This window comes from Pseudopipra pipra, chromosome 11, assembly GCF_036250125.1.
Source record: "Pseudopipra pipra isolate bDixPip1 chromosome 11, bDixPip1.hap1, whole genome shotgun sequence".
In the NCBI taxonomy this organism is placed as follows: Eukaryota; Metazoa; Chordata; class Aves; order Passeriformes; family Pipridae; genus Pseudopipra; species Pseudopipra pipra.
The window spans coordinates 18,720,042-18,822,653 of NC_087559.1; the positions used below are offsets into that span (position 1 = coordinate 18,720,042).

General features: G+C 44.7%; 5 protein-coding genes and 3 long non-coding RNA genes across 22 annotated transcripts; 5 read left to right on the forward strand and 3 right to left on the reverse strand.

Moving 5' to 3' along the window:
• Window positions 1–2,516: 2,516 nt before the first annotated feature.
• LOC135420492 (uncharacterized) lies at window positions 2,517–10,648 on the reverse strand. 8 transcript variants are annotated; one of them, XR_010433540.1, is made up of 6 exons: window positions 8,323–10,648; window positions 7,475–7,616; window positions 7,012–7,139; window positions 5,209–5,253; window positions 3,869–3,922; window positions 2,517–3,717 (listed from the first exon to the last, which is right to left on the reverse strand). It is a non-coding gene; the product is annotated as an uncharacterized LOC135420492 (long non-coding RNA). The 8 variants fall into 8 exon arrangements; XR_010433541.1 differs by lacking the exons at window positions 7,012–7,139; window positions 7,475–7,616 and having other exon boundaries at window positions 8,323–8,865; window positions 9,621–10,647; XR_010433542.1 differs by lacking the exons at window positions 7,012–7,139; window positions 7,475–7,616 and having other exon boundaries at window positions 8,323–8,434; window positions 9,513–10,643.
• A 110-nt stretch (window positions 10,649–10,758) lies between these two features.
• Window positions 10,759–19,869, forward strand: CNBP (CCHC-type zinc finger nucleic acid binding protein). 7 transcript variants are annotated; one of them, XM_064668046.1, is made up of 5 exons: window positions 10,759–10,893; window positions 17,029–17,148; window positions 17,400–17,494; window positions 17,667–17,869; window positions 18,803–19,869. In XM_064668046.1, exons 2-5 carry the CDS (start codon window positions 17,046–17,048, stop codon window positions 18,918–18,920), a joined length of 519 nt encoding a protein of 172 aa, XP_064524116.1. In that variant the 5' UTR covers window positions 10,759–10,893; window positions 17,029–17,045; the 3' UTR covers window positions 18,921–19,869. The 7 variants fall into 7 exon arrangements, with proteins under 7 accessions (XP_064524116.1, XP_064524118.1, XP_064524119.1 ...); XM_064668048.1 differs by having other exon boundaries at window positions 10,760–10,893; window positions 17,400–17,495; window positions 17,671–17,869; XM_064668049.1 differs by having other exon boundaries at window positions 10,760–10,893; window positions 17,403–17,494.
• A 2,998-nt stretch (window positions 19,870–22,867) lies between these two features.
• Window positions 22,868–33,552, forward strand: ISY1 (ISY1 splicing factor homolog). 2 transcript variants are annotated; one of them, XM_064667995.1, is made up of 11 exons: window positions 22,868–22,945; window positions 23,625–23,647; window positions 24,970–25,021; window positions 26,522–26,587; window positions 27,045–27,087; window positions 27,250–27,362; window positions 27,553–27,670; window positions 28,375–28,497; window positions 30,381–30,484; window positions 31,555–31,641; window positions 32,775–33,552. In XM_064667995.1, exons 1-11 carry the CDS (start codon window positions 22,943–22,945, stop codon window positions 32,880–32,882), a joined length of 840 nt encoding a protein of 279 aa, XP_064524065.1. In that variant the 5' UTR covers window positions 22,868–22,942; the 3' UTR covers window positions 32,883–33,552. The 2 variants fall into 2 exon arrangements, with proteins under 2 accessions (XP_064524065.1, XP_064524066.1); XM_064667996.1 differs by lacking the exon at window positions 22,868–22,945 and adding an exon at window positions 22,976–22,993.
• Window positions 33,553–37,765: 4,213 nt separating this feature from the next.
• LOC135420474 (haloacid dehalogenase-like hydrolase domain-containing 5) lies at window positions 37,766–48,635 on the forward strand. The gene is made up of 8 exons (XM_064667994.1): window positions 37,766–37,884; window positions 39,994–40,203; window positions 40,987–41,099; window positions 42,033–42,126; window positions 43,306–43,339; window positions 44,204–44,378; window positions 45,389–45,577; window positions 46,376–48,635. Exons 1-8 carry the CDS (start codon window positions 37,798–37,800, stop codon window positions 46,770–46,772), a joined length of 1,299 nt encoding a protein of 432 aa, XP_064524064.1. The 5' UTR covers window positions 37,766–37,797; the 3' UTR covers window positions 46,773–48,635.
• Window positions 48,636–50,001: 1,366 nt separating this feature from the next.
• LOC135420478 (uncharacterized) lies at window positions 50,002–56,543 on the forward strand. Its single transcript, XR_010433533.1, has 2 exons — window positions 50,002–50,160; window positions 51,081–56,543. It is a non-coding gene; the product is annotated as an uncharacterized LOC135420478 (long non-coding RNA).
• Window positions 53,797–71,599, reverse strand: RAB43 (RAB43, member RAS oncogene family). The gene is made up of 3 exons (XM_064667997.1): window positions 71,293–71,599; window positions 62,409–62,592; window positions 53,797–61,561 (listed from the first exon to the last, which is right to left on the reverse strand). The coding sequence occupies exons 1-3, from the start codon at window positions 71,500–71,502 to the stop codon at window positions 61,308–61,310; spliced, it is 648 nt and encodes a 215-aa protein (XP_064524067.1). The 5' UTR covers window positions 71,503–71,599; the 3' UTR covers window positions 53,797–61,307.
• A 460-nt stretch (window positions 71,600–72,059) lies between these two features.
• LOC135420480 (uncharacterized) lies at window positions 72,060–82,400 on the forward strand. The gene is made up of 3 exons (XR_010433534.1): window positions 72,060–72,623; window positions 79,374–79,466; window positions 80,150–82,400. It is a non-coding gene; the product is annotated as an uncharacterized LOC135420480 (long non-coding RNA).
• A 3,543-nt stretch (window positions 82,401–85,943) lies between these two features.
• On the reverse strand, window positions 85,944–90,836 carry GP9 (glycoprotein IX platelet). The gene is made up of 2 exons (XM_064667998.1): window positions 90,718–90,836; window positions 85,944–89,126 (listed from the first exon to the last, which is right to left on the reverse strand). The coding sequence occupies exon 2, from the start codon at window positions 89,117–89,119 to the stop codon at window positions 88,496–88,498; it is 624 nt and encodes a 207-aa protein (XP_064524068.1). The 5' UTR covers window positions 89,120–89,126; window positions 90,718–90,836; the 3' UTR covers window positions 85,944–88,495.
• Window positions 90,837–102,612: the final 11,776 nt, after the last annotated feature.

Sequence of the window (102,612 nt, forward strand, 5' to 3'; positions counted from 1 at the left end):
CCTCAGCTGTCCCACCTCCCCAGTGCCACTGGAAGCAGCTGCTGATGTCAGCTGAGCCTGCACTCAGGATTTTTTAGAGAGGTGGAGCTGGGGAGGAGCAAGAACAATATAACAAGTGTGTCAGGCGGTCCCGAGGTCAGGAGCACACCCTGCGCTCAGGGCTGACTCCAGGGTGAAGTCCCAGCCTGGGAGCTGAGTGTGTGCCCAGGGCTTGGCACAACTGCCCTCCCTGCTCTGGGGTGGGGCAAATTTCAAAGGACTTTTCAGAATCAAAGAGTCAGGAGCTATAGGTCCAACAGGGGGATGGGGGAACATATAAAGCTTAACAAGGCCTGGAGCTGCAGGCAAGGCATCTGAAGGCTTTTTAGATTCTGTATTGGCAGAAAGTGCCCTTGAGCAGCCCCCACGAAACGAATGATCAGCACAGACACAGGTGGGAGCAGTTTGTTACACTCTAAATCCTCCTTGTTTAGACTGTGCTGTATCAATGTCACAGCTTTTAAAACTGGAAAGACAGAAGTTTCTCCGTCCTCCTCACTTTGCCAGCTCTCCCACTGCTGCCCTACCTATCCAGGGGCAGTCCAAAGAGTGGCAGAGTACCATGGATTATTTACTGGTGTTTTCCTCTTGAAGCCTCTGTGCTGGGTTTCTTGTGAATCTACCAAATTTTAATAATTTTCATACATTTTTCAAGATGAAACACATACTCAGTTAACATTGAGACAACTTAAAAAACCTGATTCAACAATTTCCAAGGATGGCCCTTGGCTTAGAAGGAGTCCAAGTGACCTCTTTTCTGATAACTCCAGTGCTCCCATGCTCCAGGGTCGGGACTTGCCTACACTTATGGTCATTCCTCACTTATGAGTGTCTCAAATACAGAACCTTAGAAAATGAATCACATGCACGTTGTCACCCCCTGGGAAAACCTTGGGTTATGTGACCTGTGTGGTATCACAGAGATCTGTGACACAAACATGGACAGAATTTGGTTACTCAGGACAAAGTTCAGTTCTCTGAGCCATGAAATTGTCCTTTCCCTTTCCTGCAGTGTCCTTTCTCCTTGTGCATCTCCCAGCTTTTCAAACGAGGTAAACATTCCATTAGCACACAATTGACTCCAAGGAGGCTGGGAAAAGTAGCATTGAATTACTTCACTGAAGGCTATTGTAATTCTGTGCACAAGATTCCTAAATAAAGGTTGTATAAACAAACGTAACCCTAGCATGTTCCAGTTTGGGAGTGTCTGGTCCGTATTCCAATGTATTCTAATAACTGTGTTTTCCAGATGAATTTTGTCTGGGAATCTCATGCATCACCAATACTCTGCAGTTGCTCCCTGTAGCAGTCTCAGTGCTCAGATATGAAGGCCTCAAGAATTAACAATTATATTCACCAATACTACTGGACTGGCCAAAAGCTACTTTCCTGCCTTGGTAGAGGGAGGTTTCATTCCATTAAATGAAAATTTAATGGAGTGGGCTCAGAGCTTCCCTTCATACATGTACAAGGGGAAGGGCTCTCTGTGGCCTCCACGTGAGGAACCACGAGCTGTTTGATTTACAAGCCTCCCTGTTCTTCCTTGAAAGGGCAAACGTGTCCAGGCTGGCTGGCAGAGTGGCCCAGGGGGGCAGAGATCCCCAGCTCCTGCACACACAGCCTGGCCAGGGTGTTCCTGAGGGAGCTCAGCCACCAGGACCAGCCCCGCCATCCACCCCCTGCAGAGCTCCAAGGTACAGTCGGTCCAACACGCGCCCTGCACTCCCGGTCTCTCTTTCAAACCAAACACATGGAGCTGGTAATTACTGCTGTGCCACGGCAGCAGTGCCGGCACCACAAACCTGTTCATCCAGTTGGCTAATTAAGTATTTGTTTCTGAATGTTCCAGTGTCAATGTTAGTCACTGTATGAATGTAACAACAGGCAACACCCAAGGTCATTCCCAACTCAAAATATCAAAATACATTCTTGAGGTACTTTCCATTTGTTATTGCTCTTATCACTTTTCCCAGTTTGAAGCTGACTGAGAGCTGCTTCCAGGAAAATAATCACGGCCATAGCAGACAATGTGTTTTCTCCTGGTATACACTGAAGGCAGAAACGTGATAATTTCTGAAAACTAATGTCTCCCTTCTGCAAAGACAAAAATCAATTCATTCCATTTATTCTTCAGTTTTCAAGGGCATCTGATTTTTCTCCTAATTCACATACAACCTCCTTTCCCTATTTTTGCTAAATACCAGCATTGTGCCATTTTCAGGCTCACATGGATAAAACCTCCTTCTAGATGACTCGTTTTATTAGTGCGACTGACCTTGGAAATGGATGTTTATGATATAACTATGACTAGACTTTCAGCTGCCTGAATCTTAAAGGAATAATTTTTTCAAGAAGACTTTATTATTAAGTGTGCCTATTAAAGCTGGTGATTATACTAATAATCTGAATTATAACATGTTTAATTACTATAATATGATATGATCCAATAGGACACCAGTGAGGAAAAGCAAACCATATTTATGAGCAATGACAGGCTTTTTACTCCATTTTATTGAATAACAAATACCATCCTTCTCTTAGGTGACTCTCTCTACTTTTACAGTGTTTATATAAAAACAAGCCAGTCATATATAGTATATGTCATACCATCAACTTGGAATCAGAGATGTCTTGAAAACCAGGTGTCTGCAGCTGTGAAGTCCATACACACAATTTGATATTTTGTGCCAAATACACCAGTGATGCCTAAATCCCTCATGCAGTGTATTGGAAGTCCCCTTTTGCAGGCTATAGAAACATTTTATGCCCCCATCTCTAGCTGTCATTGAAACAGAAACTACGCTGACAGGTCTCTTAAAAATTACATTATAGGTTGTTCCTGCTTTTTACTATTCTTGTAAAGTCTTCCTAAAAGAACTAGAATTGAAACACTGGCCACAATGGAAACACTGGCACATTTTAGGCAGATCTTTGTTTCTACTCAAGGAACCTGTTTGTCTTCTCCTGTGGATGTGGCACCTGGGGACCTGGTGGCCTTGGCAGTGCTGGGGAGTGGTTGGACTCGATGATCTTGAAGGTCTTTTCCAGCCTAACAATTCTATGATTCCACACCCAATATGTTGTAAAGTTGGTCAAATAACGAAACACTGGGGAAAAAATGCCTCAGACATGTGAAGTCTCATTGCTCATGTAGTGGGGTAAGAAATTCAAACAGCATTTCCATGTATGCCAAAAGACTTGGATTTACTCTGACTCCTCCATCAGTCTTTATGATCTTCAAGAATCACTTCCTATTTTGTTTTAAAAACTCATCCAATATTTAAGCTGTGCTTCAGGCAGGCCTGTTCCTGCTCTCTTCCAAGAGAGAGTCCCTTTTTACTGGGCACATTGTCTTCCCCTGGCTGTGCTTGAGCACCAGAGTGGATGGTGACTCTCCCTTTCTGTTCCTTATGCAGCTGGTCAAGCCACAGAGCACACAGGAAGGAACATCTTTCCTTCTCATTGCTTGTTTCTGCCACTTTGGGCTATAACAGTGCTCAAGCCTGTAATTTTAATAGCAGTATTTTTCCATTATAAGCCTCTTTTCTGAAGCAAAGGACCAGTGAGTGACACACTGTCCTCTTGTGGCATTGGCAAAAGGAATTTAGTTACACATCACAACCTATGTGCAACACACAAAATGTGCACGTGGGTTTTCCAGCCACCCCAGAGATACCACTTGGGAAGAAAAAACATCAGGGGAAAACAAATCTCAGTGCATACAACATCACAAAATAGATCCCACTGGAGAGATGTCCAAACCCCTGAGGCTGGGAAAGGGAAGAGTGATGACAGGGTGTGTATCCCAGGAGAGAAATGAAGTTCTTACCTGTATTATCAGGGTTTATTTCAACCCACAGGACCCCTGCTTCAATTTAGAAAGCTGGAAAACAGAAGAAAATTATTTATTTATTTATACAGAGAAGGTCCCACCTCTTATGAATGATGAACTATGAATTTATACAGCAGGCCATATGTGCTCATGAGGAAATCCTTTTCTGAAACTCAAGACTCTGGAAGCTATTCACCAAGTTCAGTTTTACCCATGTTAATGAGAAGCCCAGGAAATTAAGACAGTTCCTTCCTAAGAAAAAGTCCTGCTCAAACCAGTGAAAGCCCAGCGAGGCCCAGGCCCTCTGTGTGGTTTTGCAATGTCTGTTTGCATTTCTGGGCCTGAAATCCTCAAACCAACTGGAGAACGTCCCAACAGGAGAAGAGCAGGACATGGCTCTGTGCACACAGAAGGATGGGTAGGATGATGTGACTTACCACGAGATTTCACTGGAGCTGGATTTTTTCTATTTGGCTGAATTAATCAAACCTGTAAGTTTAGCTTTGTTGTTACAAACAGATGAAAGAATATATAATTATATAATTATGAGGAGAAAAGGTGTCTTGTTTCTATCTAATTCATATGGAATTGACATGAAAAGAGTGGAAATCAGGGCAATTTATAAGAGTTTTTTTTCCTGTAAATTTTCACTTTTACAATTCCAAACCCAGTATGTTTGCACTGTTGGGGAACCCCGCAGTATCTGGGCTTTTTAACCTTTAAAACTACCTCAGCTGTATTACTCCTCTAACTTTGATCTTATAATGTAAAACAACTCTATTAGCTTAGCTCTGCAGAGTATCTCACACATCTTTGTCACAACTTTGAATTCTCATGTGCCTGCTCTGGTGCTTTTTTCTCCCTCCAAGCCAGCACCTTTTTATGACCTTTCACTCACCCTCAGCCTGTAGTTTCTCGTGCAATTAAAGTGAGCTGTGCTTATTTTTAGCACATACAAATATTCTGGGAACTACAGAACAGTTTGTCACCCCCGTTGGTAGGGCCCAATTGTTTTCATTTGTTACTTGGTGGAAATTACCATGGAATTCAGTTAGCTTTTTGTTGTTGCCAATGTTTACATTTATTAGATAATTTCTCCTTCCCTGTGAGTTATTCCCACTGCTCCTTCCTGACAGGCATACCCCCAACCTGGCTTTGCACAGCTTTAAGTGAACATCTCTTTTAATAATCTTGTGGTTATCAAAGGAGTATTTCTGATAATTATCTTCGTATTTCTTTGTATTATTTAAGTGTATTTTGTATTAGTTAATGCAGCTGAAAGGATGCTCTCAGTTCTATATCCACATTTCAATCCAAGGTGGGATAACTTCACTTACCTCATTCTCCCAAATCCTCTGCAGTATTTTGGGTAAAATGCCACACTGGAGAAAACAATAAAGCACATAAATATTAACACAAACTTTTTTTTTCTCCCATTAGATGTCAATCTTTCTGCACAAAATTTATGTGTGAAAGGAACGTGGCTATAATATTTTCCATTACATTATCATGCTGCTAAATCTTTCTTGGCAAAGGTTGTGGTAAGGTGCAACAACTCAACTGCTTGCTTGACAGCTTATCCCAGGAATAATGTTGAGGGGAAAAAAAGTTCTACTCATTATTTCAATATTGAGATGTTGGGGGGAGAAGGTTTTAATCCCTTTTGCTTTGGCAGGCTACAAACAGGACACCAGATGGGATATATTTAATAAATAAACAGTGCAAAGTCTCTGATCCACCTATAGCCAAGTCCTGACTCAGCCTCCTCTTACTGAAATCCCTTGGAGCCTGGTCAAGTCCAGATAAAGAGCTCATTTCAGTTCTGGAGCCAAGCTGTGTTGCTGCATCCAAAGTAGGTTGGGAACCCTGCCCTGGGAGCAGCTCTGCTTTTGCACTGCTCCTCGAGGCTCTGGCTCTCCTCGCTCAGGTTACAACAGGCTATTTTCCCTGCTTACAGCTGCCTCTGGAAAACATAAGAGCTCTTCTAGCATCTGGTTGTGTCTGGTCTGACACTGTAGTCTTGACATACTCTTTCTTTCCTAAGAATGTCTTTTGTTCCCAGAGTTAACTGGCATAGACATGAGGGGATGTCCCCTCAACAGGGTAAAAACTTCGGGGTCCAGCTCCAGTTCCTTGATATCAAACACGCTGATACAAGATGGGCTGATTAAGACCCTCAGATGGAGACTTGCAAATCCATCCTACACAGCTCAGTCCCAGTGTCCAGCAAAGGGAAGGTTTTGCTGTGGGATCTGGGACTCCTCTGGAGCCCCAGATCAGGAGACACCCCATCAAAGTGAACAGAATCGCACGAGCACTGAGCTGGAATCATCAGCATCATGGAAGGCTTGGGCTCTTCTATCTGATCATGTTAAGTTAATCATTAATATTTTTAGTTGTACTTTCAGTAAACATCACATAGAGATTTCACTGATCCCTCATCAGTAGAACTCAAATTTTGGAATCCCTTGTGTAAATCACTGGGAGAAGAGAGAGAAGCATTTGAGAGGCAGGAGCAGCCCGGGCTGTAGATGGAGTGGCACATGCCGGGTCAGACAGCTGAGAACAGAGTCCCTGTGCCTCAGGGCACTCCCATTGTCAGGGATAACCTCGGGGCACTGCTCAGAAATAGAAGCAGCAGCATGACAAAAACTGCCCCTTCAGTTGCATATCCCATTTTAGAGGGACACCAGAACTCCATCAACACTGTGTACACGTGAACATCTATATTATTATCACGGTTTAGTGCCTCTAACTCTCCAGGTTATGCAGGTCATCCTTCAGTCTTTGCTCTGTGTGTGGTCCCAGAGCCATCCTGCATCAAGCACTGCTCCACCATGCACCATGTGCTCTTTGAAGTGCCACACAGACCATCAAATATTGGTGCGATTTTAAAATTTTTAAAAGTGTAGTCATCTTAACAGACATAAAAATGGGCTCAGTGGTGCAAATGCCAGTGTGGCAGAACGAAATGACAGCTTAAATATGGACATTAAAGCATCCTGAGCAGCTGGCATACAACAGGTTATTCAACAGGTTGTTTTAAAAATAAGAGAAGAGCACAAAGATGTCTGTGTGTTTTTTCCATGCCAAAGAATGTGCTTTAGAGGATACTTTATTGAGATATTTTCTCACTGTACCTCAGCCTGGTACACTGGCCATTGGTTATGCTGGGTATGACCTCGTGGTGCCTTCACATCCAGGTTTTATCTCCATACACAGGCATTAGCAGAGGAAGTTCTTCTTGCCTGACTCTAAACGTGGGCATCTGTGCAACAGTCATGAGCTAAGTCATCACTTGTACTATTATATACATTAAATAAGCAATTACCTGAAATCTCATCAGCTAATTATAATACATCAAACTGAACTAAGAATCTGGAATCAGTCCGTATGATTGCTTCTCTTCAGCCAGACTCATTTCAACCTAAAGGACTGTATGTAGCTAATTTAACATAGACATATTCTCAAAATAATAAAAATTATATATAAGCCTATGAAATAATTCAACCATGAAGCCTGAATATGAATACTTCATTAAAGAAGCAGGCAGATCTTTCCTGCTATCTGTTGCATCACCCAGGGAATATAGGGAATATACACCTTCTACATGTCAAAAGTCTCTTCCGATCACCGGTGATGCTTCCTGAACTGTCACTGACGTGGACAAATGTTAAGCAGTCTCTCCTCTGTCAGTACAGCAGCTGATTTCACTGGGGTTGTGTCAGCTCTCAGTTGACTGTGGCTTTTTTAAACAAATAAATACGCAGAGCTGACTGCAGACTCTTAGACCATTGGAACTCCATTGCTGCAGAGGGCAGGGCACAGCATCCAGGGGCAGACCTGGGGAAAGGTGGGGGTGTTCCTGCCCTGCTGTGGCCTCCTGGCAGGAAAAGGAATGGCTTGGAATGGGGGAAGGAACAGGAAACAGCCACCACTTGTTCTGACACTGCTGCTGACAGATTGCTTTAAACCCAACAATGCTGTAAAAGCAGTTTCTCTTTTGAATACTTGCAACCCATAATGATTATTTTAGGTCTCCTTGGTTTTGAAAAATCCCACATACAAAATGAAGTAAGGTTTGCTTTAACAATGGAAATACGTGGCTGAGGCAATGACAATTGCCCAGCAACTGAAACAATTCTCTACCCACAGGCCCAACCACTCAGAGGAAAACAATGCAACAGCATGGGTCACAAAATCTGATTTGTTGTTTTATTTGGTCTTAAAACCATTTGGCTCTTCATCCAACACTTCTAAGAACTGTCTGCATTAGGAAAGATATATTGCTGAAAGAACAGATTACCTTCAGCCATTACTGCACTTGAGCTCCTCTGAGCACTGATATTCATAAATTGCTCTTAAGGCTTGGGATTTTTGGGGCAGAGACTGGAACTGACATCAAATTGTATTTTCCTTGAACACAAGAAATGAAGACTTTGTACTTCTACCCTGTTCTCTGTCTCCTTTGTTTTCTCTAGGAAGTAACTGAGTCAGGAATAGATGTCATGCTTCTCACTTTTGTTCTCTAACTGCAAGACTATGCCTAAATATCAGAGGAACCTGAAAAACAAGAATTGCAAGCTTTACTAAGATACAACAAGCCAAATTAATTCTTGGGGCAAGTACACAAACTAAACACTGTTAGAAGACTCTCTTACTATCTGCTGGAGGAGAATTTCCTCCATTATAACGAAACACAGCTAAAAATATCCTGTATTATAAGAACTGGAGCTGTATCTGAGGCAGTTCCCTTTGGGAGGGTGATTAATTGATGTGCCACCAGCAGTAACTCTTCTGGAGTAAAGCATTTTCACTCACAGTTGCACCCTCTTTCCATTTCAAGTAAGGGAGAGTCCAGTGTATGATTCGTTGTTCAGGGCAATTTAACCATCTCTATCAGTCACAAAAACTTTTGCTGACAGAAAGTCTAGAGGTTCCACCAAAGTTAAGTTTGGAGTTTCCTGGCCTCATGGACAGTTCAAGAAGTACAACTAGCGAAACACAAGAAAAGTTAGAAAAGTTGTATTACAATTGGTTTGTTGGTCTGAAATTCCTGACTCATAGAGAGACCAGGTTCTAGTACTTTAAAAAAAGATTTGCTGAAAAAATTGAGGATACGTGATTTTGTCTCTGTAGCCTTTCTGAGTGACATTGATCTGTTGTTTGATTGGGGTTTTTTAATGCAGTGCAGACACAGTCATGATTTAGAAGCTCTGAGCACTTGCTTAGCTACACACATTACTTTTCTTCCCTGTATCTCTAGCCACGAAAACTAAAAGTGCAACTACTTGAGAACAGGACTGTAATGTATCTGAGGCAACCCAAGGCCACGAAAATAATGCTGAACCATGACAGTAAAGACAAAAAAAAGTAATGAATGGAAAAAAATATTATTACAGGTTCAAAGCTTGTTGGTGATGCTGATATTTTTTACAGTGCTGTGAAACAAATGCCAGAACAAGACCTGGCATAAGTTTGTTAGACATTATAGAGTAATATGCAGAGATAGGTCTGAGAGGTCCCCTTTTCACACCTCCGTGCTGATGCACAGTGGGTGTAGCCCTGTGGAAAATACAGCTCATTATAAACGCACCAGACAGACACGCAAACACAGCGCACAAACCCCAAATAAACTCACGTAAAGTCCATCTTAAATGAGCTGCACTTAACACGAGGAAAAGACATACTTTGTTACTCATAGTCTAATAAAAGAAACTTAACTATAGTGCTATAATATTAGATTTACAGCTTGAGGAAAGGTCAGTCCAAAGCATCTCCACGATCAGCCCCACATTTTATTCCTGAGCCCGGGGCTCGGCGGGTCCTTCTTGTAACTGATGGACTGGGAGGGAAAGACTTTTAAACAAAAACGGTGTGACTTGGAACAAAAGGATGACGACTGATGCTGGACACTGCTGGTGTGTCGTACTTGCCAGGCCATGAACGTGGGAGTGCGTTCGGGGCAATAATTGGTCACTAATTCATTTGCAAAGTTCCCAGGCACAAAGGAGAGGGTTTATGTAAACGCCCTCAGAACACCAAGCAGGAACACTATTCCTGAGCTTTGCGTACGGCACAGAGTCCGAGTGTAAATTTTGTTAGGTGACTCAAAACAACTTTTTTCCTCTCGTGTCTTTGGGCTGTAGCGCGCGGGAGCCCCGCGCGGGTGCCCGGCGGTGCCCTCCGCGCTGAGGGGGCCCGGGTGCCCTCACGGCCCCGCGTCCTCCATTTCCTGCGCGGCGGCGGCGCCCGCGCCCCGTCAAGATGGCGACGGCGCCTCACGGCCCTGGAGGGCGGGCAGTGGCCTTGCCCGCCGCGCTGAGCCCGGCCCGGGCCTGCCCACGCCCCTCAGCCCCGGCCCGGTCCCGCAGGGCCGTCTCAGCCCCGACCCCGCACCGCGGGCTCTGCCGAGCGCGGCACCGGCGCCTGACGGTGTCCGGGCAGGGCCGCGGTGGCAGCGTGACGAGGCCTAGAGGAGCCCTGGCGGGCGGAGGCTGCAGGGGATGGGGCGGCGGCGAGTCCCGTGCAAGCCCCGCTGGGGCGTGCGGGGTGTCCCACCGGACCCTGCGGGTCGCCCGGCTCGGCGCGGGAACCGGGGCCGAGCAGCGGGCGGGGGGAGCCGGGCATAGGGAGCTGAACAGAGGCTTCGGCAGCTCCGGCGCGGCTCTCAGGTGCGTGTAGGGCCGCGCTGCCCCCCGGCGCAGCGGTGAGTCACGGCGGGTCGGCGCAGCCCCAGAGCCACCATGGCCGCCCCGCGCCCCCGCCCGCGCGCGGGACGCGCGCCCCGCCCACCCCGCGGCTGGGTATCCCCGCCCACGGCTCCCATTGGCCGCGCGGAGCAGCGCCGGGCGCCCATTGGCTGGGTGCGCCCCCGGCGAGCCGTGCGCAGAGCGGCGGGCGGGGCGGCGCGGGGCCGTGTGCACACCGCGTGTGGCGCAGGCAGCGGGACCGGCGGCACCGAGTGAGCGAGCGGGGCCGAGTCGTGCGGGGGCCGCGGCCGTGGGGGGACCGGACCGCAGGTACCGCCGAGGGCCGCGAGGGAGTGGCCGGTGAGCCGTGGGGGCCCGAGGCGGGAGCCGCGGCGGCAGCGCGGGCGCCGTGCGGGGCGGTGATGGCGCTGGCGCACTCTGGCCTAGCGCGGGAAAGTGCGGGTGGGCGCGGGCGCCATTCCGGGCCCCATTCCGGGCCGGGCCGGGCGGGGGACGGGCCAGGGCACGGGGGGGCCGCGGTGGCCGCGAGCCTGGCGAGGGCGGCGGCGGAGGCTGAGTCAGGGCTGGGTTCCGGGAGCGCCCAGGGAGCCTGCGCCGCCCGGGGTGCGGGGGGGCCGCTCCGCTCCGCCCGGGCGCGGCCCCGGGGCCGCTGCACGCTCGGCCTGCGGGGCGGTGGAGGGGGGCAGGGCCGCACGTGGCCGCCCGGGCAGGGGGAGCGCGGCCCGGCCGTGCGCCAGCGAGTTCGGGGAGAAAAAGATCCTGTGAGCCCGGGGGTTGCGGGGAACGGCCTGAAATTAAACTGTTTGTTCTTCTTTCTCTGTGTTTAATTTCATTTAATTTCATTTTAAGTCCCCGCTAAAGTCCCGTCGGCGGGGCCGCGGCCCGCGCACCACGTGGCTCCCCACGTGTGAGGCGCTCCGGAGACACAGGGTCGAGGTGTCGCAACTGTTTGCTCCGACCACAGGCACGGGTGGCCTGCTCCAAATCCAAGTGTGACCTATAAATGGATAGGAAAAACAGCCTGTGCCATCTGCACAGCGCGGGCTCTGGGGCGGCCTTTTATTTGAGTTCCAGTCGGGCGTAGTTCTCAAGTAACCGCTGTTGCTCATACAGAATCCAGCATTGTCATATTTAATAATGGGTTTTGTTTTCCTCTAAGCACCTAATGCGATCTCATTTCCACGCAGCTTTAAGGTTGCGTGGACCGTCTTCTCTTCCTCAGTGCAGACTTACCTAGAGAGGCAATTCTGCATCTGTCCTCCGCGGGAAGAGGTTAAATGAGTTCACTGGGGCTGTGCAACAACCCTGCGAGTTACAGGTTTAACCTGCCATTTAAACTGACCTTGCTAAAGTCTGGGCTGACTTTTATGTTAAAAGCTTCACATGTTGCTCCTGTTGTTTGCTTTTCTTTCAACTTAAAAGTTCATACAGATACCATCTTCCCCTTGTATTTTTTATGGCTAAAATGTGCACGTTTGGTAGATGTGGTTTCTCCCAGTCCACATATGGGTAGGCAGAAAGTGCTGCAGAGTCACTTTTGGATGAACTTTATTTCTCTTCCTGGTTTGTGTTAACAGAGCTATGCAAGAATTACCCGTGTAATTGAAGTCAGGATGTCCTTTTGTCCTGGCTTCTACCCTCAGTTCTTGAGTTAATGTTCAGCGTTCCTGGGTCAGTGTGACTGTGAAATGCAGACGGGTCCCACATGGAGCATAGGGGCTTGACTTTCCACTTCTGCAGGTTTTCCTGACCTTTCAAGCTAATTTCTTTCAGAATTGGCATAATGTTTTCTGGTGGTCAGAATACTTTTATATTTCATCCTAGTGAGGACAAAAGTGGAAGACAGGAGCATCACTAACTCTTCTGTAGCAGGTTTTTAGGTTACAGATGTGGAAATTCAGCTTTTGAATACTGAGTAGCTTTGGTGATAGTTGTGTTTGAGAACTCTTACATCTTGCTTGGGAAATAAAAACTCATTTAAAATGAGTAGTACTTGGAGTTTTCTGTTGAAACTAAATGCTAGTGCTTAGGTTAGCAGGCCTTTCTGCCTTTTCAGTCTTTTCTTTGAGGAAAGCAGAGCTGTGCTTCCTGTCACATTGGGGGTTTGCCATGCTCAGGCTGTCTCAGGGCTGACTTGCCCCATTCAGGTGTGGTGCTGTGGGTTGGTCACCAACGGCCTGGAAGGGAGTGGCTGATTTCTCAACGTTGGCCTGTGACAGAACCGACTTGCTAAAGGGCTCTTACGTGTGCTGGCTCTGGCAAGGGCTTTTATCTGGTCTGTGCTTTGATTGAAGGGGTGAAGTCCTGCTGATACCAACTTCAGGTTGTACTCGTAGGTTGAAAGAAGCACCTAGTAAACACAGTGGCCCTACTGTACAGGGCTGTTAAATGCTAAGGAACTGCTGGTATCCAGAAGAATTGTCACTAATCTTGGGGTTGAAGTTCAGCTTCCTTTTTACTATGAGGAGCCCAAGTCAGTTTTATTTTTGTTTGTTAAAACAACTTCTTCCCTGGAGGGCATCGAGGCTGAAAGGCATAAAATAAGCATTAGAGTGGAGCTTAGTGGCAGTTCTGTCCATCATCAGCTCTAGGTGGGCTACTAAAACAGGCTCGGCTATTGCTGAATCTTGTGTGTGAGAATTGGGGCTTAATAGCACCTCTCCTGTTCTAGCAGTTTTGAGTATGTATTAACTGTAAAGCTACAGTAAGACACAGTCTTCCCCTTCAGAGTTTGATAGCAGGAACTTCTTGTATCAAAGGTTTCTTCTGTCGCTACAAGAAACACAAAAAAACTTGGTCACTTTGAAGTTTGGTGCTTGGTTTGCCCTCAAAAGCTTCGGATCTGACCTAGGAAAGCGCTGTGGTGGCCCGGGAATCTGTTCTCAGCCCTGCTTTTTAGCAGTAGGGCCATCATAGAGAACAAGGTCTAAAATTCATTCTTAATGTTTTGGCTTCAAACTGCAGTTGCAGAGCTCTGTAGAAGGAGTTGAGGTAAATTACTACCTTCTCTCTTTCTGGAAAGGTACGAAAACACAATTAGACTTGTGTTTTTGACAAGTTTTCAAATCTTATTCTGTGAGGCACTGCTTTACTATACCTTGCAGAATTTGACCTGTCTCAGAAATGCTACATGAGGCCATAGTTGTGATTTGTTTTCCATTACTGCTTTTCCTGCCCTGGTGAGGTAAAAATCTTGTTCTGGTATGTGAGGGGGGGGCGGGGACGATGACACATGGACAGACAGGACAGGCTGCTTTGTGTAACACGTCTGAGCTGCGCAGAACAGTGAGAGCTGGGACTGAAAACTTTCCAAGCAGACTTAAGTAGCTTTCTTGCAAAAGGCTTACTGAAGGTGGCCTTGATAGATAAAAGGAACTGCTGGAAACTTGCCTGTGATGACAAAATGGAGGAGTATTGACTAATAGAGGAGCATTTGAACTTGGGTGGGTTTTAGTGCACTCGTTTTTTTCTCTTGGAAGTAAAGCTGTAATGGTGTCCAAAGTGCTTGGAGGCTGTTCATTTAAGGACTTGTCTTCTGATCCAGCCTTTTCTGGATATTACCCTTTCAAGGTGGCTGTTGGCTTCCTCTGGAAATTGAATCCTTACAGTTCACACTGCTGGGAAATTCTGTCCCATGTAAGGCTTTTAGAAGGTGGGGCAAGTAAAACCATTGTCAGCTGCAGCCACCTCTGGCTGCTGAACGTGTGCTGAGTCTCAGATCCTTTACAGGAAGAATGCAGAAGTTAAACATGGAAATACCACGGGAAGAGAAACTCCAGGCAAACTGTTGGGTTCTTGGATGCGCTGAAGGTATCTGAAGATAGGGAAGTGTGCTTTGTAATCACACTTGTATGGCAGCTGTAACCTTCCAGTACCTCTGAGTTCAGGGGAAAAAGGGACCTCTGGGTTTTTAAATGAATCTCCAGTAGTCTTGAAGGATAGTTGCAGAGACTGTTCTTTGACTTTAGATTTCTTACTCAGTTGGTGTAATCTTTGCCGTGAAAACGAGAAAAAGAAACTTCAGGTTTTCCTTTTGAAGGGGCATTTATAAAGGAAGAAACTCTGAAGCAGATGTAAAACTTTTGAGACTCCTTTATGGCGGTGAGTGGTGAGCTTTTGTCCCTCGTGCAGGTCCTGACCTGGACTGGCAGATAGACTGGAGGTAAGCTGCCATTAGTCTTGATATCAGAACTTCTCCTCTGTGCATGTAAAGCAGGTCTGGCTCACCTGTTAGGCATTTGTCTCTTACCATGTGTTAACCTGACTGGTTCTGTGGGGAGGATTCAGTCCTGTGACATTGTACCATAGCCTCAGGTTCATGGGAGTGAGATCTGGTAGTGGAATGTCTGTTCAGATGTGCTGCAGTTCTGCTGCAGCTGCTGCCAGTGCTATTTTGCTCTCTTTAACACATCTTATGTTGCCATTTGATAATATTTTAATGTGAACACTTTTTGGAAGAGTTGTGAGTGAAGAGTGTATGTATTTCAGAGACCCCATCTTGTCCTTCTTGAAAATTAGAGGCAGCATCAACTGCTGTGCCTGAGCCCAACTCCTGCAGTTGGCTTTGCCTGTGTTTTCCCTGTTCTGCAGTGTCAACATGGTTGCTATGAACACAGGCGTAAACAATGGCACAGTGAGTGCCAGCTGCTGCCACCACAGCGGGCAGTGCTCGGGCCCTGGGCGTCCTCAGGAGACACTTGGAAATCTTGGGCACTGACAGGAAGCAGAGAAGACTGGGTTATGTGTAAAATCAAGGGTATCTCTTAAGTGCTTGGACAGCCAGGTGTTTTAGTCTTGTTTAGATCTGTTTAAGATTTCTTGCACCCTTTCATTGCAGAACTTCATTTTAAGGGCACATACCATCATCTGGTCCAGCTGAAAGTTAGATATGGGATTACAGAGATAACACACTAAAGTTTGTATCTCTTGTATTTTAAATTCTCAGCCATATACTGTGGTTGGAAGAATCACTTGAGTGCTGAAGACCATCAGAGAGAGGGGGAGGAATTGGTAAAAAGGCAGAGTAAATTTGTTAAACGTTGGGGTAGAGGTAACTAAAATTCATGTTTAGATATATGCTCTCCATTTAAGAGCTAAATGTCAGGATGCTAATTCTGGTTCCTTCTTGAGGTCATGTGTCATTGTGCTGCTCCTGTAGTGACTTTTTTCAAGACTCTGCCCCCTGACTGTTGCTGTAATCTGGGATGCTGGATGGTCTGAGAGGAGGGGGAGTGTTCTGTAATGTGTATGAACTGTAGGGTTACAGGAGGATTATCTTGATGGGGGATCAAGTAAACTACCAAACATACCACATAACGATTGTACTTCTGTTGGGTTAAGAATAATAAATTGGGAGATAGCTTTTGAGGTATTAAAACTTTGGGAGATTTCAGCAAAACAATGCTTGACGTGCATATTTTTAGACTAGTGTACTTTAAACTTCAAGCACACTTTAAAAAAGACTCCAGTTTAACTGTGTAACTTCCTCGTTCTTTTCCTGTAGTTCTGGAACTGTTGTGTAAGTGTCCCACAGCTCAGGGGAGCTGTGGCTGTGTGTTTGCCCTGCCCCATCCTCCCCACAGCCTCAGTGGGCTGTGCAGGCTGGCTCTGCTCACCTCCATTTCCCATTTGGGCTTGTGCTGGAGGACAGGCCTGTCTGTCTGTTGCTTCCAGATTATTCTAAGGATGTTTCGTGAGTTAGCCCTTTTAGATACCTGGCAAGTGTCTGCTGTCCTTTGGGAAGCCTGATGTCTTAAAACATTTTCTTTCATGTGAACCTGGGAGTGGAATATGCAGCCTGAGCTATAGGTAAATTACAAATTGTAATTCTTGTTTTTCTGAGTCTAACTGTTAGTTAGGTTATAAAAGACGTTGGGCTAATGTGTTCTTCAATGCTTTAGGTTTAATGCTGCTTATTCTTACACTTAGCTTTTAGAGTGAAACTTGATTAGTCAATAAAGGTAGTAGCTGCTAGGCAGACTTTTAAAGAAGGTGTAACAACTACAGGAGGAAATAACTTGTACATATAAGTAGCTGCTTTTGAGTTTAACTCATAGGATTGAGGAGGAAAGTGCTTTACTGAAAGAACAACATTAAGGCTGGTAATACAATAGTTAAAGGGCTTTACTTTTTCCCTCTCCCCGAGTATTTTGTAAGTTCTCGAAGCAAAGGTTGGCTACAAAAAGGAGTGAAAGTTACATAGAACACAGTTTCTTTATCTGTTCTAAGTTGCCTTACTTCAGGCAAAGTGGAGGCAGACTTTCATCCGTCACAGTAGTTTCAGTAGTCGTGATGAAATACTGCACAAAAGTATTGAGTTGGCCAGAAGTCCTGTTGGGTTTGCATTGCCTTTGCTGGGGGGATGGGAAACCTCTGAGTCTCTCATTTTAATGTAGCCTTTGGCTGGGGGAGGAGAAGGTGTTTTAAAATGTCCTTCTTGCTCAGACAGGTGATCTGCAGCCATGAGCAGCAACGAGTGCTTCAAGTGTGGCCGTAGCGGCCACTGGGCCCGGGAGTGCCCCTCTGGCATCGGCCGTGGCCGTGGCATGAGGAGCCGTGGCAGAGGTGAGTGCTGGCTGTGGCTGTGTTTGGTTGTATAGCAGGGTGTCTGGCTGAGTGCTGTGGTTAGGGTGTAAAACTGGCGTTGTCAGACCTACAGATTGGTAATAAGGACCGAGGAAATGTACCTCTGTGGAAGAACTTTGCCACAGGCTCAGTGTGACACCGACTTGTCAGTTCAGCCGACGGTGTTTGTGATTGAGTCAGAATATTCTGAACTTAGGCTTTTTTCTTTTCCTTCTTGTGCCCATTCCAAGCAGGCTTCCAGTTCATGTCCTCATCTCTGCCGGATATCTGTTACCGCTGTGGTGAGTCTGGCCATCTCGCCAAGGACTGTGATCTCCAGGAGGATGGTAAGTATCACTAAATATTTGACTCTTCAGTGCCAGGGGCAGAGCTCTGTGGCTGAAGAGAAGGACGCAGGGGTTCCCTGGGAGCAGGCTGGGGGTGTGCCCCATTCAAAGCATGCTGCCCCTCATGCTACCAAGGTTTTATAGTCTGTTTGGTGTGTTTTTCCCATTGTGGAAGCCTGCTATAACTGCGGTAGAAGTGGCCACATTGCGAAGGACTGCAAGGAGCCCAAGAGGGAGCGGGAGCAGTGCTGCTACAACTGTGGCAAGCCCGGCCACCTGGCCCGCGACTGCGACCACGCGGATGAGCAGAAGTGCTATTCCTGTGGGGAGTTTGGGCACATTCAGAAAGACTGCACCAAAGTGAAATGCTACAGGTAAGGCTGCCAGACACAGCTGCAGTGCACCTGCTGTGAGAAATGCATTCTGGGGCTGAAATGCAGCCTCAGCTCTGGCCAAGGAGCGAGTTCCTTAGAACAGTTACCTGTTGTTGCTCAGAACTAGGACTTTCACACCTGTTAGCAAAGGGGAGTACAGATTACGTGATGCACATCTCTGCACAGCCACACAGTGCAGTGTTAAATCTCTTGGGCTGTACAGGAGAAAGGGCCATGTCCTTTTGCAGAAGGTAACGGGAGATGCTTGCCCACAGCACAGACTTGCTGAGGTTGGGTGCCCAGTATGTCATCCTAGAGCTAACAAAGCTCAGCTGTAAAGATCAGCTGACTGGCACAGCCAGCCCCAGGATGAACACACTAAGTTGTCTTGGTTATAGAGAAACATGGATAGAAGTGGGTGTTAAATTGGTTTGAAATGCCATCTTCAGAGTGCTGTCTGGGTTTTGAATGCAGGCATACACCAGAGACGGCACATTCCTGAGTGCAGTATTCTTCACCTCCACCAACATTCCCTTCTGTGGAGGAAGGAGAGAGAACATGGTGTATTTGAGTTTGACTAATGACTCTCAAAACAAAGCTAAACTGCAGGCAGGAGCATTGCGTGCAGGCAAAACCCAGCCCACAGTTAAAAAAACAAGGGGGGGGGAACCAAACCACCCAAAGCCTTCTGTATTTGACATAGAGTGATTTTGGCATATCCAGTGATTAGTGTGAGCTGATCATTTGTGAACAGTTCTGGCTGTGGTTAAGACAAACTTCCTTCATGTCAAAGAATTCTGGAACACAGGACCAGAAGTCTTGACTGCAGAAGTCGTGTTGCGTGAAAGTGAAGCAGATAATGTACTTGACAGGGTGGGATTGCTCCTGTGAAGGGCTGCTGGGGGTGGCTCTGATGAACTGTTTCTGTTGCAGGTGTGGTGAAACTGGCCATGTAGCCATCAACTGCAGCAAGACCAGCGAAGTCAACTGCTACCGCTGCGGCGAGTCAGGGCACCTTGCACGGGAATGCACAATTGAAGCTACAGCCTAATTATTTTCCTTTGTCGCCCCTCCTTTTTCTGATTGATGGTTGTATTATTTTTCTCTGAATCCTCTTCACTGGCCAAAGGTTGGCAGATAGAGGCTACTCCCAGGCCAGTGAGCTTTACTTGCCGTGTAAAAGGAGGAAAGGGGTGGAAAAATCAACTTTCTGCATTTAACTACAAAAATGTTTATGTTTAGTTTGGTAGAGGTGTTATGTATAATGCTTTGTTAAAGAACCCCCTTTCCGTGCCACTGGTGAATAGGGATTGATGAGTGGGAAGAGTTGAGTCAGACCAGCAAAAACCCTCTCTGGGTTACAGGGAAGTGATCCTATGCAGGAGGAAAGAAATTCTGGAAGTGTCTAAACTTCCTCATAACTTTTATTTTATTACAATGGCCTTGGATTGTCTGACCTCAGTAGCTGTTAACACCAAGTGATATCTGCATCAGGCCCTACCTAGAGCATATAGCTGAGTGGGAGTAAACAAACAAGATGCACATGCCTGTTAATGGCCATGAGAGAGAGAGAGAAATCTGAAATCAATCTTAAAAGTAACAGTAATTCAGTCAGTGAATGTTCATGTTGGAGATACAGAACGTAATGGGAAGCTTTTGAATAAATATCTCAAAGTCAATCTGAAACCCAGACATCAGTGCTCATAGCATATACAATTTGGAGTTATTCAGGAGTTGCAAATAAATGCATTTTCACAGAAATCAAGATGTTATTTTTGTATACTATATCACTTAGACAACTGAGTTTCATTTGCTTGTAATCAGTTTTTAAAGTAAGATGGTAAGAGCAATTGAAGTCCTAGAACATAGAAAATGTAATTTTAAACTATCAATAAAGCTGGAGGAGGAAGGGGAGTTTGGCTAAAGTTCCTTTTGTTTATTTTTGGTTTTCCTGTACACAGTGCAAAATAACATATTAAAAAGGGGTATGTGGAGGTTCAGTTTGGACTTTTCTTTTGTACTGTCTTATGTTCAGTTCCCATCCAGCTGGAAGTGCGATGTGTCTGCAGATGGCCATGGGAATGAGCTGTGGGGTCTGGGAGGTGGGGGCCTGGAGCAGTTCAGTTCTTTTGGCAGTACCTGAGCCCTCACTGCTGTCACTGCACTCAGAACTCTCGCTTAAAACCTCTGCACTGGCCGTGTCCGTGGGTGGTTGTGCTGTGCTGGTTGACTGAGGGTCAGTGAACAGTTCCACAGATGAAAAGGGAGCTGACTCACTGTACTTTCACATCCCCTCACTATGGGAATAAAGCCTGGATGTGCAGGAGTTGTTGGCCCATCAGTGCTTCACCATAAGGCAGGATTGGAGAAGGGGTGTCCAACACATGCTGTGAAGATCTGGCTTGGAAGTGCCTCTGAGCCACTGTCTGTCCTCGAGCTCTGGCAGATCCTGTGGGATCGGTGCAGTTAGGATCAGGGAGAGTGTGCTGCAGTGGTGAAAAATGGGCTGTGAGGTCTGGAGAGAAGTACCAGACTGCCAGTCTGGAGCTCTGCTGGAGTAGAGCTGAATTGGCACTGCCACTTGTCTCCTGCATCTGTGTTACAATGACCCAGTTTGTATCAGGTTAACATTTTTGTTAATTTTGGAAGCGACCTGTTCGCAGTGTCACAGCCATGCAGTAGTGTTCCTGAAGGTTGTGATTTTCCAGGAACAACTTGAGCTTGGAGCTTTTGGCACGCTGGTACAGAGTGAGGCTTTGCAGAAGGGCTAAGAACTCCTCAGTTCCTGAACTAGAAGATCCCAGTGAGGAGGTTTACCTGGGAGTGCTGGAACCTGTAAAAGCAGATACCCTACTTGATAATCTTGAGTGGTGTCAGGAAATCTGATACCTAAAATGTGTGTGTCTGAGAAAACTGATGGTCATAGTGCTGTATCATGTCAGGTGAACTCTGGTCAGGTTGTGGTTGTTTTGCAAAGGACTGCCTTGGCAATTCAGAGTTCCTTAATGCTTAATAAATAAAAGATTTATGAAGATCTTAAAGTTTCATCCTGGGTTTGATCTTCGAAACCTGTGAAAACTAGCGAACTGTAGTTCAGGGAGAAGATGCTGGTGAGAAGGTGAGGTGCAAGGTGGGGAGGGCTGGGTTGGTGCTGCTGCAGAGCAGAAGGGAACAGGCTTGGCAGAACTGCCTTTATTTGAAGCTCTCAAAGAGGGAGCATTGTGGCACTGCTTTGCCCAAGCAGAAAAGAATCCCAAGTGCTTGCTCATGCCTGCTCAGTGTGACATAAAGGTGTGTAGGAGGTTTCTTGTTTGTTTTTATCGCAATAGCTGCTGTCAGAGCACGAATGTATCCTTGAATCCTAAACGTGGTTGCTGAGCCTCTCCTGAAATCAACACTCGAAACGTGTGGGTTGTCTTGGGGTAGTGCAGATGGCCCAGCACGGGGATGTTTAGCTTGGTAGATTAATATAAATTAATGGAGTCTTTACATAAATCTTAGTTAAACAGTAATAAAGCTCGAAGCTCTGAAAGTCTGGGACATGTAGCTAAAAAAGTGCTTTCCTGTAAAAGTTAATTTTTTTTACAGAGAAAACAGGATTTGAAAGCTGAGAAATGCAAGTTCAAAAAGCAGAAAATTATTCCAACAGAGGTGTCTCTTCCTGGTCATCTTCCTGTGAGAATACTGGTGCTGCTGTTCCAGGGTCAGTTGTTCCCAAGTAAACAAGAAATGGATGAGCAAATGGTGATTTCATAAATTGTGGAGACTTGGAAAAATCAAACCTAATTTTTCATTTGTTCCACGTTGGTTTTTTTTCACTAACACTGAGATATCTCATTTGTTATGGCAAATTCCAGGGTAGTGTTTTTTTTCTGGATCTGGTGGATTATATGGATTGGGAAGGCAAAGAGACAAATCTGTAACATTACTTTCTACAAATGGGACTTTAAGGGTTGCCATTTCTGGATAAGGGGAATTTTATTTTACTGAACTTGCAGGGAGTCACTAAATAAATTGTCACTGAAAGCCAGTCATCCCAGTTTGTTTTGGACCAGTGGATCTCATGAGGGCTGGTGTAATTTGTAAATTGTAATTATGATTTGTAAAAAAACTGCCCATGAGCCAGCAGTGTGGGCTTGCAGCCCAGAAAGTCAGCGGGGTCCTGGGCTGCATCCAAAGGGACATGGCAGCAGGTCCAAGGAGGGGATTCTCCCCATCTGCTCTTGTGAGACCACCTGGAACACTGGGTACAGTTCTGGGGTCCCCAGCATGAGAAGGACATGGAACTGATGGAGCAAGTGCAGAGGAGGCCAGGAAGTTATCAGAGGACTCGGCATCTCCCATGTGGGACAGCCTGGGAGAGCTGGGGCTGCTCAGCCTGGAGGGGAGAAGGTTATGTGGAGACCTCAGAGCCCCTTGCCCTGTCTGAAGGGGCTACAGAGAACCAGAGAGGGACTGTCCATCAGGAACTGCAGTGACAGACAAGGCGGAATGGCTTCAAACTGAAAGGGGAAATTAAGGTTCGACGTCAGGAAGGAACTCATCCCTGTGAGGGTGATGAGGCCCTGGCACAGGTTGCCCAGAGAAGCTGTGGCTGCCCCATCCCTGGAAGTGTTCCAGGCTCGGCTGGACGGGGCTTGGAGCAGCCCGGTCTGTGGGAAGTGTCCGTGCCCTGGGTGATGTTTAGGGTCGGTTCCAATCCCTCCCCATACCCTGTCCCCTCAGCCCGGTCTGTGGGAAGTGTCCGTGCCCTGGGTGATGTTTAGGGTCGGTTCCAATCCCTCCCCATACCCTGTCCCCTCAGCCCGGTCTGTGGGAAGTGTCCGTGCCCTGGGTGATGTTTAGGGTCGGTTCCAATCCCTCCCCATTCCCTGTACCCTCAGCCCGTCCTCGCTGGGAGCGCGCGCTGCTCGCGCCGGGCTCTGCGCATGCGCGGCGAGAGGCGCGCGCTGCTGCCCCCAGGCACGGCGGGAGGGCCGCGCAGGCGCAGTCGGGTGGGGCGGGGCCGCGGGGGAGCACATCCGGGGCACGGCGACGCTTCCACCGCACGGAGGGACCGGGGACTGAGAGACCATGGTGAGTGAGGGACTGAGGGATAAGGGAGTGAGGGACTGAGAGACCATGGTGAGTGAGGGACTGAGGGATAAGGGAGTGAGGGACTGAGGGATTAGGGAGTGAGGGACTGAGGGATTGAGGGATAAGGGAGTGAGGGACTGAGGGATAAGGGAGTGAGGGATTAGGGAGTGAGGGACTGAGGGATTGAGGAATAAGGGAGTGAGGGACTGAGGGACCATGGGGAGTGAGGGACTGAGGGACCATGGGGAGTGAGGGACTGAGGGATAAGGGAGTGAGGGACTGAGGGACCATGGGGAGTGAGGGATTGAGGGGATGTGGTGAGTGAGGGAGTGAGGGACGTGGGAGTGAGGGACTGAAGGACCATGGGGAGTGAGGGATTGAGGGGATGTGGTCAGTGAGGGACTGAGGGACGTGGGAATGAGGGACTGAGGGACGTGGGAATGAGGGACTGAGGGGACATGGGGAGTGAGGGACTGAGGGACATGGGGAGTGCGGGGTTGGGCTGAGGGGCCCTCCCTGCCCGCCGGTGCCTTCACCCAGTGAGGGGGTCGCGGTGGGGCCCGACCCTGGGCAGGAGCGCTGGGAAGGGGAAGCGCGGTGGGCCCGGGGTCCCTCCCTCCCTGCCAGTGCCCAGAGCGGACCCGGGCTGTGACTGACGCCCTCTGTTTGTGTGTTCCAGGCGCGGAACGCGGAGAAGGCCATGTGAGTGTGGCAGCATGACTCGACTCGTGTGTGACCTCCTGTGGGCCTGCGGCTGTACCTGCTTTCACACCTCTGTGCCCGCTGGCCGTGGCTGTACCTGGTTTCAGACAGAGCCACGCTGGCCCCATGGGACTTGTTGTTCAGCCTGTTTTAAAGCACCACGAGTTTATTGATGCTTTTGGGTACTTAATTGCACACGTGCTGCTCCAGTGGCAGTGGGGAGAGGAGGGCACGTGCCTGGTGCTGTGGAGCCCTCCTAGCTGTGCTGGGTGGTTTTGTGCAGGACAGACACTGCAGCAAGGGCTGGGAGATAAGTACACTGGAATATGTTCCAAGGGCCCCTTTTGCTTTTGAGCAGTTCCAGTTTTTGAAACAGAGATGCTAAGCCAGATAGGAATCTGGCAGCATTCCTTTAAGGATAATTCCTGCTTGGGAGTGGCTTGGGCTAAACCAGTGGTTTTTAACAAATTTATTTTTGTATTGGCTTTCGTGAGGAGTTTTTGAAAAGGGTTGGAGGCCACACATCTAAAACATCTGGATTAGAGGCTCTTTGGTATATTTGTCTCCTGATTGTTCTTTTTCCTAAAATACTTCCTGAGGTTGTAACAGTAACTCAGTGAGGGGCTGCAGAGCCCACAGCTGTCTGATACCTCAGGATACTGTTAGTGATCCCATCCAGTACCTCTGCATTGGACTGGAATGAAAAGTTCCCAGGTTTTTAATTCTGGAAATGGTTCTTAACAGTAGATAAAGTGGCTGGCTTGTGTGCAGGGTGTAGGTGTGCTGGTACTGGATGTACTCAGATGTTCTGTGCTTTTTAACGTAACTAGTAAATGTCTAACAAATAAAACTGTTGGAAAATGGGGTTGTGTAGTCTCTGCTCAGCTTTCAGAGATTGGGAATATTTTAGTTATGCTAATGGACTTGATTACTAACTGCTGCTTTACTTAATGGAGCTTTTTCCCACTGAGATTTTTATTTGCTTTTTGATGTATCCTCTGCTAAGATCAACTAAACTTAATGCTTCTGTTTCTAACTTGTTTATGTCCTTTCGCTGCAAATGTCCAATATCATGGCATATGTTGAACAGAAAGAATAATTAGGTGCTTACCAGGATATATGTTTATCTAAGACATGAACCACTGATGGTTTCTACTGTTGAGAAGTCACAAGTTGGAAGAGCCAGAGGTGGTCAGTGAATCTGTTCAAACCTTTGTTTTCTATGGTCTGTAATAAAGTCCATCATAAACATTCAGAGCAAGACTTGTTCCTGTTGGAACGTGGATTTGTAGAAGTAAATTTGCTTCCTTTCTTCCCTTTAGGACGGCCTTGGCAAGGTTTCGGCAAGCCCAGCTCGAGGAAGGAAAAGTGAAGGTAGGATGGAAAAGCTCTGAAGGTTTGTTTGTTCTGTTCAGAGAGGAATGCAGGCCTTGGACAGAGCTGTGTTGGGTTATGAGCCAGGCCCAGGTGTCCTGCAGGAGCCTGGCATCAGTCAGATGGAAAATGTTCCAGCTGACTGTGTTTCACAGTCACACAAACCAGAAATGGTAACCAGAACTTTCCTAAATAAATAACTTACTTAAACGTCACATATGTATCTGTTTCAGAGGTATGTTGGCTTGGCTGCCAAGAAGAAAGTGCAAACTGAACATCACTTAATTTTTTTATGGAATATAGGTAGAATATGTAATAGTTTGAGGGAAAAACCCCCAACCAAACTATAGTAATGCTATAAATAGAGGCAGCATTCTGGGAAAAAAATGAACATTGTTTTTGAGTCTGAAGTTACCTTCATCTGCAACTACTTAGGCAAATTCATGCACAAACACTGACAGTAATCACAAGGTTGGTTTGGATTTCTTCCCAGACGTAGAGAAATCCTTCTCATAATCTCATCTATTGGGGATGTTCTGACAAAAGGGCAACCATGAAGCAGAGGCCTTCAAGGTCCCTGAGCTCCAGACTCCCATGAGACACAATGTTGGCGTGTTGTTAACCCAGCACGTGACAGCTGTGCTGCTGTTCATGATGGGCTTCACTGTCATGTGGATTTTTTTTTATTACTGTCAGATTGATCAAAAAATGGACTTTGTAATTTAAAAAATACCCACCACTCTAACAAAAGAAATAGCATCTCACAGAACCTCGTTCCCAACTCTCTCTGGATTTTCCTGAGCACTTTTCACCAAATCAAAGCTCAAAGTGCAAGAATATTTATGTAAGGATCGGAGTGTTCTCAGTTAGCTTTTTGGAGAGGTTTATAAGTGAGCAATATGAAACAGGAAAGTGAAAAATGACAGTTTGGAGAAACTGTCATGATAAAGATTCCATGAACAACGGAGATGAAGATGGAATAGAGTTTCTGATAGGTTATGTGAAGGAAGGCTGTTTACATAGATAAAAGGTAGAGGTGTGGAAGTGCTGTGAGGAAAGGGACAAAATAACTGCACACACAGGGTCCTAGAGGTAAGATGAACTATTGGAATACAAAACAAAATCGTCTTGGAAAAAATTAGATTATTTAGGTAGTAGCAATTGAGAAGGACAGGCTTAAACTTAACCTGTTCTTGGAAGACAGTGGATTTTATTTAGCTGTTAGTGTGCTGAAAATGGTGAAACTGTTTAAAATGGAATGTTATTTGTGTTGGAGAGGATTGTGGGGTGTTTTGGATAGAGTGTATTTAAGTAGCTTTTTATATTCTCGATAGTTTAATTTGGCAGGGCTGTAAACCATTATTGTTTTCCATTTACTGAAAATCAGTGGGAGCAGAAGGCCCAGGAGCTTGGTAGTGTAATTTGGGATAAGTTTGTGTGAAGTGCTGTGGATATGTGGATTCTTGGTTAACCTTGATGGTGTGTCTGTGTGTCAAACAGGAACGGAGACCTTTCCTTGCATCCGAGTGTAATGAACTGCCCAAAGCTGAGAAATGGAGGCGACAGGTAATAGCACCCTGTGGACTTTTCTAATTCTCTGGGAGGTGGAAGTTGAGCACTCCTATTTCAGCGGCCTGCTTGCAATTTTTTTCATTTTTCCTCAGTACACTGACAGTTAATCACAGAACTGTTTAGATGGGAAGGTCATACAGTTCACTACGTTGTTCAAAGTGGCCAAGTTGACCCAGGACCGTGTCCAACTGAGGTCCAATGTGATTTAAATATCTTCAAGGATTTTATATTCCACAGCTTTTTGGGGCCACTGTTCCAGTGTTTGATTACCTTCTTAATTATTTCCCTCCCACCACCCCTCCGTGAATTTAATCAAAATTTCCACAGTTTCAACTTGTGTTTTGTTGCTACTTGTCTTATTGTCATGCACCTCTCAAACAATCTGGCTCTGTCTTCCCCACTGAAGATAGGTTTTCTTCAGAGATTAATTTCTGTGTTCTTATTTGAGTAGATCATTGGGGAGATTTCCAAGAAAGTGGCACAGATTCAGAATGGTAAGATTTTTCTAATAATGTTTTATCTTTTTGAATCTCCAGTCCTAAGCCATTTCAGTAAAAATCTCATGTGAACTATGTTGTTTCCATTGCATAAATTCTGAAATTACTTTGGTGCTTCTAGTGAGCTGCCTAATGTACTGTGTTTTTTCTCTCTAACAGCTGGATTGGGTGAATTCAGAATTCGGGACCTGAATGATGAAATAAACAAACTTCTGAGGGAGAAAGGACACTGGGAATACAGAATAAAGGAGCTGGGAGGCCCTGATTATGCTGTGAGTGTAGAATGTGTGGTACTGCCTGGTTGTTCTGCTTACAACTGAAGTGACTACTGGTAAAAATCTGTGCAACATTTAGTTAACCGTGTGTGCCTTGGCCAGTGTTTGTTAGAGAGGATCTTTATTCAGCCCCTAAAAATGCTTGGTTGTTGTTAGAAGAAAATTTTAAACTTTGTTTGTTTTCCAGCGGATTGGACCGAAAATGTTAGATCATGAAGGGAAAGAAGTTCCAGGGAACAGGGGCTACAAATATTTTGGAGCTGCAAAGGATTTACCAGGAGTCAGAGAGCTTTTTGAAAAGGAGCGTAAGTAAAGAGCAACTCTTCCCAGACATGACTGTAAATTGTAGCGTGTCTTGAGTCAAATGTTGTTGTACCTTGTGGGGAGTGCTGGTAACAGCATTTCTGGGCCATGTCTTAGGTCAGATAAATGAAACTCTGAGCACAAGTAATTAAATGGTGTTTCTTTGGGCAAAGAACACCTTTGGCTGTTTGCAATTAAAGGAATCTAGAAAAGAGTAAACTGGTTTCTTCTGGGAGTTCCAAATGATAAGAACTGAGGTACTATAGAATCTTTTCAGCATAACAGACTAACTTCATCAGGAAGTTCTAAATAGCACTTGGAGCTCAGAGGTTAAAGAAAAAGAAGAAAAAGGGGAAGCTGGGTTGAACACAAGTTTAGGAGCAGGAATCAGCTTTCATAACAGGAAAAACTAGGTGTGAGGGATAAATCTATTGATTTGTCAGAGAATGAGTGGGAATTGCTTGGGCCTGAAAGTGAGGCAGCTACTGAACCAGCTCCTTCTTCCTTGCCATCTGCAGAGAGGAATTATGGGAAGTACTCCATGACCTGGGGGAAGCACTGGGTCGTGTATTGGAACTGGTTTTGTGGGACAGAGTCCAGCGCAGTGCGCCCAAGCTGGCAGCAGTTGGGTGCTGTGAGGTGTGATGGGAACTGGGAATGCACAGTGATGGGATGGAGCTGGGTGAGTGACAGGGTGTTCCTGCAGCCCTCCCACCCCCACGGAAAACTCGGGCTGAGCTCATGAAGGACATTGATGCTGAGTACTACGGCTACAGGGACGAGGACGATGGCATTCTGGAGCCTCTGGAACAGGAGCATGAAAAGAAAGGTATGTGGGTTTCCTTAGCCCAAGGAGGGAGATAGTGGACCCTGAAGTGAAGGTGCCTTTTTTTTCCCTGTGAGTGTTGTCTTATCTGTGGCTGTCTGTCACAGAGGTATCCAGATCACTGTGTAAGGCATTTCAGGTTGGAGGTGTGTGCTTTAGAATTGACTTTCATCTTTACTGCTGTTAATGATTTAATATTGTCAGCAGGTCATTCACTACTGAAGGAAAATTTCCTTTTTTCCCTACCTTTTTCATGCTTAAGACTGTAAAAAAGAGTAGGTTGCAGCAATGAGATCTGTGGGACTGCAGCAGTTATCTCCCTCCCTTGTAAAAACCACCTGTGCCATCTGTTTCCTGTCTCACCTCATTATTTATTTATCCATAAACATAGCTGTTTGTTTTTTTGGGAGATTAGAGAGGCCTTCTGGAAACCCTGAAGTCTGGGTGGCTTGTGTTAATTTATCCACGTCATCTATCTTTGAACTTCAACACATTTATGAATATTTTCTCCTTTTAAATCTATTTTTCTCATTAAATACTGTTTATCCATGTGCGTGCTCACATAGTTTTCTAGTGTTGTTTCTTCTGACCTCCCTGCTAAAGACATCAGGATTATGAGTCTTAATTCCTCAAGCTCTTCAGCACTGTGAGCCATTTTCTGTTATTTGTGTAGCTCAAGCAAGAGACCACACAGCACCTTGCGTGTTCAAGTGGTGCCTTGTCAGGTTACAGGGCAGGGAGGAGGAGGGGGCTAAAGGAAATGTTTAACTAACCAGTGCTGTGGAGCCCTGACCTGAGGGAAGGGGAGCTGCTTCAGGCAGTGATAGTGTGGGAAGGGAAGTGGTGTGGGACAGGGCTCCCAGCAGCCTCCCCCCAGGGATCAGCCTGCACATCCTCTGGCTGCGGGCTGGAGAGAGACCTGGGCTGCCTTCACGGGGTAACAAGGAAACTGTCACCTTGGGGGATTGTGCTGCTTGAACTAACAAGGCTGGAGGTGCTGACAGAGCCAGTGGTGTGCTAATGGACAACTAGTGCACAAGAGCTGGGGTCCCTCAGGGTCAGTGGGTGTCTGGGCTCTTGTGGTTTTTACCTTCGTAAGTGAAGTTTTTGCGAGACAAAGTATTGAAAAAACTTCTTAATTTGAGGTGCCTTTTCTGTTAGGGAACCACAAACAAACACAGCCATGGGTTAAATCTGGCTCTCTGAGCGAGAGCACTTTACTGTATGATCTGTGAGAGCTTGGGGGAATGCCTGCTGACTTCTAGGCATTCCTACTGCCTCACTGGATTAATCTTGTACCTCTCTAGGAGTTTAAGTACTGCCCATGTCACTGATTAAGGTTTTTAAAACTTTTTTTGGCTCTTATTAGCACTCTGCTGGAGTAGAGGTGCAGCAGCCTGACAGCTTCCACCTAGCAGTGAGGTACAGAATTGGGATAGTGCTGCAATATAAGAGAAACACACTCTGAGAAAAAAGTGTGAGTGTCACTGTAAGGAGCATAATCATGTTTAATTAACAACATGGTGATCAGCATCTCTAGAGCTGCTGACACACTTCAGAGCTGTCAGGGCCACTGAGCCTGGCCATGTGACCCTGTTACTCAGTTCAGAAAGTAGGTTGGTATTTATCCATGACATTTAGAGTCCAAAATGTACCCAAACTGAGGCATTAGCAAGTGCCACACTTTGACAGTGCCGTCATGGGTTTTGCTCAGACTACACTGCTGTGTTTTATTAGATGGTACATTGAGGTTCTACAGTAAATGTGTGTTATTGATGTAGAGGATTTAGGCAAGAAGTTTAAGTCCACTGGAAAAGCTTTGGAAATCAGACCATGCTACTTTGACTGGCTCTCAGATACACTTACCATTTTCCTTTGCTAACCAGTTATAGCAGAAGCAGTGGAAAAATGGAAAATGGAGAGGGAAGCACGACTTGCAAGAGGTGAGGAGGAGGAGGAAGAAAATATCTATGCTGTCAATGATGATGAGGTAGGTGATGGCTAAGATGAAGTGACATTTCATGTATCTTCTCTGCTGCCTTCTTGGATGTGGTGTTACTGTGCTGAGAACCTGCGTGCTGTGCTCTGCCCTTCTCCGCACCTGACCAACTGCACCATTGGCCCTGCTTAGTAAGAATCAGTAGTAGTGACTACACTTGGCCCAAGTTTAGAGAGCACTGAAGGCTGGCACCTAGGGAAGACTTTTCACTCAATTGAGAACCAGCTGCTGAGCCCTTGCTGTGATTTAACTGCACTACCTGGGATTCTGTGTTTGTCGAGGTGGTGTTTGTGGTCAGCTGTGCTTGTAGGTACAACCTGCATTGGTATCCTGTCCCCAAAGCTGCTTGTGCTGTTAATGTCCTACTGCCACTGCTTAGCAAAAACAAGGGTTGCAGGGCCTTGTTCACACTTGAATCCTGACACAGCAAGGCTTTGCTTATGCTGCTGTCTCTGCTGGGACACGGCTCCTGTTTCTTTGTGCTCCCTGCAAGACCTGTCAAAGGGATACTGGAAACAAGTTCTCATTTGTAGTCTGTACCTAAGTGGGTTTGATACAAGAATGAAAAGGAGATAGTCCATAATGTGAATCTGGTGGCTCCTCCCGTCTCCTGATTGTATTGTCTCCTGATTCGTGAGACCAGCTCTCAGGTGTGAGACAAAGCAGTTCAGAGCTGCACAGGGAAATGGTACCTATATTTTTAAAGCACTTGCTTTCTTCTTGCTTAGCTGGCTCCTCTCCTGTTTATACCTTTGCTGTGGTATAAACCACATACCTTCCATATCCAGAGATATGGAAGAGGAGTAAATAGAGCTTTACATCCAGCAGAGCAAAGGCCATATGAACAATGGAAGCAGTAATTTTGAAAATGTCAGGGAGCAGGGTCTGGATGTGATCCTTGTCATATTCCTTTGGTGTTCAGTTCTCTTCACCTAATTGCTGTGTTTGCAGTGTTGATCATGCTCTATCCTGGTTCCTTCTGGCAAAGCAAGTGAAAAAGGGCTTTTTTATGACCTCTATAGAAAATAAACTTGATGTGGCTTAATTTTTTCACTTTTTAGTCTGATGAGGAAGGTGGCAAGGAAAGAGAAGGAGAAGAAGGCCAACAGAAATTCATTGCACATGTTCCAGTGCCAACTCAGCAGGAGGTAAGACATAACAAAATCAGGTTGCAGAGATGCACGCTGGCTTTTGCAAGGCAGATCTTCACTTGTGTCACATCATCAGTAAAAGTGCCCTAAACTGGTTATTTCTGTGACTTGACTCTGCAGCTGTTTATTTCTCTTGCAAATACTGGGTTGTGTTGTGGTACCATTGCTATAACACTTTTCACCTGAGAATTTCCAAAACCTTCATAAATATTCCATAAATTGGAAAGTGTTGTGGTGCTATGATCAATAACCAGGATTGTCTACTATATCTGCACTGTACCTTTCTGCTGATGGTGTGCTTTTTTAAATTTAATGGGATGATTTCTGAATTGCAGGGTTTATTCTCATAAATTTTCTAAAATTATTTTGGTGGCATGACCTTGAATTGACTGTTATATTTTGAAACTGCTCTAGGGTGTTTATTACCTTCACAGTGACAGGTTGTTTGAAGCACAACCCAGGCAAAAAGGTTCTGGAGTTACGCAGCTGTTTCTCTTTCTTAGTGGCAAATCACTCCATACCTTATGCCTACAGGATTGTGCCTTCTAGATTCTGAATTACTAAAAATCAAGGTTCAGAACACTTATTTTGAGAGATGCTGTGTGCGATCTGGACAAATATAAAATCATTACTGAGACTAAAACAAGTTGTGCAGGTTGTTATTAGTAGATCTTTGAAGTATGTGCTTCTTAAAGGATCAGGTACAACTGGCACTTCCAGGCAAAATGCAGGGCAGAGGTTCCTGGCCGTGGCTGATGTGAAGGGCACACTCACTAAATGTTAGTTCAGAGGTGTGGACTCCTGTGGCATAGACCCATGAGCTCTGCATTTCCTAAAGCTATCTGAGGGAATCATTTGGAACAGACCAAAATGAAATGGCAGCTAACACTCTGATTAACAAGGGTAGGAGCATAGATCAGAAACAGGCATCTGTTATACTGCTTCTTTTGACTTCCAGGAGCTTCATCTGAGTATTAAAAAGGGTACTCCTGACTCATCATAGTTCCACTACTTTTACACTAGTACACAGTCCTTTCCCAGGCTATTTTCCTTCCTCCTGTCCGTGGCTGAGCATCCTGGGTTTCAGCATCTCACTTAAGCTAAATGCCATCCTGTTTTTCTCTTTGCAGATTGAGGAAGCTCTTGTGCGCAGGAAGAAGATGGAGCTCCTCCAGAAGTATGCCAGTGAGACCCTCCTGGCACAGAGCGAGGAGGCGAAGACACTGCTGGGACTGTAACACCAGCATGGCCTGGTTTGGGAGTAATCCACCCAAAAGCAGCAGGTTCCTATGTTCCGGTAGCAATGGCTTTTAGCTCTGAAAGTCCTTTGGATGTCAAGAGTAAACTGATGGAATTACAGTGTGTTCTGCAAAGGAAACCCATCATTTTGGTTTATCCAGTAGAATGACTGGCACTCCAGTGCTGACAAAGATCAGACCTTGTCTCTGCATCTACAGCTGTCATCAGTCCCTTCAGTTTGTAAAAGGGTCTGTGCAGGGGTGCCTCTTACAGATAGAACCACACACCCACCAACCTCTGAAATCCCGAGGGGAAGCCGATGGCGTTCCTGCCACCCTCTCTGCTCTATCCTGACTGTAAGTGTACACATCCTTCTCATGCTGGTTTTTGATGAGCTGAATCCAGAATTAACTCAGTTACACCTGCTTAGTTTACCAGAATAGCCTAGAACCTGTTTAGAGGTACTTGGATGACAGATCTTATGAGTGACTTTGAAGTAGATTTGGTTCTTTGTGTAACACATACAGTGTCTAAAATCTGCTGCCCTTTTTGTGGTTTGTAACTGTGCCTGGATGGATTGCTTAAATGCTGGATATTTGCAGCAGCTGTTGTAAAAAACTTTGTGATACCTTGCTCAAATATTTTTAGTAAAACTTATTTACAACCTGATGTCTTGTTTCATTCTAGCTCAGAGGGTTGTAGTGATTCCCTAATCGTAGCCAAAGAATGGGATCATAAACAGCCATCCTGTAGGGATTTGAAGCTCTGCATCCCCTACTGCTCTTGGCTTGTGTATCCTGTGACGAGAGGCAAGTTACAGCAGAGCCTGTTTAGAGTCTTCTGGGTGACTGTTGTACAGATCTGAATGACTGACATTTTAAATTGGACATCTGCAGCCATGGAGTATTTCTGTCTAAGGAATAGAGTATTTAATAGTCAAGTAACCATGCCTGGGACTGTTTAACCTATTTCCAATGCTCTTAGTCTTAATCTATTACTATCTCTTGTGAATAATCCACTCCAGAACAATCAAAGCTCTAAATTATAGAGGAGAGCTTTGTCTTACTTGATGTAAGTGATCAAACAAAAAAGCCTTGAAAATGGGGAAAGTGTAGCCACCAAATTAAAAACAGAATAAATCGAAAGCTCAGTTATTAGTAGAGGCAAACAACTAACATCACAAACATGTTCTTCTCTCTTCCTGTTAGCAGCACAGCTCTCTCTGCTTTGTAAGAAAGCAGCAAATGAGTGTGTTTATGACACAAAAATTTGCATGTTCTGGGTTCCAAGCATCTCCAAAGTGCTGCTTTTTGAGTGTTTTCTGTTCTTGGGTTTCAAGAAGTGATGTGCTATTTACATGTTCTCTGTATCGCTGTAAAAGACAACACTGTTTCTCAGAGTTCCTTCCCCAAAACCTTGGCCATCGAGAATCGAAAAATAGGCTCCTTTCCTGTTGGATGTGCTGATGGTTCTGGATCAGACTGGCGTCCTTTGCCTGTGGAAAATCTCAGTCTGTGAAGGGTAAAGGCTTTGAGGGCTGGAGATGACAAAAACAGGTTTAAGGGAGAAAAAACCCAGCTAGTTTGTACAGCCTGATACAGTCTAGTACAGTTTGATAATACCAGTGGTAGTGTCACTGTATGAATCTCTAAGATGGAAGACAGAAAACAGAGGGGTAAAGGCAAATCAGGGACAGAATGATGATGAAAGCAGGCATAAAAAAGGAATAAATTGAAAGAATGAGAGCAAATCAACAGGAGTGTAATTGCATTCATATTCAAAGGAGTAGCTTCCAGCCCTGAGCATTAGCCAACATCATGATGTAAAAGGAAAGTTTTTAAGGCAGGGCTGATCTCTGCCAACCAACACAGAACTGGAATAAATGCACAAAAATGTGGTATGGAACTGTTCAAGGCAAACTGCTGCCTGGCCCTCTCTACTAAATGCTCTCTCTGTAGCTCAGTGCAAAGGGTTTTTAAGCTGAATGCTCATTTTGACTGTGCCTGAGCCAACAAATTGCAGAGGAATTCTTTGCCACAGTGGCCTGTAGCAAAAAGGCTATGTCCTGCCTGCTGTGTGGGCTGTGGAATCACTGGTGCAGTCAGGGTGGGGAGGCTGCTGTGGCCACAGCCAGGAACTGATCCCTTGTGTCCTGTAGGATGGAACAGTGTGCAGGCTCTGTGTTAACTCTGAGCGTGCAGCAGTACTTGGATGCCTTGTGTTGTCAGGCTTACAGCTTGTACCATCTCTGCCATGCCCCAGCCCTAAGCATTCCCAGGTTGTAAAATAAATACTTTGCACAAGCTTACACGTAGCTCTCGTCCTCAGATCTGCCTCAGAGCTCTGCACTGTGTGTGAGCCTGGCTTGAGCTCTGAGGGGACAACCTCCCTAACCGTGCTGTTTGAGCATCGATTTTGGCTTGCTTTTGCCTTTTAGAAATGCATTTGGTTGTTTCATTTAGTGCCAGCCACGGAAGTGGAGCAGTTTAAAGGCCGCCTTCTTTACTCTGTGTCTGGGTGAGCGCAGTGGTGGAGGATCAGTTTCTGCCTGCAGTCAGAGTGGGGGTGAGGAGTATTTGTTGGCAGCACAAGGAAATAAGTGGATTTACCTAATCTGCATTAGCAGATGAGCAAGATAAACAAGACAGCTTTGTGGAGTATCCATTAACTAATGACATTTTGTGCTGCTTGTCTCAAGTCCAGTTGCTTGGGCCTGCCTTTGCAGTGCAGAGCTGAGATACTGTGGTGGTTGTGCTTGATGGACTTTTTCCCAAAAAGCGCCGATTCCTGAAGTATCACAGAATGGGTCAGGTTGGGAGGGACCAAATTGGCTCATCTGGTCCCACTTTCCTGCTCCAGCAGGGCCACCCCAGAACACGTGGCACAGCATTGCATCCAGCTGGAATATCTCCAGTGAGGAGACTCTACATCCTCTTTAGACGATCTGTTCAGTGCTCAGTCACCGCAAGGGAAGAAACTCTTCCTCAGGTTCAGGTGGAACTTCCTAGGCATCAGTCTCTGCCCATTGCATGTCCCAGTGGTTGGCACCCCCGAGCAGAGCCTGGTCCATCCTCTTGGAATCCCTCCTTTAGATATTTATACACGTTGACAAGGTCCCCTCTCGGTTTCTTCTGCAGGCTTAACAGGCTGAGCTCCCTTGGCCTTTCCTTGAGAGATGCTCCAGTCCCTTAATCGTTGTTGGCCTATGCTGGACAGGCAGAACCAGAGAACCAGTTTCTTCTGGTTTGTTATTAAATTAAAAGACAGTTGTGTCCTTGCTAGAAATGTTGCGCTGCTCTTCTCATCGCTGCTAACGTGGCACCACCCCCGGTGCGGCCGAGGGGCTGCCCCGCGGCTGCGGGGGTGGGAGCGGCGGCCGCCCGGGGCTCGCGGAGCGCGGTGCCGCTGTGCCGGGCCCCAGGACCCAGGGCTCGCGGTGCTGCCGGCCGGGGCTGTGCCGTGACGGTGTGTGACCGCTGTGGGCTCAGGGCTGTGCCGTGACGGTGTGTGACCGCTGTGGGCTCAGGGCTGTGCCGTGACGGTGTGTGACCGCTGTGGGCTCAGGGCCGGGGCTGTGCCGTGACGGTGTGTGACCGCTGTGGGCTCAGGGCTGTGCCGTGACGGTGTGTGACCGCTGTGGGCTCAGGGCCGGGGCTGTGCCGTGACGGTGTGTGACCTCTGTGGGCTCAGGGCTGTGCCGTAACGGTGTGTGACCGCTGTGGGCTCAGGGCTGTGCCGTAACGGTGTGTGACCGCTGTGGGCTCAGGGCCAGGGCTGTGCCGTGACGGTGTGTGACCGCTGTGGGCTCAGGGCCGGGGCTGTGCCGTGACAGTGTGTGACCGCTGTGGGCTCAGGGCTGTGCCGTAACGGTGTGTGACCGCTGTGGGCTCAGGGCTGTGCCGTGTGTGTGACGCGCTGTGAGCTCAGGGCCGGGGCTGTACGATGACAGTGTGTGACCGCTGTGAGCTCAGGGCCGGGGCTGTACGATGATAGTGTGTGACCGCTGTGGGCTCAGGGCCGGGGCTGTACGATGACAGTGTGTGACCGCTGTGGGCTCAGGGCCGTGCCGTGTGTGTGACCGCTGTGGGCTCAGGGCCGGGGCTGTACGATGATAGTGTGTGACCGCTGTGGGCTCAGGGCCGGGGCTGTACGATGATAGTGTGTGACCGCTGTGGGCTCAGGGCCGGGGCTGTGCCGTGACAGTGTGTGACGCGCTGTGGGCTCAGGGCCGGGGCTGTACGATGACAGTGTGTGACCGCTGTGGGCTCAGGGCCGTGCCTGTGCCGTGACAGTGTGTGACGCGCTGTGGGCTCAGGGCCGTGCCATGTGTGTGACGCGCTGTGGGCTCAGGGCCGGGGCTGTACGATGACAGTGTGTGACCGCTGTGGGCTCAGGGCCGGGGCTGTACGATGATAGTGTGTGACCGCTGTGGGCTCAGGGCCGGGGCTGTGCCGTGACAGTGTGTGACCGCTGTGGGCTCAGGGCCGGGGCTGTACGATGACAGTGTGTGACCGCTGTGAGCTCAGGGCCGGGGCTGTGCCGTGACAGTGTGTGACCGCTGTGAGCTCAGGGCCGGGGCTGTACGATGACAGTGTGTGACCGCTGTGAGCTCAGGGCCGGGGCTGTACGATGACAGTGTGTGACCGCTGTGGGCTCAGGGCCGGGGCTGTACGATGACAGTGTGTGACCGCTGTGGGCTCAGGGCCGGGGCTGTACGATGACAGTGTGTGACGCGCTGTGAGCTCAGGGCCGGGGCTGTACGATGACAGTGTGTGACGCGCTGTGAGCTCAGGGCCGGGGCTGTACGATGACAGTGTGTGACGCGCTGTGGGCTCAGGGCCGTGCCATGTGTGTGACGCGCTGTGGGCTCAGGGCCGGGCGGGGCGGGGCGGCGGGTCCCGCACTCCTCCCGCCATGCGCCGGGCGATGCCGCCGCTCCGCGCCCTGTGCGGGGCCGCCCGGGGTCTCTGCGGGTTCGGCGCGGGGAGCGGGGGGACAGCGGTGAGAGGGGACGGAGCGGGGACGGGGCGATGAGAGGGGACCGCGGGGGGACCGGGGTGGGCGGGAGGGACCCGCCGCTCCAGCACCCGGGACGAGACCCGAGCGAAACCGAAAGGGGTGCGGGGTGTGGGGTGCGGAGAGCGCGGCCGGGCCGCCGCAGTGCCCGGGCCGTGGGATGCCCGCGAGGACCGTCCCTCGCCGGGGACGCTGTGACGGGTTCCCGGGCAGTGCCGGGCAGAACTCCCGTCCTAAGGACTGCTCCGTGGTGGTACAGTGGGAGCAAGGGAAAGTCGTTCCGACTCTATCCGTCCCCTTCGTAGAGCAGCGGGGCAGAGCTCTCCTGTCCCGAGCACAGTGTTTCGTTAGGGTCAAAAGGAAAAAAAAGCTGTTGACTTCATTATTTCCCTGCTGGATGTATGCTCAGTTCCTTCCTTACTGCTTTTTTCCTCCCGCTATGCTTAACAAAATACTTTCTTTTGCTAGTGTTATTCACTGCAAAATTCCTATTTATAATCTGTTGTTTATACCTCTGTTATTTTTACATAGCAAAATGAAGGTGAAGAACCACGTCAATTGCAAAACTATTCTGATACCACTTCAGTTTCAGCAGTTTCAGATGCCGGTCCCCAAAGCGTGAGGAGACTGCTGTACATTCAGCAGCAACTTTTAGCAGCATTTCTGCAGCAGTTGGGTTGTTTCTAAGATACCATTCCTGAAACGGGTGCCGACAACGTGGAGACAAGGGCTGCAGGGGTTTTGTTTTAAAATAGAGGCTGATGATTCTATAGAGGAGGAAAGAGAAGGCTTCAGGGGGAGTTTTTGCATGTAAAGCTGGACAGCAAACCCAGCCTAATGTAAATCAATGATAATCGATATATTTACAGCGTTGGTTTTATTAAACTGGGCTCAGCCTCGTGGGTTTGCAGCGGTTGGAGTGCTGGGTTTGGAAGGGGCAGCAGTGGGAGCCGTGCCGGCTGTGCAGGCAGCGGCATCTCCGTTCCCAGTGGTGACGGTGGCGGTGACTGTGCTGTACCAGCTGCAGGAAAAATGCAGCCGGTGAATAATTGATGGGGAACAAAGTGCTGCTTAAATAGGCAAAACGCCCTTCTCCCTGCATAGGGAACACGGTGGGCTGGGTGGGACAGCTCCAATAGCGAAGGCTGTCCCGCTGCGGTTCCTGGAGTCGTTTCTGTGCCTGTTCTCATTGTGCTCCATCTCGGCGCTTAATTGCTCTTTCCCTCTTCATCATATAATGACAGAGGGAATCATAAATCCCAAGAGTCTTGGATTCCAATTTAGGCTTGGGAGAGAAATGAAGTGATAATTTTTTTTCTGTCGTTTTCCAACGTGATTCATTAACAGTTTCATTGCTCAACAGTCCTCTCTCTCTGCTCCCTGGGCTTATCAGCAGCTCATCTTTCTTACCCCTCCTTAGCCTCATTTTATTTTCCTGAACTCATGAAGTCCAGCTCTTATTTCCTCAAAGGCAGACAAGGGGACACATTTAAGTGACTCAAGCAGCACCTTTATCTGAGGAGGTGATAACTTTACCAATAGGCATTAGTCTGCTGTATGTAAAACTAAGAATCAACTGGAGCCATGTAGAAAGAGCACAGCAGTTATCTGGCTGTAATTGAACCTACTGTGGAACAGAAAAGTGCAGGTGACAGCTGGGACAGTTTTAGTATCTAAACCTTGTAAGGGAGAACTCAAATTCAAGACCTACCTACTGCTGAAATACTGACTGTTGTGTATTTTGCTAGTGTTCGAGGGGGGGTCAGATCAGTCAAAAGTGGGACTCACTGGCACAGCAGCAGGTATTTTGTACCTCTTCTGATCAGTTTGACTTCATTTTTGATCTGAAACATTCTAGAACTATTTGTAAGGCAAGGTAGAGCTCAAGAGGCTGTATGCATAAGGCAGAGGGAGCTGTGCTCCTTGTGTCACAGTGGGTATTTTAGCATGTGAATGTGTCTTTAAGGCATGTTACAATGTGCAGAGTTAAAGATCCCTTGCTCTCAGGTGTCTGTTCTGGTTGGGCTGTAGCTGCTGAAAGCTCCATCAAACGTGTGTAAGTACAGGCAGAACTAATGTGCTCTTTCCTGACAGCTCAGTGCACTGCCATCCTTTGGGTTCCTGTTTGACATCGACGGGGTGCTGGTGCGAGGAAAGACTCCGATTCCTGCTGCCAGAACAGCCTTTCGAAAGCTTGTGAACTCTCAGGGACAGTTCTTGGTGCCTGTGGTGTTTGTCACCAATGCAGGGAATTGCCTTCGCCAGAAAAAAGCCGACCAGTTGTCTCATCTGCTGGGAGTTCCAGTGAGTCCCTTAAATCCCATTTATTTCATTATTACGTTGAATGTGTCAAATGTATTATCTTCCGTTAAATGCTGCTCAGTTAATCTGGTCTGGTTTTTCCTTAAGCCCCCTGAAATGCTTCGCTGGAGGTATTAGAGAGTAAAAAATGCTGTCCAAAGCTAATGGCATTTCCTTTGGTAAAGGTACTGATTTTTCCAATGATAAAGCTAAAGTTAACAGTATTTCTCTGCAAAGATGATAGGTAGTGATTCATAAGAGCATCCTTCCAGGATAATGATCTTAAAGGTTTATACCTATCCTGTGGAAGGAGTGGGGATATGTAAAATAAAAGGTGATTTCTGATACAATTAGATCAGTGCTGTAGTTTAACAAATGGCCCACAATTGGAACTAGAGCAGTTCTGATTCTTCTTCCCTGTTTGTTTTCCAAGTTGGGTGATTCTGTAAAACTAGGAGAGGAAACCTTGTGCTCATGTTGAATAGAGTAATTCTGGAAGCTGAAAGGGGTCTGTGCATGACAATGCAGTAATGTATTTTTTTGTAATGTATTTATGCAGCAATGTATTTTTGTCTGGCATATTATCAATAGGTCCCTTGTGAAACTTTAGAGAAAATGTTGTGACAGGGGTTTAGGTACATCTGTATGATGTGGGGGTTTAGGTACATCTGTATGATTGTTTTGCAATTCCTAGACTTTATCACATCCGTTAATTGAATCTTTGTATAAATGACTTCCCTGATAATCAAAACCAACAGACTGGTTTTGTTTTTGAATCCCAACCAGATTTCCCAAGATCAGGTGATGATGTCACACAGTCCCCTGCGGATGTTCAAACGTTATCATGAGAAATGTGTCCTGGTGTCTGGACAAGGACCACTTCTTGATATTGCTCAAGAGTATCTTTAAAAAAAATAAAAACCAACAACTTTCAGTCAAAGTGGTGTCCTTACTCAAGGTCAGGGGATCCTGTGGATCAAGTGAAGACCAAATATCTCAACCCTTCAAATACAGCAATAAGCAGTAAATGGTAGTTCTTACTATGATGTTAAATTTATGTTGTGAATGTGCTTGGTGTGCTGGTATTTGCTTCACTTTGTTCTGTCTGTTTTGAGTGAGGAAAAAGGAGAAAGAATTTTTTAATTCATATGCAAATGACACTTTAGCACACAGGGTTTGTGCTCCCTTGAGGAGGAGAGCCTGACATTCTGTCTGTTATTTATCACACTGACTTTTACCTCAGTGCTCAAGATTTGCTTGTAAGCATGTCTTTGTAACCAACATCTGGTGTAAAATTACACTTGAATATTTTTGCCACTTCTATACTAGCTACCCAAAACAACTTGAATTATGTTGATATAATGGTGGTATCAAAGTTTCAAACATAATCTTTGCTCATGCTTCTGGTTAGTCCCTTCTACACTTCTTCCTTTATTGAGATTTTAATTGAAGTTGGTGTAAATCATAAGTTGTAAAAAATGTATATGCATATTTTAAGTATAAGCTCTATTTCAAAGACAAAGATGAGAAAAAGGTATTGAAGGAACATTCCAGTTAACTGTCAAAATCCATTAGGCTTGGCTAAGAGACAAGTGTGTTACAAGGCACTTGTAACAATACAAACCAGAAAAACCTTGGTCTCCTGTTTGTCTGTAATGGGATGATCATCTTTTTGTCTCACAGAGAAAAAAGTCAGTCTTTGATGGTGCTTTCATTCCTAGCTGATTTGCTTTACCAGATAAACTGCCTGTGTTCAAGTTGTTAAAATGGAGTTATGGATTTTAAAAATCCTTTCCTATAAGAAGCTCTTTGTCCTTAACTGGTGTTTTCAGCCTTGGTTTCTGTCAGCCCATCACCATTGAGACTCTGCGGGAGAAACACCCGCTCTTGGATGCAGTTGACCATGACAGAAGACCCAACGTTCTGGTGAGTGTATATTTTTGTTTTAAAGCTCTTTATTTGCTCATTGCATGACATTCTATAATAGGGGTCAGTATTTAACTACCAAGCTAATGCTGCTGTTCTTACATGGTGTTTTATCTTTGCATTTCTGCTTCCTTATTTGTTTTATTACAACATTTTCAAGAACAAATCCATAGACTTTTTTCTCTCAGTGGTAATTCTTTAACCCAGTCTTCGATATTGTAACTTACTGCTGTGGGAAAACTTACAATCTAATACAGATACTTAATTCAAAATCGGTCTTGGAAAGCTGCTTAGCTTCTTCAGATGTGTGGAAGATAACACAAGCGTTTTCCTTCAGTATGGGATTGTGTTGGTATTGGTTCTAGGCTGTGAGGTTGCTTCAATTGTAAATTAATGCTTTGCAGATAATTTATTTACCTGCAAAGGACTCCCTTTCTTGTTTATACCAAATATATTTAATGTTTTCAGTATGTACAATATGGTTTCAACTGAATTGTGCCGAATTTCCAAGAGAAGTGAATACATCCACAGTAAATCCCTGTGTGAACTGGGCATGGTCAGGGCAGTAGATTTGCCCCATGTGAAGCCAAGACATTCCCTGTGGCTCCCAAAATCCAAAACTCAGGTGTATCACCTTTGGCTGTGCTTCTCAACCCTGCAGGTGGGGAAGCTCAGGAACCTGTTAATATGTTTGTCACCACGGAGAGTAAATAATGAAGTGCAAACTCTTAGTTGTGTAGCAAATACATTACATGTTACACAATGCGTTTTTCTTTATTAGCAGTGTTAAAGAAATACACCTTAAAAACTATAATACCAATGTCTTGATAATACTAAAGGCCTCTTACTCCTGTAGAATATTAAATATCCACATTTTCACACACAAGTAAATCAAACAAGTGGAGTTTTCAGGCTTTCCAGAGGCAGTTCAGAAGAAGCAGGAGGCTGGTGCATGTAGAGCACTCTGACATGTCTGCTGTCTGTGTGCACGAGGTTTCACTTCACAATGGAGATACAAGTTTCTGAGTGAACTGACATCAGGTATCTACCAAAACAGAGAGAGTATTTCCTGTCAGTGCTGCAGAAGGCAGCTGTGGGAGCTATATTTGAATTTGTTCTGCTAAAAATAGTAGTAGATGTTTAATCTTGTAGAAAACTTTCACTCTTTTCTTATTGCAGTCCCCCTCTGCTGTGGAGCTTCCCAAGATTGAGGGTCAGTTACCTTTATTTAACTTGAAACTATCCATTAATAGATGAAATATCTTAATTGTGCTTTATAATCAGAAATTATTTTTAGATTGTTGGACACTTCAGAAATTTGTCTGAGACACTCATAAGATTTCCTTGTTGATGACATCTGTCATTCATTTGGAATGCATCATGTGTGGTAAAGCTGGTTTTTAATGTGTACAGTTTTCAGCCATGTGTTTTTGAAGTTTCAAAGCTACCTGAGGTCTCCTTTCCTTTTCATCTGCCTTTAATGGGCTATTGGTGCCTTCCTGTCCAAACTGAGGAATGAATTGACATGTGTGCAGCAATAATTGGTCTAGTCCTCACCCGCAGTCAGGATGGTCACTGCAGAGCTGCAGTATGAGAAGCACCTTGTTTCAGCACATTGTGTTCACTCCCATCTGAACTACGGGAAAGTAGAAACTGGACCTTGGGATTTAAAAAAATCCATTTCAGATTATTGCTGGCGACACGGAAAATGTTTAAAAACAACATTCAGATTTTGTTCTAAGATGAACAAAATAACATCTCTGATGGATTACTTAAACACTGTATGTAAACATAGAATTTACAAAGGTGTGGAGGACTTAGAAATACAATTTAAAAGTTAATATTTTGGGGTGCTCTGGAGAAACTTAGTCAATAAAAAAATCAAAATCCTAAACCTGTATGTTTTGCAGTGGGGTCTTGTTGCTTCTGAGATTTTCTGTGAATGGATGGGTATGTGATATATTAAATATTAAGATCTAAATTAAAGTTAATGTGACCGTTTGATCAGTCTCTTTAGACCACTTGTGTGCCCTCTTAGCAATTCCATGACTCTGTTTTGTAATTCTGGTTCTCACAGCTGTGGTGTTGTTTGGGGAGCCAGTCAGATGGGAAACCAGCCTGCAGTTGATAATAGATGTTTTGCTGACCAGTGGCTATCCTGGAAATCCCTATCACCATGAAAACTACCCTCACATTCCTGTGCTTGCCTGTAACATGGATCTCATGTGGGTAGCTGAGGCACAGTCTCCAAGGTGAGTAATTTATAACGTGTATATTGTGATGTATTTGAGGTTTCCTCATTTCTCCAGTAAAATTCAGAGTCAACACTTGAATACAAAATGCCTGGTGCAGCTTCACAGAAGGTCTTGGCTCTGAATGCGAAGTCTCTACACTTTCAGCTAATGCTGCCTTATTGCTGTGTGCATTATTGCATCCAGGAAACCAGTTACTCAAGAGAAAAACTGCTTTTAAGCTCTAAACCCTTTTGTTTTCTCACTCCCAGAAGAGTGGGGAAAGAGAGGTTTTTGCCTCAGGGCCTCAGAGTCTCAGTTCAGAGGGAAAAATGAAAAAATTATCAAGGCCAATTGTTTCATTTCATTAGGTCCTTTGGAATTTCTCTTTTCCACCCTACATTCCTGGTAGGGTTAAGAGCTGACCCTGCTGTTGGAAGCAGTCAGTGGTTTTGAGCTGAGGACAATGCAGTGAGCTCCTTAAGGAACATAAGAGAAACCAGCAGAACACGCAGAACAAGGTGGCATAACCTCTGATAGTGATTTTGTTTGATTTTGCTTTCAACAGAAGGTAGTTCTTTAATAGTCTTGTTTCCCCTCCCTTCCTCTCAGTCTATAGTTTGAACATAATCTGAAATAGAAACTTGTTATTGTGATTTGATTCCTGCCTCAATCCTGGGTCAAAGATCTTGTCAGATATCCTTCCTTGGAAACAAAGGCTTTTTCTAATTAGCACATTGGCAGAACATGTGTGTGTGATAGTTTCACGCTAGAGCAAGGCAGCCAGGACATCTACAGTGAGCAGTTTTACAACGAGATAAATCTGTTGTGCCGTTCCAATAACGTGGGGGTTTTGTTGTTCGGCAAATAAGCGCTTTATTTCCAGTGAAACAGCTGCAGAAATGTTGCATGATGAGGGAAATTTGATAGCTGTAGGATATGGTTTATTCCTAAAAAAATCATGAATTAAAAAACCTCAGTTTGTTTTTTTTTATCCATACTTAATTTGATTTGTCTTTCTGTCTCCGTAGGTTTGGGCACGGGACGTTCATGGTTTGTTTGGAGAACATTTACAAGAAGATCACTGGCAGGGAGCTGAAGTACGAGGCGCTGATGGGCAAGCCCAGCCCTCTGACATACCAGTATGCCGAGCAGCTGCTGCGGGCCCAGGCCCTGCACCGGCCCTGGCACCGGCCCATCCACACCCTCTACGCCGTGGGGTAAGGGCTGCTCAGCTGACCGCGGGAAACCAGCTACACAGAAACGCCAGCCAGGAAAAATACCCAACTCTTCACCTGCTTGTTTCTCACACCACTGGGACCACCCAATGGTCTGGGTGCTGTGGTGTATCTTTTCTGTTTCTAATCTTAAGAATTAATAGCACTTTGTTCTTCTTATGTGCAATTTCTGTAGAAGCACAAAAAGGGGTTTATATGGAGCTAAGATTTCTCCAGATTATTTATTTAATTATTTATTTCTGTCATAGGCTGTGTAAATCTAAGAAAAAGGATTCACCTGGGTACTTGTTTTATTAGGTTTACTGGTATAACACCAACTGGCTTTCAGTAAATGACAGTTGTTAGAGAATGTAGAGCTTGAATTTATCTGTGAGGTCATTAAGCTTGGTCATGTGCTACTGCCTGTGCTGTCACATCATAGAATCCTTTTCATAGAAAGGGATAAAGCTGTATTGTATAAAAGACTGTTCCAGAAGCTCCAAGATGTTTGGAAATATAATAAGCTCATTCATGCACTGTTCATACCTATCCTTGATTTTCCCTCCCCCTGCTCCAATCTGTAGTTTCAGCCTGGAGAGTGACTCATTTGTATCATGTCACCCTCAGTGACAATGGTGTAGTAAAATAGCTGTGGGATATGGATTTCTTCCTGTGCATAACTCCCCATGAAGTTGTTAAAGTATAAATTAAACTGTAAACTGAAACTGTACCAACGTCTTTCATACATGGACATGTGACAGGTAGGCCTGCCCTGCTGAGCGAGCTTCCTTCTGTTTGCAGAGACAACCTCATGACGGATGTCTATGGTGCCAACCTTTACAACCGCTACCTTGAAGAGAACTCCAGGAAAGGCTCCAAGTCGCGTGTTCAGGCCCAGGTTTCTGGTGGCAGAGGCTCTGCTGCACTCTCTCAGGACAATGACATGGACCACGGCTGGGAGAACCAGCTGGCACCTGCAGCTGCTGCCCACTGCAGGTCTGTGCTGGTTTGTACTGGGGTGTACAACCCCCACAGCGAGGTGCCCTTGGAGACCAGGGACAGCATCACGGAAGCCGTGTTCCATGGCCACAGAGATTTTAGGTTTGATTCTGGTTTAGTAGAACCAGATCATATTGTACCGGATGTTGATGCTGCTGTAGACCTGGTCTTTCAGCTGGAGAACTTCGCACCTAATTGAGGTGATGTGATTTCTTAAGGACCACTCAGTGCTGTGCTTTTCTTCCCAAAAAACAAGCTGTGCTTTACAATAGCACCACAAACTGCTGCCTTCTAAAATTTTTTAACTTCTACACTAATGCAGTCTTACCTTAGGTATGCTTATTAGTAGTATATGTAGATATATTAGTATGTTTAAGTATATTAAATATCAATAATGCTTTTTATAGTACTTCAAAATATGTAATTTTTGGCTTTAGTTGCCCTTTTTTGTCCTCTTCTTCATTATGTTAGGTATTTTAATAGCAATATTTCATAGTAGGCTATTCATGTTACTGGTACTTTAATTCCCCCATGACAGTATCTTGTTTGGTTTTCTGGAAAATTTAGCCTGTAGGTATGTGAGATCTTCAGGGTATCACAGCAGGGTTTGTTGGGGTCAGCCTCTCAATTTCAAATGGGCTGGTACAGCACAACACGTGTTACTGCTGGGTCTTCTGCATGTGAGGGGTGCTCTCCTAAATTAGAGTGGAGTTCAAGTCTGTTCTGCTGGGGACTTGCTCACATATAACTCTGCTGCTGCCTTTCTTTCTGTTTGCTTTCCCATGTGTCTGGAGTTGCTATTTCTTCTCTCTGATGTGTAAAGCCTTAATAGAACTGCCTATGGAGGTTGGGGAAGGCTAACTTGGTACCACCGTGTTGGAACTCCAACTGAGCACAGTCCTGTCTTTGCCTTTCTATCTGCACATTTTTTTTGAGGAATTGAGGATCTTAGAAAGCTTTAGCAATTTTGTTTTAGGTGTTTCTGTGAGTTGGACTTTACCACTGAATGAATGACTACTGCTTGGCCAAAAAGTGCCTCATAATTTACTTGAAGCCTCATACCACTGTGGTAATTATCTGGCCTTTAGTGTAATATATTTCATCTTGTGTCCATGTTATATGTTGTTTGATTCATGGATTTTATAGTTGTTCATTTAAAAAAAAACCCAAAAAAGTAATTTAATTTATGTTATTTTTGTAAAATACTTCTAAATGTTTTCATCCAAGACGTGTCTTTGAAAATATTTCTGTACTAATAAGCATTGACAGACAGATGGTGGCACAGGGTGAAATGACTTCCTGGCCAACTTCTTCACTGCTTATTATCCCAATAGCAACATCAGAAAACTCACACCACGAAGAGAACGCAGCTGCTATGGGAGTCACATTTTGGTGTGTTTTCCCTGTTTGCAAACCACCGTAATCCCCCTCTCCACTGTCAGGATTTTTGATTTATGACTTGTAGTGTTTTGTAAGTAGCTTTCAACGTATCTCGCTGGATGCAGTTTAAGAACACTGCTTTAAATGTTTATTTCCTGTTTCTTCATTGGAAAAGTATTTACAGCAGCACATTCTTGCCTTTTCATTGGTACAATAAACAGATATCTCCTATTTCTTTAGCACTTTCTGTAATACACCAAGTATTTGCAAAGTATGCCAAATCTTTCTGAGTAATGATTGTACTTTTGTAACATGTCAGGATGATTTGAAGTTGTATTGTTTCAGTACTAAAGCATGTTGCAGACCTCTAACTAGTACGAGAATTGGTGAAGCGAGGAATAAAAATGTTGGAAATGTCTTTAATGTGATTGTTTGTATGAAGGTATGACTGAGCCGCAGGAGTGAAGGATCTGCAGCTGGATCACCACAAAAAGAAATAGGCAGTTGTTGCCACAGGTGATAGACAAAATAGATTAATATATATGGGTATTGCTATAAAACAAGAGAAATGTGAGTGTAGCATAACTTGTGTTATACCAGGAGGCTTGGCAAAGATTTTGGGGACGTGTCCTGAAAAACAATTTTTTAAGCAAGGATTTGAAGTATAGTGAGTTATCATTGAGTACCATAAAACAGTGCATCAGAACTAGCACTGTAATTTCTAACATTTCCTGCCATGGTAGTTTAAAATGAAATGTAGTGATTCTTCGTTAGTAACAAGCTAAGATGTGGAAATACTTAGAAGAAATCTCAATCTGTAGTATTGAAAAGGTGGATTTTTTCGGAGTTCTTAAGTAAAACTGAGCTTAGTGTAATGTTCTTTGCAATTATTCAGCTAACAGTGAGATGAATTCATATTATCTTAGCTAAGGAAAAGAGTAAGACCCTGTCTTAACATTTTCTCTCCTTTCCTTGACTGTCTTCTTACTTGGATTTTCACTTAACCTTCTTTAACGTTTATTTCAGTTTTGACATTTACCTCTTTGAAACAGAGAGTGTTTCCCACATGTTCTGTTCAGTGCATTTCAGTCAGAACACAGGGGAGCTACTGGATGTTACAATACTTCTTTCAAGTTTAAATTGTTCTATTGAAACACCAAAAGTGACCAGGATGCGCAGAAGGCGATCACTGAAATCACTTTTAAAAACACTTCTGAGGATCTTGCAGAAGTTTCTTGTAAGTATGGCTTGTGCTTTGTGAGTAGTGTGTTTATTCTTGATACCTTTTGTTCTGTTAAAAACAAAAAATATCTCAAAACCAACCTTTGAAAATACATCCTGTAATTATTTTGGCTAATACAAAAGGTAGAGGATTTTAAACTACAGTCATGTATTGTCTTCAGTAACACATATTTTTCTTTAGAAACCTTTTTCAATTGAAGGTATTGTATTGAGGAATGTATGAGAAATTTTAAGAAAAACAAATTTTCAGATACCTCCTCTTTGACATAAAAAAAACCCCCAAGTTGCATTTCAAATTAATCATGTCAAAATTCAATACTTGTTATGAAAGGAATAATCTATTTGTAGTACATTCTACATTTATAAAATCAGTGTACACCTGTTGATGAGTTATGGGATAATCTTTTTAAAATGTAGGTTTTTTTAGTTAGGGGTCATATCCAGGCAGCTTGTCTTAAAGATGTGAGTAATTCACGGTAATCTGTTGCAGTGTTTTGTAGTAATTTATTTCTTTCCATAAACTGCTCGGTAAGAACTGAGTTTATTCGGGAAGCGAAGGGCTGGAACTGCTCTGAGGGGCCGGGACCGCCCGGGAGCGGTGAGGGGGGATCGGCCCTGAGGGACGGCCCGGGAGCGGTGAGGGGGGATCGGCCCTGAGGGACGGCCCGGGAGCGGTGAGGGGGGATCGGCCCTGAGGGACGGCCCGGGAGCGGTGAGGGGGGATCGCCTCAGCCCTGAGGGACGGCCCGGGAGCGGTGAGGGGGGATCGGCCCTGAGGGACGGCCCGGGAGCGGTGAGGGGGGATCGCCTCAGCCCTGAGGGACGGCCCGGGAGCGGTGAGCGGGGATCGCCTCAGCCCTGAGGGACGGCCCGGGAGCGGTGAGGGGGGATCGCCTCAGCCCTGAGGGACGGCCCGGGAGCGGTGAGGGGGGATCGCCTCAGCCCTGAGGGACGGCCCGGGAGCGGTGAGCGGGGATCGCCTCAGCCCTGAGGGAGCGTCGCGGGGCGCCCTCCGCCATCTCGGCGCGTCTGGGGCGGGGCGGGAAAAGGGTCAAAGCATCGCTAGTCTCTCCTGCCTCCTTTCTTTCCCTTTTTTTTTTTTTTTTTTTTTTAAATTTTCCCCGTCTTCCTCCCCTTCTCCCCCTTTCTCCTTCTTCCTCTTCTTTTCTTCCCCTTCTCCTCCTTTCTCCCTTCCTCTCCTTTTTCCTTCTTCCCCCTCTTTTTCTCTTCTTCCTCCCCATTTCCCCCTTTTCCTCCTTTTTCCCCTCATTCCTCCTGCTTTTTTTCGGTTTTCCCCTCCTCTCTCCTTCCGCCCTTTTTTCTACCTTTATTCCCTTTTCTTCCCATTTCCTGGTTTTTTTCCATTATGTTTTTCTTCTTTTTCTGTGTCATACCAGTAGTAAAATGTAAAACACTGCCCCCATGCAGTTCTTCAAGGCTGAGGGTATTTCAGGTTCTCCAGCTCCATGGACTGAACTCCAGCTTGGTGGCAATATAGGCTTGACAAACCTCAAAAAGCCAAAATGAGTAAAAAATAGCAGATGAAGAGAGTTCATTCATAATTCTGGCAGCCTCTCGTTTGCACCCTTTCAAAACAAGTGCAAAGCCCTTGGTGAGTTTTTCCTGTCAGTGACTGAAATTGTGCCCCAGGAGTCTGAGGGGAGCTCAGTGTGGTGCTCTGAATCCTCTCCCAGCTGCTGGTTTTAGTAAGAGCTGGGTTTTAGGTTTAGGATTTGTGTGCTTTATGAAATTTCCATTTGTTGCGGCTTTCTTCAGCAAGAAAATAATCAACTGTGGCATGGAATCAACATGCCACAGATTTCTGTAAAATGAGGAAAGGATGTGCAGTTGAAGGACCTTGGAGCATGTGGGTTTGTTTTCTCAGTGGCTGGACGGATTGGCAGAGGTGGATGTGGTACCCTGGTCACGCCTTCGCAAGCCATGGATTTCAGCACTCCAGTGTCAGCAGAACTTTGGTTAAAAGCAAGAATTCCATGTTGTGATGCCCAGTGCAGTGTAGCTATTTTGTTCCCCTGCCCAGTCTCCCTAGGGATTAAAGGAAGGAAGAAATAGTGACCTGAGTAACACTACACACAGCAGGCAGTTGCTGAAAGAGGTATAAATCTCCTTCTTTCAGTGTCAAAGGGAAGAAGCCAGGATGACAAGAGTTTCTTTGAAACTCAATGGTGTGCTTGTATGTTCTGTAACGTGAAGAGAAATGGGTACTAACAGTCTTGATTATATGGTATGACAGTGTATCTTACACAGTCTGTATTAAAATCTTTTGTCTAGACAAGGATGAATTCTTGGGGGATGAAATATATCCTGTTTTCAACATGGACAGAAACAGCCTGCAAATTTAAATGTTTCAGGAAAAAAGTGTTTCTATGGTCATTTCTGTGAGTAAAATAAATTGGTGCTGATTCAAAATAGCACAGGTGGGGTTACTTTGTGTAATTGAGACCACCTAAGACTCAGCTGGTCTCAATTAAAAGTCGTATTGTGTTGGTCTTGTATGCCAAGCTCAGAATCCAGAACTGGAATCTAGGATGGCGCTAAACATGCCTTGCAGTTTAACATCCAGCAAGGTTTACACAGGTTTATCTACTGACCTCTTTCTGAAGCTGAAGCAGCACCTGTTGCATGGGTAAGAATTTCAGAATAAGAAGTGGATTTTCAATAGGATTTGGGACTGGTGTCTTGTTTCATAGAAGTGTATCTGGGAATATGCTTTCTGCTAGTTTAACAGCTAAGCTTCTGACCACATATGGGGAGAAAAAATATTCAGTGAATTTAGAGTATAAAAAAATATGGATTTTATTTTTTTTGCAGGTACAAGCTACATAATGAAGGTCAGTTGACCTAACTAACAGCAAACAAAAAATGGTTGTAGTGTGTGTAGATCTCCTCCTGTATCCAAACTGTTCCATATTCCTAGAGAATTCAAGGGAGAGTTCCTAGAAATGCAACTAAAGGCACTTTAAAGTGTTTGTCATATGCACTTATAATAAGCCACTAAACAGTTGTCAGGGTTGTTTTCCATGATAAACTCAATTTACTGAGACCTGTTAACAATACAGATTTAATTTAACACACACATGGAGATGATGAGGCAGCAGAGATCAGAGCAGGGGATCAGTTTTGTCCAGTGTGTGTTTCTTTCCCTCCACATAACCTTTTATGACTGGTTCACATTTTTGGGGGTGTCCTGGGGGGATATGTGGCCACACCTTGGTGCCCCCATGGTGCTCCTGCTCAGTCAGAGCTGTGCTCTGCGTGTCACTCCGTGCTTTGGGAGATGACCCTATGCAGCTATGGCACCAGTTAGTTGTGTTGACACAGGTGTGTGTCCTCTCTGCTCTCGGGATACTGGGAGAGCTTATTACAGCAGGACAGGCACATTCCAAGGGTCACCCGAGGTGACACAGCACTGGCTCATCAGTGGCATGTGCTGGGAAAGCACAGCCCAGCTTTTGAGGGCCAGAGGTGTTACAGGTTTAGAGGGAACTGCTCTACGTGTTCTGTTCTAGGACTGTATTATAATAATGGTGGTATTTACAGAAAAGAAACCCAGCTTTCTATAAATTGTTACCTTTGTCCTCATATCACAGCCTTGGAATTCACAGCATACCAAAAAACACAGGGAAAAGTTGGTTTGCCCCCCCCCCCCCATGTTTATAAACTCTAGGATAGATGTGCAGAACACATGAGAAAATAAAGGTCAATCCCTGCAAAGAGTAGGTCTGTGTTAAGCATGACATCTGCAGTATTTCTGTGCTGAGCATGACACCTGCAGTATTTTTGTGCTGAGCGTGACACCTGCAGTACTTCTGTTAAACATGACACCTGCAGTATTTGTGTTAAACTTGACACCTGCAATATTTCTCTCTCACACCAATTCTCTACAGGACTGTGCACACCAGTGACATGGATCAGAATGCTTCAGTAGCAAAGAAAGTGTCATTATAAGAGAATTAACTAACAAATTCAGCTACAGCCAGCACTCTAAGGAACCAGCTTTAGAGCACGGCCATTGCATTGACAACTTGCTGGTTTGATATCTGAGGCTGTTACTGAAGTCACAGACTCAATACAGAACCAAACAATTCAGGATTTGGCTCCTGCGGATCAAAAATATGCATCTGCTGACGTTAGAATTAACGAGCCAAGCAAAAAGAAAGGGGTGTTTCTTTGTTTAATTTACAACAATTAAATAAAATCCAGGATCTAAATGTTCCCTTGGGAAGGTACAGTTGCAACTACATTGTTTACACTTAATTGCAAGCACTGAAAAAGTTATTTGCACTTCTCCAACACTGAAAATTTTGGTTTTAATTCTTAATCTTCCAGACAGTTATGCTGCAGAGCTTACTAACTCAAGCAATTTAAAGTGCATGCATTTCTGGAAGGATGGACAGTTGTAAGGATAAGAGGAAGAGAGTTAAGCACCGTTTGTTTAATGAAGGGTACATTAGGTCATATCTTGTGTAAAAGCAGACCGTACATCACTGTAGAACGGGATACATAATTTCTTAAAACTTGATTTTGTTTCTGATAATATATCACAACAAGGTACATGCATAAAATAACAACAAAAGATATTAATTGCAAAGTTTACTTTAATTAAGTCTTTTTAATGATACACAGTACAATGTATCCACTACATTGCTAAAATTCACAACAAAAGCAGGTTTCATATGTTTAAAAATACTTTTCATAATAAATTCATAAATAGATGAAGGTAAAGTATAAAAAATTACCATAGTATGCAAGCTTGCTCCCTTGTCTCCTCATATTCCAAATGATCTAGACAGTATTGTAATAAGAAAGTTTCAAAGCAAAATAGTTACTGATGATTAGAAATGTACAGCTGGCATCTCTTGAAGGAACCTTGAAAAACAGCAACACATTTGTGCTAGAAAATGCAGAATCATTTTAACACTGTTATCATCCAAACCCCTCAGATAATTTTGGAATGCAGTGAATGAATTCAATATGAATTAGAGATTTTCACCTTCTCCCCAACAGGTGTGTGAGCCAGCCTGGCTGGAATGCTCCCTGTCTCTGGAGTTGTGGGCTTTGTACCTGTTAGGTCACAGAGTGAGGCACAGAAGAGGGAAAAGCTGGCTGACAGCACTGAGCATATCTGACTGTCAGAAATAACTTCTCCTTACAGACTTAGAAAATAGAAATCTTTAAAAACACTTACAAATAACTAAATTCACTTTCTGCTCAGTAGATGTCTGTATCTACTTTATGTCTGGCAGGCAGGACAGGGTCTGGTCTCATCCCTTGGCCTCCCCAGGTTTGGGAATGGTATGTGTGTGTCACACCATTCCAACACAGCTCTGGGGAATCCCTGATCCTACACCACCAAACCCTATTTGCAAAGTTATTCTCCTCAGCAATATTATCATTCTCTCAAGAAAACATATATAGCATTTTATTTTGTCAAGTATCGAACTACTTTTCACACCTAGAATAATCTATTTTAATATCATTTTTAAAGGGGAAAAATGCTTCCTTATGCACAGCATTTAGGGAATGAACATGAAAAATGCAGAATAATCAGGATGCTCTGCCTTTCACATTAATGTTTTTTTTCTTTGATTCCCTTTAGTGCAAAACCACTTCCATAAAAGTTCTGTGATTTTTTTGCAATGGTACCGAGATGCTTTTGAAGACGTTGACAGGCATCTGTCTGCAGCTTTAATGTCTCTGAAAATGCAGCTCTTGGCTCACTTTTAAAAAATACCTTCAAGTTGTCAAGACAAGTTTGCATGCCGTGTTCAGAGGACAGCCTTCCATACCCTTGTTGTCACATACGGTAGTGTAGGTACCCAAAATCACTCCCTCACATCTTCAGAGGAATCCATATTGCCCAGAGCATTTACTGCAGAAGGAAAGGGTGTTGATCATCACGTTCCACATCCCAGTGCAGTGTAAAGGTGGTTACTAGGAGACTGGCTTTTGGAGATACACAGATTACGTGGGGCAGGAGCCTTAAAAAGGACAGTTTCTAAGGAAATACAGTCTTCTCTTTGAAGTTTTCCTCTGCTGTTATCTGGAGAATATAATCTTTGTGCGGTAACCTTTTTTTATTGATTGAACAATTAGGAGTTAAAACTGCTAGCTTGCCACAATTTTGGTCTCTAAGATAAAATTTACAGCAATGTGGATCTTTTTTATCTAGCTATAGGGGAGAAACTGAGGTTTAAACTCCTACAGAGTAGTTAATGCTAAGGTGTGTGTTTCATATGTTCTTATGAAAGCTTAAATGCTTCATGACAGGAAGGTTAATCCTCATTATTCTGTTAAATTTGAGGTTGAGAAAAAGCACAATGAGTGTCAGCAGTTCACTTGGATAATCTAAAACTGTTCTCCAAAAGAAACATGAAAAGTGACTTTTTAATGATAAAGAAAGCCTCAAGAAATTTTTATTAAGGTACAATCTTGGATCTTCTAAAGGTTTTCAAATGGTGTCCTAGGGGAGAGACGTTTTTTAACCTCATAATGGAAGGACTAGGTCCTAAATACAACTTTAAGCCAATTTAACAGCTCTCCAAGTGTTAAACTCTGTTGTTACCATACACTTAACTAGTTCTTAGCAGACCACTCTTCTTCAGTACAGAAAGCAGTTAAATTTCAGTGGTACAAAAAGCAAAGAGGAAAACCTGTAACTCCTTAAGTAGTGCTTTATTTTACCTTTGGGAAGGAAAGTATCTCCTTTGAACTGAGTAAGCACTGATTACACCTAACACATTTCATCAGACTAAATAGAAAATCTTCCCTGACTGTTACTCAGGCTTCACTTTCCTCATTCTTGTGAAGTTCTCCTGTTCCCTTGTCTTCCATGGCCACTGACTCACATGGAAAAACAAGTCTGTTTTCAGTGATGCCTAAAGTTACTTATGTAATACAGGGAACTGCCTTTATCAGCATTCAAGTAATAGAAACCCTTGTTAAAAAAGACAGTGAAAAAAAAACCTGCAACCCTTTTATGCTTCAAAGGATTATTTTTAAAGTGCATTTTAACATATTTCAGTCACCCTAAAAAATGATGAAATTTGTCATACTAAGATCAGGACAGGAGAGTATTCTGGCTATTTTTATCTAACCTCTGGCAACAATTCCATGGAGAGCAACTATATATTTGGGTTGGTTTGATTCTGTAACCCTGCTCTTTTCCAAGTAAACTAAACTGAAATGATAAAGAAGATGCAGAGGACTAACCTTGTGCTGGAAACCAGAACATCCAGCTGTGGAATAGTTGGAGTTTTTCCTAAAGTACGCAGCGGAGATTGCAATGAAATGCTTCCTTCTGAGATTTTTTGCTCCATAACTCAGTTCAATAATGTAATGTTACCTGGTCAGTAAAAACAAGATACCCAGGAGGCTGCTTCTCTAACTAAAATCACAGTGGGATGATCAGCACTATTACAGACAGTACAAAAATCAAACTGAGACAGCATTTCCCAAATCTATGAATCCCTTCTTATAGCATGGAAAAGAACTGTCAAATCTAAGAACAGCCCCATCATCAAGGACTCTGCTCCGTGACTCTTAAAGTCACTATACTTCATATAACTGTAGTAAAATATTAATCTATATTAACAACCTGGCATCTTTTATTGCCTAATTTGTAAATACGAATGCCTTTTAGTTGATAAAACAATCTAGTATCATTTGAGCAAGGAAAATGAAGTGGTTAGGGTGATTAGCCCAAACTTTGGGATTCGTTTCCTTTCAGTTCCAAGAACACCATTCTGTGAGAATGCCTGACAGGGGTTAGACTGAGCACTCCCCATCGCTGGAAGGTACCAGAGGGAGAGGAACTTTATTTTTCAGGTTCACAAAGCATGTATTGTGCTCACTTCATTTTTCTCCAGCACACTGATTGCCCAAAATAATAGGGTAAACTTCAGTGGTCTGTTAATATATAAATGTTTTGGCAGCAGGATAGGTAAAGAGAAACCACTTCTATTGAGGAAATAACATATTAATTCATCTTGATTTAAAGAGACTTTCATTGTACCATTGAGTAAAACAATCCCACAAAGAGAAACTAATGATATTTTACCTCCCAGTTCCCTCAGGACTGGTGTGAGACAGCAGAAGACATTGAAATGGTTCCCTGGCTGGGACTGAGATGAACAGAGTGTAAATCTCAGTGGGCCAATGGATCCTGGGGCAAACCGAGGGAAGGCTTTAATGGTATTTAGGGAGTTACTGTGTGGGTGGATCAACACTGTGAGGTACCACTGCAGCAATGCAGGTATATTGCAGCTCTGTTCTTCAAATCAGTATGAGTTTTAAAGGCAAAGAAAGAAAATGAGCAAGAGCTCCACTTTGGTGAAGTTCTTGGAAATCTATTAGCGGTACTAGCTGGGCTTCATTTAGTCTGCAATGTTACCTACCAAAACAACCTGCTTTCCACTCCAGTGAGAGGGATAAAATCATTAGGACATTTCCTCTGATCTTAAGTATTTTCAATTTTTTTCAAATTTTGTTTTGCAAAGCCATTGTTAGCAGGTTTCTGGGCTGACATTTATTTGGATTGTATTTACAAAATTCTAAATATTTGTACAAGTTCCATCCATGATGATGGATTGGATGAGTAACTGGAGATGAAATTAGCTTAAAACAAATTCAATACAAAGGGTAACAAAGCCCACGCTCCTGGGAACCATTGTGCTGATGATTTCATTTCAGTATTTGCCTCTGCATTCCACTCCCAAGTGTTACAAGGCAGGGATCAACGTCCCCTTCTGTGCTTTTGTAATATTTTTGCACTGCCAAAAATAAATGATAAATACTAATGCAAACACATGGTCAGCCAAGGAGATCTGCTTAAAAGCAATTACTGCACCATACTCTCGTTAATGTTCAACTGCCAGTAAACAGGTTGCTTGGCAAATGTTTATGCTGTGAACTCTGAACATGCACTACTGAATTATTCACTCGATGTACATCAGTGCACATTTGTAACCTAAGATCTGAAACTCAGGTTTTTACCCGTAAATCGCAGGTTTATAGCTACTCTCTTCTCCCAGGTACCCTTTTGGTTTCAATAGGATTAGTGGAACTAAACCAACAGCACTGTCTTCCTAATGTTTGAATTACACAGCTGGGTGTGAGTTACAGGTTGAGGAAAGTCTTCAGCAGGGCAGTGAAAAGCTCTAAGTTACTGCTCATTTTGGTCAAGAAGCTCTCACTCTAGTGAGTGCTGTGCTACTGCAATGGACAGAGAAAAGGTTTGGTTATCAAAATAAACCTGAACTACTCACAGCCCGAGCACCGTCACTCATAGCTGCCCCTAACTAAAAAATAAACCAGGCCTTCAGTCTATTTCTTTGTTCCCTTGTGCTCAGTTAGGAGGGCATGCAAACTTGCATTATACTTGTTACAACACAGAAGAGCCAAAAGACAAAACTGATAGCAAGCCAGAGTCTTAGTTTTCTACAGCAAAATGCAAACTAATCAGAATCGGTGCCTTCACTGGAAAACACAGCAAACAAGTCCCTGCTGCTGCATTGCACATTTTGTGACTGAACCAGAATAACCTGCAGACAGAGCCTCAACCTTCAAGGGTAGTTTAAGAGATACATCCAGGTAAATTGTAAGGAGAAGCATAGTGCCTGGGCTAATTCTACTTATTTACTAAACAAACCTCCAAACTAAGAAAATGGAACAATAACTCCTTCTCTTCATCTACTGTAAAAACACAATCATTCACTGACTGCACTGGAAGCAAGATTTCAGTTCATTTTGCACCTTCTTCCAGTTTTCCATGAGTTACTATGTAAACTATGGATTTCAGTCTGAGTAGCAGCAATACTGTTCTTAAATGCGTGTGAATTTTTATCAGCATTAAATAATTTGGCACTAATCCTGCAAATAGTGGGAGGCTGAGCTTATCTGGGGGTCCATGTTCACACACACAGAACTGCAGGACTATGACCTACACACGTAAACTGTAACGTGTCATGACACAAAGTCAAATGCCTCTGAGTATTCTCTATCTCAGGACCATCTAACCAGGAGAAAGAGCACTCACCAGGACCGAGTTTCAGCTTGGACTGCCTTCACAGTTTCTCCTGAGAGTAGGATATAGGGAGTACACTAACAAATCCAGAGTTTAGACAATTCTCATTTTCAGTGCCTAGCCTGACAACTTATTGCCTGTTATCTTTGGATGTAGGAGAGATGGGAATGTCATGGAAAACTATCAAAAAATACTACCAAATACTGCAGGTCAGCCTGCTCTTCCACATAAAATATTAGAATTGTGAAAACAATACCAATTGAGAAAGGTAAGGCCCTTTCACTCTCTTAAAACTGTAAAACCTGAAAACTAACACCTCAGATTAGAAGCAAATAGGCTACAAAGCATATGTTACTCCTCAGTTATCTACCTCATAGTTTAAAAAACCAGAAAGACCAGAGAATGGTTTAATATTTTCTACAGGAAGATGAGTAGTATTAAAATTAGTATCCATTAGCCCTTTCCTAAGTCTTCCTAATTTTCATGACACTGGATATGTTGAATGGCTAAACTGGTGCAGCCCTAGTAGCAAAACAATTCAAGTCCTTTTTAATCAAGATTTTTCAAAAGAGACAAATGATGACTTGAAGTGGGTGCTTTCTGAAAATGAGCTCCTTCATCTTATCAGGATTGCAAAGATCACTTGCCATCCCTGAACACCACTGCTTTACTGGCAGAGTTAAAAATCTTCCTGCTCCTGCTCCCTTTTTGTAAGGTGGCTGAGTGTAAACCCAGAGGATGCTGCCATCAGTACTTCAACTGCACCTACCACACCCTACAGAGCCAAATCTGAAAGAACTGAGTGTAGCTGGAGTATTAAATCAACTTTACTTAACAATGCAGACTTTTGATCAACAATGAAAGATTTTTCCTGATGAATGTTTTCCTGAAATGAAAAGCAACTGGTAACTTGTGATAGGGAGAGGGAAACATTTGGGTTCAAAGCTGGGAGGGAATCACTCGAAAAGACGCCGGTTTCTCACAGCTAAGAAGTTGCAATGTATGCAGTTTACAGCTACTCTGAGCTCTTCTTTCCCATTATATGCCCATCTGGTATTTAAAGAGATGGTTTAAAAAACAAAACCAATACAAAAATCAAATCCACTTATGCCACTTAAGCAATGAACGCTCTGGTAACATAATGTCAAATGTATGACCAGAATTAACCCTGTAAATGACCATTAGGCACATGGCAAGAGGTCGTGGCTACAGTCAGCTCAAGGTTTCTCCAGTTCCTGTTTCCAGTGGTGCAGGTCTTGAACTGTGAAATGAAATTATGAGACCTGAGGGCAAAACCTCAGTGATACCCACTGGGAAAAAGGAGCTATCACTGTGCAAATAATAACAAATGAAATGCATCTACCCTCTCCTCAAGGCTGTATGGAAATAACTACCCTAGTCCAACCCTGCTTGACAGTAAGTCATGTATTGCTCGGGCTGATTTTGCTTCTGTTAAAATGATAACTTAAAATCATCACAAAACCTGAGAGAAGGCTTCCCCACCTGGGCCTGTTCCACAGTAACTAGCAGTCTAGGCCCTAGGACAGATACCTGCTATTTGGTCCTGTAATCAAAATGCTGGGGATTATGACACTTGAAATACCTTTATCAAAGACATCATCACTTTTTGGTCACTAGTGGAGTGCTGAGGATTTCCAGAGACACTGTCAAGATTGCTTTTTTCAAAAGGGACCTCCTTTGCCAACAGTCCCGTGCTAAATGTTTCAGAACTTTGGCTTTGCATGTCTCTTCCCCAGCCACCTGTCTCCCCACCCCACATCACCAGTTCAAAGCTGTTCCCGCCATTTTTGTAACTCGTATGAAGGTTACAGAAAATAAAACAGTGGGGACAAATGTTAAGTAAGTTTTTCAGAGGGTTTGACTTTCAGGACTACCTCTCAAAAGTCCCTTTTTAAAAATAAGACACCAAAGCAAACAGGATTGTGTCTAACTTCTACAAAATTGCTGGTTTCACAGGAGGAGGAGAGTATGGCTACCATGCTACTCAGCATTAGGGTGAAGCACCATCTAAATTCCGGTAAAGTCAGGGATATCACCTAGCTCTTATCAGCAACCACACCCCCAGCCTTCCACAACATCTTTGCTGTCCAGCTTGATGCTGTCAGTGTTCTTCTCACTGAACATGGGCCCGCCGTGCCTCATCATGAGCTCCGTGGCCATCTTCACAAACGCCTCCTCCACGTTGCTGGAGTCCTTCGCAGAGGTCTCGATGGCACAGATGATATTGTCATAGTGTTCAGCCAGGCTCTGGGCCTCTTCCAGCTGAACCTCTCGAAGGTCACTTAGGTCAGACTTGTTTCCTGGGAGGGAAGGAAACAACAGAGTAATTTATAATGACTGTTTATGCCACAGGAAGCATGTAGCTGGAGCTTCTCTGGTTGCCCGGGGAAGCTGCAGGATTTCCAGTCGTGGCGGTTTTCAAAATTTGACTGAAAAGGCCCTCACCAACCTGCCATTGGCCTCGCTCTGAGCAGGAGGTTGGAGCTGCATAATCTCATGAGCCCCTTCCAACCTGTATTTCTGTGTGACTCATAGGACAGAAAAAGTAACTGAACAGTGGTGGCTGTAGACCTTAACAAAATTAAAATGGGCTAGAAATGAAAGCTGAAACCATCTTGTGAAAGCAGCAGCTGTCTGCTGGGCCCTGGGGAAATCAGAATAGTACTGCTGTTCCATTAGCAGGTCTAATGGACGTGGCCCCGAGAGCCACATCTGAGTCCAAAACATTGGGGCTGGGAAGCAGAACTTCCAGCAGAGAACTGACACGCCTTGACTGCCCCAAAGGCCTTCCAAAACCCCTGTCTGCTGAAGCGTGTGGGTGTTCCAGTGCTTGCTATGACAGAGCTTCTCTAGGCCCTGAAAACCTTGGGATCTTTATCATGAGAACATCTCCACAGCAGCTGTGCCTCAGAACCTGGAAATCTGGGAGATGCAAAGGATTCAAAGCTGGCTACTTCTTAATATAAGTTAATCAAAGCAAAACATTTCTGTTTGGATGAATCAGTGCTTTCTAACTGAAAAAACCCTTAACTTCAATGTCTTAACTTCAACCAGAAATAAAACTTTTAACCACCCTAAACAAGTATTGCAAACAATTACATTGAGCAGTAGTAGGCTGCAGTGCTGGTGTGAATGCTTTCGACTCACCAATCAGTAACTGCACTATGTTGGAGCCGGCGTACTTCCTGACATCCTCGATCCAGCGAGGGATGGACAGGAAGGAGCCCCTCTTGCTGATGTCGTAGGCCAGGATGGCCCCGTTGGCGCTGCGATAGTAACTCTGCGTGATGGTGCGGAACCTCTCCTGGCCGGCCGTGTCCCAGATCTGCAGCTGGATGAAACAGGGACAGTGAGACACGGGCCAGCCAGCTCTGCTGGACCCAGGGACAGCACCCCAGATCACTCTCCTGTGTAAATAATGAATTCTGGCACCACATTTTTCTAGTCTTTTGTTCACGATTGAAGGATGATGACAATATACGCTTGAGAACCGTGATATAAACATACACACATGTAATACATGCTGAGAACTTAGCTGCTGAAAGGTTATATCTGTATCAGTTGGGACACACTGTGTTCCTGCAGTGAGCTTCTTCTGTGGCAGATTATGAAATTATCTCTTGTGTGTCCAGCCTAGCCCTTTGTCACCTCCTCTAGCACAGTCAGCAGAACAAGATGTTCCCCCATAGCAAAGCTACTCCAGTTCATCTGGTGTGTCACTGAAACTACAGGTGGTTTTTCACTGGAATATCATCTGTGGCACTGCTGTGGGTTTGCCAGTTCTGCTACGGGGGCAGGAATGACTGGAGCAGGATGTGCTCACATCACCTGAGAGCACTGATGCTGTTTTAGAAGGAAATATGAGACAATTCAAAGAATATAGATAAAAGTGTATAAATGAAAAGCCAGCAATTCTAGGTTTCAGTAAGGTCAAAGATCGAGTCAGGCTAGTCACCTGTCCTTTTCCAGGTGGAAGAACAGACATTACACCAGGGCAGGAAGAAGAAATGCTTGGCTTACACACTTTTGTCCAAATCCAGCAGCGTAAGATTTATGAGTTTAGTATCAGGGTTTGAGTTCTCAGTACTAGATGTTCCAGAGGAAGAAGCCAAATAACTCAGAGTGGACAAACACATTATCCTGCTCATAGGAAAAATGTCTTTCTAAATCCTCTTGTTTTATAGGTTGTCTAATGTCCTGGAATATGACAGCTTATATTCCAGGATCTTTTAATCTGAAGTAACCGTGGATGTTCTCGTCTTCCATATAAATCTCTAATCCTTTTTGAATCTTTCAAAGCTCTTGTCTTCAACACATAGTAGCAATGAAACCAAAGAATTTCCTTTTATAACTTTTATATTTTCAGTCCCTCTGTTGTACTTACACTTCTCTATCCCAAATGATAAATGAGAGACCACTGTTTGTCTTTTTGTGTCATTCCTTATACTCTGCATCTCTTCTTATGAGACAGAGCATAAGCAAATACTTCTGGGGTTTTTAATCCTCCCAAAGTGTGGACTTGTTATTTATTGTTTCCCCTCTCTCTGAACCTCCTTATTTTAAAGAGCTGACACAATATAATATGTCAGTGATATTTTACATCAAATAATATGGAATTATTTATTTATTTATTTATTTTGCACAATAGCATTTTCTTTCTATCTTCTGACTCCTGCATTTTTGAGCAGTAACTTTCCCTTTGGAAAAGGCTGTACTGATGAGATCTCATTTCCTGTGCTAACCAAGCATTTAGATCCCAAATGATATATGTACAGATTAAAAGAAATCAATCCAATGAAAAAGGACTTCTCAGTTCTGGTAAGAGCTTTCTCAGAGAAGGGGAAGGGACTGTAATGGACTCAGAAAACCACAAAGTAATGATTATTAATGGAACAGATAATGATTCAGAGCAGTCAGCAGCAATTACTGGAGACAGGGAAGTTAAGGACAGGTTTATGTACAATCTCTGCACTCAAGTTTCCCCACTAGACCTTTGTGTCGGTTACATAGTTTTAAATCTCAATACTTGATTAGGTCAAGCGCAAAACAAGGCTAATAATGATTACTCAACTCTTGGGAGAGGTCTGAGTGATTCTGTGCATACAGACAAGTTAGAAACTTTTTAAATTAAAAAATAAAATTGTTTGAGGTCACACTTTTCACATGGTATAAATGAAAGTGCAGAGTGACTCAGCAAGCCAATGCTGTATGCTGGATTTTGAAAACCTCTGTATAAGTACATTCCATGAGAATCACAGAATCACTGAGGTTGAGACAGATTTTGGGAGGTGACAAAGCCAACTGCTTTTAAGTGGAGTCAAAACTTAGTTCTTTCAGACAGAATTGCTCCATGATTTTCCCAGGGACCAAAATGAATCTGACCAGCCATCCCAGGATTTCTTGCCCTTTCTGAAGATGAGTACAATATTTGTCTTTCTCTGGTCCTTCCCAATTTCTATAGTAGTGACAGAACAACCTCAAAATGTCACCAGCGAGATCTCACAGCACTCCCCTACACATTTAACTCAAACATTTGTGTCTTGTGTTCACAGGACTAAATGTACAAAGTTGCTGAAGCCTTCAGAGTCCTGCTGGGAACAGCAGAGAGCACAATTTTGGCCTTCTCAGGAGCTCAAACAGCACCCAAGAGCAAACAGGAGCCCCTTTCCTCCCAGTCCACATCCTCTGGGTAAGCTCAGGCACTTGAGTTTTGTGCTCCCCTACTTGTCACTCCTCTTGCGTAAGGATTCTGAATCATGTAGCTTGTTACATGATCTTCAGTTTGTGGGGCTTTGCTCTCCTTGCTGAGGCTCCAGGATGTATTAGACCCTGAGCAGATACCTTCTTTGCAAACACACACAGCAGCTGGCACAGTGTCTGTCCCTGTTCCATCACCTCTGTGGGCAGAGGGAGCCAGGTGAGTGCTCCCTGTTCCAGGGAAAACCACCCACATACAGGCACAGTTTAATGACTGGTTTATGCCAAGACAAGGCAACTGTCAGCAAGGGCTTCCCACAATTAAGAAGCTTGAAAACCTGTCCTGTCACACTGTTTGAAGTTTGAATAACTGTCTTATCTTAAATCATTAAGAATAGACACTGCAGACATAGCAAGTACTACAAACCAGATGACTTAATTTAAAGCAAGTTGTATTTCTAAGGGCCAAGTATAGCTAGTTTGCTTGGCAGCATCTTTAGAAAACTCCCAGAAAAGTATTTCCATATAGCATTGATCAATCTAATGCATGATTAAAAAATATAATTTAAGTCATTACAAAAATACCAGTTCTGATCCTAAGTAAACACTATTTTCTCCAGCAGGTGCACAGAGATTCATTTCAAATTCTATTGAAAAAGAAACATGACAACTATATGTAAATACCAATCACAACTATAATTTAAAATAGCCATTTTGTAGTAAAATTTTTATATAGACTTTCTGTTATACTATATTGACAAGCATTTAACTCTTGACAAGAATAACAATTACAAATTCCTTGGAAAAAGTATGTCTTAGTATTTCTCATTCAAAAGTCCCTCAGTGTAACTTAACTGTTAAAATCAAATACCAAATGAACTGTACTAGCCACAGCTTAACAAAAAAGATGTGATCATGTATTCTATTGTATTAGTATATGACATGCAATATATGGCACAAAGTCCTTAATTATTTATTTCCTTGATTTAAGTGCTTCAGCTTTGTAAATAACATGATAGAAGCCACATCTGTCACTCAGTAACCTTTTGAAGCAATTCCTGATTTTGTCATTACTTTCACAACAATTTTGGTGTGAGAAAGACAGAAGCTGGGATTGCTGGAGTACTGTGTTGTATTCATCTGAGGATACTAAGAAAAAACATCTATGAAACAAAAGATTGGTGCCAGGCCTTCAAGGGGACCACCAGTAGCAACCAGTGAGGACAGGATAAAAACCAGGGAATAAATACCCATTGTCCAGAAGGAATATGACAGAATACTCCAAGTGAACAAAGACAAGGAGCCACCTTTCTTGTGCTAATTGTTTCACTATCGAATACACATTTACTTACAAAAGGTGGTTATTTTGATCCCCTTTGAGCTTGGAATTTTTTGGACAGCAGAGCCCTTAGCACTGGCTGGCACTGAACAGCACAGTGCTGAACTATTATCTCCTGTAAGACTTTTCATGACTCCATATAATCCCCATAAATACATTAGACAAAGTCTTGACCATCTTTTTCTGTTTGCTTTCTCATCTTTTCCTGTTGGGGAGGAGCCCTCAGGGAGTGTGTGGCACTGCCCCTCCCAGGGGTGCAGGATGTGTGCGTGGCTGGGAGGAGCTGTGCTGGAGAGGCCCTGGGGGTCCTTGCAGACAGCTGAATGGGAGCCAGCATTCCTGGCAGCAGCATCCCGAGCTGTAGGCACAGGAGGGATGGACACACCTGGGAGCTGCTGCCCAGAACCCACGGGCAGGGTGCCATGGACACAGGGCCAGGCCCTTCACGGTGGCACGGGAGAGAAAAACTGAAACAAGGATGTGTCAACTGGATGTACCAAGGAAAATAGGTGGTAACATTTATGGTGGGTCTCTAGAAGATCATTCTGGGATGTCTGGTCAGGCCCACAGAAAGCAGGTTTTGAACTACAGGAACAGAGTGGTGAAAATGGTGAGTGACAGGTTGACCAAACAAGCATTACCCAATGGGTCATGTGGATTCTTCTTGCATTGGTGAACATATTGTTTATCAAAGGTTAATGCTTAACAGATGGCCTCAAGACACATTAAATAATTTCTCCCTCCCTTACTTCGTACATAATTTATTAAGTACTCTCCTGATTCTTCTAAAGTATCACAGGAGTTCAGTTTTACTTTTGCTTCTGAAGCAGCATAAGTAATAAGTAAGTACATCCTACAGCTGATATCTTTCTTTACAAAAATAGAAATGTCACTTTTGTGACAATATAGCAACTTCCATAAAATCTCCCAGCAGTGAAATACTGGACACAAAGACTGTGCTAAAAGAATCTTAACCAACTGACCGTGTCTGAATCCTGTCATCTCAAACGGCAAACAGCAACATACATTTCTGTAGGCTGGCAAATCACAACACTTGCTCCTAAAAACACTTACTGGAAGTCTTGCAACTTCATCTATGCAGTTTTTCCCAAAAGCAACATCTCTATGGCAGTGTATTTCAATTTAAAGTGATATTCTTAAACAGTCAGGATGAACTGCTCCATTCAACTGTTTCCCTACACAATTTTCAGAGAATGAGGAATCCTTGTTTGTTGGGAATGCAGTATTTCCATTTGCTCCAGACTTGTATGTGTCCAAGTAGCTGACAGAGAGCTACACTTCCTCTGGATATCAAATAATACCACTTCCATGTAATAACCAATTGCTCTGCCTGTATTTGTTTAGCAACATTATTAAATCAACAGTCAGGGGACAAGACAGTTAACAAGTCATAACTTTATATTACTTGCAATTTGGCCAGATAATGACACATTACATTTTGGGCCATTATGAAAGGAATATAGTTTACAGCCATAAGGCCTGAATAAAAGCCAATAATCTTGATAACATATGGGCTGGAAAAGCTTGGAAATTAAAAAGGGCAATGATACATGAAGAAATATTTTCTATGAAAGGAATGTGTTTTCAACTGTTCTTCTCTCCTGCCACTTTCTGAAACACATACTGAGAGAGAAAAACTACGGCATTGAGGACAAAAATATTCAGTTTATGTAAAATACTACCGCATAAAGTAGACATTAAAGATAATCAATTTATCAGTTCACAGGAGGTAATTCATTAAAAGAAAAGGAATTTTGTTATTACTAACCATGATTTATAGACTTGGACTTAGGAATGTCCTTGCCTATCATTATGTAAAATCGTGATTCCAGCATTTTATAAATATCTTTTCTTACAGTGACATAACAGTTACCAAACATATTTGTTCTGTTTGCCAGATTCTTTCTAATACTCAAGTCATTATTTTATCAATAGGACTTTAATCACTGTGCATTAAGTGATTAACATAACTTTTAAACACTTTCAAGTTATTAACAAGACCAACTTTTGGGAACTACAGTCTGTACCCTAGGATTTATCCACCCAAGAAGGACGGATTTTAGAGAGAGCACTATGCCACAATTTCAAGCAGTTAGACAGCACATAGTAGAGCATATTTTTAAAAGAATATAGACTGCAGACATTTCATAAAGCTGACGGGGAAATTCTGGATACATGCTGGTCAGATTTTGCCTTTGTGACAAAAATCCAGGTGGTCAGCACAGGTAGCTTTGGCTGTGAAGTTCCATTAGTGTGCTACAGGTGCCAAATCCCCGTCTGGCTCTGTGCCACGGGGCCTTTCAGCTCCAACACCTCCAGGAGCCCCCAGCTCACAGCAGCCAGGCCCAGCAGCTGATGAAGCAGCAGTGTATGAAACTCCACGTGAGACACTCGAGGGAATGCAGCTTTAAGGTGCAAGGAAACCTCAAGTTTATAAATAATAAAAAAAGTTATTTGCAGGGCCATAACCCTCTGTATCCCAACATGCATCTTTTCCCTTAGCCAACAAAATGCATCAAAAGGAAGTGAGACTTAAAATCCTTGGGCTCCAAACGTTTCAGAAACATTATGTAACTGTAATGGGAACATTTGAAGCAGAAGGGAGCACTGACACAATTAACCTTAGAATGTTTGTTTCAATCTCAAAATAAGTGTTGTTGGGTCGTAATACTATCCTCAGCCTGACTAAAAAGGAACCTTAGGCCACTGAGGATGTGGAGCAAGTAGTGTTCAAAAGCTCCTTGGGACTCTTTTTGTAGACACTCTTGTTCTGAAGGGACTACTAAAGATGAGCTTATAAAAACGGGGATTTTCTTATTCTTGCAGCATTTGCTAAACAGAAAACAAGTCCCTGCATTCCTTATGAAGGTACTGTCTTGAGCAGCATAAACTCCCAATGATATTGGAGCAGCAGAGAATCCCCTGCATGCTTTTGTAAGGACCTTTCTCTAAGGTCAAACTTATTTAAGCACATCCTGAACATCTCTTGATTTGAGGCATCCCAATCATCAGATTATGTAAAACCCTTTTAAACCAGTGTGTCTCAGGTGCCTGAGGCAGAAGAATGAGAACCACGGTGCACCTCTCACCCAGCACACATACGGGCTTGTTTACTAACAGGCCGGGAATGACCTGTGCAGGGAGCTGAAGTGCTCCTCCTGCAGTCACTGTAACCTGCACCTCGGCCACACTTGTACAACCTGCAACACCCCCCCACCTGCCTGCTTTGTCAGGTGGCTCACCAAAGTGTAATAAAATGCCTCCTTATTTTCTGTTTCCAACAGCATGCTGAGCAAACCCACCCAATTAGATGGACTGCTCTGAAATCTCAATCCAACTGGAAAAGCCCAACTTCGACTTCACACCCCCCACACACCCTAAGAGACCAAACAAAAAAACCCCTCTAAGCAAATGTTTTCATTTTCTAGTTGTATGCCTGACTCAACAGCTGACAAAAATGTCTGTAAGGTAAATCAGCAACAATGTTGGATTAATTTGTCTAAAGTACTGCTCAAAATACTCTTCAATCTGTGCGTCCCAATATTTTTTTCTAAGTGGAAGTACTGAACAATCCAAAGAAAAAGAGAGCCTTAAGACCTTGCATTTTCTTATTTGGTTTTTGTTTGTAAAATACTTGGAGATAACCCACAGATTTTTCTACAGACTGACGCCTAATACAGGAATATTCAGGTGTAAGTACTGACAGTGAAAAAAAGCACACCTAGGAACTTTAGCTTATTTCCTGGGCTAGTCCTGCCCTACTCCTGAAATCTCTGGCTGAGACCCCTGGCAGGAGGAACAGACACATTTGTCACTTTTTATGTGCCCAGCATTTAAATGGAGCCAGGTTTCAACCTTAAAGGAGAACCCCCACTCCTACCAGCTCACTAGAAAGTGCAGGAGAGGTACTGACAGCACAAACAGAAGAGTTTCCTTTCCAGCTCCTTAGCCCCAGCCAGACACAACAGGAAAAGGTGTCAGAGTACCAAGAATATAAACACCTTTGCTGGGTGGGGAACTTCTAATTCCCCTCTTTTCCTAAAAAACGTGAGCCTTCCTTCCATTTTCTGCAACTTTCTCTGCTTAATATTCTGCTCACCAAAGTTAATTTATAATAAAAAGATAATAGAGGACTTTGACACTTACTTCAGTAAACACAGGCCAAAATTCAAGTGCAATTACTGTATTTCTGTGCCATCGGAAGCTTTACAATTCCATGATCTTTTCCAGGCAGTGAGTGCATGCAGTGCTTTTTAGTGGGTGAAGAAGTACAGCTGTATGACTCCATTCTGGAGGGGCTGGTGAAGGGATTTATCCCAGCAGCCCCCTACAAACCACAGGTGCTTTAAACCTCTTCTCCCCACTGTTTGCTCACACTTCCGTGCTCAGAGGCCCAGTCTGATGTCGGGAATGTGTGCCACTGACAATCTGAGGAGAGATCCACTGGGTACAGGTTCTACCCTCTTTCTAACCCTAACAACCAGCATAAGAAAAGCAGATGTCAGATTTAGGGTTTACTCGTTCTGGTTTGCGAAGAACTGTAAAAATTGTACTTCCTGTGACACTCTGTAAACAGCGTCTTAAGATGACTTTTAAACACGCCCAATTTAACAACGGCTCCCCCAGCTTCTCTGAATCTGCCCGTTCCACATCCCTTGCTGGAGACGTGACAGTCCAGCCCAGCGTCCTTCTGGCTCGTGACCAGCCCGCGGCCGGGGCTCTGCGCTGCGGCCCTGGGGGCACAGCATGTCCCGGCGGGGCTCTCCCCGGCCCTGGGGGCACGGCATGTCCCGGCGGGGCTCTCCCCGGCCCTGGGGGCACGGCGTGTCCCGGCGGGGCTCTCCCCGGCCCGGCCCGGCCCCGCGGCCGCTGCTGCCGCAGCCATGGGCACGCCCGGCCCGCGGGGCTGCTCGGTGCGGCCCCGCCGGCCCCGCTCTGCGCCGGGGGCACGGCCGGGCCCGGGGCCGCGCTCACCTTCACCCGCTTGCCCTGGATCTCCAGGCTCTTCATGGTGAAGTCCACGCCGATGGTGCTGCCCTGGCGCTCGGCGAAGGCCCCGGTCTTGAAGCGCTGCACCAGGCAGGTCTTGCCCACGCTGGCGTCCCCGATCAGCACCAGCTTGAAGAGGAAGTCGTAGCTCTCCTCGGGGTCGGGGACGGCGCCCAGCGCAGGCAGCCCGGGCATGGCGGGCGCGCTCCGGCCTCCGCCCGCGGCCGAGGGAGCCGGCTCGGCTCAGCCCCGCTCGGCTCGGCTCGGCTCGGCTCTGCGCAGCGCCCGCCGCCCGGGCCGAGCGGGACCGCCCCCGCCCCGCCCCGCACTGCCGGCACCGCCCCCGCCCCGGCACCGCCCTGGCATCGGCACCGGCACCGCCCCGCCCCTTGCACCGCTCCGGCACAGGCACCGCCCCAGCACCGCACCGCCGGCACCGACCCCGCCCTAGCACCGCATCACACCCCCGGCACCGGCACTGCCCCTCACCGTCACCGGCATCGGCACCGCCCCTCATCGGCACCGCCCCTCACCGGCACCGCCCCTCATCGACCCCGCCCCTCATCGGCACCGCCCCTCACCGGCACCGCCCCTCATCGACACCGCCCCTCATCGACACCGCCCCTCACCGGCACCGCCCCTCATCGGCACCGCCCCTCATCGACCCCGCCCCTCACCGGCACCGCCCCTCATCGGCACCGCCCCTCACCGGCACTGGCATCGACACCGCCCCTCACCGGCACCGCCCCTCACGGGGCTCGGCCAGGCTTGGGGCGCCGCTGGGACCGAGCGGGCCGGGCTGTGCCCGGGGAATACCCGGGCCGGGGGTGCGGCCCCCCCCAGGAGCTGCCCCGGTGCCTGCGCGGTCGCCGTCCGGCGGCACAGCCCGTGGTGCGGGGCAGGCGGGGGCGGCGGCTCTGGCGGTGCCGATGGGTCACCGCCCGTGTGGACCTGCCCGTGCCGGGTCCGTCCGCATCCCCGCGGCGGGGGCGGATTTCTGCGCCGGTGTCCCTGTGTCGGTGTGTTCCCGTGCACACGTTTTGCAGTGACTCACACACACACAGACACACACACAGACACACAGGTGCCGTTGCCATCCAGGAAGCGCAGCTGGTTTGCCTCGCTGGCTGTTTATTTTCAGCTCTGAGCTGGACTGTGGTTTGTTTCCGTAGGCACAGGCCAAGGCTCAGGGCTACGGTTTTTCATCCTCGCAAGGTCCTGTGCTGCTGGGAGACGGCTTTAGAGCTGTTAACATCCTGCGAGGGTCTTACACAGGCACCTGTGTATGTGTGACCGTGTACTGCATCACAAACTGGGTACGTGTACTGAGATAAGTGTATCTCAGTGTATCTCAGTCTGAAATTATTTGTATTTTATCTGCTACCTGAGTTATCTACAAAACAAAGTGCTCTTTAACACTTTAGATTATGTGGTGAGTCAAGATGCTGATAAAAGTCAGCTTTGCTAGTGAAATGCTGTGACACAGCACATTGTTACTCTGTTCTGTGGGCCAAGGATCAGCTAAATTCATCCTCATAGTTTCAAATTATAAATTTGTGAAATTAAACTGTTGTGTGACAGTGAGAGTGAGAGTTAAATTGTCCCATGGGTAGCTGTGCAGGAGTTAAGCAACCTGATATCAGTGAGCCAGCATAGCAACCTGGCTTAAATTGCTCTGTATTTTTGGGTGGCTTCATGATTATTCCTTTTCAGGTCTGCATAAATATTTTCGGTGGTCCACAGTAACCTTCTAGCAAGAGCAGAGGTTTGAGTGCTCTGTCAAACTGGATCAAAGGCTTTCTGTTGCTGGTAGCTGCAACTTTGAATTAAACAGGCCACTGAATCCTAGGATATTGATCAGCCAGGACAGAAAAGGTGCTTAAGAGGAAATAAGACATCAGTGTGTGTATGCTTTCATGCTAATTATGTATTCAGAGTCTGAGCAAAGCACTTCAGGAAATTTAGATTATAGGTAGAAACATTGCTAGAGTTGTCAGTCTTTAATATTTATGATTCCTTGTGTTTCCTCATTTTAGTGAAAAAATAAAGGGGCTACTTCTATGAAGATAATTATAAATCAGGCATTCCATTATCCTTGCTATGGATCATTGCAAACTTGTTTTTATTGATTGTCCTTGTTGCTGCTTTTCATCATGAGCCTTTAACTGCTTCTAAAACAAAGAATTCCCCAAACAAACCCCACAAATTGTCACGTTATGTTGTTAGGCTTCTATGAGGGATCTTTGATTAGTTCTCTCACGTTTTGAAAACAGTAAATAGTGCTTTAAATGCTAAAATACTTGGTTTTCTTTGATTAATCCCCAGACTTGTGTTTAACATGCCTTTTATGCAAAGATCAGGACAAACAAAATAGGTTTGGGTTGATTGCAGTTTGTATCTGGCTGCATGTGAGAGTGATTCATCAGAGAAGGGTAGAGAGGGGTAGAAACCACTCTCTCGTAGTTCCTAGAAAGCAGTACCAGAACATGGCAAGGACCCCCTACACTGGCCCTGGTCACAGTTCACTTTTCAGGCAACTAATTCTCTTCAAGAGGGGAAGTTGAATTTCAACCCTAACAAGTGGGTTGAGGTGCAGGGTTGTTGGCAATTGCCACACTGGATAACAGAATTTCGGTGTGAGACTGGATTGTGTTTCAAGGCAGCTGCTGGACACTTGGAGTGACAAAGCAAATTAATTAAGTTCTGACCTTCTGAATAAACACATACAGTGATCTCATATGAAATGGAAAAAAACACAAGGAGGAGTCCTAAAATCTGTTGCCCACTCTCTGAAGGAGCAGAGGGCAGGGGTTCCAAGTGAATTCTGGAACTGTGAGATGGTTCAGTGAGTTTATAGATGGCTGGAATTCTCTGCAGTAGCAACTATTCATTCCAAGTAACTTCCAGTGGGGATATAGAACAATTGCCAAAATTGCTCATGAAAACCAAGATTACTTGAGTTATGGCTTGGTTGGTACATTGTTTATACTGTGTTCCAAGATAAATTTTCCAGCAAATTTCCACATTTTCTCCTTGTATTTGTAATGCAGGCGTGTTATTTGACATGTTAATTGTCCTTCTGTGGTACAGCCATTCTCTGGTTAGATTTTGGTTAACAGAATCTGTAACTCTGGATGGCTTTATGGGCTGCTGATTTTACAGCTGAGTCAGCTGGAAGGGATTGAGCTCTTTCACACACCAAAAGTACTAACATATTGTAATTTTTTTAAAAAGAGAGATATCAGTTGAATAGTTACATGACCACTTTTTATCATAAATATAATATATGCAAAATAGCTACTTATTTGTTGTTTGCTTGTTGTTTCTCTTTTCCTTAAGTAATAAAACCATGTTCCCATACTCAGCATTACCTGACATAGCCCCAAATATTTAGAATCACAGACTGTGCTGAGTTGGGAGAGACCCATCAGGATCACTGAGTCCAACTCCTGGCCCAGCACAGGACACCCCAAGGGTCACACCATAAATTCCTGGTTGTGCATATTAAATCATACATGCTCTGTGACTCTTGGGTTTATGAGATCAAACTGTGGCCTGCAGTATTTTGGGGTGTGTTCTTTTACACAAATGGATTGCTCTGAACTGCAACCAGAAGAATCTTGTAATAGTACACTGTTTAGTAATTCAGTCCAAAATGAACGTCATGCTGATTTAAGGATATCTGTGTCCAGAACTTTCTTTTTAAAGTTCAGTAGTGTCTGAACTAGTTAAAATGTTAATAGTTTTACTTTTAATTTGTTAGTGTTCTAAGGCCCTTTTGAGGAAAGTTACCTGAGTGTTTAATGTTTACAGGAGAGACATTTTGTGCTCTCTGTGGGTGGGGTATGGAACTCATTTGCAGAGGGGCAATAGAAATGGGTGTTTTGAAGCCTGTCACTGGTCAGCAGATATTCCTGCTGTCCACGGCACCTCTCTTTTCCATGTCTGTATGTCTGTATCCCATGTGAGCAGGAACTGGGGAGCAACATATGGACAGAGATGTTCTTTAAAGTAATGGTGACAATCAGGATTAATTGGGAAGCCCCCAGTTGTTACAGTGGGTTTTTCCTGGAGAGCCTTATGGGCTCTCTTTTCCACACCCAACCCTTTGTCCCTCAAAGCTGCAGTGGCCACAGCACTTGGAAGACTCTTGGAATCTTGAAAAATGATACCACTCAAGACCTATTCTAGCAGAAGTCTTGGTTCTGCCTGGTGTTCTGTTACTGTACTAGCACAAGTGGCAAGGAAACTGTTGAGCTATAGGGAAGTTGCTGTCAAATAAACAGGGATTAATTTGGGGGTTGAAACTTCTCCAACCAAGCATTTGTACTGAGTACTTCTCCTTATAAGGTTGCAGAACCTACCCTTGCTGTGAGAAAAATCGTGTCTCCTCCATGGTGATTCCCAGCAATGAAATAGCTTCTATTATTCAGTTGTTGGGCAGTCTATGACTCTGTCATGTGCGATGTTTCTTACCCAGTGTGGGTGTTAGATTTGTTATCAGCCAAGTCTCAGAACAAGCTAGTAATAAAAAAATTGTAATTGTGTTCATGAAGTTTTCCAAGTTATGTGTTTTGAATATTAGAAGCCATAAGCTGTTTGCAGTCCTTTCAGATGACTCAGTTGTGGATACTGCCTTCTTTGTCACTTGAAATGCTGTATTCATTTACATGGCTTAATCATCTTCTGAACGAATCAATGCAAATTCTGCTCTGCTTGGTTCCTAAAGGCTGTAATCAATCTTAGTCACTGTCAGAGACTGAAACAGTTAATGATTTATGCATTCTGGGAGACTTCTACAGGCTTTTGACTTTCTGGTGGGCAACTGGGCCCATCCCCCCCCCTCCTTCAGTGCAGAAGATGTCAAGACCCGAAAAGGCGGGAAGAGCTGAGTTTGCCACGCCCTCCTCGTGGACTCCGCGCCAAAAGAGGGGGACGCCAACCTATGGGGACGGCTCCCCGCCCTGGGGGAGGTGCTAAGTATATGAATTTTGACTGGTGACTTTGGGGGTTTGGCGGGGTTTTTGCTTTTCCTTCTCCCCCCACCACCTGCGGATCAAGACATCGCTGGATCCAGTGGGCGGTGATTATCTCATCTTCTTTTTTTTCTTGCTCTCCCTTACTCTCACCCTGTCTTTCTCTCCCCTATGCATTTTTCTCCTCCCTAGAAAGGTTACAGCACCCAAAAATGTTAACTTACCTACTGATTCAAAATTGTTAAAATAAATCTTATCCATATATGTTTTCATACACCGATTATTTAGTGTCGTTTCGCTGTAATCCACCCCAAAAGAATTTTTGATGGAACCTGAGTTACCCCCCTCTCCCCTTTTCCTGGGGCGGGTCGTAACAGTCACCCATCCCTTCTCCTTGTCTGTTCTAGAGGGAATGAAAGCCAGTCATTGCCCTGTTTTATCTCCTAGGGTGTAAGAGGAGACAGAGACCAGGCTGTTATAACCTGCCCCAGAAAGGAGGGGTAACCCAAGTTCTTATTAATAAATCCCTTGTGGTGGATTAGAGTGAAATGACACTGAACAATCGGTGTTTGAAAACAGGTATAGGTAGGGTTTATTTTAGAACAGTTTTGTTTCAAAGGTAAACAGGTATGTTGCCATTTTGGGTGTTATCATCTATATCTCTCATCTACAGCAATATGGTGTAAAGATAACCTTTAGGGAAAATCCATAAGGGAGAGAAAGGAAAGACAGGATAAGGGTAAGTAGTAAGAGAAAGAAAAGATGAGTGGAAAGATGTCTATAGTCACTGCCCACGAGGTCCAGCAATGGAACTTGGTAGTTGCAGCTTCCATGTCTGTGAGTTGAAGTGGTGGCCTTGATCCTTTGGGGGTGGGAGAGGGAAACCCCCACACTCCAAGGAGTTATGAGTTATTATATCCATGAATATTGTCTCGGGCCATGCCTCGAGCCTCCAATGGCTCCTGGGCCCGCACAGAGTTCCATGAGGGGCACAGGAAAAGGGTTTTCCTTTTCAGGATCGGCGGGGCAATGGGCTGTGATGGGCCGACAGCCGCATCTGCCCAGCCTGCAAAGTCCCCCAGCGATCCTGGAATGTGGAAATCATTAACCCTTTCAATCTGTGGCCCAGGCCAGTCACAGATCTCCCCAGGCACAGCTGCAGTCGGTGTCGAACACCGCAGAGCTGCTGGGGAAGCTGTACCAGGGTTATTTGGCGAACCCTCCCAGGCAGTGCCCTGCTCTGGGAGTCTGTGCTGCCCCGGGGGTCTGTGCTGCCCTGAGCCCTGCTCCAGAGGATCTGTGCAGCCCCTGAGGTCTGTGATGCCCTGTGCCCTGCCCTGGGGGAGTCTGTGCCATCCCTGGGGCTCTGTGCTGCCCTGTGCTCTGCTCTGGGGGAGTCTGTGCCATCCCTGGGGCTCTGTGCTGCCCTGTGCTCTGCTCTGGGGGTCTGTGCCATCCCTGGGCTCTGTGCTGCCCTGTGCCCTGCTCTGGGGGTCTGTGCCATCCCTGGGGCTCTGTGCTGCCCTGTGCTCTGCTCTGGGGGAGTCTGTGCCATCCCTGGGGCTCTGTGCTGCCCTGTGCTCTGCTCTGGGGGTCTGTGCCATCCCTGGGCTCTGTGCTGCCCTGTGCCCTGCTCTGGGGGTCTGTGCCATCCCTGGGGCTCTGTGCTGCCCTGTGCTCTGCTCTGGGGGTCTGTGCCATCCCTGGGCTCTGTGATGCCCTGGCCCATCTTGGCACTGCAGGTCGTAGCGGCACCTTCAGGAGGGGAGGGAGAGGGAGTGAGTGAAATACCTGTAACAGGTGCACTGCTCAGAATTCCTCTCTGGAATTTCCAGTGCAACCAGCATCCACAGAGCAGCAGTGTGCACATGGACTGAGGATTTACCACTTGGCCTGTGGCTGCATCTACCTGAAATATTGTTTAAAGTGCTAAAGGCTCTGGAAAGCAGCACTTGGAAATCTGCAGAGTTTGCTGACTTTTTATTCTTCTGAGTGATTAGTGTAGTACCTGCAAATTTATCAGACCTCCTAAAATCTGGGCTTGTGCAGTTTCCATATGTCTTTTTGAGCTCCCCTGGTATTGCCACAGTAGTCAGATTTTTTAATGGTAACTTTACCCTGGTACAGATTTCTGAGGGAGCTGAGGTCATTCTAATGTACTGGGGCCTTTAAAAATGCTGCTGCTGCACATCAATTAGGTAAAGGTTTTCATAGTGCCCAAGTTTCAGAGTTTTCTAAAGGTTTTTAGAGTGCCCAGGTTTTCAGAGCTGGTGGATTTAACTTAGGAATCAGTTTTATGCAGTGTAAATTTTCCTCCATATGGATAGGGGCTTTTTAAGTTTGTTAGATCAGTCTCATTGTTTCTCTTTCTGACTTAGTGGTGATGAATTGATAAATTGATAAAACTATATTTTAGTGTTATTGTAATAAACTGAAATAAAACTGTAAAGTACTCATCAGTATCAGCCTAGATATCTTTATATCGGTAAGCCCATATCAGATATCCAAATATGTTTTTTGAATATATATGTGTGTGTGTGTGTCTGTGAGATAAATGAATATATTTATGTCTGTGTGTATATATATACTTGTACATATGCATATCAGTATCTCCATTTGAAACATGTATATAATACCTTCTGAATTGTGTAAATAGATTAAATAGGGGCTGTGAATACTCACTCTCTTTTCAACATGTCTAGTGTCAGTGTTTACGGGGTAATTGCTGCTGCTTCTCCTGTGTGAAGTCTGAAAGATCCTCATGTGAGGTTAAAAAAGTGAAATGCCCCATTTTCTTCCTTTTGTACTGTAAAGATTTTATCAGCTCTAAAGAGTCTGTGTAGAGGTTTTCCAAGTTATCTTACACATCATAGCTTTCTTATTTCCCAAAGAGAGTTGCTTTAGCCCTGTGACTTAAGTAGATTTAGAATAAATCCCACAATTTTTTGCTATATGTAAAATATAGCACTGAAACACAACCAGCAAAGCTTCAGTTGAAGTGCACATTCCAGTTTTCCCAAATATAGATGAGAGTCTTGATATAACATATTGGAAAAATGTAACCAAAATCATCTTTCTGTTTAATTCCAGTACTTTCTCTATGGTTTCTTTGCCTTAGTTGAGCTGCCTCTGGAAGATTTAGACAAATAAGGAGCAAGAAGATATGTAAAAGGAGAAAATCTGGTAAGAAAATGCCTTTTAAATTTTTTTCCTGTGCGTAGAATAGTATTTTTGTTTTCATTTCATAGGTAGCATATTCAGTGTGATTTTTGATCCATTGAACTTTTAGTATAAGAACAAAGAGCAATTTTGTGACACTCGTGTGCCATCGATGGCTGTAAATTATTTGAAATAGAGGCACAAATGCTGTGCAGGTTTCATTACACAAGGCTGGGATGAAAAAGATCTCTGTAGTTTTGGAATATATTGTGAATCTGCTGAGCACTTGGAGTTACTGATTTGTTCTTCCAAATGAGACTAACATTAGGCAGGAATACTGGATTTCACTTCTGAAGCAAAACTCTTTCCCACTCAGGTCAGTAAGTCTTTATGTTATTTACCATACCATACCCAATGAATTTTAATGCAAAATAGAATAATATATCATGATTTCTAAATTTCTCTTACTTCCTTGAAGATGGCTAACAGATTGCCAGAGAGTTTTTAATTTTGTTTTCATTTAGTACTGATTTTGTTGAGACTTTCTTCTTCTTTTTTAAAACTATCTCACAAAGACCTTCTCAGACTTTCAGGAACAGAAAAGGAATGGTAGGGAAAAAGACCCATGAGGGGATTTGATTTCATTATTTTGTTTCAGTTGCTTAATTTACAGATTTTTTCTTTTTTATTTTATTGCACTTTGATAGGATGAAGCCATCCAAACAACCAAAGGTGTTAGTCAAATTTTAGTTTACATCAAAATTCATCATGACTTTAGGAGAACAGAAGGAAGAGAACCTCTGTCAAGTTTCAATATAAATAATGAGCTGTGACTTTGGGAGCTGTAGTAGCAGGAAACTCCAGGCAGATCTAAAAATGATTAATCACAGTGAAGAAATCAAATGGGGAGTGTGTTTCCAGTGTGCAAAAGTGTAGTAACTTCAGGGTCTTGTCGATAGAAATCAATGTACATCTTGTGGCGTCTGACACTTCACGACAGAAAACCTGTGTGAGGGCTCTGGCAAGAACTGGCAGTGACTGGGAGCTTGTTTGGAAAATGGCTCTATCCCATCCCACTCCCGAGGGCTCGCTGTGGAAGGTGACCGGCTCGGAGGAGCTCTGCTCCCCGAGGGTTTGGAGCAGCCACTAGGTGACAATGTCGGGCTGGTTTCAGAGCCGTCTGACAAAGCTGTTCCTGGAGGCAAAGGAAACCCTCCAGGGCCTCTGAGGTCCTGCCTGTGCTCAGTTTGTGTTCTCTTACGGACTGAGATTGCCCCTTTTCCTTCAGGTTGTAATTACTGCTGGTTTAGTTTTGGTCTTCCAATAATTCAGATTTTGGTAAGTGCATCTGAAAATTAAATGACTGGTTTCTGCAGTTGCCTTGCAGACTCAGGGAAGTCAAACATGGCCTCACTTCTAAGTGCTCTGCTGTCTTGAGGGCAGGCTTGGATGGTGTGGCCATTGCCACTTAGTTCTGCTGCTTTGCACTACTATTGATAGGAGAGGGTTACAAAGGTGGGTTTTATTTGGATGTGTCAGGTTCCATAGTCCTTCTCTGTGGTCATAAGAGACAAGGTATGTATCCTAGTCAAAACCTAAATTATTAATTTAGAGGAAAACCCCTTTTGACTCCTAAAGAGGAGACAAGGAAAACAATTCAAGGAGCTATAGGGAGGCTGTGATCCATCCATGCTGACACTTCCTTTCCTAGAGATCAAGGCCATTAAAGGGCTTCATGAGAATTTTTTTCCCCTGGACTAAGATGAATGCCCTGGATTTCCTATTCCTTAATATTCTTCCAAGGGAAGAGGCCTCAATCCACTTTTTCCAGACAATGTCCTTATGAAATCAGCACCATTCCACTCCCAGCTGCAGGTTGTCCAAGGCCTGGTGGTCAGACGAGGAAGTGCCAAGCAAACCCAAATGAATCGACCGAGCTTCTGGGAGGCAGCTCAGATTTATTTGCCTACAGTGCCCTTGCCATGGCAGTCGGGAGCTGTGCCTGCTGCAGTGACATCAGCACTGCTGCCCGGGGTGTCATAGTTTGAAATTGGCCCCCTTGAGAGTTCGAGGGGCTCAGAGGTGTTTGGGTGCCAGGGCAGTGTTCCCTGGAGAGCCAGTCACTGTCCATGTCGTTCGCTTCTGCTCAAAATCACATATCACAGCACGGGAAGCTGTTGGCAGGGCAGTCTCGGTTGTTTTGCTGTTCGTGTCTGCTGCCTGTAGGTGGACAAGGCCAGGGGGTGGCTGGGCTCCCTCTCTTCCCCTCCGGGGGGGAGAGGGGAGCCCTGCGACCCCCCAGCTCAGCCTTTGGCTAGAGTTAGAGTCAGCATTTGGAGTGTGTGCTGTGAAGGAAGGGATTCACAGCACCTGAGGTAAGAGGAGAGAGGCAGGCTTTGCAGCCCAGCCTTCTTCCCCCTCCAGAAAAGGTTCTGCAGTGAAGATGTAGAGGAGGGCTTTTCTTTCCCTCCACTGTGAGTGGAGGAGGGGCTCAGAGTTGAGCTGAGCGAGGAGACTGGGCCGTGGAGGTAGGTCTGGCACTCGGGAGGAGTCCCAGGTGAAATTGGAGATGAGCCAAGAGCTCGAGGGTTGCTGCTGAAGCTGAGCGGGGGCAGCCGAGAACTGATGTGGAGGAAGGAAGATTCCAGGCCGTGGGCGCTTGATAAGCTGCACTGCAGCAGCCTACGGACCGAGGTGGGACACCGAGAGGGAGATCACCAGCAGCAGGAGAGCAAGGACTCAAAGCTATCTTCTTGGACTTCATGAGGAGGAGAGACTACAACAAACAACTGCTGGACTTGGTGAGGAGGGGAGTGTTCAGGAGCCCAGAACACTCCCACAGCAAAAGACTGTGTTACATGTCAGCCTTAAAGGCTGCTCCTGGACTAAAGTTAAAGGAGGGGCTTGAAAGGACTGACTGATAGCAATGTAATATATATATATATATATATATATATGTATATATATATATATATATATATATATAGTTGCCTTTAGTTTGTATAGTATTTATTTGTGTAAATAAATGAAAGTTTCTCTCCGGTGTTAGGATAAATTGTTGAGAAGGGGTGGGGGAAGCCTAAAAATTGGATTTTAGATTTCTAATGTGGCTCAAACTGCCACAGGGGGAAATCCTTGGATCAGCTGGGAATACTGCAGAGAGGGCACTGAGAGAGGCCACCTCAGGAGCAAAGTCCCCGTGGGCAGGAGCTCAGGATAAACAGCAGCCATGTGGCCATCATGGAACTGAAGCAATTGGTTGGCACACCCCCGTTATTGAGTGGAATCTAAATTTTGTTGGAATCAATGTAACAGCAAATGTTTCTAGCAAATTACTCGGAGCACTTTGGGAAAGTGTTTTGTGTAGTGCTCTGAAGAGAAAAAGCATAAAGATAAACAGCATTACTAAGGCAAATTTAGCATTACTAAGCCTTACAATCAACTTAGCACTGTCAAAGGAGTCATTGGGTAGGAATTGTTAATTTTTCAGTGCAGTCATTTCACCTGTTGGCAGGCAAAAATAAAATCATGTAATTCAGCTGTAAATCATAACCGACAAGTGTGTCAGCCTGAAGAGTCCCAGTTTTGTGAAGCCTAAAATTCTATGTTAATAATTCCTAAAACAGTGCATTTACACATAAAGCCAGTATGAGAATGAATGTATATTGGCTAATTAGTTTAGAGTACAAGAGTGGGAGCAGCTTAGACCAACTAACGAGCTTGTTTCACTGCATTCTGCATGTATTTTGTATATTCAATTAATATTTAGATCTTACCATATATGTTTGCTAGTTCAATAATAAAAGACATTTCCTGTTCAGCTGAGAGAGTTCCTCTCTGTTTCTGATCCTCTTAGGCTGGGAATATTCTTGGTCTTTTGCTGTTTGAAGCTTCCTGTTGGATGAGTTATTCTCTTTTTGGAGTTATTCTAGTAGCATTAATGCAATTCCATATGTGGTCAGTGCAAACAGTATCTGTGTAACTAAGATGGAAAAAGGTAAATGCAGAGCAAGCTTGTTAACTTTGTGATGTGTTTCATTCCTTAGAGCAAAGCTGTACTTAGTCTTTAGTATGAATTTAATGTGAACTAATTTTCCATAGGTTGAACAAGCCTTGGGATAGGCAAAGGTTTACAGTCAAATCCAAGTTAGATATCACTGCGAGGCCAGTTGTTAGTGCAAATTCAAAACTACTTCTGACAGAGACTTACATTTTAGAGAAGACCCTCGGAACTGTGAAATGCCATGTACCCGTGTCATGGAGCTTCCCAGAGCTCCTGGGGAGGACTGGGCTGGTACTCAAAGCATGGGAGTTAGTCTAAGATGAAAGAAAAAGCTGTTTTCAGATTGTTTCCTCCGTGCTTTGTGGGGAAAAGAAAGGTGTTGAGTACACTTAGATCTCACTCATTTGTCTGAAGCATGTGGAATTTGAAACACATGAGAAACGTATATTCTGAAAATATCAACATTTTTAGAACATGGAGGGGAGATCAAGCAAATTCAGTGAATCCACGGGATGTGGTATGTGTTTTTTCCTGAAAAAATATTGTAATTTTACTCTTCTGAAGAAAATAACTTGCATCACAGACATGCACTCGTGCTTGTCTTTTGCAAGCAGACACTCCTGCCAAGGTAGGAAGGCTCGAGCTGCTCCTTTCTCAAAGCCGTGTAGTTTTGTAAAATCCTGCGCCCTCCCTGCCAGCGGCGGGTGTCCCCTGAGCGCAGCGGGAAAGTGCGTATTTTCCATTAAAAATAAACACAAAGCAGCCATATGAGCTGTCCGTGGCAGTGCCAGCGTTTCCTCCCTTGCTTTCCTGCTCTGCCCCACCCTTGGCATCCCGGCTCCGTGCCCCTCGGGCAGCTCCTCCCCGCGCTTCCCGCGGCTGCTGCGGTTTCCGAGGAGCACCAGTGACCCCCGCAGGCTGCTGCTGCTGCCCGAGGGACATTGTGCGGCCCTTTCCTTTCTGCTTTTCTTTCAGAGTTTTCTTCCTTGGTGCCTGCACTCTTGTAAATGAGCAAAAGTGCTTTAATTCTTCAGTACTTGTCTCCTTCTCGCAAAGAAAAGTGTTTGTAGCTGAGTTCAGGAGGCGGCTCCAGGGTGGCTGCACTCAGGAATGGCATCACGGGTGCCAGGCCAGTCTGGCTGCACAGTGCACAGAGGGACAGAGCACTTGTGCCTTTCAGCCAGCTCTGAGCTGAGACAGGGTGATTTTTAGGGGTTGAGCTGCTTTGAGCCTGCACAGACCCATCCCCAAGAGTCCCCCCCTGTGCCCCAGAGGATCAACCAAACCCTCCTGGAGCTCTGGCAGCCTTGGGGCTGTGCCCACTGCCCTGGGGAGCCTGGGCAGTGCCAACCACCCTCTGGGGGAAGAACCTTTTGCTGAGATCCAACCTGAGCCTGCCCTGACACAGCTCCAGCCATTCCCTGGCTGCTGTCCCTGGTCACAGAGAGCAGAGATCAGTGAATTACCTTCCATTAATAGTATGATGGCCCTTCAGCACAACGGAGAACAGCACTGCATGATGTGTGCCAGCCCCTCAAACTTCCCTGATCCATGAGCTCAAACAACAGATCTGGAAAAAACTTAACTACAGACGCCGGGCAGAAACCAAGCACAAAGCTAAGCAGAAATCATTCAGCTTGAGCAGTGCTGTTTGCTACAGTGTTAAGAAAACATTGAGCATTTCAAGAAAAAGGTGGTGATTCACATGCCTTTCCATTTAATAAATGAAACCTGCAACTATTTTACCCATGAATTGAACTGCAGTTTACACAGACCTGCTCTGTGTGCTGCAGGGAGCTGGTTTTGCTCAGTAATCCTGAGTCCGATTGCTTGCCTTGCCAAATGTGGACCCAAACCTCCCAACTTCTTAGTTGTGCCCTGTCCCAGCAGTTACACCTCTGTCACCAAAGAAGGTGAGAGCAAATCTAGGCAGTAGTTTGCCCTCTTGCAGGCACGATGCAGTAACAGTTTCTGGGATCTTCCCAGAGCTCTTTGGGAATGCTGCCTGCATGTTCCACTGAGATAGCTGATGTGTTTTCCTGTCTTTGTACATTGTTACAACTGTGGGTTCGTTATGCCATTTGATGGGGTATGTGGCATGACACAGTGACCTTGCCAGATAAACACTGAATGTTGTCTTTGAGCTTTCAGTTGGCTCAGTTAGCAGTTCTAGCTGGCCCCTTTGCAGAGTTTTGTGTTTTTTTAGGTAAGAACCAAATGGATGAAAAGTGATAAATACAATACTCTTTTAGTAGAATGTGAATTATTGCCATGGAAGAAATTCCCTCTTCTTTCCTCTTACAAGGACAGAAAATACGTTCTCTCAATTATTTTTTTCCTGTGTTCTGTGTGTCTTGTTTGATATGTTGGTTGGTGCAAGCAGAAACGTTTGCTAATTGCTTATTTTTGTGTATTTGTACCACTGAAGCCATACAGTAAAACAGTTTACTATTTTATGCATATCTAGTTTATAGGCACAAAAGAGAGTGGTAAACGTATAGTGTTAATGATTTATTTTATTTTGGGAAAACAAGAAATATCATTTAGGAGACTCTCCATGGGAGTTTGCAGAGTGCAATATTTTGCACCCATACAAAAATGTAGTTGTCTTTTAAAAAATTGGACAGCTCAGTGCAGGAGAATTTTCTAAAATTATCTTGGTGTGTACAGCACTACGTTCCTTTGTGTTTATTTGAAATTCTGTCCTGCAGAGGTTATTAATGTAGAATAAAACTAGAGGAGTGAGGGATGGTTGACACACTGTTTCAGTGTATAATTATTTTCACTCTTAGATTTTGAGCCCTTTTCCTAGTCTGATGTTTTAATTTCTGCTCCTAATCCTTTGTTTAGAAATTTCTCTTTGTGTAGATTCATACAAACTGCGATCTTGTAATTCCTTAAATTTCTCTTTTTAAAAGAAATTTATCTCCTTTTAAGATCTATTTTCTGATCCTTTATTTGCATTACTGTTGTTTTTCTGATTCTTCTGCGGCTGATTGTTCCTGATTTGTAGACACTGATGCTGAATTACTGTAGCTTATCTGAACATGGAAGTAAATAAGTCTTTCTATCCCTAAGTGATGCTCCCTATTTTAACAAGAAAAGGTGCTGTTAGCCCACTGCTGCAATGTCATACCAGGGAGATCATCGTTACTGGATTGTGTGACTTGTCTGCATTGAGTCCTCAGCTCATCTTTCCTCTCTAGCTGTGCAGTCTTGCTTTTGATTGCTCAGCACTCCAGGTGACCCAGAGCTCTGTGCACTCACTCTTTCCCTCTTCTTGTTCCCCTCTGTGTATCACGTGCAGATTTTCCCATTGCAATGGGTGTGTTGTCTCCCAGACCATTAATTATGTCTCAGGGAAAGCACCTGGGTCTGTTCCTTCCCTTTTCCCAGTGTGAAGCCCTAAGCTACACCTTATGGCTGATCTGTGTAACCCTCTACCCCTGGTGCGTGTCCTTGCCCCAAATCTCTCTGTGCTTCACAGGTTCTTCCAGCAGACCCACCGGGGGTTTAGTGGCTGTTTCTGGTGTCACGGGACTCGCCCGGAAGGGGCATGGATTTGGGTTGGCGAGGGGTGGTGTATCAGACTGGCCTTCCCTGCGGGTGCAGGAGGGGGACCAGCAGTGAAGGTGTCACAGGCAGGAACACATCTCCTCTAAAGCTGTCTCAGAATGTCACCAGCAGTCAGCAGTGAAGTTTGACTCCATATTGCTGAAATGCTCTGACGGGGGCAAGAGGGACCTGGAAATGTCCCTGTGAGCTTCTGCTGTCTTTGACTTGGGTGTTTGTGGCTTCTCACAGCAGCGACAGCGCGCGGCCATTGTAGCACCACCCATGAGGAACAGGTTCAGCCCCAGCCCTGTGGGGAGAGGCTGAGCTGCACCAAGGAGCCCACCCAGCTCACAGGGAGCTTGGTGCAGAGCCAAACAGCCTTTGGCACCTTCACCAGGTGGCCTCTAGAACCGAGCTCAGGTTTGGAGTCAGGAGGAGCGTTTGCAAATTGTGTCTTCAACTGAACTGCCAACAGTAGATTAATTTTAGATCTTCAGAGCTCTCCCATCTCACTGGCCTGACTTCACCAGAGCAGGTGGAGTCACAGCAGGAATTGCTGGCCTTGGACTCTTGGGATTTAGGCTGGGGAGAAAACAATTGCTTGAGTTACCACAACAGTTTTTCTATGAGGATGGGCACACAAGAGGAGAAGGGAAGAGTGTACATCCTCTCAAAACTGTTACACATCAAATCCAGAGCATCAAATGTCTGTAGTAAAACTGCAAGACAAGTTCTGGAAATGTCTTAGAATTTTAATCAGAAGCGTTTAGAATTGTGTAAGAGAAAGTTGGGCGAGTATGAATGTTCAATAAACGTCCATTATTTCGATTTCACATAAAATGCTTTTTTATTTTTCACTCTCCAGAAAATTCAATAATATTTAAGATTATTTTTACTGGTTATATTCTCTTTACCAGTCCAACTTTAAATGTATTCAGTAAGGGATGCATTCAGTGGCTGGTCTATATAATCATAATGGTTTTGCTGGCAGAAAACTCCTGAAGCTGGGGAAGAGGTGGCTGAGTTTGTCTGCACACAAGAATGGTCCTACCAAGCCCAGTGGGACACAGAGAGGGTAAGGGGTTGCAAACTCATAGAACTTGTGAATGAGAAAAGAATTGCTAAAATAGTACAATTGATGTTCATCTCCATATATTAAAAAGTGTAGGATTTGGGGATGTAAATCTGCTTGCTATAAGAGCTGAGAATTCAGTGGAAAATGCTAAGTTGAATGATTTAAAAAAATTTAAAAAAAAAATTTAGAAAAAAATTTAGCAGAAATGCTCTTCACATGAGTAGTGGCAGCAGAATGAACCTTGCCTGTCAACACCTCACCAGGAGTCCCTCATTCAGGCAAGCTTGTCCATCCCAGGACCCAGCCTTTGAGCCCTGCGAACTGTTTGTAGCAGTCACCATTCAAACCAGTGTTGCCAGTGCACTTGCTTTGCTCGTAGAGGAGTTGGATGTTTCTGTTCCAGCTGTGGCAGTGCCCAGCTCAGTGTGCCTTGTGGCTTTTGGAGTTGTGTCTCCTCAGCAGGCGGCCCCTGGCACCGTACCGGCCGAGGTTCAGTTGGCAGACGAGCTTTTTGGAGAATTTCAGAGCCCATGCTACTAAAAGAAGTGTAATTATTGCTCCAGCAATTAAAATGAGGTCTCGCCAGAAGAACCCCAGACACCTGACTGGGAGAAGCCTCTTGCACATCCCCAGCTCGTTCCCAGTCAGCTCTGCCAGGGGCTTCATCCTGATGGGAGCTGGGCTGGCACACCTGACGCTGGCAAGGGAGGGTGCAGACAAGTCTTGCAGCCAGAGCTTCAGGTACAGGATGTGACAGTCGCAGTGCCAGGGGTTCCCAGCCATGTCCAGGCGCTCCAGGCCGGGCAGGGTGTCCAGGACTCCCGCGGGGACGCGGCTCAGGCTGTTGTTGCTGAGGTCCAGGCTGCGGGTGTCCCGGGGCAGGCCGGGCACTGCCCGCAGCCCCCGCGAGCTGCAGTCCACGTGCAGCCCCCGGGACCCTCCCGGGGACCCGCAGCTGCAGGAGGAGGGACACGCTCCCCCTTGGATCACCGGGAAGAGCAGCGTGGCAAATCCCACCGCAGAGATGAACCGCAGCCCGCGCATCCTTCAGCTGCCCAGGGAATGACAAGAGGGATCTGATCAGCGGCATTCCTGAGCACGATCCCAAGGGCACAACTACGGCACAGTTCCTTCTTTCCCAGGACTGCCCCCGAGGCTTAGGTTTTTGGAATAAAATCGTTAGCTGTCTGCATTCTTCCTGACATCCCCACAAATGCACTGGACAGAGCACAGTGCTGCTGTTTTGTCTCTGGTTCTATGTTTTTCCGTCATAATTGTACAGAATAGGTAATTGTTCAAAGTTCTGGAACACATTGTCACCAAAAGACAATGGTGAAAGCTAGGTTAGTTTCAGGCAAAGGTTTTTATTCCACTTCAGTATCTTCACAGATCTAGTGTTAAAATTGTGGGTTGGAATCACTTTTCAAAATGAGGCTTTAGGAATTGAATAGTTCTAAATGTCTAAACATCTTTTTTCTGACAGTATGAAGATTCTAACCAGGAAATACCTATTTTTATGTGACAAAAAGTTCTTTTTGCCACCTTGTAGCTTCATGCACCTCTGATAACAGACAGTTTAAGATCTGGAGGAATAGAGAATTGGAAACTTTGCATATCTGGTACTGCTTGTCCTTTAGGGATAAAATAAACATGCCAGCAGGTTATTATGCCTCTTGCTATGTCATTCCTCCTTCTGGAGGGTGGATCCCACTAGACTTCCATCTTGGTCCCTTCTGTTTGGCAGTTTAAAACCTCTAAATTTATTCCCTTCCTGCATTCCCTACTACTTCTCTGCATTTAAAAATACATTGCAAATCTTTGCACAGGACTAGAGTTTGAAATACAAATTCACTTGAATAAGTTGGGGAATTTCCAATCTTGAAGCCATCTTTCTTTATGATTTTAATACATCCTAGAATTAAAATATATTTCCTCCTTTTTCCCCCCCAAATAAACCAAATATAGAGTGAAAGAATACAGTGTGGTTTTTTACATACGAAGGCAATAATGAGATAAAATTACACTAATGTAGAATGAAATTTAGAAAAATAATTGTTCAAAATGGTTTCAAGTGTAAAGATATTTTAGAACTAAAAAAAAAAGTTTTCCTCTTAAAATAAGGTGAGACAATTTTTTCTCCAGTAAGTTTCATCTAATAAAGACTGAAATTATAGGGAAAAATGGATTGATTTTGTTTTAAATTAATTTGCTTCTATTTACTTTCAAGGATTATGTAATTAGCTTTTCAAAATTAAGTTAGGCAGGTTTAGACTCCTCATCTAAATACTACATTCCTATATTTTGAGTTGGATTAACGCTGCATAAAATTATAAACTTCACAGAGAAGCTGAAATAGTGATCTTCACCTATGTCTGTCAGCAAGTATTTATTCTATCTTTGCTCTGATTCTAGATACTTATCTGTGAGTTTTCAAGAAATCAACTCAAGTTATTGTTTTTCAAGCAAACATCTTAAAGGGACAGACTATGACATCTGACAAAAAAAGTTAAATGATATCTAGAGAAAAGATGTTCTCTCCTGATTTAATATGGAAACAGCAAGAAATCCAAACTCAAATAGGAACAAGAACTGTGGCAAAAATGCAGAGGGGGAGAGCTGGGAAGTGCCTGAGTGCCCCTTACCCTGGTGGGTTCCTCCTGGTTCCTCTCCCGTGCCTGGTGAAGTGCTGGAGCAGGCACAGCAGTGCAGGGGCTGCTGTGGGAAGAGGCCCTAAGGAAGTGTGGGAAGGAAGAGGAGCTTTTTCTGTGCCCGGTGGGAAACCCTCCCCCTGGGAGATGCGTGTGTGGTTGGCTGGTGTGACAGCACACAGTGCTTGGGGCAGTCTGGGTGTTGCTGCAGCCAGGAGGAAACACTTTTGAATCCTTCCTTTACTGCTGATGTGTTTTTCCTATTACATCTGATGATATCTGGAAAACCTCATCTGAAATCTAGTGAGGTTTTTTCCCTCAGCTATAAAAATCTACAGGTATAAAAGTTACTCTGGGCTTCAGATGCTGGCACACACAAGCCCCAGCAGGACATGAGGGAGCTGAAGTTTGCCCATGAAGTGGAGCTTCAGTTTTTGTCGGTCAGGTGGGTTTGATATCTGCCTGCCCACTGCTTAAACAAAATTTGTAAAAACACACATCAGAGTAACTATGACAGTGAGATGAGCTCAACTCACACTAGTCAAATGAGCTCTTTGATGGATAGGGAAATATTAATGCCATCGACTGGAATTGAAGGAGTTGAAATAGTGTTGAAGTCACCCAAAATACAGGAGTTAGTTCTGGTCACCCATGTTCTTAAAAGTTTAAGCCAACAAGTGAAAGGAAGGTTTCTGTGATGATCAGGGACTTGGAGAGGTGATTTTATGTGAGGAGGGAGAGAGTGACCTGTACCTTTGGTGTCAGTAAAGAACCCCTGAGCTAGAGGGACTCAGACACCACTTCAGGTGTGAAGAAGGAAGGATGGGGTGGGGGTGTATCAAAGCACCAATCCCTATTTTGGTCCATATGATATTTTGTGAAATTTAATTTCCTTGCAGTGTTCTAGCTTGGTTTGGAGTTCAGACCCAGATTCCAAGACAGTCAGGGAAGGTGCACTGGGAAGGGCTCCTGGTCAAGGCTCCCCTCAGCCAGCAGAGCCCAGAGCACAGGGACAGCCTTGGCACATATATGGCCTGTTTTCCCAATCCCAGGAGCTGGGGTCAGCTCAGAGCAGGATTATGATCCTGCAGATTCTTCACAGTCAGGTTGCTGGAGGATATCAACTGCTGAATAATAGACATGTGACACTCTCTGTGTGCATTTTGCTGGAAAGGCAGGAATTCAGGAGGATGCAGGTTTATAATATACAGGTACCTCTTCAACTGGCTATGTAAAAGAAAAACAAAACCAGGATTTTCTTTTAACTTTTCTTCCAGTATGCAAAATTCTGGGGTAGAATTGAACTAACTTTTCCTTTGCTTTAGCTACCTGTCATGAACACACCAGAATTCAGATAGCAGCTGACATTTGGAAACCTGGTTGGTTGTGGAGCTGATGTTTAATTCAGGCCAGCTCTATGTAGAGTGTTGTTTTGGGGACAGGCTCTGAGCTGTGTTCTGCACTGGGGAATGAAATCCAGGGGAGATTCTGATGTTGCAGATGTGCAGCAGAGCCATGTTTCCAAGCTGTTGTTCCTTGGAAATTATAACACAAGGAAGGGAAATTTCCTGGGAGGAAGGGAAATTTCTGACATGTAAATTATTCTGGTAGCAATTCTTACTGTTTAATTCTTACTTATATGGAAGGTGCTTTTCTTCCATATAGTCTAATCAATTCCCAGGAGCCTGAAGTTTGTCAGGAACCTCCTTAAGAAAATGCCTTAACATTTCTCTGCTCTTTAGCATTTAAAAGGCAATTCAGACAGTGCCCGAGGGAAAAGACAAAAATCCAAAACCCCGTTTGAATTTCGTTCTCTTCTGTGACATGAGGAGAGTGTTTTCTTGTTGAAAAGACTGTTCCATCTGCCTGTCAGATGTTCAACTGCCGGACCTGTGAGTTAACTGGTAATAATTGAAAGATCCCTGTGTCGTAGGGATTGTTTCATCGGTTTTGGAAAGGACATCCCTAGGCAAGATTTCCTAAATGTCTGTCTGCCCTGTCCCTGTTTCCTGTATCACACAATCTATGCCATGTGTCCTAAGGAATGCTGCCCCACAGAATAACCATTGTCCTCTCACTTGGTGAGTCAGCTGCCATGTTCCAGGCAGGGGCAGAGGTGGCTGCTCATGCTGAGCCCCCAGATCTTGTCCCTCCTTCAGCTCCGGGGGGTGAGTGCCTGCACGGAGTGTCTGGCAGAAGAACAAGGCATTTGCATTTATGATTTTAGGGCTATATCTTTTTTTGTAGGCCAAATGAGGATTCTTCATCTAAGAGGATTTATTAAGAGCCAATTTGAACAAAATAGTTATAATCTGCTATAATCTTGTTATAGTCTGAAAGTATTTTTTCCACAGCGTGGATGCCTTTGAAGTTTTTGTGAATGAGAGAGGCTGTCCCTCCTCTCAGCAGAGAGATATTTTTGAACACTGTTGTTTACCAAACAATCCTCTCTCACCACCTCACCCCTGAAAGCACATTTCCCTGGATTAGCTTTCCTTTGGGGTCTTGGCTTTTCCAGTGTGTTACGTGGGTGCTGCATCTGCTTCTACAGGGAGAGAAAGAGTTGAGAGGACATTACTGTCCTAATCCTTGTGGTTAAGGACAAAAGCTGCAATTTATAGATAAATGTGCTGTTCGAACATGTGACCTGCTAAGAGGAAACTCAGGCAGAGGATGTGATTATCTTTTATAGTCACTTTTAAGGAGTTACAGTCATTCATTGCTGTCAATGACCTGTTCTTGATCTAGAAACACTGAAGTTTTCTCAAGCACTATTTCCATTTCCACTGCTGAAAAAACTGGCCACACCACATTGTCATTGCACAGCAAAAGTACTTCTCATTTAAGGTCTGTCACCTTGATTAAATATGTTTTTTTGTACTTTCAAATAGGTTGGTGAGAACAGAGTAACTGAAATATATCGTTATAATTGGATGTGAGTCACTAGTAATTAATGATTTATACAAAAAAGCAAGAAGAAGGAAAAAAAAGATCAATCATGAAATTTATTCATACATCGAGGAATATTGCTTGCAGAAATGAATTAAAGAAAAACTGGTTTCTCTCAAATCAGGAGTTATTGTTACCCCAGGGCCAAAATATTCCTCTTACCCACTTAACTCTAGAGAACTGGCCTGTTAAAGCCTTTTGAGTATTTATACAGAGGAGGACTCTGAATTTCCTCCTGTCCCTATTCTGCTTATTGTATTGTTTCCTGCTGCACATTTGTTGTGGTTTTACCTGATGTAATTTTGCCTCTGTCAAATCAAATATCCCATTTCCTCAGAAGGCAGATGAACTGTTGTCATTCAGGAAATTCTTCTTCTAAATTGTACTCCACCCATATTATCGAGTCACTCTCTCCCCTCACCCGTTCTGATGCAGAATCTCCCTCCTTGCTGTTTTTCCTGTTCAGAACTGCTCAGTCCCTGTGTCATCCCCAGCCATTGCTTATCTTCCCACTAGGTGTCATTCAAGTTACTTTGTTCTGAAATACCGAGCACCCACTCTCTGAACCAACCTCTTAGCTATAATTTGGCCATTCAAAGAATTGCCTGAAAGACATACTATGTTCTTGTAGGATATTACCTTTTCCATAGCCTCCAAGGTAAAAATGTATCCAAGGTGCAAAATGTGTGTGTTGAGCCATGTGTCTAAATCAGATGGTTAATCACATGTTTGTGTTTTATGGAACCCGCAGGGTTTTGAGCCTGTTAATGAAAAGGAATATTCATAGTCAATGTTGATTCCCATGGCCTTAGGTGGGTGAACAGGGGGCACTGTGCCCCTCTCTGCCTTGCTTGCTTTGCTCTGATGAAAAGCAGTTTGATTTCTAGCTCTTCGTGCACAGTCTCTGTCATTCAAAATACAGTGGCATGTTCCAGTCAAACACAACACAGCACTGCATTTATGGGAATGTTTTATTTAGGACTGGGATTTAGCTTTCAGAGCAAATGTCACCATCTTCTCCATTTTTTCTATGTGCCTTTTAGATGAAACTGAACTGCAATATTGTCTCTGGAAATACCTGTGGTTTGTTCCAGGTGCTAATGGAGGTTCAGTGCTTGGGACCAGACTAAGGATAGTCCAAAATAGCCCCTCCTCTCCAGGAATAGATGGTTGGACATGGTGTCCTCAGTTCCACATTGTTTTCCTGCCCTGATTCAGCCCTTTGGACCATTGTGTTTGTCGATACAGACACTGCCAGTGTGACCAAGAGCTCTCCATGGATGTACCTTGTTCCAGCTCCCTGCTAACTATGCAGACAAGCCTGCTAAAAATATTGAAGCATCTTTAGCAAGTTATTGCATCACAGCTGTGGCAGGAATGTAAAATGCATGGGATTATTCAGCACCCTGAGTGCTGTGCTACTGTCCTTGTTTAAGGAGTTTGGTGATAAACAAAATCAGCCTTCAGCCCCATTAAGTCCTGCTATTTTCTGCTTGAAGGGTTGGAAATGTTGAAGGCAGGACATTGAACTTTATGGCTACACTGAGCAGTTGCTCTTGGAAAGATCAATTAGAAATTAATTGGTGGCTGATGTATAAGAGTACACTGGGAAAGCCCAGGTGATGAGTTCACTGTGGTAACTCACTGCAAGGTTGAACTTACTGCTCATAGGGGATAAGAGGGTCAGTTTTTGTGCTGCCCTTTATACAGCTATGAACTCATGGGCTTTGAAATCAAATCCACAGCTCTGGATGTGTATCCAGTGATGGATTCATGTTCCCGGGTACAGCAGCTCCAGCCCCACTGTCCCCCCAGCCCGTCTGTATTCACACAGTCTGTGGGGCTCCCACCTCCTCACATGCCCAGCTGGTCCTTGTGAACTGCACAAGACTTTGCCCAGACTTCTGGTCACATGTGGAGAGCCCCACAAAGTCACTGCAGACAGACCTAACCTGGCTCTGCTCAATTCCTACTGCAAAGCAGCTGGATTGTCAGGAATGCACAGCCCAGCTGACCCTTTCACCCAGCGCAGATGTCAGAGCTGCAGAGCTTTCCTGGGCTGGGGAGGACAGTCCTGAGCAAGGCTCTCCAGCTGTGCTGCCACACAGGGTTTGCTGTAGGATGGGACAGAATGTTATCACCAGTCCCAGTTTTTCAATCCTTGCATTTCACCCTCAAACCCATGATATTTGCATTTCAAAGCAATGCAGTGTGTTTAATTTTTTTTTAAATTTTTTTTTTAGTGGGCTTGTTGTTTTGAGCCATTAAAGTTCCCATTTTCCAAACTCTGCTCATAGTCCTTAAGGCTGGATATTGTTAATGAAAGCTGATCACATGCTTCCAAGAACTGGGTTCTGAAGGAAATCCTTTAAATAGTGTGCCCTGTGATAAAATCACAGGAGCTGAAAATGCTGCTGTTCTAATCCTATTATTTCCTATCACTGAATCCTGATATACAAACAGTTTGGAGAGTCAGTTTTATCAAGCTGGCAGCCAAATTAATCACATGGTCACTTATACCAGGGTATAAATAGGCAGAGTTCCTCTGAGGAGGATTGTACGTTCATTAAAAGATGCTGCAAGTCTCTTCCTGCATAATCTCATTCTGTCTTTGCCCTCATTTCGTCTCTCGAGCCCAGTGTTGATGACTGTATTCCCTGACACTTCTTACATTTAATGGAGCCAGTTGGAGGTGATTTATAATTCATTTCCTCATCAGTTTTGATAAATCCTGGTGGTTTGATGTTGTCCTGCAGTGACACTCGTGGTGTCATTGTCTGCACACTGACAGGCACAGAACACCCACAGTGTCTCTGCCTCTAATGGAAAAACCAGAGCCTGGAGTGAGAGGAGGGCTCTGTGTCCTCTTCAATCAGCAGCTCACTCTGAGGATGTGTCTGAAAGCCCTCAGCACTCCCCTCGTGCCTTGGCTGGCTGCTCCCTGCTGCTCTGGCTGCAGTGCCTTCGTCTGCACGGGCTGAAGAGCAGTGCTCAGGGTTTATGACTGCAGAAAATTGGAAATATTCACTTTCTCTTTTTTTTTAATTAATGAGGAGTCATCACATGAATTATCCTGAAATATTAGGGGTCTTCAGATAACAGGACAAGGAAAGAAAAATCCATGGGATTCCCCTTCCCATCAAGTCTTTCTCACTGGCTCTTTTCAGTAGTATTTTATCCTCTTTGCTGTTTTAAAGAGCCTTTCATTATGATCTAAGTTATGATCTGAGTTAGTGAGATCAGAGTGCTTTGCCCGAGATTTTGCTTCCATGATTTGCTTTTTGCCTTTGGGTGTTTCAATTTGTTTCCTAGTGAACCCAATTATTTTTCCTTTTCTTCTCCAAAGTCTGTGGCATTTCTGATAAATCTCTATGAATATAAAGACCAAACCTAGAGTAGTGAGGCCCCCTTTCCAGAATATATGGCCACTTACATGTCTGACTTGTGTGGCCAGGGCTTCCCTGAGCCACCTCCACACATATACAGTCAGCAAACAGCCGTCTTGTATTTAGGGAACGGGTGAAAAAAGGGTGTGCTTCTTGTGGGGTGAGAAAAATGGGAATCCGTTTATTTCCAGAGTTCCAAAATTACTTTTTTTTTCCTGATGTGTTAAGCAGGGCTGTGAAACCCCTGTGTCTGGAAATACTTGTTCAAGGAGCTTCTTATTTTGATGGTGGTTAATAGTGGAACAAAAGAACATGCAGAGTAGTCAGAAGTTTTCCTCAGGGCAAAGTTCCTGGTGGACATAAGTTGAACATCTGAGGAAAGAAGCACAGACACCGATTCTCAACTCAGTGAGGACTGAGATTTTCTCAGCCTTCAGGAGATTGGATACAACTAATAAATAGTGCAGATGTCACCTAATTTTTAGGCTTTTATTGCTTCCAAAAAAGTCTGTAAACTGAAATTCAGTACCTGTCAGAGTCAGCACATAAAGGAGCATCTTGAAGTGGGTAAAGATACCCATGACTGAATGAATGTTCTTGAGATTCGTCTTTGAAAGACTTTAAAGGTCTTGGTATAAGGTGAATTTTCATGAGTACAAAGTTGCTAACAGCATTTTTCATTTCCATGGAAAAGACCAGAGTCTTTCCAAAAAAAAAAAACCACAAAAAAGAAATCCCTCAGACTCCCTTTAGAGCCATAAGTATATTGCAGATATATTGACAGTAAACATAACCTCTTTGCCTTTAGGACACCAGAGTGCACAGGCAACACAGGTCCTTTGCTCTCGAACCTGCTGGGAAGCAGCTACTCCTGACAATTCCATGTGTGGACACGTGTGCAATAAGTGCCTTTTTCCTTTAATTTAAACCAGAAACTTTCAGCAAATCTGATCAAGGAAAATGTATCTTATACCAAAAGAACACCCACGTGCAGAATAGTGACATCTCATGAACCAGAGCAGAGTATCTTTATTTAATAGGGAGAAAAGCAAAGCTGAACAGCTTCTATCAGTGTTTCTCTCCAAAAACCTGTCTTTCTGACTGCTCCAGGTATTCTTTTCAGCCCTTTGCTGCTCCCAGGGATAAATATGTGCTCCTCACCACTTAGTTTTTGTTTTTCATCCTGCCATCTGCTCCCCCTATTCCAGCTCCATCATTCCCAGTGCCAGAACATGCAATATGCAGATGCATCCTGCAGGTATTGTCCTGCTGGAGGGAGGAATCATAGTTTGTATTGATTAACAGCCTGGTTCAATCTTCATTTGAAATGTTCATTTAGTGAGAGTGTGTGTATAAGTGTTGTCCAGAAAACCCCTGATTTAGAGCCCTGCTAAACCCATGGCTGGGGGATATTCCAGAGCAAATGAATCCACAGTCAGAAATGATCCCTTTGGCCTCTTGCCTGCCTGAACCCCAATATATCACAGCTCGAGAGCTGGGGTTCTGTATGTGGTAGTTTTCCTCAAAAACTTCTGCATAAGCCAAAAAATCCACCTGCTGTTATTTTCACATTAGAGTTAAGTGGGCAAAAGAGACCTGCCAGTGAATGAGCTTTCTGCAGTGGAGTTTCATCAGTAGGAACTGTATTTGCTTTGAGAATTTTTTGAGAAGCTAAGGATTGACTCCTATTGCTGAAATCTTCCCATTTTTACCCAATTTATCTAACCTGAACTGGGGCAGTTCACCTTGAAAAATAAGGGAAAGACACACCCATGTGGATGGCAAATCACTGCCTCTGCTGGAATCTGTATTTTAACATATTTATGAGATGTTGGCACCTGCTGCCAAAGTTGTCCAGTGAGGGACCTTTGGAGCAGATGTGGGAGCTGATCTCAGCTGATAATGACAATATTAGTGGTAAGGATTCCAAATCTTACAATTTAGGGGGGAAAAGCAGTAAAAAAGGGCCTTCTCTGTAGTTTTTTAAAGCCTGGATGCAGTTCCTCTCCTCGAATGGGAAGGGTTGATTGGCTTGGTCAGTGCTGCAGCCTGGATGCTGTGGGAGCTGGGATGCCATGGAGGGTTGGGAGTATCCCAGCAGCTTCTTAGAGGAAGAGAAAAGCAGATTATTGAGGCAGTGTGGTAAGTGATATCACTGGCATTGAGCTGAGTCCAGGCAGCAGAGCTCTCTGAGCAGGGGGTGTTCTGCACTGGACTTTTGAATGAGGTATAAATCTTCTGGCTTTTGATATTCTACCCACCAGACTACCTCAGACTGCTGGAGTAACTGCAGAGAATATGGGCAGGAAAAATATCATCTGTCCAAAAGGTAAACAAAATGAATTGTCCCCCACACTTTGACTTTGGCAATACCTGTCATAAAAAAAAGCAACATATCACCCATCTCTTCAGTCAAAAAACTGTGGCAAGGGCTCAGGGCTTTCACAGCCTTAAACCACCAGTGCTGATGTTGCAAGCCTCGAGCAAGTTCCTTTCAGCTCTTTAAATACTTGACATATTGTTGTTTTCAGGCTAGAGGTGATTTTTCTTGATGCATAACGAGCTAAGTAAAAAAGGAAACAAAGGTAAAATTAATTCCCAGGTCCTGGGGTAAAACTGCAGAAAGAAAGTTCAGCCTGGAGGAGGACAATTTAAAGCCATGATAACATTGTAGCACAGACAGTATGTAGAGAAGAAATACTGTGTTGGATTAGATTGTGAAGCAGGGAAAATAGAAGTTTATATTTACTAGTCTAATATGAAAATTCTCTGGAATATTTTTACTAACCTGTGTTTCTGCATTAAGTTTTTCATTCAAAACCACATTGTTTAGGTGGAGAAATACAAGGTTCTCCTCGTACACACCTTTTTTTTTTCTCTCACTAGCTTCTTTAGTGACTGACTTGACTTTTACTCTTTGTTTAAGGTATTTAAGAACTATTATCCCAAACAACACCCTCTGAAACATTTTTGCTACTTTTTTACAAGGCCATTTTTAGGTAAAGTAGCAAAGGAAAGGGGAGGTTTTACTCCCTTTTGCTACTTTTGGAGTTCTAGTTTATAATTTTTTGAATGCTTTGGCGTAGGGATGCGTGTGTTGACATAAAAAGACTGACATCTGTCTCAAACCCAGAAGTATCTAAAATATTGGAAACAATGGGAAGATCATTTTGAGTATCTGATTATTTCAGATTTGTTTTGATCCTATTTAGAGAAGTTATCCTTTATTCAGAAAGCTTATTTAAACTGGTTTGCCCCAGAGGCTGCATGTAAAGCTGAGGTGGATGCCGCTTTGGTCAAGGCTTTCATTTAGGATAGAATTAAACTGGGCTTAATTCCTTGCTCTGCATAACGTGCAATTGTTTGTGCAAAGTGGAGCAGCTCCAGCAGGGAAGGCTGAGGGGAACCCAGCAGGTCAGCAGAGCAGTGGGCAGGGGGTTCATGGTGAGATGAGGGGCCAGAGTTCAGTCCCTCCTCAGTCACATTCCACCCCCAGCTCCTGGAGAGCACACACCCCTGGAGTGCTGGCTGGGCTGCACAGCCCATGGAGCAACACATGTCAGCAAAGTCCAGTTTAAACAAGTGCACTTTTCTGGCCACAGTATTTCACTGGAATATTCTTGTTCTGCTTGCTGAGTTTGTCCTTTCTCCAGCTGTGAGAAGGGACTGATAGATCATCCCCTCTTCCCTCTGCCACTGTGGGGACTTCACCTGCTGGCTCTTTGTCCCTTTCTGGAGGGCAGAGTTGTACCAGAGGTGTCCTGACCACATCCATCAGTGGTGTCAGGTCTGTTGAAATGGTGACATCACTTTCTCCTCTGTTGTCTGATAACACTGTTTTTTCCTTTTTTTTTTTTTTTTTAATTTTCTGCACAGAAATCAAATTTTCCCCTCCTAATTATTCAAGCCAGAATTTTTCTTAAACTGCAAACAAATCATACCCTTTTCACACAAACTGAGACAACTCTTAAGGTGTCCTGGCTATCTGCTGCCCCTGAATTGGGATGGCCCCAAAGTTAGAAGGGACTAATTCTTCTGCACCGAGGATGTCAGGTGGGAACTGGTAATCCTTGAGTTCTTATCCATTTTCCCCTGAGATATTTAGAGGGATAAACGTTCAGCACCTCAGCCAAAAGCAGCCCTGGAGAATTGCTGTGGCCTAAAGAACTCCCCTGGGATTTTTGAGTGCCCTGGACACAGCTGGCACACAGGGAAGACTTTGTAGTGTTCCCAGCAGTGCTCAGGACAGGCCAAATCAGAGTTTGGATTTATGCATAGGTAAGACTTGCTCTGGATGAGTAGCAAAAAGAACAGCTCAACAAGCTTTTACAGGCATCAGTTCACCTGGTGCCTCTCACCAGGATTCTCAAAGCTCCAAGACACTTGGTGTGATGTGACTGACCTGGTGACAGAGTTCTGGGAATTTGGGATGTGTCAGTGCCACCAGTGTGCCAAGAAAAGGCACGGGCTTGTTCTCTTCATCTGGCATTGACTTTTCATATTCAAATCTCTTGGTTCTTATGCTTACCAAATACAGTTTCTGCACATGGTATGGGGAGCAATGTTCTCTTGTTCTTGCACATCCAATTTTTATTTAATTCAAAGAAATAAGTGACTATGGACCAGTAAAACACAGTTAGGGAGAGCTCGCTCATGAGGAGCTGATTTCCCAAGTCACCTGTTCTAAGGATGGTGGGAGTTTCAGGAGTTGGTTCCTGCTGAACCCCACATGCACTGAGGGGCACGAAGGCAAATGGGAGTTGTGGAACTGAGCAGGGAATGGAGAGGCACAGGCAGATGCCCTGGATCAGGACACGTGGAAGCTGTTTGCTGGGAAGTATCCCTTATCTGCATTCTGCCAGGCACACAACCATTTATTCCCTCAATGCAAAGGAGGAAGTCACAGGAACCAGTGAATCCTGGAGCACAGGGGACTGAGGAAGGGTAGAGTCAGTGGGTAACTAAGTGCTCCAGATATAGCTGTGGAATTTGTCATCAACTGGCAGGTTAAACAGAACAAATATACACATGCAGTGCTCAAATTGTTTGAGCAGCAATATTACCTTGTGTTTAATAATGGTGGTGGTGGGGTGAACACAAGATACCAACTGTTAAGGATGTTTTCTGAATCCTTTTTATCCATTTATTACTATGAAGAATTAAACTGGAATCTGAATGACTTGTCTATTATGGGTCATCTCTCTTCTCATAATTGTGCAAAATGCTTCCAAGGACATTTTTAGGGTCTATATAGCACTGTAACATGGTTGTAGTAGGGCCATGAAGTGATTTATCAGCATTCCTGTGTCCATAACTGCTATAATTTGTATGGAAATTTTGATGTGGCAATGGCTGGAGAAGGAGTGACAGGGAAGAAAGAAAGGAAAATGTGACATATTTGCTATTTGCTTGTGTGACAATTTATGAGCCAGTCAAAGCGTAAACTCCAATTCCACCGTCCTTCAGAGATGTCCAACTGCTTATTTTCAGCAGAAATTATGGCCAGGTCTTCATAATGTTATCATTCAACAGCAAATGCAGCTTTAAAACTATT

Excerpts from the sequence above, each read along its gene's own strand:
- RAB43 (XM_064667997.1), bottom strand. The coding sequence starts at position 71,502 with ATGCCCGGGCTGCCTGCGCTGGGCGCCGTCCCCGACCCCGAGGAGAGC. Across the intron at positions 62,593-71,292 it reads TCCAGGGCAAGCGGGTGAAG|CTGCAGATCTGGGACACGGC; the intron begins GTGAGCGCGGCC and ends TGTTTCATCCAG. Across the intron at positions 61,562-62,408 it reads CATAGTGCAGTTACTGATTG|GAAACAAGTCTGACCTAAGT; the intron begins GTGAGTCGAAAG and ends CTTCCCTCCCAG.
- ISY1 (XM_064667995.1), top strand. Across the intron at positions 26,588-27,044 it reads CTGAGAAATGGAGGCGACAG|ATCATTGGGGAGATTTCCAA; the intron begins GTAATAGCACCC and ends TTATTTGAGTAG. Across the intron at positions 27,363-27,552 it reads TGGGAGGCCCTGATTATGCT|CGGATTGGACCGAAAATGTT; the intron begins GTGAGTGTAGAA and ends TTTGTTTTCCAG.
- LOC135420474 (XM_064667994.1), top strand. The coding sequence starts at position 37,798 with ATGCGCCGGGCGATGCCGCCGCTCCGCGCCCTGTGCGGGGCCGCCCGG. Across the intron at positions 43,340-44,203 it reads GGAGCTTCCCAAGATTGAGG|CTGTGGTGTTGTTTGGGGAG; the intron begins GTCAGTTACCTT and ends TGGTTCTCACAG. Across the intron at positions 44,379-45,388 it reads GCTGAGGCACAGTCTCCAAG|GTTTGGGCACGGGACGTTCA; the intron begins GTGAGTAATTTA and ends CTGTCTCCGTAG.
- CNBP (XM_064668046.1), top strand. The coding sequence starts at position 17,046 with ATGAGCAGCAACGAGTGCTTCAAGTGTGGCCGTAGCGGCCACTGGGCC. Across the intron at positions 17,149-17,399 it reads CATGAGGAGCCGTGGCAGAG|CAGGCTTCCAGTTCATGTCC; the intron begins GTGAGTGCTGGC and ends GCCCATTCCAAG. Across the intron at positions 17,495-17,666 it reads ACTGTGATCTCCAGGAGGAT|GAAGCCTGCTATAACTGCGG; the intron begins GGTAAGTATCAC and ends TTTCCCATTGTG.
- GP9 (XM_064667998.1), bottom strand. The coding sequence starts at position 89,119 with ATGCGCGGGCTGCGGTTCATCTCTGCGGTGGGATTTGCCACGCTGCTC.